The following is a 144,179-nucleotide window of genomic DNA, read 5'->3' as shown; positions in this document are numbered from 1 at the left end:
AGAACAGGGGGGATGGAACGAATGGGGAAAGTTTCGAGACTTTTCTAGAAGGGTCGAGAAAAGAGAGAGCGTGCGGAGGAGAGTGCGAGACGGGTGCGTTCGAGAGAGCGCTCCAGAGTGTCAGGAGGCGATATTTTTCTGGCTGCTGGATGAGTAACCAGAGAGAAAATATCGTTTCTCCGCAGTTGGATTGTGTTGGCGAGTTTAGTTTCTGTGGTGTCCTCATGGTCCGACGAGACAGTTAAGACGACAAGCTTTCAGGCTCAGCCCGTCTCGTCGAACTGCTACGCCGGTGTGACGGAGGAGGACTGAGGAGAACCCGATAGCGCTTCGTGCTACCGGTAACGCGCGAAGTTTCTCGGGCATCGCTGGAGTTTTCATCCGCCCCGAACGCGAGTGGACGGGGATAGGTAAACTGCGGGTTTTTTTCCTATTTTGCTCTCAAGAGTGAAGCGACCCATAATTCGGGTCTCAACGCACACGAGCTGCGTCCAGGCCTGCAACGAGGGGTTTTTACGTGTGTTAAATACTCCGGAGTATTTAAAAGTGTGTAGCACCAAGGTTATTCGTGCTTGTTGTAAGATATTGTGTACGTGTGTTTTCTGTTCGGTTGTTTTATGTTTGTATTTGTTTTGAGGGGATTTCTAATTTGGGGTTAATAACAGTTTGAATATTTCTATGGGGGTTTGGAGAATTTATTAAATTTGTTGTTGGAATACCTGAGTTTGGGTTTTTCTATTGGAATAGAACCCAGGGCACCACCCTCATAATTAGGCGAAATGGAGGGTGGCGCTACACTTGTACTTTCTAGTTCAAGTGACAATTCTCACAGCAGCATTTTGTACCAACTGTAGCCTGGATACAGTCTGGTATGGACAACTTGACCATAAAGCATTACAATAGTCCAGCCTGCTTGAGATAAAAGCATGAACCAGTTTTTCAACATCCCGTCTACATAGGAATTGCCGTAATTTAGCTATGTTTCTTAACTGAAGGAAGCACGACTTAGTCAAAGCATTTACATGAGATACAAATGACAGCTTTCAATCCAGCACGACACCCAAATCCTTGACACAATCCGGACACTTGAAGGTAATACCATTTGTTGTAAAGATTGGCATGATTATGTTTAGAGTTTTAGCATCACCACCACCACAAGTACCTCTGTTTTACTGGTATTTAGAGATAAAAAATTATTACTCATCCATAATTTTATACTGGTAAAACAATTAGTTAACGACACCACATGTGATGGATCATCAGGCTTGAACGATACATAAAGCTGTGTGTCATCAGCATTAACATTGTGCTTGTGAATAATATCACCCAGTGGTAACATGTAAGTGAGAAGAGGAATGGACCCAACACGGAGCCCTGCAGGACACCATACTGAACCGTAGTAGAGATGGTCGGGGTTCTGTCGTCGGATTTCAATACAAATTATTCACGGTTAGCTAAATACGATTCAAACCACTTCAGAGCAGTACTTCTTAGTCCAACCAGGTTTCCAAGTCTACTCAGTAGGATACTATGGTCTACAATATCGAATGCAGTACTCAAGTCCAGTAACATAAGAATAGAGATCTGACCAGCATCAGAAGAGGTGAGAATATCATTAACAACATGTGTGAGCATTGTTTCAGTGCTGTAACCAGTGTGGAAACCAGACTGAAATTTTTCAAGTATATTAAGATGATTAAGATATTTTACAATTTGGGAAGCAACAATCTTTTCTAGAATGTTGGATAAAAACGGTAGATTGGAGATGGGTCTATCATTACATGGGCTATTACAATCCGTATCCGATTTCTTTAGTAGGGGCCTAATAACGCATTTTAAAAGCTTTTGGAACACAGCCATTTAGTAATGACATATTAACAATAGGTTCTGCAAGCACGGAAACTGCAGTTTTCAGTAATTCAGTTGGGATTGGGTCTAAAGGACAGGTAGTATCCTTCTTGGGAATTCTGCAGAGAGAAGACCAGGAGCCTTGGAAGTATCTTCAGCAGGATTCTTTATTGCAGACGAGAACATCAGTCCAGAACATCAGAACGTGCGGTTTCATGCTGTAGTCATCAAGTCTAACTAAGGGAGACATATATTGTTGTTTATAGGCATTCAGTGGGCAGTCCTTAAAGGTATGACATTTCACAAAGTTTTAGGGGTGATGCCCTGAAACAAAGCATTAAAGGCAAGGAAGCCTTCACAGGAACCAAGCCTTGACTGCTAGCCACCCCAAACTTCCTCATCACCATCCAGTAGCAAGAACTGGGATATGTCACCATTCTCACACAGTTTCATTTAGATATAAACACACACACACTTTCAGAACCGCTTGTCCCAGACGGGGTCGCGGGGAACCGAAGCCTACCCGGCAACACAGGGCGTAAGGCCAGAAGGGGAGGGGACACACCCAGGACGGGACGCCAGTCCGCCGCAAGGCACCCCAAGCGGGACTCGAACCCCAGACCCACTGGAGAGCAGGACCCGGTCCAACCCACTGCACCACTGCGCCACCACGCCCCCCTAGCTATAAACAATCGCAAGCAATCACTGTGGTCACATCAACAGGCTTCAACTTTAAGTTTGATCTAATCATCCAACAGATGCTGTCTTGAATGCCCACAAGGAACGTGTATTACCCTGATGTTTTCACATGACAACATGGGACAGACAGATGATCAGCTGATCTCAGAATGATCCTGAATTGTGGATTCCTACACTTTCATAGAGCGAATTAGCACAGTAATTTCCTCTGCAGTTATTACATCGAAGCTACTGAGATGGTGCGGACAACTAATAATATCATCGTCAGAAGTGCTTATGCTAGCTAAAAGTGAACTAGAGGGCACTATGGATTTGTGGATATTCTCTAATTTATTATTGAAAAACTACATAAATTCATCATTAGTAATGGAAATATTTTTTAGACAATCAGACCAGGGTACACAATAAACGTTTAGTTTAGCTGAACGCAGTTTACGCTCTAATTTACGACATTCTAGCTTTATTGTACAAGTTGATTCATTGAACCATGGCGAGTTTCTTACAGTTTGAATAAGTTTAGTTTTTGGTAGAGCTACAGAGTCTAGGGCGAATTTTACCATTAAATCATAGTCAAAAGCCATTTTCTCAATATTTACGCTCGTTCCAAAATCGGAGCTTCAAATATAATCAATAATTTGAGCAATAGTATTTTCATCAATATGCTGCAGGATTTTGGTCTTACTGTGGTTGGACAGCACCTGCAGGTATAGATTAAACGTTGTTAAGTAATGATCAGAAATAGCCTCGTTTAAAGGAAATAATATTAACATTATGAACATCTATGCCGTAGGTTATGACTAGATTGAGCGTATGGGAATGAGTTGGACTGGTAACAATTTCAGTAAAACCGACGGAGTTTAAGAGAGAGGTAAAACCATTAGCGAGGGTATCCGACGACACATCTATATGGATATTGAAATCACCCATCAGGATTATTTTGTCATGAATAATGACTAAATCGGTTATAAAGTTATTAAATTCCTTGAGAAAAGAGTAATACCGTTCAGGTGGACGGTAGAGAAGAAATATAATTATACTGGGTTTTGACTTGAAATCTACCTGTAGAACTCCAAACAAGGTAAAATTATCACGATTTCTCGGTGTTATTTGTAATCTATTATTGAAAAGAACGCCAACTCCACCTCCACGATGTACAGAAGCAGATTTATTGAATTAATCATATCTGTCCGGAGCAGCTTCTATTAGTAGAAACGTATTGGACTCACCGAGCCAGGTTTTAGTAAGAAAGAATAGATTGGACTTCTGACTTAATACTGAGTCATTTACTAGAACAGCTTTACTCGTTAGTGAACGAATATTCAACAGATAGCATTTTTTATTATAGTTTCGCCTCACTGGAAAGTTGAGAACATTGGTTTTAATGTATTTTAGGTCTCTTGTGCAAACACTTCTATCACTAAGTCTAGTTAAACACTATGCTCTTATAATAGTTTGTATGTTTTGGTTGCACTTAACATTTTTCTTTTAAGTTTTGAGGCCCACACTGGACACACATTGTCTGAACCGCTTGTCCCATACAGGGCCACAGGGAGCCGGAGCCTGACCCAGCCACACAGGGCATAGGGCTGGAGGGGGAGGAGACACACCCAGGACGGGATGCCAGTCCGTCACAAGGCACTCCAACCGGGACTCGAAACCCAGACCCACCGAAGAGCAGGACGAGGCCAACCCACTGCACCACCACACCCCCATCCACACTAGACAAGGCACAAGAAATCCCATCACATGAGAAATGACCACTGGTATCAGAACGAGTAACAGACCCATCAATACACACAGAAGCTAAAGGAGATGACCCATGGCTGAGTCAGTCCTGTAGCTTGCAGGCCAAGTTCTGGGACAGAACAAACGAACCCCTCCAGTTGAGGTGTATACCATCACGTGTGAAAAACCTGGGCTTTTCCCAGAAATCATCCCAGTTATTAATAATAATTATTTGTGAGAGGGAGGGGGGTGTGGTGGCGCAGTGGCGCAGTGGGTTGGATTGGGTCCTGCTCTTTGGTGGGTCTGGGGTTCGAGTCCCACCTGGGGTGCCTTGTGACAGACTGGTGTCCTGCCCTGGGTGTGTCCCCTCCCCTTCCAGTCTTATGCCCTGTGTTGCCAGGTTAGGCTCTGGCTCCCCACGACCCCAAATGGGACAAGCAGTTCAGAAAATGTGTGTGTGTGTATCTGTGAGAGAGTAAAAAGCTGATCCGCTATTCCACAGCCAGGACGGAATCCGCATCTTTCCTCTTCAATCTGAGGTTCAATTGTCAGCCAGAGCCTCTTTTCCAGCACCCTGACATAGACTTTCCCAGGGAGGTTGGTAAGTGTGATACCCAATACTTGGCACACACTCTCTAGTCCCCTTTCTTAAAGATAGGAACCACCACCCCAGTTTGCCAATCCAAAGGCACTGTCCCCAAGGACCATGCAACATTGCAGAGGCATGTAAGTCATGAGAGCCCCAGAACATCTGGGACCTTAAGCAATTCCAGGCGAGTCTCATCCACCCATGGTGCTTTGCCACTGTGGCGCTTTACAACTACCTCAGCGACTTCCACCAGGGAAATGCACTCTGACACCCGGAAGCCTCTGGCCTTGACTCACGTAAGGGAGGCATATCACTCCGGTTTAGGAGTTCCTCAAAGTGCTCCTTCCAACTCCCGACAATGTCCTCATCAGAGGTCAGAGTTTCTCCACCTTTGCTGAGCACAGCTTGAGTAAAGCTCCTCCGACTCCTCTTGAGCCGCCGAATGGTTCTACAGAAACTCTTAGAGGCCGACCGAAAGTCATTTTCCACGGCCTCTCCAAACTCCTCCTATGCTCCGAATTTTGTTTCTACACCCACAGCTGCTTTTTTTGCCTACCAGTACCTATCTGCTGAGTCAGGAGTCCCCAGAGCTAACTAGGCCCTAAAGGCCTCCGTATTCAGTTTGATGGCTTCCCTCGCCACTGATATCCACCAGCAGCTTCTTAGGTTACCGCCTTGACTGGCATCAACAAGCTTTTGGCTTGGCTACATCCACAATGAAGGTTTTGAACAGGGTCCATTCAGACTCCATGTCACCTACCTTCTGCGGGACATGGGAGAAGTTCTCATGGAGGTAGAAGTTAAAATCATTCTGGACAAGGTCCTCCGACAGTCATTCCCAGCACATCCTCACTATGTGCTTGTGTCTACCAGTCACTTTTCCTCGCCATCTGATCCAGTTTACCCCTAGATGGTGATCGGTTAACAGCTCAGCACCTCTCTTCACCCGAGTGGCCAGAAAATGTGGCCACGTGTTAGATGAAATGAATCAGTCAATCATTGCTCTTTGCTCAAGAAGCTCTGGTACCAAATACACTTATGAGCATCCTTTGTAGTCTGACTTTGTAGTCGTTTCTTCTGATTTTCGGCCATATGTCTTGGACACTCGGGTGAAGAGAGGGGCTGAGCTGTCAACTGATCACCACCTGGTGGTGAGTTGGATTCAATGGCAGGGGAAATAGCCGGACAGACCTGGCAGGGCCAAACGCATAGTGAAGGTCTGTTGGGAACGTTTGGCGGAGGCCCCTTTCAGAGAGGTCTTCAACTCCCACCTCCAACAGAGCTTCAACCAGGTCCCGAGGGAGACTGGGGACATTGAGTCCGAATGGATTATGTTCCACACCTCCATTGTCGGGGCGGCGGTTTGGAGCTGCGGCCATAAAGTCTCCGGCGCCTGTCGCGGCGGCAATCCTCGAACACGGTGGTGGACACCGGAGGTAAGGGATGCCGTCAAGCTGAAGAAGGAGTTCTATCGGGCCTGGCTGGCTCATGGGACTCCTGAAGCAGCTGATGGGTACCCGCGGGCCAGACAGAACGCGGCTCTGGCAGTCGCCGCGACAAAAACTCGGGCCTGGAAGGAGTTCGGTGAGGCCATGGAAGAAGACTTTCGGTCGGCCTCAAAGAGATTCTGGCAAACCGTCCGGCAACTCGGAAGGGGGAAGCGATGTTCCACCAGCACTGTTTACAGTGGAAGTGGTGCGCTGCTGACCTCAACTGAGGATGTCCTCAGGCGGTGGAAGGAGTACTTTGAGGATTTCCTCAATCCCTCCGACACGCCTTCCGTAGAGGAAGCTGAGGCTGGGGACTTGGAGGGGGACTCGTTCATTACCCTGGCTGAAGTTTCTGAGGTAGTCAAAAAACTCCTTGGTGGCAAGGCTCCGGGGGTGGATGAGATCCGCCCCGAGTTTCTCAAGTCTCATAGTAAGTCAGACCTGTTCCCGGTGCATATTGGACTCCGCCAGAGCTGCCCTTTGTCACCGATTCTGTTCATTATCTTCATGGACAGAATTTCTAGGCGCAGCCAGGGAATGGAGAGTGTCTGTTTTGGTGGCCGCGAGATCTCGTCTCTGCTTTTTGCAGACGATGTGGTCCTGCTGGCTTCATCAAGTCAAGACTTACAACTTGCACTGGAGAGGTTTGCAGCCGCGTGCGAAGCGGCGGGGATGAGAATCAGCACCTCCAAATCCGAGGCCATGGTTCTCAGTCGGAAAAAGGTGGATTGCCCCCTCCGGGTTGGGGGGAGTTGCTCCCTCAAGTGGAGGAGTTTAAGTATCTCAGGTTCTTGTTCACGAGTGAGGGAAAAATGGAGCGGCAGGTTGAAAGATGGATCGGTGCGGCGTCCGCAGTAATGCGGTCATTGTACCGGTCTGTTGTGGTGAAGAGGGAGCTGAGTCGTAAGGCGAAGCTCTCAATTTACCGGTCGATCTACGTTCCTACCCTCACCTATGGTCATGAACTCTGGATCATGACCGAAAGAATGAGATCGCGGATACAAGCGGCAGAAATGAGTTTCCTCCGCAGAGTGGCTGGGCGCACCCTTAGGGATAGGGTGAGGAGCTCGGTCATCCGGGAGGAGCTCGGAGTAGAGCCGCTGCTCCTCCGCATCGAGAGGAGCCAATTGAGGTGGCTCGGGCATCTGTTCCGGATGCCTCCTGGACGCCTCCCTGGTGAAGTGTTCCGGGCTTGTCCCACTGGGAGGAGGCCTCGGGGCAGACCCAGGACACGTTGGAGAGACTATGTCTCCCGGCTGGCCTGGGAACGCCTTGGGGCTTCCCCAGAGGAACTGTAGGAGGTGTGCGGGGAGAGGGAAGTCTGGAGGACTCTGCTCGGACTGCTGCCCGCGCGACCCGGACCAGGATAGCGGAGGAAGATGATGATGATGATGACATGCAATGAACAAAAGAACTAAACCATGCTGAAACTTATGGACTAGAGATTTTGACAACATTTAATGAAATTTCTAGAAATATATATTGTGTATTATTTAACTAAATGATTGCATAAATGGCAGAGCAACAATCAACAGCAAGTGTAGCTGATGGTTTTCTGGGTACTTACGTGCATTTCTGCCAGACTTTGCAGTTTTAGAAACATGTTCACAATAAATGCAACTTGCTCAATGGTTTCTTGTTTGTTTTATTTTTCAACCCATTGAGAACTGATCAAATAAAACAAAAAGAGGGAATTACCCCGGCAAAATAAGTGGACCTTGTCAGTGGAGACAAAAAACGACAATGGGTTTTGTAAGCACAGTCTGGAAGCAGGAAAACAAAGGTAAAAGGTCTAATGAACTTTTGTATGGTTTTCTGAGATGTATGTCACTTTGGTGAAAACAAATGTAAATGCAAATCTAAGAGTTTTATATTGTGCTGAAATCATGAACTGAAAGTTATATAAGTGTTTTACGATGTCTGTGGCCCTAACCAGTGGTTAATGAAGATAGATGGATAACCGGATTTTAGATAAGTTACCAATAAAACTATTACCTATGAATCCTGTTCTTTTTACTGTGAAATTATTAATCTTTATTGGTATTTGTTTCAGTGACTGGAGGTGCAATTAGAAAGATAATACTTCTATACTTCTAACAATGGTTTTAATGAAGACTGTCTCATGATAACAGGGATTTGTCAAAATTTACTATTTAGTGCAAATGGCAAGATCCTTACGATCTAAATAATGTTCTCCTTACTTTCAGACTGGGATCTCAGTCCTGTCTCTGTCTGTTGCTCTAACATGTTATGGGGGTCTGTGAGAATCTAGCTAAACATTTTTGTGTTCCTCACCAACTGCAACTAGGAGCAAGATCTGCAGCATGGAGAGCTTTCAGGTGTCTAACTCTTACTTTTCGGGTTTCTCACTTTCAGGCGTGGTTGACTGAAAGGCACCAAATGGTTGCTCTGATATTCTTTCTTTCTTTGCCAAGATAACTTTTGCAGTGAAACCTTTTGTTTACTACACCTACTGACAGAAAAACTTGCCTACCACTGTTTTTGGATGGAGTAAAAGTATGAATAGCCACCATATAAATAAATATGGATTTAAAAAAAAGCATTCTGGAAATTCAGCTCTCAAACCTTCTCTTGTTCTGAAACAAAACAGAATTCTCTTGCACCCCATAGACCCTTTTAACAGTGAAAGGAGGAATGTGTCTTTCCACCCAAAAAGGTAACACATACAGTATCTATAGATTCTGCCTTTTCCAGGTTAATAACTTTCTATTTCTTGGTCCTTCACATCTGAAATGTAGCAGTCCCTGTAAGGTTCACATTGTCACACATGGGAGAATGACCATCACATTCTCACACACTGCCAAATACAGTTGGCACCTCATGTCTATTCAGGTCTAATTTGGTCATTCCCATAAGGCCCTTCATTTACCATGCACCAGTCTCTTTCTTGACTAGCAGACTTTTATTTAACTTTGTTTGTGTTTGATTTTTTAGACATGGATCTCTGAATAAAGAGCGGATGTTATTTGGACTTTTTTTTGCAATATGTCCAGTTATTTTGCTTCTACCCCACACCCACCATTAGTTTTTTCGCACTGGAGCATTAAGCCAGCATTGTGGGTGCCAGTTGTTCTCCACTGCTCTGCTCTTACCAGAGGCTGTTGTTCTGATATCAGCAGCAAAAACACAAGTAACAATGCAGGTTGACCACCCCCTCCATGGTACTGTATATGCTTATACACTCCCCTTGCAATGTTAGAAAACACCTGTCTTTTAAATCTGCTAGGATCCCTTTTTCGATTTTTAATCTTTTTACTTTATTTCTGTCATTGTCTGTAAATTAGTTTCAATTCCTAATTCATTACAAAGGCTAATCAGAAAATCAGTCAGACTTATTGTCCTTCCCTCAGATTATTTTTGTGCATGTAGTGAAACTATCACCACCCCCAGGGACAATACCCCTGCAGGCCAGAGGAGGCACCACTCAGTGCCACAAGCCCAATAATCTGTCATAAGCAACCATTTTCTTTAGCTGGATGTTATAGCAGAAGAATTCAGGTTAGATTCCTTGTTTAAAGGTACTACGAAGAGATCCTGCCTGGGCCTTAAACAGGGATTATTCTTATCACAAGTCCTTAGTCAGTAAACTAGTTGCTGCCTTTTTAACTTGAAGCGAACAATTAGAACATGCAAGGCCAACATATACTGGCAGTTTTCACTGTACACCATATAAAATTTCAAGAAGCCCAAAGTTCTGAAAAAGGGAAAGAACACAGGGTGTTTGTAAAATGTTTACATTTATTCATTTAGCTGATGCTTTTCTCCAAAGCAACTTATAATATGAACATTGTAACAACTATTTACTCATTTATAAAGCTGGGATGTTTTACCAGAGTAATTCAGGATAAGTACTTTGGTTGTAGTACCCTTGAGCAAAGGGGGAATCAAACCTGTAACCTTTGGAGCCAAAGACAGCAGCCCTCACCATTATGCTACCAGATCGTGGTATACAGTTCCCTGGTATTTCCTTTATAAGTTTTAAGTAGGGAGAGCTGGTAGCATAGCAGTTAGTGTTACTGCTTATAGATTCAAAGGTCACAGGTTTGATCCTCACTTCTGGCTGTAGTACCCTTCATCAAGGTACTTAGCCTAAATTGTGCCACTGAAAAACTACCCAGCTGTATAAATGGGTAAATGATTCTAGCTGTAACCTTAACATTGTAAGTTGCTTTGGAAGAAAGTGTCAGCTAAATTAATAAATTTAAGTTAGATTATTTCTGTCCTTTTTTTAAACTAATCATTAACAACTGGATTATGCAAATCACTTCATATCAAACTTAATATATTTTCTGTTTCATACTGATTTAGCACCTTATTTGTTTTATTAAGGCAATTGTGGTAACAGTAGGGGGGTGCAATAGCACAGTGGTGCAGCAGGCTTGATTGGGTCCTGCTCTCTGGCAGGTGTGGGGGTTCAAGCCCTGCCTTGGGTACCCTGTAACGGACTGGTGTCCCATCGTGGGTGTGTCCCCTCCCCCTCCAGCCCTGTGCCCTGTGTTGCCAGGGTAGGCTCTGGTTTGCTGTGACCCTGCTCAGGATGAGCAGCTTCAACCAGTGTGTGTGTGTGTGTGTGTGTGTGTGTGTGTGTGTGTGTGTGTGTGTGTGTGTGTGTGTGTGTGTAACAGTGTATAGGATGGCATGGTAGCACTGCCTCAGAGCACCTGGGCTGTTTGAGCATAGGTTAGCATCTAGAAGCACCAGAAAGCATCTGGCACACTCTGTGTGGAATTTGTATGGCCTCTCTGTGCTTGCTTAGGTTTCCCCAGGGTGTTGTGGTTTCCTCCCAGATTTCAAAGAGATCAAAACTCAGGTGAACTGGTAATGGCACACCGCCAGTAATGGGCAAATAAGACAGTGTGTGTGTTAATCCCCTGTAATAAAGTGCTGTCCTATCCCAAAACAGTACCTCAGGCCTTGCACCCATTGATTGCAGGATAGCTGCACTGACCAGAACTGGTAACTGAGAGTGAATATGTGATGAATGCAATGATGTTCAATACAAATTCATTCAGAATTCAAATTATCAAAAGAAATATCAGTTGTTTTCATTTCAGTTCTATCAATTTCCAAGTTATAAACATTGATTTTATTTATGTTGATAACCTTGACAATCAGCATGTAACTATAATAATAAAACTGAAAAATTACAATTAACATACAATAATACACAGGGAAAGATGTTCAACCCCTCGTGCCAAAATCAAGGGGGGCTAGACACAAACCAACCACGCCGCAATATTCCATCCCTCCCGAAACCCCACCAAACAATTCCCTTCAAAAAAAAAAAAAAAAAAATCAGCCCACATCATGGGCAAACACCATCCTCCTTGCCGGGAGCCACCGCGTGCACTTCGTTGGGGTTGTCAAGTGGGCACCTTCCTTCGTTGATGTTTCATTGAATTGAGCCCACGACACCTCCAGAAGGCTCAACGGCGAGATCTGGCGTCCCAGACCCACCCCCCTCCATGCCCACAGTGCCATCCCAGCGACTCCACCCACAAAAAACCACCCCAACCACCAACAACCAACCAATACACCACATCAGCATATGGAGGTGACAACAAAACTCAAACCATTGATGTTCACCTAGGCGAGTACTCCCCACTCAAGTGTGCTTCCCCCAAACACCCTGGTGCCTTCTCATCCACAACCACTGACTGGATCTTTCTGCTACCTCTGACAAGCCTTTAACGGCTGCTCTTAAAGACTGACCCCTAAAACCAAACTCCAACAGTAGCGACGTGGTTGATTTTGCAACAAACCCTCTAGTACCGATCTCCACTGGTCTAATAACGCACTGCCAGCCTCGCTCCCTCACCTCACCAGCCAACTCAGAGTACTTCAATTTCTTCCTCTCAAAGGCATCTTCCAATGAGTCTTCGAAGGGTATTGTTAATTCAATGAAGTACACTATCCGTGCGCCCTCGGAGTACAGCACAATATCGGGTCTCAACGCCGTGATCACAATGCACTGCGGCATCTGCAGTTGTTTTCCCACGTCCGCCACCAACTTCCAGTCACGCACTTCACCCCATTTAAAACTTGTATCACCACGACCACGCACGTGACTTATAGCACTCTCCCCCTCCCGCACAAAAGAAATAAGCTTATTTCTTCCATACTGCGGGAGTGAATTAACTTCAACCCGCTTGTTCTCCAACAAGCATGCCAAGGATCTTAACACTTCATTATGCCTCCAAGTATATCTTCCCTGAGATAAACTAACCTTACATGCAGATAGAATGTGCCTCAAAGAGGCTATACCGCCGCACAAGCTGCAAGTCGGCTCTGTACCTACCCAGCGATTAAGATTCTGCGGAGTAGGAAGAACATCGTAGGTGGCTCCGATGAGAAACTTAATACGACCGGCGTCCATCGCCCACAGATCACGCCAGCTGATCTTCCGCTTCTCCACATGCTCCCAAGCCAAACATTGCCCTTGCACACCATGTGACGTTGCAGTTACCCGCCTTGCCTCCTCTTCCTGTTCGCGAATAAAACCAGTCACCATCTTTCTCCTCTCCGGCAACTTAGCTTTACTCCACAACTTTATTCGATCACCGGCACCGAGCCCCGCCCTACCTACCTGCACCTGACCGACCACATCTCTGTGCTCAAGCGCTGTCTGTGCTTGCGCAACAGCTACCCGTGGATCCCACTTATGTCCATTTTTTAAACTTACAGGAACCGATCTCACCACTGGGTCTCTTGAGCTTGACAGTGTTAACTCCAAACCAACCTTGGCACACTTGAATTCTTCCACGAGGCTAGTCAGTGGTAATTCCAAGACCCCCTTTCCATACAAAGCCACACTGCTCAAACAATGAGGAACCCCCAACCATCTCCTAATAGCTTTGCTCATAACCCTTTCCAGTCTTTCAACCTCTGACATACAGATCTCGTATATAGTTAGCGGCCATCTAATACGAGGCAATAAACCAAACTGAAGGCACCAAACCTTCAGCTTCCCTGGCAAAAAAGATTTATCAATCCTTTTAATTGCCCGTATAACATCCTCCCTTAATCTTTTGACCTGCTCCTTGTCGCTAAATGAAGAATCATACCAGCGACCCAAGCTCTTAATTGGCCTTTCAGCCACTGACGGAATCTTTTCCCCATCAATCTGGAAATTCTCCCGTGATAACTTTCCTTTAACTATCAACAAACTCCTACACTTACTAGGTTTAATTTTCAATCCGGCCAGTTTTAGATTTCCATTCAACTTCGTTAATAAGCGACGAGTACATGGGACAGTAGTAGTAAGCAGAGTCATATCATCCATATATGCTCTGATTGGTGGAAGGTGAGAACCATCCTTCAGCCTCATACCCCCAACCACCCATCTCGACGCCCTTATTAACACCTCCATAGCCAAGGTAAAAGCCAGAGGCGAGATTGTGCATCCGGCCATTATACCAATCCCCAGCTGCTGCCAAGATGTGGTGTATTGCTTGGTACAAAAATAAAACTGAATGTCTTCAAAATACACCTTAACCAGTCTCGTAATACACTCTGGGACTTTAAAGAAATCAAATGCCCTCCACAACAAAACATGCGGCACTGAACCAAAGGCATTTGCCAAGTCCAAAAAAATCACATGGAGGTCTTTACCTTCCATCTTGGCCTCCTTCATCTGATGCCAAATCATACTACAATGTTCTAAACAGCCTGAAAAACCCGCAATTCCTGCCTTCTGCACAGAGGTGTCAATTAAATTGTTGACCAACAAATATGCAGACAACCTCTGCGCCACAACACTAAAAAATATTTTCCCTTCAACGTTAAGAAGGCATATTGGCCTGAATTGCCCTATATCTACCGCATCTTTCTCTTTGGGTATAAACACTCCTCCTGCTCGCCGCCATTCCTTTGGAATAATACCTTTTTTCCATACGACCATCATCTGCTTCCACAAAAACTTTAAGACGTCTGGGGCACCTTTGTACACCCGGTAAGGAACCCCATTGGGTCCTGGAGCAGATGCTGCCCTTGCACGCCGTACCACCTCTTGTACTTCTTTCAACCTTGGAGGACACACATCCATTTGTACCACAATCTCCCCTAATGGAGGAATATCTGCAGGTACTTCAAAAACCCTCTCACTTTCACCATCGGTGTGCATTTCCCGCAGATAGCTCTCCAACTCCCTCCTTGGAACATCTAAACACCCAGACTTCTCTTGCTCAAGCAAGGACTTCACAAATTTAAATGGGTCCTTAAAAAATGCCACCCTAGCCTGTTCCTTCTTCTTTCTCCTCAATCTAAGCTTTTCCGCTCTCCTCAACACTACCAATCTACGTTTCAATTCTTCCTGCAAGATATTAATACCACTCCTACCCTCCTCATCTGCTCGTTTCCAAAGCTTTTTTAGGTGTCTTCTTTCCTGAACCAACCTCTCAATTTCCATCTGCCTTCTTGACTTTAACCTACTCTGCTCACCTTTACGCTTCTTCTCATACACCCCAAATCTCTTCTCCCCATTTCTTCTTCTCTCTTCTCACCACTAAAACCAAACTCCAACAGTAGCGACGTGGTTGATTTTGCAACAAACCCTCTAGTACCGATCTCCACTAATAATAAATAATAAAAGATACAATTATTTGGACTTTTTATGAACCTAAAAAAAATGCACGATTTATAGAATGTAGTATCTGCAGTTTTATCTTCATGAACTGAAAGTCCATGGCTTCTCCTACTGTACATAATGTAAAAATAAAATATTGCTAGTTTCAGGATTTGTAAATAGTTATCGTGACAACAATACTTTAAATGTCCAATATAGTTTTTCCTTAGAAAATATAGGTATTTTCTAACTTGGAAAATAAAGAAGAAATGGGTTTCACACAGTTAGTAACATAATGGTTAAAGCTGCTGCCTTTGGACCCAAAGGTCGTAGATATGAATCCAGCCTCCTGCTGTACAGGCAGTCCCCAGGTTACTAATAAGTTCTACATCCTCGGTCTGTCTTTAAGTCGGATTTTGACATAAGTCGGAACAGTTAGGTATGGTATGGTGACAACTTCAATTTGTCAAATGTTTGTCATAATAAATAGTATATCATGTACCTTTCTGTGCATAAAAAACATTAAAGAAAAGCTTAAGATACACTAAAACATCTTTAATATAACAATACAGTAATAATAATACAATGTAATGGTAATAATAATTGTAACTAAGGTTTTTATAATAAAGAGAGACACAGAAAGAGATAATAATAAGAAATGTTACTACTGTCATGATGAACAGAGGACACAGAGAAGGCTGGACCCAAGTGCAGGATCGTTTATTCAGAATCATAGGACTAGACGTGTTCTTGTGGTCAGGATGGGCAAATGGTTGGTTGATTGGCAAACTAACAGAGGCGAGGATCCGAAATTGTGGTCAGGGGACAAGACGGGTAGTCGTTATCAAAGAGACGTGGAACAGGACTGGGGAACGATAAGGGACAGAACTTGGAAAAGCAAAGCGAGGTCGGTTTCAGAATGCAAAGGGGACAGTTGTTTGGGGTGACATTCCGCAACTGGGAAGAGAGAGGGAGAGATAGTGTGTGGGTGCATGCATGCAAAACATTAAAGAAACTTTAATGCTCACTTTTCCAAGGTTGGCTTTTCACCTTTCGCTTTATTATTTCCACTTTAGTTTCAATCATGATCGTTCTCCTTTTCTTGGATGCATCAGCATCACTTGCATCACATTTATGCTTTGGTGCCATGGTTAGGAGGATAAAAACAAAAGCATTAAAGCCAAATGCAGTAGCACACGAGACACTGTTAACAGCAACGTGGTCCGACTAAAAAGAACCAAGTCTTTGTCCTACCTCAGGCTCACGTGCACCGCTCACAAGCCGACAAATCACTGTAAACACCATGTTTTGATGTATGTTGCAAAGTCGTGCCCATTTGTTATTACAAACCATTGTATTGTAATGACCCACAATACTGTTTTGTGTGGGAAATGTGTTAATTGGTTAGTGTTCGATAACATATGGGGAATATAAGGTGGCAATTGCGCCTGCCAGAGGGAGAAAAAGGAGAGAGCCTTTGGGTGCTAAGCAGGCTGGGAAGGCTGGCTGGATGCGCGGGTCCTGGAGGAAATGGGGTCCGCAGACCAAGAGCGATATTTCCCTGTGCGTCGGTATTCTAATAAAACTTTCGAAATGAACGCTGCCTTTGTAACCTTCTTCAGCCTATCCAAACCCATGGCGCTGCATGCCACATTGGTGTGAGAGTGGGATGGGGCAGGACTATGAGAGGCTGGATCAGAGAGCAGCTGAACACCAAAGATGAAAAAGGGGAAACTGGCGCAACAAAAGCCAGCGGGACGACAGAACGGTGTCCGGAGGAAAAAGTTGCAGCGGAGAAGCGGGTGGAGGGCACGGGTGTCCAGGAGAACCCCGGGAAAGAGCACGTTGTGGTGAAGATGGCGGAAAAGAGCTGCAAGGTGCCGCTGGAGACGGGTGAGCAGGTCAAGTGGGGTCTCCCTGTGCCCAGGAAAACTGCGGCAGAAAGAGGCAGCGAACTGCTGGCAGGTGCGGAGGAAAGTGGCCCACGGAGAGCACGGTTTTCCCGATGAGGTGGGATGACGTGGAGCAGTGCGCCTCGTCTGTGGACAGGCAGGGCTCCGTGGCGGAACAGAGCAAACTCAGCAACGTGAATTTGCCCACAGATGAAGATTTCGCCGCTTTTGTGGAGGAAGCGCCTAACCTGCTTGGAGCCCCAGCGAGCTTTTAAGTAAGAGCGGCACGACGGAGCAAACGCCGCAAAAGCAGGAAGGCTGCGCAATGACAATCAGCCAGGTTTACAAGTGTCGTGGCGGGCTCGGCATGTGGCGAAGCGGCAGAGGCATTAGCGGCAAGTAGGGTGGCTTTGCCAGGTCCTCTGCCGGAAGGTGGCTGAGCAGCAAGGCGTGCGCCGAGATGACCAGGAGCGCAAGAGGGGTGCTCATCCCCGCAGACAAAGCTGGGACACCGCGGAGTGGCTGTGGAGAGCCGACGTGAAGGTCTCACGAAAGCCGGTCAGTTGCGGAGAGCGCAAGGCGGCTGGCAAAAGCCACGTGGACACCACCAAGCCTGGTACGGACCACATGCGAGTCTGGGCGTCATGCTGGGACCGAGGCCGGGCGGACAAGGGACGAGGATGGCCACCTCGACCCCAGAGCGCGCCGTCTTGGCGAACTATTGCAATTGTCCCCATCCCAACCACCAGCGCTGAGCATCCGGGACCTGTACTCCTGACTGGAGGCACATGAGGGACAGCGTTGAACATTGGGACATTTGTGGGGCAGGAAGCAGTGGAAACGCTGCTGTTCCTTTTGACGGGGGGCTATGTAACATCCCGCGTTACTGTTCTGAGTAGGCAATGTGTTAAATGGTAATTGGTTAACGTTCAGTAACATACAGGGAATATAAGGGGGCGATTGCGTCTGCTAGAGGGAAAAAGAGGAGAGAGCGTGGGGGCGCTATGCAGGCTGGAAAGGCTGGCTGGACGCATGGGTCCTGGAGAAAATGGGGTCCTTGGACCGAGAGCGATATTTCCCTATGCATCGGTATTCTAATGAAATGTCTGAAATGTACACTGCCTTTGTGTCTTCTTCTCCCCATCCAAACCTACGTTTATACAGTAACTCAGATTTTTTGTATAATAGGCCCAATTATGAAGTTTTCATTTGATTGTTACTTAAGGGTGACAAAAAAATGTACTTCCGGTCAGTAAGGGGATGGTTTATAACTATGGGTTGTATGTAAGTCCGATGTTTGTAACCTGGGGACTGCCTGTACTACCCTTGAGAAAGGTATTTACCTTAAAACCGATCCAGTAAATTTACCCATGTCACACCCTCCACCTCAGTGCAATGTGGCGCACCTGCAACACATCTGGGGACGAACACATAAAAGGAAAGCGCAGAACACGCACATTTGTTGAACCTTGTTCAGCCTTGCTACTCACTCGTGCTTCTTGTTATCGATCTCCTGACCTCCCTTAGTCCTAGTTCCTGCTCCTCGTCCTGCTTCTCTTCCTGCTCCTTGCCCTGCTCCCCGTCCATGACTTCCTGGTTTACCATGACTCCTCGCTTGTCTACTGGATTCCAACTCCTGGATTCTCTCGTCGGATTTCGCTCGCATATCGGTGACCTTTTTCCTGTTTCACGACTATGTCTTTTGGATTGCCCCATGAGAAAGCTTCCTGTGCTCCACGCTTGGGTCCGACGCATCCGCTTTTGAGGAACACCATTACAGAAGGTTCTGCCTACACCACAGGCTCAGCGGAGCTGAATCATCTACTGGCGGTGTTAGATGCCTGTGAGGCGCACCTAGGAGGGATGGAACAGATGCTCTCCAGCCTCATCTCCTCCTACAAGAAAGTGATAAGCACGCTAAACACATTGGGAGCTCTCATGCTGCCCACCGTGTCACGCGCAACTTTTCCTGCAACACCTGACCCACCGAACACAACGCCATCTCAACCGCACAATCTCCACTTGTCTCCACCAACCTGTTTTGATGATACCTCTACCCACTGTGCCGGCTTTATCTTACATTCTGAGCTCATCTTTTCTAGTCTGCCCAAAGTATAGCACTTTGATCTAAGCCGCATTACTTTCCCTCCTGACTGGCCGAGCGCTGGATTGGGCTACCGCCGCCTGGGGGGCTGCTTCCGGCTCACATATGAGGAATTCAAAGTCCACTTCCAGGTGATTTTTGGGCTTCCCTGCACAGACCTGATAGCCAGTGAACGCCTCATGGACCTGACCCAAGGTGATCGGCCAGCAGCTGACTATGCGGTGGAGTTCTGGACTCTTGCAGAGAGGAGGGGCTGGGATCAGACCGCTCTGCTTGCCTGTTTTCGGCGCGGGCTGACTCCCAGGCTGCACAAAGAACTGGTGTTCCGGGGTGAGACCTGGACCCTTGATCAGTTCATTGTGGCTGCCATCGCAATGGACAATCTTGCCTGGGATAGAGAGCTCCGCACTCAATACGCTCCAGACAAACAACTCCCTCCATGCAAGAGGACTGACTCCCTGCACCTCGACTATGGCTGTCTCACCGCCAGTGAACGACTGCACCGCATACAGCGTCGTCTATGTCTCTACTGTGGGGAACCAGGACACCGTCGGGTCCAGTGCCCTAGTCGCCCCGAGCCCCAGGGGAATGGAACCCTCCAGTGTAACCACCTTTCCGTGCCAGTGGTCATTTCCTAGGGACCACACTCGGTTGAGACCCAAGCTTTGGTGGATTCAGGGGCTGCTGGCTGCTTCATGGATGTAGGGTTTGCTAAAACTCACCACTTTCCCTATCTTCAGTGTTATGGTCGGATGAGAGTAATTGTACTGGATGGTCAGCCTTTGGGGTGGGGGTACGTTGACACCCAGGCCGGACCCCTCCACTTGAGAGTGGGGGTCACTCACAAAGAGCAGCTGCAGTTCAATCTGATTTCTGCCCCTGAGATCCCAGTGATCCTTGGTTTCTCCTGGCTTGCTCTACATGATCCTATTTTAAAGTGGAGCACAGGGGACTTGCTGTCTTGGGGACTGCAATGTGGGAAGACCTGTCTATGTGTCCCTTGCCAAGCCACATTGGTTGAATGTGCAGACTCTCCCTTAAAGGTGCACATACTCCCCGAGCATCAAGACCTGGCTGAATGTTCAGTAAAGAACAGGCTGCAGTGCTTCTTCCACAACGGCCTTGGGACTGTGTCATAGACCTCCTCCCGGGAGCAACACCTCTTCGAGGCCGATTCTACCCACTCTCCATCCCAGAGCAACAGGCCATGCAACAATACATCATGAGGCCCTTGCAACGGAGATCATTCGACCATCCACCTCCCCCTCTGAGGCTGGGTTCTTCTTCGTCGAGAAGAAGGACGGGGGCCTCCATCCTTGCATTGACTATCGAGGCCTAAACAACATCACGGTCAAGTATCCTGATCCCCTGCCACTAATTACAGCTGCCCTGGAGCAGGTCCACCGTGCCCAGTGGTTCACCAAGTTGGACCTGCGCAGTGCTATAACAGTGCTTACAACCTGGTAAGGATACGTGAGGGGGATGAATGGAAGACTGCATTCAGCTCCACCCTCGGAACTATGAATATTCGGTCATGCCCTTCGGTCTCGATAATGCTCCTAGTGTCTTCCAAGCTTTTGAGAACTACGTCCTCAGGGACCTTATCAACCAAAGGATTCTGGTGTACCTGGATGACATTTTGATCTGTTTCCCGTCCATGGAAGAACATGTGGCCCTGGTTCGGCAGGTTCTTCAGTGACTACTACAGAATTAGCTCTTTGTCAAAGGGGAGAAATGCCTTTTCCACCAGAAGCAGATTTTATTCTTGGGATTCATTCTGAGTAGAGAGGGAGTGGCCATGGATGCCGAAAAGGTAAAGGCGGTACTCCACTGGCCAAGACCAACCATGGTATAGGCCTTACAACAATTCCTGGGTTTTGCCAATTTCAACCACTGCTTCATTCAGGGTTTTAGTACTCTGGCGACCCCTTTGATGGCCCTAACCTCCTCTAAGAATGCCATACTCACCTGGACGGATGACGTGCAACGTGCTTTTGACACCTTTAAAGAAAGGTTTACATCAGCACCCATCCTCCGCCATTCAGATCCTGATGCTCCATTTGTGGTGGAGGCGGATGCTTCAGAAACAGGAGTGGGAGCCATACTATCCTAATGCCCAATGAAATTTCGAAAAAACTCATTCGCTAATACTACCGCATCTGGGGCAGCCGATTCGCCAGCACTGGGGACCCAGGGTGCTGGTGAAAAGTGGACTACTGGCCGAAGAATCAAATTCACGACACCGAAATTGGAAATTCACATCACCGCATGGAATGTGTGAACTGGACACCAAGTCAGACAAAAGGAAATCATCGCCATGGAATTGCTGAAATGCAAAATCTCAATTGCTGCAGTATCTGAATTACGCCTCACTGGATCTGGAACACTGACCATTCACCCACCAACGATCGATGAAACAATAACGCTATTCTACTCCGGTGGCGAAAAACGAGAAGCAAGCATCGGGTTTATGGTGGGCAGATGAGCTGCCAGAAGTGTAATTGCCTTTCAACCAATATCGGATCATCTGGCAGTTCTCACCATTGACGGCACAGTCAAGACTCATATCCTGTCCACCTACGCTCTAACTGTGACTAGCCCGGATACAGCCAAGGACGACTTCTACAACTAGCTCCAACACACACTGGATACGACCCCGCAAACTGAGTCGATCATTCTGGCGGGAGATTTTAATGCCCACGTTGGTTCAGACAGTACTGGATGGGAACAAACGCTGGGCAGATTTAGTCACGGTGAGATAAATGATAATGGACTGCGCCTGCTGTCCTTTGCTGCATCAAACAACTTGGTAGTCGGTAACAGCCAATTTCAGCACCCTCGCAAACACCAGCTTACGTGGCGCAACCCATCTGGCAAAGATTCAGCCATCTTGGACTATATCCTGATCAACTCCAGATTTTGATCATCGCTCAAAGATATACGTGCAATGAGGGGACCCGACTGTGGATCAGACCACTACCTCGTCCGTGCCAAGTTACAGCTGTGATTAAAACAGGCAAAGCACAAGGCACCCCCACCAGTCAAACTGAACTGGGCACGTCTGAGGGATCTGGTGCTCCGACAAGAATTTCAATCGCCCTATCCAACAAGTTCTCAACACTCGAACCATCGGATGTTGATGCAGAAGAAAAGCAGCTATCGGAGTCCATCCTAGAATGCGCCGCCCCTTTGTGTCCACCCATCCGCCATCGGGACACAGCCATGGATTTCGGACGAATGCCTAGATCCGGTGGAAAAACGAAAACGAGTCAAACATTTTGACTTCGAACAGTACCGGCAACTTAACACAGAGGTCAGACAGTGGATGAAAGCAGAACGAGAAGCCTATTGGAATAGAATCGCAACCGACCTGGAAGAAGCAGCATCGAGGCACGAATACCGGACTCTGTATCAGACTCTCAGGAGATTGAGTGGTAGATCCAAACCGACCAATGACAATATCAAGAAAGCGGATGGCAACTTTGTGAGATCCCCTGGTGAACACCTGCAGCAGTAGAAAGAGTTCTTCCAACAACTGTATAACCACGATCCGCCTCAGGGACCACTGCCAGAGCCATTGCCCATCGACCCTCCAGAAAATCCATTCCTTGACATTGAGCCATCAGTCAATGAAGTGAAGAGTGCAATAAAATCATTGAAGAATGGAAAAGCTCCTGGAATGGACTAAGTTACTGCCGAAATGATCAAAGCCGGAGGAGACGTCCTACTGCAATGGCTCCACGTTTTCCTGACACACATCTGGCACTCGGAACGCATCCCATCAGCGTGGAAGAAAGCCATCATCATGCTAATCCTGAAGAAAAGAGATAGCCTGGAATGCAAGAACTACCATGGCATCAGTCTCCTTTCAATTATCGGCAAGGTATTCATAAAGATCATACAATCAAGGCTGCAGAAACATCGTGAACAGACCAGTGGAGAAGAGCAAGCAGAATTCAGACCACAACGGGGCTGCACCGATCAAGTATTCGCTATTCGTCAAATGGTGGAGGAGAGGATCAGGTGCAGAAAGCGAACCGTCATTGTCTTCATCGACCTTAAATCCGCATTTGACTGTGTTCACTGGCCCGCTCTGTGGAGGGTGCTGGAAAACGAGCACGTACCACTGAAGATCGTCCAACTTCTCCAAGCACCATACAATGGCTCAACCAGCAGCGTGCGGGTCCGAAACGATCTATCCGAGGAATTTCCTATTCAGACTGGAGTCCGCCAGGGAGATGTCACTTCTCCCCTGCTTTTCAATATCATGATTGATGCCATTATGAGGAAGGCATTCGAGGACAGATGCGGAGTTCAATACAACGTAAACAACTTCCTGACCGACTTGATGTTCGCGGACGACAGTGCTATATTCACCGACACAGATGCAGAGACCACCGACATTCTGTGCCAAATCGCCCGTATCGCCAAATCCTACAGGTCTAAGAATCAATGCAGACAAGACCAAAGTTATGACCACCGATGGATCACAAGCCAACGTCCACCTTGATGGAATCCAAATCGAGCAGGTCCAAGAATTCAAATACCTGGGATCACTGGTGCAGGAGAAGAAAGTGACATCCACCACCGAAGTCCACAGCAGGATTGGCCAGGCAACAGCAGCGTTCGCCTCGCTCAAATGGTGCCTATGGAAGAAGTCTAACATCTCCACCAAGACCAGAATTGGCCTCTTCTGAACACTGATCCTGCCAATCCTCCTATACGGATCGGAAACATGGACTCTGCTCAAATCAGACATCAACAAGCTGAAAGTCTTCCAAATGCGATGCCTGAGACAGATCCTGGGTGTCTCTCTTTGTGATCGCCATTGTAACGAGATAATTCGGAAAAAGTGCAACAATCAACCCTCAATCTAAGAGCAAATCTAAACACGCAGACTGCGATGGTTTGGCCATATATGCAGAATGAACACCAATCGGCTGCCACACAAGCTCCTCTGGCGAGAGCGACCTGTCCACTGGAGGGTTCAACGAGCAGCGCCAAAGAAAACATGGCTTAAACATGTTGAAGAAGACCTAAAGAACCAGCGACTGACTATCAATGAGGCTAGAATTATCGCCACCGATCACCAGAAGTGGAAGCGTATTGTGAATGACATATGGAATCCAGCGGCACCTACAGCAGCGTATTTATTGAGAGGGGAACCTGCCCCCCAAATCGCCAGCTAAGGACCAAAGAAGAAGAAGATCCCAATGCCAGGGAGACCCTCCTAAACTTTACCCATGCGCCTTCGTCTCAAGGAAGATGTCCCTGGCCGAAAGGAACTATGACATCGGGAACCGAGAGCTCCTGGCAGTGAAGATGTCTCTTAAAGAATGGAGGCACTGGGTGGAGGGGCCTCATCATTCCTTTGTCGTACTCATGGACCATAAGAACTTGGAGTATATGTAGAAGGCAAAACACCTCAACCCCCAACAAGCCAGGTGAGCTCTCTTTTTATCCATTTTAACTTTACTGTTTCTTAGCGGCCCAGCAGTAACAACACCAAGGCAGACGCCCTCTCCCACATGCACAACCGGGAACCCCTAGAGAGAGATCCTGAGTACATCCTGCCTCAGTCATGTTTCTTGGCATCTGTACAATGGGATTTCAGCCAAGACCTAGCCAGAGCCCAGGCAGCAGAACCCGAACCTCCAGGTAAGCCCGCAGGCAAACAATACGTACCCCCCGGGATGAGAGCCACAATCTTACAATGGGAGCACAACCGTCCTGCCTCTGGCCACCGTGGGTACAGCAAGACCCAAGCTCTCCTCCAGAAACATTTCTGGTGGCCGTCATAGCCTGAAGACACCCAAGACTACATTTGGGCATGTCAGGTATGTGCTCAAGTCAAGCCTTCGAACCAGATACCTGCGGGACTCCTGGAGCCCCTGCCAGTACCAAACCGCCCCTGGTCCCACATAGCCTTGGATTTCCTCGTGGATCTGCCTGCCTCGGATGGTACCACCATTCTGATCGTTGTTGAGCTTGCCATCTGGTACCTCTCCCCAAGCTTCCGACATCCATGGAGACTGCAGAGCCTCTCTTCCTCCACGTATTTCGCCTCTTTGGTTTACTAGAAGACATTGTGTCAGATTGAGGTCCCCAGTTCACTTCTCGGTTATAGAAGGTCGTTCTGGCAGAAACTGGACGTGTCTGTCAGTCTAACGTTGGGGTACCACCCGCAGGCAAATAGGCAAGTGGAGAGACTCCAGCAGGATATAAGCCAGTTCCTGCACAGCTACTGCATGGAGCGCAGAAGTCTGGCGGGATGTTCGATGGCATCTCCTTCACAGCCAGAACCAGGTGAAATGTCAGACGGACCACCAGAGGTGTCCGCATACCTTCTTGCCCAGGCAGAGAGTCTGGCTGTCCACCAGGGGACTCCGGGGGGCTTACCTCTCCAAGAAGCTCAGCCCACAGTACATCGGACCATTCAAGGTCCTCCAACGCGTCACCCCGGACTCCTACCGTCTCCAGCTGCCTGCTCACCTAAGGGTCCACCCAACTTTCCATGCCTCGTTCTTCAAACCCTGTGCTGTGTGCGTACATCAGCCACAGCTGGATTCGCCTCCTCCAATTCCCCTACAGGACAGAAGCGCCCCCGCTTACACCGTGCGGGCCTTGTTGGACTCCCGTCGACACTGGGGGGTCCTGCAATACCTGGTTGACTGGAAGGGCTATGGGCCGGAGGAGCGCTGCTGGGTGGCTGCTAAGAACATCCTGGACCCGGACCTGCTTGCAGCTTTCCACAGAGGCCATCCTGACCATCCCACGCCCAGGCAGTAGCGAGAGCTGCTCATGGAGGGCGGGGTACCTTCACGCTCTCCACCTCAGCGCAATGAGGCACACCTGCAGCACATCTGGGGATGAACATATAAAAGGAAAGCGTGGAACATCACATTTGTGGAACATTTGTTCAGCCTTGTTACTCACTCGTGCTTCTTGTTATCAATCTCCTGACCTCCCTTATTCCTAGTTCCTGCTCCTCATCCTGCTCCTCATCCTGCTCCTCATCCTGCTTCTTGCCCTGCTCCGCATCCACGACTTCCTGGTTTACCACAACTCCTCGCCTGTCTGCTGGATTACGACTCTTGGATTCTCTCGTCGGATTTTGTTCGCACATCAGTGACCTTTTGTCTGTTTCACAACCATGTCGTTTGGATTGGCCCATAAGAAAGCTTCCTGTGCTCCGCACTTGGGTCTGACGCATCCGCTCCGGGGGAACACCATGACAACCCAACTGTTTAAATGGGTTAATCATTGTAGGCAGCTTAATACTGTAAGTTGCCTTGGAGAAAATAAACAGCTAAATGAATAAATGTACATATTTGCAATTTTTCTAAATTTTTAGAAGCCTATACTATCCCTTCGGGTTCTTAAGCATATACATTCATCCAGATCTAGTGCTGTTACAAAATTTATCAGAATGCTTCAACTTTAAAAGATATCCACAATTTTTGTACTTTAGTTATCTTGAACTTATTTTCATCTTAAATCATATCAGCAGTAACTCTAACAGTTCAGTTATATAGAAATTGTGACATTTATATCTTGTGTAAGACATTTTCTCAAAGAAAAATAAGCTCAACTTAATTTCAGATTTTCATTTTACAGATACTGATGCTGTCACTTGTGGCCAAACTGAACTTTATAGGGAAAAAAATATCCTGTGTTCATAGCTTTTAAAAGAAAATTATAAATGTATCATGTCATGCACGTCATTTCATGTGAGATCCGTGATAGCAAAATCAATAGCATCTCTGTTCTTCTTCCATACAGGAGTTGGAAAACAATATTCCACCATTTTGAAAAGGCAATGAAGGAAATCTAGAAGGAATTATTTAGCAAGACCAAGACAATGACTTTAAAAGCTTGATCCATCTGACTGGCTCAGTTTTTACTGATAAAGGCCACAAACACAAGCAAGTTGGGGACAAAAGTGCAAAGCCTAGAATGCAAGCCTTGGCCCAACAGCTTGAACCAGTTTGTTAGCATTTAAAAATCAGCATCCCTGTGAGTCAAAAGAAAGAGACACTAAAGCTAGACTTCTAGTTCTCTGATGTCGGGCCAGGTTTGACAAATCAGTGGGATATCACACACACACACACACATTTTCAGAACCGCTTGTCCCATACAGGGTCACGGGGAACCGGAGTCTACCCGGTAACACAGGGCGCAAGGCCGGAGGGGGAGGGGACACACCCAGGACGGGACGCCAGTCCGTCGCAAGGCACCCCAAGCGGGACTCGAACCGCAGACCCACTGAAGAGCAGGACCTGGTCCAACCCACTGCGCCACCGCACCCCCCCTTCAGTGGGATATCATCGTCAGAAAAATGGATTCACCAGTACAGAAGCAGGATAACTATTTGCTAAAGATAATAGACAATGTGCAAAGTCTTGGCACCACACATTTAACTCTAACATCCAAGGAGATGGTTCCATCTTGCTGACTTCATCTTTAATTTACACACATGCCTGCATTAGCGGACTTGTACTGTAATTTCACAGAAAGTATAAAACAATAATAGGGGGGTGTGGTGGCGCAGTGGGTTGAACCACAGTCCTGCTCTCCGGTGGGTCTGGGGTTCGAGTCCCGCTTGGGGTGCCTTGTGATGGACTGGCGTCCCGTCCTGGGTGTGTCCCCTCCCCCTCTGGCCTTACGCCCTGTGTTACCGGGTAGGCTCCGGTTCCCCGTGACCCCGTAAGGGACAAGCGGTTCTGAAAATGTGTGTGTGTGTGTGTGTGTGTGTGTGTGTATAAAACAATAATAAAAGCAATCCAAAGAGATAAGGATGTAAGCAAATTTGTTTATTTAATAAGAATTGAATTGTGTATCGGTCTAGTGCTGCTGCTGAAATATCACAGATTTGTAGTAAGAATGACGTGAAACAACTTTGAAGGTTTGTGATTATAATATTTTATGGGTTTCTATATGATGGTGTTTTTCATAAATTTGTTTAACCTTGTACAATAATTTGCACAATTAATCTTTATTTCTCTGGCCCCCTTAAGGAAGAAAAATGGATTACAACTTCAAAGGCACTTTATGACATTTTACAGAACAAATCATAAAGTTATTACACATGAATACTCTTTAGGTAAATTAGATTTGTTGAATGACATTGAATAATGTTCATTGGAGAATAAGCCTGTCCACATCCTGAGAGTCAATATCTATGCTTCCTCTCCATCCCAACCCAACAACAAAATACAATAATTTCATTATTACAGTTTTTCTCAATTGTTTTGACACATTTCTCCAAATGAATGTAATTGTGTAATTGCTCTCAAAACAATTAACACAGCCAACTAAACACACTCTTACCTTGACCAAACAGTTCAATTCCACTGCATAAAGAAGTACTGCCTTTTCTTCTACTAATGCATTTACAAAAATTAAATACTAACATCAAACATACAATTGTGTGGTCTATTGATTGTATAACGTAGTCTGATGTACGCACACAAATACATGAATGCAAATGCACATTTATCGCGATGTTCTCTACTGATGAGTTCTGTATAACAGAAGCTACTGCCTCAACATCTCCACAGGCCTCCTCCATTGCTTGAAGAAGACTTATTTAACTGTAAGGGTTGTGATCATACACTTTCCATCTCCAACAAGAGAAGAACTCCTCAACTGAAATCAGGAAAGGAGAATATGGTGGAAGGAACACCATCCTGAAATGTGAGTAATGCTCAAACCACTCCCGCACTAGCACCGAAAAAATGTGTATCCTTTCGGTGTTGTATGGCCCCAAGACAGCATTGTAGTCAGCTTCATCAATATACAGGTACTCAAAATGAGTAGCACTGCTATCCAACTCCAAACTCCTCTAGAGTAAGAACACAAGGTACAATAAGTTAGCGTTTTTTTAAAGTAATGCCATTGATTGCAAAGTTTATGCTGTAACTGTTGCAGAACAGTCTGGGTTCCCCTTTGACACAGCACTATGCCCAGAGACGTCAGGATTTTTCCACTTACAGTGGAATAGTATATAGATAATATCTTTGTATTTACGGTAAAATTGCAGTAATTGTGTGGCTTACACGTACTTGAACAAACTGCAATTGCAACTCCTCCACTCTGATAGAGTTCCTCTCAAAGGGCACTTTGTCTACCTGCTTCATGCGGATGGCATCTCTGCTTACAACACGATCAATTGTGGCAAGACTGCATTGCTGAATATTCTGGAATCCTTGGTTGTCCTGTATTATTCTTTGCTGAATTTCTTTGAGGCGGATGGTGCTGTTCTGGACCACCATGTCAACAATGGCATTGTAGCATCCGGACGGGAGTCCGACACGGACGCGCGTTGCTATTACGTGCGAACACGGACGAAGTACAAAATGACCTCACGTGCAGTGTGATGTTAGAAGTGCACTGTGCGTATTGTAAGACACTCGGTGAAAGTGAAACAGGAAACACGAGACCAGGAAACACACACGATGTTTGAACTACGGTGAACAGTGAAACGCTATTCAGTGAGTTTGACCACAACCCCGAGACGTGACGAAATACCGGACAGGAACGATGGACCAGGACTGGAGGACAAGAGGCAGGGACTGACAGGACGGGCACCCGGGACTGGAACATGAACACCTAGAAAACAGACTGAGGGAACAAGAGACTACTAATCGCCAAGGGAGCACAAGAGAACCACTGATTAAGAATCCGCGAGTAGTTCTGCTCCGCTGGCTCCTTTTATACCTCCGTGTCCTACGAGACTGTGAGGTGATACGTAAGCATTAACTAGCGGCACTGAGTGGCGCCGCCTCTGACCAGGAGGGGCAGTGACCCTGTGGGACGTGACAGGCATGCTCTTGTTCAATTGAAAAGAGTCTTGTTTGTCCACCTGAATGTTGTCAAACTTCCATTCTGACGAATGTTTGGACGAGTGTAAACATTTCTAGTAGAGAACTAGAGTGCTAGAGTCTAACCATAGCAGTACAATGGTATGGTTACTTACCAGTTTTCACTCTGAAATGTGCGGATAATTGAAGTCACTGTGGATCTGTTTATGTTGGGCTGAACTCTCTGCCAGAGTTACTGAGCCTTAAAATCTCTTGCTCTTTCCACTACACCATTGCCCTCCACTCTACCCATCTCTTCTCCCTCTACTCCTCTCCCTTCTCCTCTCCCTAAAACCTCACCTCCTCTCCCCTCATCTCCATCTTCCTCTACCCTCTCCACCACCTCTCACTCTCACACGTCTTCTTTTTCCCCTTCTCATTCTTATTCTTTATCTTCTTTCTTTTCCCCTTTTATAGTTGTAGGAATTATGATAACTGTGCAATCAATTAGGGAATTCACATTTCCTGTGCTGTGTGTATTACTAAATCAGCAGATATCAATATAACCGTGCGCTCTTGTCGGGTTCGCCTAGATACTTAGGGCTCCAGAAAATAAGAAACGGTACCCATCCAGGTTGGTTTCCAACACCTTCAAAGTCTTTATTGGATCTAACACATGTATAACTTACAAGAAGACTTGCTGATGCACTCCAGTGCACATGTACAAAGTCCTACCTATAGCAAACCCCGAGGGGAGAAAAGAGTCATCATACACACATATGCACCACGAGTGAACAGTCTCCTAGTGTCACCACATCCAAAATTAAATTTTTTACATATGTCCCCTCCATCCTCAGTTCTTACTGGGGAGAAATGCACTTTGTTCCCCCAGACATGGCTGACTCAAGAGATGGGGAACTTGGTAATGACTCAGGAATGCCACACAATGTATGGTTTTGCAACAGGGGAGAAACAGGCAGTGTATAAGGCCTCAATCTGTTATAATGAACTACCTGCCCTCTCTCATCAGAGTCAAATGGATTAGTTAAGTCAGTCCAGGTTCTCCACCTGAATCCATAACTTGCACAATTTCATAAGGTCCCTTTCAATGGGGTGCCAGCTTCATGCTGCTTTCCACTGGGTTGCTGAGCCACACCATGGCACCCACAGCATAGGGCTGGTGCCGCAGTCTTTCGTCATGGTACAGTTTCTGACGCTCACGAGTTTCCTCACTGTGCCTCCATAACCTACAGAAGGCAGAGTTCAATTTTGTCAACACTGAGGAAACAAACTCAGCCTGACATCTGAAAGTCCAGAGCATGAGTGGGAATCAATATCTCAGCAGGGATCAGTGCTTCTCGTCCATGGGTAAAAAAGTATGGTGTGAAATTAGTGCTGGAGTGGGGCGTGGTGTTGTAAGCGAAAGCCACATGCTTCACATAATCGTCCCATCACCATAAGTCAAGAGAGTCTTAGTCAGTTGATCCACTAGAGTCCTATTAAAGCATTCAACCATCCCATCCGATTTCGGATGGTAGGGAGTGGTACACGTCTTCTTAATGTCCAGCAGCCGGCAAAGGGTCTGAACCACCTCTGTTCAAACTGACGGCCCTGGTCAGAGTGCAAAGTCTCCGGAATGCCATGAACCAATATATAGTCCTCAAACAGGCAATGTGCAGCTGTCTGCGCAGATTGGTTAGGCAGAGCATACAAGTTGGCAAATTTGGTGAAGCAATCCTGTATTACCAGCACATAGTGACTCCCTTTGGTGGTCACCGGCAGCTCCAAGATGTCCATAGCCACCCTCTCAAATGGCCGTACAGTCTGGGACCCACCCATAGGTGCCTGGTGCTTCGGAACAGGACTACGGCAAGTCTGACATGCCCTACACTGCTCACACCACGTTTTTATGTCTCTGAACATGGAAGGCCAGTAGCATAATCATCTCGCCTGCTTCCACACATGCTCAGAGGAGGAATGGGCAGAGGCTGGAGCACCATGCAGCTGTGAAAGAATGTCCACTACTAGTGCCGAAGGAATGACCGTTTGGGTGATAGGATTACCCGTGAGCGAACAGACAACAGAGTGACACAACAGTCCATCACTGATTGTAAGATGGTTAAACTCAGTTCAAAACTTATGTAAGCACTGAGAGGCTCCCATTAACTGTCTCCTGGACGGCCTTGTGTGACTGCTCCACCCAGCTCAACACGGTGTTAATATCAGGGTCAGCCTCCTGCATAGCCCTAATGTCAGAGGCATTGGGTGATAAAGCATGTAGGGAAAACATGCCGTCTGAACTGTCCTGTGTCTTTGCAACAGTCACTTCCTCTGAAGGGTCTGCAACCTCAGAGACACTCGGAATGTCAGCGTTCGCCTGCTGAGAGCTCACCACGTTCACCTTCAACACCTTCTTGCCACTGGGCTCTATGTCATCCACACCAGGTGTCTCAGGGCGACGAGAAAGTGAGTTCGCGTTTTTGTGCTGATGGCCCTCCTTATGTACAATAGTCCAATTAAGAGGGTCCAGCTCCAGAATCCATCTGCCTCACTTGCCTGTAGGGTCGTCATCAATAGACATACGCCGAAGAGCCAAGAGTGGTCGATGGTCTGTGATGATGGTAAATGAAGCAAGTCCAAAGTAATGCTGGAATTCTATTACTGCACACACAACGGCCCACAGCTCACAATCAATGGTGGACCAATGCCTCTGCGTGGGGTTCAATGCCTGGCTGGCACATGCAACCACATGCTCAAGTTCATCTTTATCCTGGGCGAGCACCGCATAGACAGCCCATTTAGAGGCATCGGTGTAGATTTCAAAAGGCACACTGAAATCAGGCAATGCCACAATTGGGGCAGATGACAGCACCGTTTTCAAATAGTCAAATGCAATTCCACACTCAGTCATCCATACAAAAGGAATGTTCTTTCCAACAAACTGATTAAGTGGAGCAGCATGCTTTAGAAAGTCTTTCACGAACCGTCGATAATAAGAACAGAGTCCCACGAATGCCCTGACCTCAGAAGGAGACTGTGGAACTGGCCAGTCCCTCACTTTCTCAGTGTTCTTGGGGTCAGGTTGGAGACCCTGCTGAGAGACAAACATGTCCAAGAAAAACCACATGATCTCTCGCAATGTGGCACTTTTTTGGATTCAGTTTCAAACCTGCAGACTAAATTCTCGCAAACACCTCATTCAGACTAGACAGGTGTTCCTCAAACGTCTTGCTGTAAATCAAAATGTTGTCGAGATATACCATGCAGACATGCCAAGGGAGCCCTCTGAGCACTAGCTCCATTAAACACTGGAATGTGGCGGGAGCCTTTGAGAGGCCCATCGGCATGGAACACCACTGATAGAGCACCTGCCCATTTGTAAATGCTGTTTTTTCTCTGTCCTACTCCGCAACTTCCACCTGCCAATAGCTGTTAGAAAAGTACAATGTGCTGAACCACACAGAGCCTGCCAACACATCCAGTGTATCATCCACATGGGGCAGAGAATGAGAGTCCTTAACAGTCATGCTGTTCAAGCACCTGTAGTCCACACAGAATCGTCAAGTACCACATTTCTTTCTCACAAGCACAACAGGCAAGGCCCAGGGACTATAGCTCTCCTCAATGATACCGTCAGCTAACAGGTCAGCTACATATCTTTCTATTTCAGCACGTTTTTCAGGAGATGTACGATATGCACGCTGTCTGATAGGAGCCTGCTCCCCAGTTCTGATGTAATGCTTCACCAGGGTGCATTTACCAACATTCTGTTTAGAGGAGCTGAAGACGTCATTGTATTTAGACAGCAAGGCTGAGAGCGCAGCCCTTCTGGATACAGAACCAGGTGACTCCTCCAGCGATACAGAAGACCCTATTTCAGAGGAGGATGTGGCTGCCACACCAACTGGAGAATGCAGGAGAGGCTGGACGTAAGACTCACCGACTGAGTAAAACTCACCCAGGTGCAATCTTTGTCTCACTATGATGTCCTGTCCGGTAGGATTCAAAATCTGGGCCTTTGTCAGTCTGTTGCGCACTTCGGTGACAGTGTGAGCAACTACTAGACTGGCAGAATCAGGTACATTCAGCTCTAAATAACCAACAAAGTCACTCGACAACTGAGCCGTGCTGGGTACACATAGCTGAACTGGCACAACTGACTCGCTGAGGGGTGGTAAGTTCATAGTTGTGGCCAGAGACACATTACAACACACTGGAACAAAGTCTTTGCTAGTAAGAAGACGAACAGAAATGTCCCAGAGCTGCAGGTTTGCATGGCTGATGTCTAACAAAGCATGATTTTTCAACAGAAAGTCCCACCCCAACAACACAGTCTGTGTGGTCTCTCTTATGTGATGAAAGGCATGCTGCCATGAGCTTGTTCCCAGCTGTAGTGTAACTGTAATGGTGCCCAAAGTATCTAGCATCTGTCCATTCATGGCACAGGCTGCCATATAGTCCTTTCTTAAAGGGCGGTTACACAGTGCAGAAATTGACATGCGAAAATCTGTGCTCATGAGAGATACACTGGAACCAGAGTCCACCAATACTGGAACCTCCACACCTTCAATTACTCCTTTCACATACGACACCAGCAGTTCCTGGCTAGTGCTCACCTCATCCTTAATGTCCACTGATATTGAATTACTGTCATTAGTGGTGTCAGTTTGAGGGCCTTTGGGCAGCACAGCTGATGTTTGGGCCGCAACATCAGCTACAGTCTGTTGCCCGTGATGGCCCCGTCCACTAGGAGATATAAAACACACACCACGCTTCTTCAGATCCTCCTCATAGCTGTTCCGCCTGTGAGGGCTTGGGTTGGGGCTGCGTTTAGCAGGAGATCGAGCAGTATACGTGTCATTATGATCCCGAATTTCCACAAATGACTCACAATCATCTCTGTGCTGAAACATCCTCCTCTATGGTGAATAGCCTCTCTGCGCTCCATCAAAAGTAAGTGAATGGTATCTGCGGCCTCCACCCCAGCATTGGTGCAACCCATTCGATTGAGAGCAGCCTCCACCCCACTTGTCCATACCACTAGAACTCACTCGGGCCTTCAGTCTTGGGTTTTCATCACCCAAGCGTCTCAGCTCCATTTTCATGTCCCTCATTTCCTCTGTCAGTCTGTCTGTAGTGCTGTACAGGCCTCCATCATTAGCCACAGAGTGAACAGCAGCAACTGCCCCCCCAGCATTGTTATGGTGAGCAGCACTGAAAGACATGTAATTAGTGTTCATTGCATCTCTTGCATTCTCACATTGACCTGCAAATATTACAGCCTCCTCCAAATCCGTCACGCCTTGTTGATGACATTTCGCTCTAAGCACTGGATCCAGACCAGCCAGGAAACAACAAAATTTCTTTTCCCTTTGAGCATTATCTGCATAATCAGGAAAAACCTCGTCCACCAACCTGCAGATCTCGGCAGCATACACCACCAAACTCTCTCGTGGAGCACGAGGGCGGGCTTACAGACTGGCTCTGAAGCAATCCATAAACTGTTTCTGGCCAAAAGCCTCTTTGAGTCTTTCTTTCACAGCTTTCTAATCAGTCTGAACCATAGCAGGGAGGCTGTCTCACAGAAGAAACGCTGAGCTGTTCAAACACACACACACACACACACACACACACACACACACACACACACACACACACACACACACACACACACATTTTCAGAACCGCTTGGCCCCTACGGGGTCACGGGGAACCGGAGCCTACCCGGCAACACAGGGCGTAGGGCCAGAGGGGGGAGGGGACACACCCAGGACGGGACGCCAGTCCACCGCAAGGCACCCCAAGCGGGACTCGAACCCCAGACTCACTGAAAAGCAGGACCCGGTCCAACCCACTGCGCCACTGCGCCACCGCGCCCCCCCTGCTCAAACACATATCATCCAATTCGCTTGTCCTATACAGGGTCCCGGGGAGCTGGAGCCTAACCCAGCAACACAGGGCGTAAGGCTGGAGGGAGAGGGGACACACCCAGGACAGGACGCCAGTCTGTCAGAAGGCACCCCAAGCGGGATTCAAACCCCAGACCCACTGGAGAGCAGGACCCAGTCCAACCCACTGCGCCACTGCGCCCCCCATGATGCTCAAATGCGTTGGTAAAATCCTTGCCAATTCATAATTATACGAAGCAGCGCCATCTCCATCTGTGAGCGCCCTGACATCGACCTCAAACTGACGCGCCCAGCACAGAAAGCTCTGTGTCTCGTCACCGGAAAACAGCAGGGGCAGTTCAATTTGAACGTTTGTTGCCCTTGACCTGACCACATCCTGGACAGAAATTATCACCGCCCTTACACCACATGATGACCGCAAAGCGTGAACTTGAACTCACACATGACCGCAAAGCGTGAACTTGAACTCACACATGCCAACTAGCTAAACCAATTAGCCTTTACCACTAGGCTAACGAGCACTGTAGTGTTGAACATCAACCCAAACAAAACAAAACCGCTGCCACCAATGTATCCGAGCATTCTTGTCGGGTTCACCTAGACACTTAGGGCTCCAGAAAATAACAAACAATACCTGTCCGGGTTGATCTCCAACACCTTCAAAGTCTTTATTGGATGCAACACGTGTATAACTTACAAGAAGACTTGCAAATGCACTCCAGTGTGCATGTATAAAGTCCAGCCTATAGCAAACCCCGAGGGGAGAAAAGACACATCATACACACGTATGCACCACTAGTGAACAGTCTCCTAGTGTCACCACATCCAAAATTAAATCTTTTACATCAATGTGGGGCTCGTTGAGAACATACCATGTGTAACTGAGCATTGAACAAATGACAGAGTTTTGCTTGTTGTGTTGAGCAAAATAGAACATAAATGTTTGTAATTTGGGGGTGTGGTGGCGCAGTGGGTTGGACCACAGTCCTGCTGTCCGGTGGGTCTGGGGTTCAAGTCCCGCTTGGGGTGCCTTGCGGCGGACTGGCGTCCCGTCCTGGGTGTGTCCCCTTCCCCCTCCGGCCTTACGCCCTGTGTTGCCGGGTAGGCTCCGGTTCCCTGTGACCCCATATGGGACAAGCGGCTCTGAAAGTGTGTGTGTGTGTGTGTGTTTGTAATTTGTGTTAAACCAATGAAAGACATGCAATTGTTTTTTTCCTGATATATTATAGTTCTGGTTGGATGTATGAACTGTTGTGCAAACATTGCAGAATTTTGTGCACAGTGTTTTCGGAAAACTAGGCATGTCATTTTAAAGTAGCATGAGATAGACAAGAACTTACAATCTATTTAGGACAATGAATGAAGTATTCAGATGGCTGTGTTAAATGTTTTGAGAGCAGTGACCGGAGTTTGGAGTAATGTGTCAAATTGATCAAGAAGAACTGTAAAAAACATTAACTTATTGTACCTTGTGTTCTTACTCTAGAGGATTTTGGAGTTGGATAGTATGTGTATGATCGCAACCCTTACAGTCTTCTTCAAGCAATTTAAGAGGCCTGTGGAGATGTTGAGGCAGTAGCTTCTGTTATACAGAACTCATCAGTAGAGAACTTCATGATAAAGATGTATTAACATTCATGTATTTATGTGTGTACATCAGACTGCGTTATACAATCAATAGACCACACAATTGTACGTTTGATGTTAGTATTTAATTTTTGTAAATGCATTAGTAGAAGAAAAGGCAGTACTTCTTTATGCAGTGGAATTGAACTGTTTGGTCAAGGTAAGAGTGTGTTTAGTTGGCTGTGTTAATTGTTTTGAGAGCAATTACACAATTACATTCATTTGGAGAAATGTGTCAAAACGATTGAGAAAAACTGTAAATGAGAAATGTGTTTATTTATACCTAATAGCATACCACTATACTGAGGACCCAGAAATATTTTTTTTCCCTTTTACAAGGAACAGTTAACCTTTATGTAATCATTTATGAATTGTCTGAGCAGTCTTAATTTAAGACTGTACATCAAACTGCAGGATTTTTACCATATGGGTAACAACAGTTTTTTTTTCTGTTTTTGTGCCATATATAAAATATATTATATCATAAACTAGATCTAAGAAAAGATATTTTATTTATAATATATTTGTAGTTGTACACATTTAAAATAAAATGCATATCTATAATTTAATTGAAATTCCAGTGAACAAATAGACAGCGTTCTTTATGAAATGTTACCCGTACCCACAGTGTGACAAAGACATAACTCATACCAAAGGAGAATAAACATCTTCTTTACTTTGATAGTTACAACCATAAAAAACAACAGCCTGAAAAAATGCACACACACATTTTCAGAACCGCTTGTGTCCGCTGAAAAAATGCAGTGCTTAAAAAAATGAAAAGAAGAAAATAACATTAACCAAAACACAGATTGAAAAATGCCTCATCTTTGGGTTCTTCAGCCAAAAAATAAAAGAAACCCAATTATGCTTTTTTAAATGAGGGTGAGTGTTCCTGCGCTTCTGAATCTACCATTGGTCTAGAAAATCAATGTCTTTGCAGCACAAGCCTTGGACAGGGAAGATAAAACAATTCTCAGGCATCCACCTCAAACTACATTACGTAGAACAAATTAGTTTGGGCAGCAGTTCATGATTTACATTAGATCTGATGTATTATATACACACACACTTTCAGAACCGCTCGTCCCATATGGGGTCACGGAGCCTACCCGGCAACACAGGGCGTAAGGCCAGAGGGGGAGGGGACACACCCAGGACGGGACGCCAGTCCGCCGCAAGGCACCCCAAGCGGGACTCGAACCCCAGACCCACCGAAGAGCAGGACTGCGGTCCAACCCACTGCGCCACTGCGCCACCGCATGTATTATATAAAGGCATCCATTATAAATGTAGTTTTTGTCTTTAGTTTTCACTTTTTTCCTGCTCTTCTGTTTTCCTTCAACCACATGCCCCTTTCTCTGTAGAGGTTTCCAAGGATTCTATGACATTGTCATTAGCAATATGGTCAGAGAGGAGCTTTCTCTGATTAGCACATCACCAAGAACAACCAGAAGACTGGCAGGACAAGAAGACTGAGGGCTTGAGTTGAAGATCCTTTTCCTTTCAGACACTGAGGATCTGATTTTGGCTTTTTGGAACACCTTTTTTTCTTTCTCGGTGGAGCTGTTGAGGGTTCTAGGCTGTCTGTTAGGCCTGGTTTTAATTTACCCAAAGACTGGTCAAGATTGTTGGAGAAGGTCCCCACTGGACCATCATTCAAACTATATTTATTGTGGGTGCTGTTCTTGGTTGGGTCCACCTCTGGAAACTTAGTCTTCAAAATGTTCTCCTTCTCCTTCAGAGGGTTGTTGGTAATCTGCCGACTGTTGTAGGATGAGGGATCCAGGTGTCCCCTGTTGGAAATAATGGAGGACTTGTCACTGTCAAGAAGACAACACCTGGGAATGCCTTCCCTCAAAGGGGACTCGGTGGAGTAGAACTCTCCAGAACCTGTCTTTGTGCTGAAAATGCTGGTGTGGACCTGATAAGTGTCATCAACACACCCTTCCAGGTCACTGCTTTTTAATCTTTTTAGGTCCTTACCTGCTAGCCTTTCAGGAAGGTAACATTCAATCTCAGAGCTGGACCCTTTGAACCGTTTGAACCAATCCCACAGAGTCCGGGCCCTGCAGTCACACATCCACTGGTTCCCATTGAGACGCAGGTATTGCAGAGACACAAGCGGTTCCATGGTTTCCCCTGTGAGCACTGTTAAATTGTTGTAGAACAGGAACAAGGTGGTCAGCTTGCCCAAGTCGTTAAAAGCCCTCTGGTGAACAAACATCACGCGATTTTGATGCACCAGCAAGCGGTCGAGGTTGACCAGGCCACGTAACATACGGTCAGATATTGTCTTTATTTTGTTGTTATGTAGGAAAAGGTAGGTGAGGTTGGCTAGATCAAGAAAAGTGTCATCATGCATTGTAAGCAGGTTGTTGTCCTGGAGGTACAGATATTGCAGTGAGAAGAGTCCCCGAAAAGCTCCAACTGGGAGCTCAAACAGCCCACATCTGTGGAGGTGCAACGTGTGCAGTCTGGAGAGCCCTCGGAAAGCAGTAGGACTTATGAGCCGAAGGTTACCGTTGTCCCCAATGTCGAGCTCTTCCAGCCTCTCCAGGCCATAAAAAGCACCTGCCTCAATGTGGCTGATGTTGTTGGAGTAGAGCCAGAGCACTGTGAGGTTGCGACAAGAACTGAAGCTGGTAGATCGGACCACCGTCAAACGGTTGCGCTGCAGAAAGATGCGTTGGCTCCGTCCTGGGATCTCTGTGGGGATGGCGAGTAGACCCTGCTGCTGACAGGCCACAGTGGGCAGAGGTTCACTGTAGCAGATGCATGTTGCTGGGCAGCCCTGTGTTCCAGTTGCCGAGTTTAGCCAAATGACCAGAAAGAGGAGCCACATGCCTGTAACAGATGAAGAGAGAAACAAAGTTTATAGCCAAGCGATTGTGCTTTATTGTACCATCCTGATAAATCACACACTACTACTTCTAAAATCCACATCACTAATTTGTTTTTCATTGCTGGGAATTAAAAATATGAGGTGGTGGTTTTTCTTCATTACGATCAAATTATAAGTGTGAGATGTCAGGCCTCGCTGTAGCACTTCTGGGACGGTTCATTTTAGGAAGGGTGAATTTCCAGAGAGGAAGGTATTCAAGGTAACAAATATGAGGCACAACAGTATCCATCATGTAGAAGGTAGAGTGAGAGAGAAAAAGAAAACAAAGGCTTGTTTTGTGTGTCTCACCAGAAGCACAAGTCCATTGCAATATTGTGAAAATGTGACACGAATAACATTTTGAATCTGTAATTAAGCTTCAAAGTCAGGCTTTGGTTTCTGCTGAAAGGGAAGAAATTCTGTCATGGCAAACCGGTAGCAATATAGCTAGTTTTCTTCTTGGTAGAATTCAGCATACAGTGATGCTGTGAGGGAAGATTGTACAAACAAGGCTGAAAATTATTTCCTATTTTCTTGATGGTGAAAATGCCTATTTCCTGGAAATGTCATAAAAAAAGACATTGGACTAGGCCGTGTCAGTCTTCATTTTACCTCATGTCCTGTTTACACTGTGTAACGATCTGGCTAATGAGTTAGCCCAGATCCTCACGTGGATTCCAGAAAGGCGTATAATTATATAAAGCCAGACGGACACGGAAAAAAGGAAGCTCTTCTTTTTAATATCTTGTAGGCAACTATGGATGACATACTTCACACAGCTGTCTTTACGATAAAATAAACAACATTAAAGTAAACTCCAAAACGTGCGAGGCACAAAATGTGTACACTGCCAAGTATATCAGCCTGCGCGCGCGCGGGAGAGAGGACCGAGGGGAGGAGCAACCCCTTAGTCTCCACCATAATACGTCATCATTACAACTGCCTTTCCTGCTCACGCAGCTTGAAGTTGTTAGAGAAAACCTACACAATTATAAAAACCAGAGATTTCAATGTAAGCAGGAGACATTTTTGTGAATTGCAATCTTAAATTTGAAAATAAAGACTCAAACAAACCAAAATGTATTGTAGTGTCCACCTATGAAGTTACTGTAGACAGGTTCAGGAGAGAAGGTTCTAGAAAAGTGCTCTTCACTGAATGAGTAGATGTCTTTTTAATAGCTTGTCTAGTCTAGCGTAACAGACAGTACAAGACATTCTACTGAACACTTGAGAGTTTCCCCTGGTCACTCTGAGCCCCCTACAATGGTCTGGGGGTCAAACAGAATTCCCCAGTGGCAGAGTACGCATCAGTAACACCAACTATTTGGACATAACCCAAAGAGCTACACAGACTGGAGTAACATTCCTTTGGGTTCAACCTTGTCAGGAAGACCAATGGTTAGCAGTCAAAGAGCAGTGAACATCATACTGGGCAGCAGCAGTATGGGTCGGTGTTGACGGTGGAAGATCACATTTTAGTGACAACGACAACAACACAAATATTACAGTTTTTCTCAGTTGTTCTGAGACATTTCCCCAAATGAATGTAATTGCTCTCAAAACAATTAACACAGCCAACTAAACACACTCTTACCTTGACCGAACAGTTCAATTCCACTGCATAATGAAGAACTGCCTTCTATTCTACTAATGCATTTACTAAAAATAAAAACTAACATCAAAAGTATAAGTGTGTGCTCTGTTGATTGTATAACGTAGTCTGATATACACACAAATACAAATACATGTTTATCATGACGTTTTCTACTGAGGAGTTCTGTTGTATAACAATGAGTTGTCTGAAAGAAAAAAATACATTTGCACTGCAATCACTGAACTTTATTGATCACGCCTCTCATTCACATCTGGTCAGAGAATTTCATCTAAAGCATAGCACGTGTTCTCGCGAGTCATGCATCGTGGGGAAAAAATGTTGTGAACGTTGAATCCATGCCTGACAAGCTACTGCCTCAACATCTCCACAGGCCACTTTCATTGCTTATAGAAGACTTACATGGCTGTAAGGGTTGCAATCATACACTTTCCATCTCCAACAGGAGAATAACTCCTCAAATGGATTCAGGAAAGGATAAAATGGTGGAAAGAACACCATCCTGAAATGTGGGTGATGCTCAAACCACTCCCGCACCAGAGCTGAACAGTGGAATGGCACATTGTCCCAAACAATTACAAAATCTGACTCCATTTGCTTCTGGTCAACCTGCGGGAAGAGGATTTTATTGAGGGAGTTCAAAAAATTTGTATCCTTTCGGTGTTGTATGGCCCCAAGACAGCATCGTGTGCCACAACACCAGCAGTTGAAAATGCAGCAGACATGGTGATGTTGCCTCCCTGCTGTCCAGGGACACTGACTGTGGCACGATGGCCAATCACATTCCTCCCTCTTCTCCTTTTTTTGTTAAGATTGTAGCCAGCTTCATCAATACACAGGTACTCAAAATGAGTAGCACTGCTGTCCAACTCCAAACTCCTCTAGAGTAAGAACACAAGGTACAATAAGTTAGCGTTTTTTTAAAGTAATGCCATTGATTGCAAAGGTTATACTGTAACTGTTGCAGAACAGTCTGGGTTAACCCTTTCACACAGCACTGTGCCCAGTGACACCAGGATTTTTCCACTCAGAGTGGAATAGTATATAGACAATATCTTTGTATTTACGGTAAAAGTGCAGTAATTCTGTGGCTTACACGTATTAGAACAAACCAGAATTGCAACTCCTCCACTCTGATAGAGCTCCTCTCAAAGGGCACTTTGTATACCTGCTTCATCCAGATGACATTTCTCCTTACAACACGATCAATTGTGGCAACACTGCATTGCTGAATATTCTGGAATACTTGGTTGTCCTGTATTATTCTTTGCTTTGAGGTGGATGGTGTTGTTCTGGACCACCATGTCAACAATGGCATGCTCTTGTTCCATTGCAAAGAGTCTTGTTTGTCCACCTGAATGTTGTCAAACTTCCATTCTGACGAATGTTTGGACGAGTGTAAACATTTATAGTAGAGAACTAGAGTGCTAGAGTCTAACCATAGCAGTACAATGGTATGGTTACTTAGCAGTTTTCACTCTGAAATGTGCGGATAATTGAATTCACTGTGGATCTGTTTATGTTGGGCTGAACTCTCTGCCAGAGTTACTGAGCCTTAAAATCACAGTAAAACCAATACAGTAGCTATAGCAATTAGTTTGAATCTCCGAGGAACAATTCGTACAAAATCCTGCTGCTGTCGAACTTTTCCTGGTCAATTTCTTGGTCCTCCATCCATCTGGGAGTTCCATAGACTTAATTTTGTACACAAGTGGATGTTTTCTTGAAAGTATCCTTCCATCCGCCTGCTGTCAAAGTAGAAGGTCATTAAGTTTGTAAAAGCCTGCATTGCAATCCATTCATAAAATTAATGGCAAAAGAGGTCTTTAACGTCATGGATTTGGTAATTTATAAAGAATATGCACATCAAAAGGCGAGCTGATATAAATATTCTCTTCATATGAATTTTAAAATGTTCCACTGAGGAAACTGGTTGGTTATTTCCCATTGAACTGCAAACAGTGAGCTCCCAGCAACAAGTATGTGAAAACAAGGAGCCCTGGGAAAACACTGGTATTCCAGCCTTTGCATGGGCCACACAGGCAGCTTTAATTACGCAAAACGGGTGAATCTGGGGTGAACAATGTGCTGGAAAAATAGAAAAAACAGCTCTGTCTCTTTGGGAAGGTATCCATGCATGCCTAACCGAATACACCCACCACGTACCACCCAGGTTGCAAACCAAGGGCATGGTGTTTTTGCTTACTTGGACCCAGCCCACCCAAGCTGAAATGACCAGTAGGGACAAAGGTGAGGAGAGCAGTGGCAGCTACTCAGCAAGCTGACTTTACATGGCATTGAGATTCCTTGTGAATTGGGAGAAGCTTTGAAGGAACTCCTGTCTTTGAAGCCTGCATTTCTTGATATAGTCTGATCTGGAAAAAGAGGTCTTTTCCTCCTCTTCCTACAGTTTATGTTTAGGTCTTGCAGTGTGTAGCAGAAAACACACGTGGGCACATTCCTCCTCTGAATAATTTTTATCATCTGTTGCAGTAAAATTTGGTTTTTCAGACAATTTGGCAGAAAGAACACATATAATTATTTTTACTGACATTTTACAGACTATTCGTTCTTTCCAATGCCTTGTATATCCTGAGTTTTTGGACTATCTCTGAGGTCTATAAAAAAGGCATTGAGAGTAGAGAAAATGGGGTAAGAAAAACAAATTGAATAAATATTCATACATCCCTGTCTCTCAGTGACAGAACAGCAGGCTTAAAGTCCTAAACTTAGATTTAATCAGCCAGGTCTGAAATCCTTCCAGAAGGGGATGTGCACAGCGCAACCATCTGCCGCTATTTTTTGAAATTTGCTGCAGTCAACACTGTCAGCAAGCAATTACAAGGCAAAGCATCAAGTCTACCGGCAATCTGGGAGCAGGCCCCTTTACACTGCTGAGTGAGGGAATTTGAAAAAGAGATAACCTGCCAATTCATCAGAGGTATGTCATGCCAGACAACTTCTCAGCTCCTGGACAGGCACCCTGCCACTGGAGTTTTTTTGGGTTCCCAGTGCCAGGGTGATTACCTTGGATGCACGCGGCAAAATCAGGCAAGATGGAGGGGGGCGGGCTTTCAGAACAGCTGAAAATATTATGTGTAACTCTTTTAATAAGCTTTGTTCCGATAGGCTTACGTGCAGAGTGTGCCACATTGGCAGAGCCAGGAGAAGCACCTGCATTATTTACTGTCTCTTTCTGTGTAGCAATGTTCAGGCAGATGAGCTGTGGCTGCGGAAAAGAGAGCTGCAGAGAGGAGTAATGCAGATCCTCGGCCTTATCGCCCACGTGTTGCATGGCATGGCCTGTCTTCCGGTCTCCTCCTCGGCGTCCAGATAAAGGATGTCTTCATGTTGGCTGCTCACGGGTCTTTCGACTCATTGTTTACAGATCACATTCTGCCACATGCTGCTGCTGCTTCTCTATCTCACATGTGAGGAAAGGACAAGGTGTGGCTGTCATGACACTGGCTGCCATGTATTGTTTAGCAGGGCATACTATGTCAGGGTGACCACTCTGGTCAGAGTGCTGCACACACACAAGGTGTTTAACAAAACACCATCTGGGTATTGATCCAATCCATCAAGAGCACATATCCCAAAAGTGTGCATACAGAGAACCCTACTTTTGGTAACTGCTGTTTTGTGTATACCTAGGATGTACTAGCATCCCATTCAGGGTGCAGCCCCTTCACTTGCACCCAGGAATTTCTGGATAGGCTCTGGACCACTGCAACCCTGATCAGGTCAAGCAGTTAATGAAAATGGATGGATGGATGGATGGATGGATGTACGTACGTACGTACATACGGATATACCACATTTCTAAGCAGTTTTTTTGTTAATACTTACATTTATTAATTTAGCTGATGCTATGACACACACCTGTGTTGCAGTCTATAGTTTTCAGTTTTTTGCTATCAGTTTGTGCGTTCATGATGGGCATGTAAACTCTGCAAAATCTCTGGGCTGCTTTCCCAAATAAAGCCTAACAGCGGCTTGGACTATGACACAGGATTATAGCCATTCTGAGTCTTTCTGCTAGCAGGCATTACAGCCAAGAGCTAGAGTAGTTCTCACTGCCATATTTGCTAGATTAAACTAATCTCTGGCTTCATGGTTTCATGGAACCTCTGGAGTACAGCACATATATCAACTTGACAGATCTCTGTGGTGGTGATATTATGTGGTGACACTAAAATGCAAATGGGGCATCTCTAGTGTATTTTTCCATTCAGTGTGAACATTTTCACAGAATATATTATAATCTGCACTTATTTTTTTCCTGATGGCTTTTGCAATTTTTGAGCTGTAAATATTTTCTAATGTTTTTATTTAGATTGTGGTCTTACTGTTTCCATAGAGTAATTTAACTATCACAGTGAGAACAAAGAATGGTAGAGCTCACTACATAAACCAGTGGATAGGGTACAGATGCCAGAGAAGCAGGTGGCAGCTGGTCTGTCTGAGGAAGAAACATTTGAGAAACTGTTTCCATCAGCCTGCAACAGTAGTAGCACCAGCAGCAGCACTGGTCTTGCTTAAACAAGCTACTTTTCTCATTTAAATTTGCAATTAAAACATATTTTGTACCCTCTGAAAAGCTTCTCCCAATAATATTTTCTATAAAGTGGTACACAATTAATATTAACTAGTATTTGAGGTCCCGTCCTGGGTGTGTCCCCTTCCCCTCCGGCCTTACGCCCTGTGTTACCGGGTAGGCTCCGGTTCCCCGTGACCCCGTATGGGACAAGCGGTTAGGAATGGGGGTGCGGTGGCGCAGTGGGTTGGACCACAGTCCTGCTGTCTGGTGGGTCTGCGGTTCAAGTCCCGCTTGGGGTGCCTTGCGACGGACTGGCGTCCCGTCCTGGGTGTGTCCCCTCCCCCTCCGGCCTTACGCCCTGTGTTGCCGGGTAGGCTCCGGTTCCCCGTGACCCCGTATGGGACAAGCGGTTCTGAAAATGTGTGTGTGTGTGTGTAGTATTTGAGGTCACATTTATCCAAGAAGATATACAATGTTAAATGAACTATAGTAAACTCCCTATCCTAAGTCACACAGCAGGGAAATTGAACACAGAAACACTACAACCAATCTGAAGTCACCAGTTCACCTTAAACAGATGTCTTTGGACTGTAGGAGTAATCTGATACAACACATGGAGAACAGGCAAATTCCACGTAGACGTAGTTGGACTTAAACCTGCATCTGATCACATACCCCTGCAACTGTCAGACTTTAGCAGTACCCACTGTTCCACCATGCCTCACAGAGCAGTCACATAGATTTCTCCTAGTCTTAAAGTAAAGGTCATTTACTGAAACTAATACACAGTTTTTCTCGACCAATTTGACACATTACTCCAAACTCCGGTCACTGCTCTCAAAACATTTAACACAGCCATCTGAACACTTCATTCATTGTCCTAAATAGATAGTAAGTTCTTGTCTATCTCATACTACTTTCAAATGACATGCATACTTTTCCTAAAACACTGTGCAAAAAATTCTGCAATGTTTGCATAACAGTTCATACAGTCAACCAGAACTGTAATAGATCAGGAAAAAAAGTAATCACACATCTTTTATTGGTTTAACACAAATCACAAACACACTTTCTGAACCACTTGTCCCATACAGGGTCATGGGGAACCAGAGGCTACCCAGCAACACAGGGCATAAGGCCGGGGGCACACATCCAGAACGGGACGTCAGTCCGTCGCAAGGCACCCCAAGCAGGACTCGAACCCCAGACCCACTGGAGGGCAGGACCTGGTCCAACCCACTGCACCACTCCGCCCTCCCTAAATCACAAACCATCCATCCATCCATCTTCCTCCGCTTTTATCCGGGGCCGGGTCGCGGGGGCAGCAGTCCGAGCAGAGTCCTCCAGACTTCCCTCTCCCCGCACACCTCCTCCAGTTCCTCTGGGGGAACCCCAAGGCGTTCCCAGACCGGCCGGGAGACATAGTCTCTCCAACGTGTCCTGGGTCTGCCCCGAGGCCTCCTCCCAGTGGGACAAGCCCGGAACACCTCACCAGGGAGGCGTCCAGGAGGCATCCGGAACAGATGCCCGAGCCACCTCAACTGGCTCCTCTTGATGCGGAGGAGCAGCGGCTCTACTCTGAGCTCCTCCCGGGTGACTGAGCTCCTCACCCTATCCCTAAGAGTGCGCCCAGCCACTCTGCGGAGGAAACTCATTTCTGCCGCTTGTATCCGCGATCTCATTCTTTCGGTCATGATCCAGAGTTCATGACCATAGGTGAGGGTTGGAACGTAGATTGACCGGTAAATTGAGAGCTTCGCCTTACGACTCAGCTCCCTCTTCACCACAACAGACCGGTACAATGACCGCATTACTGCGAACGCCGCACCGATCCGTCTGTCAATCTGCCGCTCCATTTTTCCCTCACTCGTGAACAACACCCTGAGATACTTAAACTCCTCCACTTGAGGGAGCAACTCCCCCCTAACCCAGAGGGGGCAATCCACCTTCTTCCAACTGAGAACCATGGCCTCGGATTTGGAGGTGCTGATTCTCATCCCCGCCGCTTCGCACTCGGCTGCAAACCTCCCCAGTGCACGCTGCAAGTCTTGACTTGATGAAGCCAACAGGACCACATCGTCCACAAAAAGCAGAGACGAGATCTCGCGGCCACCAAAACAGACACACTCCGTTCCGTGGCTGCGCCTAGAAATTCTGTCCATGAAGATAATGAACAGAATCGGTGACAAAGGGCAGCCCTGGCGGAGTCCAACATGCACCAGGAACAGGTCTGACTTACTGCCGGCAATGCGAACCAAGCTCCTGCTCCGGTCATACAGGGAACGAACAGCCCGTAGCAACGAGCCCCGAACCCCATAATCCCGAAGTACCCCACATAGGATGCCACGAGGGACACGGTCGAATGCCTTCTCCAGGTCCACAAAACACATATGGACTGGTTGGGCAAACTCCCACGAACCCTCCAGCACCCTAGTGAGGGTATAGAGCTGGTCCAGTGTTCCACGGCCAGGGCGAAAACCGCATTGCTCCTCCTGAATCCGAGGTTCAACTATCGGTCGGATTCTCCTCTCTAGTACCCCGGCATAGACTTTCCCAGGGAGGCTAAGGAGTGTGATCCCCCTGTAGTTGGAACACAATCTCCGGTCCCCCTTCTTAAAAAGAGGGACCACCACCCCGGTCTGCCAGTCCAGAGGCACCGTTCCTGAACTCCATGCGATGCTGCAGAGGCGTGTCAGCCAGTACAGCCCCACAACATCCAGAGACTTGAGAAACTCGGGGCGGATCTCATCCACCCCCGGAGCCTTGCCACCAAGGAGTTTTTTGACTACCTCAGCAACTTGAGCCAGGGTAATGGACGAGTCCCCCTCCAAGTCCCCAGCCTCAGCTTCCTCTACGGAAGGCATGTCGGAGGGACTGAGGAGATCCTCAAAGTACTCCTTCTACTGCCCAAGGACATCCTCAGCTGAGGTCAGCAGCGCACCACTTCCACTGTAAACAGTGTTGGCAGAACACCGCTTCCCCCTTCTGAGTCGCCGGATGGTTTGCCAGAATCTCTTTGAGGCCGACCGAAAGTCTTCCTCCGTGGCCTCGCCGAACTCCTCCCAGGCCCGAGTTTTTGCCGCGGCAACTGCCAGAGCCGCGCTCCGTTTGGCCCATCGGTACCTGTCAGCTGCTTCAGGAGTCCCATGAGCCAGCCAGGCCCGATAGAACTCCTTCTTCAGCTTGACGGCATCCCTTACTTCCGGTGTCCACCACCATGTTCGGGGATTGCCGCCGCGACAGGCACCGGAGACCTTATGGCCGCAGCTCCAAACCGCCGCCCCGACAATGGAGCTGTCCATTCAGACTCGGTGTCCCCCACCTCCCTCGGGACCTGGTTGAAGCTCTGTCGGAGGTGGGAGTTGAAGACCTCTCTGACAGGGGCCTCCGCCAAACGTTCCCAACAGACCCTCACTATGCGTTTGGTCCTGCCAGGTCTGTCCAGCTTTTTCCCCCGCCATCGAATCCAACTCACCACCAGGTGGTGATCAGTTGACAGCTCAGCCCCTCTCTTCACCCGAGTGTCCAAGACATATGGCCGAAGGTCAGAAGAAACGACTACAAAGTCGATCATCGACCTCCGACCTAGGGTGTCCTGGTGCCAAGTGCACTGATGGACACCCTTATGCATGAACATGGTGTTCGTTATGGATAAACCGTGACTAGCACAGAAATCCAATAACAACTCACCGCTCGGGTTCAGATCAGGGAGGCCATTCCTCCCAATCACACCCCTCCAGGTATCACTGTCGCTGCCCACGTGGGCATTAAAGTCCCCCAGTAGAACGACAGAGTCCCCAGTGGGAGCGCTTTCCAGCACGCCCCTCAGGGACTCTAAAAAGGCCGGGTACTCTACACTGCCGCTAGGCGCATAAGCACAAACGACAGTGAGAGACCGTTCCCTGACCCGAAGGTGCAGGGAGATGACCCTCGCGTTCACCGGGGTAGACTCCAACACATGGCGGCTGAACTGGGGGGCTATTAATAAGCCCACACCCGCCCGCCGCCTCTCACCTTGGGCAACGCCAGAATAGTGGAGAGTCCACCCTTGATCAAGAAGAGTGGTTCCAGAACACAACCTGTGAGTGGAAGTGAGCCCAACTATATCTAGACGGTATCTCTCAACTTCCCGCACCAGCTCAGGCTCCTTCCCCGCCAGTGAGGTGACATTCCAAGTCCCAAAAACCAGAGTTGGCGCCCGAGGTTTGGGTCGGCCGGGCACTCGGCCCCGACCACCGCCCAAATCACAATGCACCGGCCCCTTACGGTTTCTCCGGCAGGTGGTAAGCCCACCGAAGAGCGGCTCCACGTCATGGCTTCGGGCTGAGCCTGGCCAGACCCCATGGGCATAGACCTGGCCACCAGGCGCTCGCATGCGAGCCCCCCCCCCCAGGCCTGGCTCCAGGGTGGGGCCCCGGTGACCCCATACCGGGCGGGGTAAACGAAAGTCTTGATTTTTTCTTCATAAGGGGTTTTTGAACCCCTTTTTGTACCATTTTGCTAAACACAAAAAGCAAAACTCTGTCATTTGTTCAATGCTCAGTTACACATAGTATGTTCTCAATGAGCCCCAAATTGATATCTGCTGATTTGGTAATACACACAGAACAGGAAATGTAAATTTCCTAATTGATTACACAGTTTTCACAATTCCTACAACTATAAAAGGGGCAAGAAAAAAAGACAAAGAATAAGAACAAGAACGAGAAAGAGAAAAGGAAGACGTGTAAGAGTGAGATGTAGTGGAGAGGGTAGAGGAAGATGAAGAGTGGAAGAGGTAGATGGAGATGAGGGGAGAAGAGGCAAGGATGTAGGAAGAGGAGAAGTAAGAGGAGTAGAGGGAGAAGAGATGGGTAGAGTGGAGGACAATGGTGTAGTGGAAAGAGCAAGAGAAGAAAATGTAACAAGACATGAGAAGAGAGGAAGGGGAAAGCTGGGGGGAAGAGGTGGGAGCACAGGCAGAGGGATAGGGTACAGATGGGTTTCAAATGAAATGAGGGCCACCCTAATTGACCATGTCATAAATCATGGTCTCTCCTTTAAAGAAGCTGGACAGAGAGTTCAGCCCAACATAAACAGATCCACAGTGAATTCAATTATCCGCACATTTCAAAGTGAAAACTGGTAAGTAACCATACCATTGTACTGCTATGGTTAGACTCTAGCACTCTAGTTCTCTACTATAAATGTTTACACTCGTCCAAACATTCGTCAGAATGGAAGTTTGACAACATTCAGGTGGACAAACAAGACTCTTTGCAATGGAACAAGAGCATGCCATTGTTGACATGGTGGTCCAGAACAACACCATCCACCTCAAAGCAAAGAATAATACAGGACAACCAAGTATTCCAGAATATTCAGCAATGCAGTGTTGCCACAGTTGATCGTGTTGTAAGGAGAAATGCCATCTGGATGAAGCAGGTATACAAAGTGCCCTTTGAGAGGAGCTCTATCAGAGTGGAGGAGTTGCAATTCCGGTTTGTTCTAATACGTGTAAGCCACAGAATTACTGCACTTTTACCGTAAATACAAAGATATTGTCTATATACTATTCCACTCTGAGTGGAAAAATCCTGGTGTCACTGGGCACAGTGCTGTGTGAAAGGGGGAACCCAGACTGTTCTGCAACAGTTACAGTATAAACTTTGCAATCAATGGCATTACTTTAAAAAAAACACTAACTTATTGTACCTTGTGTTCTTACTCTAGAGGAGTTTTGAGTTGGACAGCAGTGCTACTCATTTTGAGTACCTATATATTGATGAAGCTGGCTTCATACATACGTTCTCAGAACCGCTTATCCAATGCAGGGTCATGGGGAACCGGAGCCTAACCCGGCAACTCAGGGCGTAGGGCTGGGGGGGAGGGGACACACCCAGGACGGGACACCAGTCCATCACAAAGCACCCCAAGCGGGACTCGAACCCCAGACCCACCAGAAAGCAGGACCCGGTCCAACCCACTGTGCTACCGCACCTCCCCCGCTGGCTTCAAGCTTACAGTAACGAAAAAAGGAGAAGAGGGAGGAATGTGATTGGCCATTGTGCCACAGTCAATGTCACTGGACAACGGGTAGGCAACATCACCATGTCTGCCGCAATTTCAGCTATTGGTGTTCTGGCACACAATGCTGTCTTGGGGCTATACAACGCTGAAAGGATGCAAAATTTTTTAAACTCCCTCAATGAAATCCTCTTCCCACAGGTTGACGAGAAGCAAATTGAGCAAAATTTTGTAGTTGTTTGGGACAGTGTGCCATTCCACCGTTCGGCGTTGGTGCAGGAGTGGTTTGAGCATCACCCACATTTCAAGATGGTGTTCCTTCCAACATATTCTCCTTTCCTGAATCCAATTGAGGAGTTTTTTCTCCTGTTGGAGATGGAAAGTATATGATCGCAACCTTTACAGTCAAGAAAGTCTTCTTCAAGAGTCCTGTGGAGATGTTGAGGCAGCACCTTGTCAGGCATGGATTCAACATTCATGAAGTTTTTTCCCACGATGCATGGCTCGCTAGAATATATGCTGTGATGTAGATGAAATTCTCTGGCCAGATGTGAATGAGAGGCATGATCAATAAAGTTCAGTGATTGCAGAGCGGGGGTGCGGTGATGCAGTGGGTTGGATCGCAGTCCTGCTCTCCGGTGGGTCTGGGGTTCAAGTACCGCTTGGGGTGCCTTGCGACGGACTGGCGTCCCGTCCTGGGTGTGTCCCCTCCCCCTCCGGTCTTACGCCCTGTGTTACCAGGTAGGCTCCGGTTCCCTGTGACCCCGTATAGGACAAGCGGTTCTGAAAATGTGTGTGTGTGTGAGATTGCAGTGCATATTTTTTCTTTCAGATAACTCATTGCTATACAACAGAACTCCTTAGTAGAGAACATCGTGATAAATGTGCATTTGCATTCATGTATTTGTGTATGTACATCAGACTACATTATACAATCAACAGAGCACACACTTATACTTTTGATGTTAGTATTTAATTTTAGTAAATGCATTAGTAGAAGAAAAGGCAGTACTTCTTTATGCAGTGGAATTGAATTGTTTGGTCAAGGTAAGAGTGTGTTTAGTTGGCTGTGTTAATTGTTTTGAGAGCAATTACATTCCTTTGGAGAAATGTGTCAAAACGATTGAGAAAAACTGTAATACAACTAAATGACCAAGCATAGAAAAAAGTATGCGTTGACCTTTATCATAAAGTGACATTATATTGCAATGATTGCCAGTTATTTAGAGAACATATTGCACATGGGTTTGATATTGCACAAAAAGATATAAGGAAACATATTACACATGATGTTGCACAAAAGATGTTAAGAACATACTGCACATGGGTGTAATGTTGAACAAGTAGGGTACAGCAGTAGTAAAAAGTCCAGTGTAGATTGAAGTTATAGGAGGGTGTTTAGAATTTTTATGGCTGCCGGGAAAAAGCTGTTTTGGTGTCTGGTAGTTCTTGTTTCTACTAGTCTGTATCGCCTGCCCGAGGGAAGTAGGGTAAACAGACACTGAGCGGGGTGTGAGGGGTCCCCTACAATTTTCTCAGCCCGTTTCCTGATACGGGACATGTACAGGTCCTGGAGGGAAGGCAGGTTGGTCCCGGTGCAGCGGTGATGCTGACTTAACCAGTCTGTGAAGTCGGCGCTTGTCCGATTGGGTAGCGGAGCCGAACCAGACAGTGATTGATGAACATAATATGGATTCAATCGTGGCCCTTTAGAATTGGCACAGCAGTTCCTTCAGCAGGTTGTGCTTCCTTAGTTGGCGGAGAAAGTACATTCTCTGCTGGGCTTTCTTTGTTATGGTAGTGATGTTCTTCTCCCACTTCAAGTCTTTGCAGATGGTAGTACCAAGGAACTTGAAGGAATCAGTGCTGGACACAGTACAACCTTGGATAGTGAGTGGTGACAGGGGAGAAGATACTTTCTTGAAGTCAACTGTCATCTCCACTGTCTTACTGGTATTAAGTTCCAGGCTGTTGTGTCTGCACCACAAAGAAAGCCGGTCCACCTCCCGTCTGTATGCAGACTCATCGCAGTCTTTGATGAGTCCTATGACTGTAGTGTCATCAGCAAATTTCAGGATCTTAACTGATGAGTCTGCGGAGGTGCAGTCGTTTGTGTATACTGAAAAGAGCAGAGGGGAGAGCACACATCCCTGGGGGGCACCGGTGCTGAGTGTGCGAGTGCTAGATGTGAATATCTCCAGCTTCACCTGCTGCTCTCTGTTGGTGAGGAAGCTTGTGATCCAGCTGCAGATGGATGTTGGCACAGAGAGCTGACTGAGTTTGTAGTGAAGGATGTCTGGAATGATTGTATTAATGGCTGAACTGAAGTCCACAAAGAGGATTCGTGCGTATGTCTGTGTTGAGTCAAGGTGCTCCAGGAAGTAGTGCAGCCCCAAGTTCAGAGCATCCTTCACAGACCTATTTGATCTGTAGCAAACTGAAAAGGATCCAGCAGTGAGCCTGTGATGACCTTCAGGTATGCTAGCACCAGCCTCTTAAAGCACTTCATTGCTACAGAGGTAAGAGCCACTGGTCTGAAGTCATTCAGTCCCAAGATGCAGGTTTTTTTTGGGAACAGGTATTATGGTGGAGCGTTTGAGGCACGATGGGACCATGCTTAGTTCCAACGATCTATTGAAGAGCTGTGCAAAGATGAGGGCTAGTTGACATGGAATCACCCACAGAGACAGGGGCCGCAGAACCGTGAGGCAGTTTCCCACTCACCATCTCTCTTTCCCACTCTTCACTTGTCTGAATTCAGGTCCATCAGTGTGAATTCCTGACCTGGGGTATTTTGTCTCACACACACACACACACACACACACACACACACACACACACACACACACACACACACACACACACACTAAAGCACTGCTTCTTTCACAAAAACAAATCCCTGCTCCAAGGGGTACATAACAATCACCACATTTCTTTTTATTCTACCGGATAAGGTAGTAATAGGCAAAGTGTGGTTCCTTGTTTAATTTTAGCTTTTACTTGTTCAATCATTTCATGTGTAAAAATGTGTAATTAGACAAGAAGGTGCAATGCTGAAAACAGCAATATTTATTGAGCAAAATCTACAAGTGTACACTGAAGCTTTATGGTCTACCAAATTGGTCATTAAACTGAGCTTGTGAATATACTGAATCAGCACACAATAAAGCCATAAATATAGCAGCACTTTTAGGTAAATTTGTGTAAATGACCCCCTCCGCGAACCGCCACCTTAACGTGGTGGAGGGGTTTGAGTGCCTGAATGACCTCAAGAGCTATGTTGCCTGGGGCTATATGCCTCTGGTTGGGTCTCCCATGGCAAACAGGTCCTGGGTGACAGACGAGACAAAGCGCGGTTCAAAACCCCCTTATGACTATAAAATCAAGGCTCTCGTTCACCGTGCCCGGTATGGGGTCACCGGGGCCCCACCCTGGAGCCAGGCCTGGGGGAGGGGCTCGCAGGCGAGCGCCTGGTGGCCAGGTCTATGCCCATGGGGCCTGGCCGGGCTCAGCCCGAAGCCAAGACGTGGAGCCACTCTTCGGTGGGCTCACCAACTGCTGGAGAGGCCGAAAGGGGCCGGTGCGTTGTGATTTGGGCGGTGGTCGGGGCCGAGTGCTCGGGCGCCAACTCTGGCTTTTGGGACTTGGAATGTCACTTCACTGGCGGGGAAGGAGCCTGAGGTAGTGCAGGAGGTTGAGAGATACCGTCTAGATATAGTCGGGCTCACTTCCACTCACAGCTTGGGTTCTGGAACCACTCTTCTCGACCAAGGGTGGACTCTCCACTATTCTGGCGTTGCCCAGGGTAAGAGGCGGTGGGCAGGTGTGGGCTTATTAATAACCCCCCAGTTCAGACGCCATGTGTTGGAGTCTACCCCGGTGAACGCGAGGGTCATCTCCCTGCACCTTCGGGTCAGGGAACGGTCTCTCACTGTCGTTTGTGCTTATGCGCCTAGCGGCAGTGTAGAGTACCCGGCCTTTTTAGAGTCCCTGAGGGGCGTGCTGGAAAACGCTCCCACTGGGGACTCTGTTGTTCTACTGGGGGACTTAACGCCCACGTGGGCAGTGACAGTGACACCTGGAGGGGCGTGATTGGGAGTAACGGCCTCCCTGATCTGAACCCGAGCAGTGAGTTGTTATTGGATTTCTGTGCTAGTCACGGTTTATCCATAACGAACACCATGTTCATGCATAAGGGTGTCCACCAGTGCACTTGGCACCAGGACACCCTAGGTCGGAGGTCGATGATCGACTTTGTAGTCGTTTCTTCTGACCTTCGGCCATATGTCTTGGACACTCGGGTGAAGAGAGGGGCTGAGCTGTCAACTGATCATCACCTGGTGGTGAGTTGGATTCGATGGCGGGGGAAAAAGCTGGACAGACCTGGCAGGCCCAAACTCATAGTGAGGGTCTGTTGGGAACGTTTGGCGGAGGCCCCTGTCAGAGAGGTCTCCAACTCTCACCTTCGACAGAGCTTCAACCAGGTCCCGAGGGAGACTGGGGACATTGAGTCTGAATGGATTATGTTCCACACCTCCATTGTCGGGGCGGCGGTTTGGAGCTGCGGCCATAAAGTCTCCGACGCCTGTCGCGGCGGCAATCCCCGAACACGGTGGTGGACACTGGAGATAAGGGATGCCGTCAAGCTGAAGAAGAAGTTCTATCAGGCCTGGCTGGCTCGTGGGACTCCTGAAGCAGCTGACGGGTACCGGTGGGCCAGACAGAACGCGGCTCTGGCAGTCGCCGCGGCAAAAACTCGGGCCTAGGAGGAGTTCGGTGAGGCCATAGAGGAAGACTTTCGGTCGGCCTCAAAGAGATTCTGGCAAACCATCCGGCGACTCAGAAGGGGGAAGCGGTGTTCTGCCAACACTGTTTACAGTGGAAGTGGTACGTTGCTGACCTCAGCTGAGGATGTCCTCGGGCGGTGGAAAGAGTACTTTGAGGATCTCCTCAATCCCTCCGACACGCCTTCCGTAGAGGAAGCTGAGGCCGTGGACTTGGAGAGGGACTCGTCCATTACCCTGGCTCAAGTTGCTGAGGTAGTCAAAAAACTCCTCGGTGGCAAGGCTCCAGGGGTGGATGAGATCCGCCCCGAGTTTCTCAAGTCTCTGGATGTTGTGGGGCTGTCTTGGTTGACACGCCTCTGCAGCATCGCGTGGAGCTCGGGAACGGTGTCTCTGGACTGGCAGACCGGGGTGGTGGTCCCTCTTTTTAAGAAGGGGGACCGGAGATTGTGTTCCAACTATTGGGGGATCACACTCCTTAGCCTCCCTGGGAAAGTCTATGCCGGAGTACTGGAGAGGAGAATCCGACCGATAGTTGAACCTCGGATCCAGGAGGAGCAATGCGGTTTTTGCTCTGGCCGTGGAACACTGGACCAGCTCTATACCCTCACTAGGGTTCTGGAGGGTTCGTGGGAGTTTGCCCAACCAGTCCATATGTGTTTTGTGGACCTGGAGAAGGCATTCGACCGTGTCCCTCGTGGCATCCTGTGGGAGGTACTTCGGGATTATGGGGTTCAGGGCTCGCTGCTACGGGCTGTTCGTTCCCTGTATGACCGGAGCAGGAGCTTGGTTCGCATTGCCGGCAGTAAGTCAGACCTGTTCCTGGTGCATGTTGGACTCCGCCAGGGCTGCCCTTTGTCACCGATTCTGTTCATTATCTTCATGGACAGAATTTCTAGGCGCAGCCACGGAACAGAGTGTGTCTGTTTTGGTGACCGCGAGATCTCGTCTCTGCTTTTTGTGGACGATGTGGTCCTGTTGGCTTCATCGAATCAAGACTTACAGTGTGCACTGGGGAGGTTTGCAGCCGAGTGCAAAGCGGCAGGGATGAGAATCAGCACCCCCAAATCCGAGGCCATGGTTCTCAGTCGGAAAAAGGTGGATTGCCCCCTCTGGGTTAGGGGGGAGTTGCTCCCTCAAGTGGAGGAGTTTAAGTATCTCAGGGTGTTGTTCACGAGTGAGGGAAAAATGGAGCGGCAGGTTGACAGACGGATCGGTGCGGCGTCCGCAGTAATGCGGTCATTGTACCGGTCTGTTGTGGTGAAGAGGGAGCTGAGTCGTAAGGCGAAGCTCTCAATTTACCGGTCAATCTACGTTCCAACCCTCACCTATGGTCATGAACTCTGGATCATGACCGAAAGAATGAGATCGCGGATACAAGCGGCAGAAATGAGTTTCCTCCGCAGAGTGGCTGGGCACACCCTTAGGGATAGAGTGAGGAGCTCAGTCACCCGGGAGGAACTCGGAGTAGAGCCGCTGCTCCTCCGCATTGAGAGGAGCCAGTTGAGGTGGCTCGGGCATCTGTTCCGGATGCCTCCTGGACGCCTCCCTGGGGAGGTGTTCTGGGCATGTCCCCCTGGGAGGAGGCCTCAGGGCAGACCCAGGACACATTGGAGAGACTACGTCTCCCAGCTGGCCTGGGAACGCCTTGGGGTTCCCCCAGAGGAGCTGGAGGAGGTGTGCGGGGAGAGGGAAGTCTGGAGGACTCTGCTCAGACTACTGCCCCCACGACCCGGTCCCGAAAAAGCGGAGGAAGATGGATGGATGTGTAAATGACCTGAAACATTTCCACAGACAACCACTTCTGCGATCTGGGACATTTTCTGATCTGATTCTAATGCTGCAGTCCCTACGAGCTATCAGTAAGGTAAGGCAGTAGAAGACGGTGTATTGCACAGAGACATGGACTTATGAAGTTTGTGGCTTCAGTTCGAAAGAGGTACCTTTTGCATAGTAGTATTCTAGTATTCTTGTAAGCAAATTTTTCAGCCGTGTATAGGAGTGCATTTGTTAGCTGAATTCCGCTATTTTTATTTTAGTTTTTTGAACTGGAACAAAGTATAAATATCTCCCCCAGCTTGGCGACGACTTAACCTGCATTTGGTCATAATGCCATCAGGGCAATGAACATGGTACCAGTAGTTGAGGTGCCACAGAAGAGCATCAGAAATAAATGAAATGGGGAGTTGAGTAGCGTGAACAGTGTGTTTATAGTTTGCTTTTAGGTGACCCTTGGGAAGCAGCTGCAATTGATTGATCGGTTTGGCACTGACATTGACCTTTTGCCACTGACCTTTTCGGGTTATCGGATATTAATAATCAAAGTAACCCCTCTAAACTACTGTGACTGATGTTCTCTTTAAAAAAATAAACACACATACTTTTTTATACCTAAATAAAATGAAGACAAGATTTCTACTGATGTGTCACTGACATTCTGTGTGCCTGAACAAAGCCCAGTAATCCGGATTAGGTTACCATTAAGGACATAAACTTGAATACTTTGTGAAAAGGAGGTGAACATATATATATATATATTCAGTTTCGACCTTCAATGTGTTTGTTTTCAATTTCAGCTTCTGTGGCAAGAACGGAAAATGGCGTTTAATTTTCCTGTGACACATTACACAGACCTCTTATTACTGCTGTCACCAAGTGGTGATGAGACCAAGTCTGATCCTTGGTGGAAAGGATCAGCAATCTTGTCACACACTCATATTTGGCACCTCGAGGGCAATGATTGCAGGGAAGTGAGAGGGGCTGTTCACTTCACCCGACTTGCAGGCAAAAACTGGAAGCCTGTCTCAAAGTCTAATGAAGGAAGGCATGTGTGGACGAGCTTGCCCAGGCCAAGAGTGCTCCCAGCCACTGGCCTCCACTCAACAGCAGCTGTAATTACAAGAACAAGCCTTGGCAGAGCCAGAGAACACTAAAACTCAACAGGAGAATGTGTTCTGTCAAAGCGATTTCCTGGAATTACACCCGTGTGGGACCTACATCTACAATGAACTGCCTAGCACAATATCTACACTATTTTTCTCACATGAGATATTAACCATTAGGTGTCGAAAAGAAAACATATACACTTTAGAGAAAAAAAGGTGGTTTTTTTGGCCTGCTGACATCGAAGGTTAATGTAATACTGTTTCATATATTTGTCTGTATTTCCCTTTTCAAACTTAACAAAGTTAAGACCTAACAAGAGAAACAGTAACAATATAAAAGCTTTTCGGTTTACTTTGAAAGTGTTTATGAAAATGGAAATCTAGTTCATATATTTAAACTTGAACACAAAAAGTTTAAAAAAGGGGGTGTGGCGGTGCAGTGGGCTTGGCCGGGTTCTGCTCTCTGGCGGGTCTGGGGTTCAAGTCCCACTTGGGGTGCCTTGCGATGGACTGGCATCCCGTCCTGGGCATGTGCCCTCCCCCTCCAGCCTTGCACCCTGTGTTGCCGGGTTAGGCTCCGGCTCACCACGACCCTGCTCGGGACAAGCGGTTTCTGAGAATGTGTGTGTGACAAAAAGTTTATCATGGAAATAGGTAGAGATGGAAGGTTGTATAGATTGTTCATGCACACAAAAAAGAAATGAAATTTTAGGACACTAAACACACATCCCAGATAAAGGTTATATTACAGTTTAGTTACAGTCTGGAGAAATATGTCAAAAAGATCATTTTGACACATTTCTAAAAATGAATGTAACTGCTCTCAAAACAATTAACACAGACAACTAAACACACGCTTACCTTGAACAAACAGTTCAATTCCATTGCATAAAGAAGCACTACCTTCTAATTTACTAATGCATTTACTAAAATTAAATACTAAGATCAAAAGTGCAGTTGCGTGCTCTGTTGACTGTATAACGTAGTCTGATGTACACACCCAAATACGTGAATGCAAATACACGTTTATTGTGAAGTTCTCTACTGAGGAGTTATGTTGTATAACAACGAGTTGTCTGAAAGAAAATATATATTATATACACAGACATTTTCTGACCCGCTTGTCCCATACAGGGTCGCGGGGAACTAGAGCCTACCCGGCAACACACGGCGTAAGGCGGGAGGGGGAGGGGACGCACCCAGAACGGGACGCCAGTCCGTCGCAAGGCACCCCAAGTGGGACTTGAACCCCAGACCCACTGGAGAGCAGAACCCGGTCCAACCCACTGCGCCACCGCGCCCCCCATCTTATATTATATATATATATATATATATATATGCACTGCAATGGGGGTGCGGTGGTGCAGTGGGTTGGACCACAGTTCTGCTCTCCGGTGGGTCTGGGGTTCGAGTCCCACTTGGGGTGCCTTGTGACGGACTGGCATCCCGTCCTGGGTGTGTCCCTTCCCCCTCCGGCCTTACGCCCTGTGTTGCCGGGTTAGGCTCCGGTTCCCCGCGACCCCGTATGGGACAAGCGGTTCAGAAAATGTGTGTGTGTGTGTGTATATGCACTGCAATCTTTGCTGATCATGCCTCTCATTCACACCTGGTCAGAGAATTTCATCTACATATATTTTCGCGAGTCATGCATCGGGGGAAAGAAACGCCGTGAATGTTGAATCCATGCTTGACAAGCTACTGCCTCAACATCTCCACAGGCCTCTTTCATTGCTTGAAAATGACTTATTTGGCTGTAAGGGTTGTGATCATACATTTTCCATCTCCAACAGGAGAATAACTCCTCAAATGGATTCAGGAAAGGATAAAATGGTGGAAAGAACACCATCCTGAAATGTGGGTGATGCTCAAACCACTCCCGCACCAGAGCTGAACAGTGGAATGGCACATTGTCCCAAACAATTACAAAATCTGACTCCATTTGCTTCTGGTCAACCTGCGGGAAGAGGATTTTATTGAGGGAGTTCAAAAAATTTGTATCCTTTCGGTGTTGTATGGCCCCAAGACAGCATCGTGTGCCACAACACCAGCAGTTGAAAATGCAGCAGACATGGTGATGTTGCCTCCCTGCTGTCCAGGGACACTGACTGTGGCACGATGGCCAATCACATTCCTCCCTCTTCTCCTTTTTTTGTTAAGATTGTAGCCAGCTTCATCAATACACAGGTACTCAAAATGAGTAGCACTGCTGTCCAACTCCAAACTCCTCTAGAGTAAGAACACAAGGTACAATAAGTTAGCGTTTTTTTAAAGTAATGCCATTGATTGCAAAGGTTATACTGTAACTGTTGCAGAACAGTCTGGGTTAACCCTTTCACACAGCACTGTGCCCAGTGACACCAGGATTTTTCCACTCAGAGTGGAATAGTATATAGACAATATCTTTGTATTTACGGTAAAAGTGCAGTAATTCTGTGGCTTACACGTATTAGAACAAACCAGAATTGCAACTCCTCCACTCTGATAGAGCTCCTCTCAAAGGGCACTTTGTATACCTGCTTCATCCAGATGACATTTCTCCTTACAACACGATCAATTGTGGCAACACTGCATTGCTGAATATTCTGGAATACTTGGTTGTCCTGTATTATTCTTTGCTTTGAGGTGGATGGTGTTGTTCTGGACCACCATGTCAACAATGGCATGCTCTTGTTCCATTGCAAAGAGTCTTGTTTGTCCACCTGAATGTTGTCAAACTTCCATTCTGACGAATGTTTGGACGAGTGTAAACATTTATAGTAGAGAACTAGAGTGCTAGAGTCTAACCATAGCAGTACAATGGTATGGTTACTTAGCAGTTTTCACTCTGAAATGTGCGGATAATTGAATTCACTGTGGATCTGTTTATGTTGGGCTGAACTCTCTGCCAGAGTTACTGAGCCTTAAAATCACAGTAAAACCAATACAGTAGCTATAGCAATTAGTTTGAATCTCCGAGGAACAATTCGTACAAAATCCTGCTGCTGTCGAACTTTTCCTGGTCAATTTCTTGGTCTTCCATCCATCTGGGAGTTCCATAGACTTAATTTTGTACACAAGTGGATGTTTTCTTGAAAGTATCCTTCCATCCGCCTGCTGTCAAAGTAGAAGGTCATTAAGTTTGTAAAAGCCTGCATTGCAATCCATTCATAAAATTAATGGCAAAAGAGGTCTTTAACGTCATGGATTTGGTAATTTATAAAGAATATGCACATCAAAAGGCGAGCTGATATAAATATTCTCTTCATATGAATTTTAAAATGTTCCACTGAGGAAACTGGTTGGTTATTTCCCATTGAACTGCAAACAGTGAGCTCCCAGCAACAAGTATGTGAAAACAAGGAGCCCTGGGAAAACACTGGTATTCCAGCCTTTGCATGGGCCACACAGGCAGCTTTAATTACGCAAAACGGGTGAATCTGGGGTGAACAATGTGCTGGAAAAATAGAAAAAACAGCTCTGTCTCTTTGGGAAGGTATCCATGCATGCCTAACCGAATACACCCACCACGTACCACCCAGGTTGCAAACCAAGGGCATGGTGTTTTTGCTTACTTGGACCCAGCCCACCCAAGCTGAAATGACCAGTAGGGACAAAGGTGAGGAGAGCAGTGGCAGCTACTCAGCAAGCTGACTTTACATGGCATTGAGATTCCTTGTGAATTGGGAGAAGCTTTGAAGGAACTCCTGTCTTTGAAGCCTGCATTTCTTGATATAGTCTGATCTGGAAAAAGAGGTCTTTTCCTCCTCTTCCTACAGTTTATGTTTAGGTCTTGCAGTGTGTAGCAGAAAACACACGTGGGCACATTCCTCCTCTGAATAATTTTTATCATCTGTTGCAGTAAAATTTGGTTTTTCAGACAATTTGGCAGAAAGAACACATATAATTATTTTTACTGACATTTTACAGACTATTCGTTCTTTCCAATGCCTTGTATATCCTGAGTTTTTGGACTATCTCTGAGGTCTATAAAAAAGGCATTGAGAGTAGAGAAAATGGGGTAAGAAAAACAAATTGAATAAATATTCATACATCCCTGTCTCTCAGTGACAGAACAGCAGGCTTAAAGTCCTAAACTTAGATTTAATCAGCCAGGTCTGAAATCCTTCCAGAAGGATTGTTGCAAGACTGCATTGCTGAATATTCTGGAATACTTGGTTGTCCTGTATTATTATTTGCTGGATTTCTTTGAAGCGGATGGTGTTGTTCTGGGCCACCATGTCAACAATGGCATGCTCTTGTTCAATTGAAAAGAGTCTTGTTCATCCACCTGAATGTTGTCGAACTTCCATTCTGGCAAATGTTTCGATGAGTACGAACGTTAGTAGAGAAGTAGAGTACTAAAGTCTAACTATAGCAGTAGAATGGTATGATTACTTACCAGTTTTCACTCTGTGGATCTGTTTATGTTGGGCTGAACTCTCTGTCCAGCTTCTTTAAAGGAGAGACCATGATTTATGACATGGTCAATTAGGGTGGCCCTCATTTCATTTGAAACCCATCTGTACCCTATCCCTCTGCCTGTGCTCCCACCTCTTCCCCCCAGCTTTCCCCTTCCTCTCTTCTCATGTCATTACATTTTCTTCTCTTGCTCTTTCCACTACACCATTGCCCTCCACTCTACCCATCTCTTCTCCCTCTACTCCTCTTACTTCTCCTCTTCCTACATCCTTGCCTCTTCTCCCCTCATCTCCATCTACCTCTTCCACTCTTCATCTTCCTCTACCCTCTCCACCACCTCTCACTCTTACACGTTTTCCTTTTCCCCTTCTCATTCTTGTTCTTATTCTTTGTCTTTTTTCTTTTCCTTTTTTGTAGTTGTAGGAATTGTGATAACTGTGCAATCAATTAGGAAATTTACATTTCCTGTTCTGTGTGTATTACCGAATCAGTAGATATCAGTTTGCAGCTCATTGAGAACATACTATGTGTAACTGAGCATTGAACAAATGACAGAGTTTTGCTTGTGTTTAGCAAAATGGTACATAAATGTCTGTGATTTGTGTTAAATGAGTGAAAGACATGCAATTGCTTTTTTCCTCATATATTACAGTTCTGGTTGGCTCTATGAACTGTTATGCAAACATTGCACAATTTTGTGCACAGTGTTTTGGGAAAATTATGCTTGTCATTTTTAAGTAGTATGAGATAGACAAGAACTTACAATCTATTTAGGACAATTACAAAGTGTTCAGATGGCTGTGTTAATTGTTTTGAGAGCAGTGACCGGAGTTTGGAGTAATGTGTCAAATCGATCAAAAAAAACTGTAAACTGTATCTTAACAGATACAGATTGCAGTATTTATATAGATGGTTCATGCATCCATTGATTTACAAACTTGCTTTTGATACCAAATGTTTGTTTTCTGGAACAAAGCAGAAGTGCAGTAATGTAATATAGTTGGCGATAATTTATTACCAGCTGCTACCTGTTACTTTCCTGTCTCATGTTTGCTTGGTTTTGATGCATGTGTGCAGTGGCAGGGCAAGAATGACTGTCAAGCCTCCTTCCTTCTTCACACACAAAAGCTCACAGTCAGCTGTTCTTGTCTTCACTCAGTGAATACACACACACATTTTCAGAACCGCTTGTCCCATACGGGGTCACGGGGAACCGGAGCCTACCCGGGAACACAGGGGCGTAAGGCCAGAGGGGGAGGGAACACACCCAGGACGGGACGCCAGTCCGTCGCAAGGCACCCCAAGCGGGACTTGAACCCCAGACCCACCAGACAGCAGGACAGTGGTCCAACCCACTGCGCCACTGCACCCCCTTCAGTGAATACAGTAACAGTTAATTACTGTATACTGCCTTGTTCATTATTTTAAATTGTCTTTATTTTTTCACCATGAATTGAATTATTGAATGTTCATTGCAGGCTAATAAATACACACACACACACATTTTCAGAACCGCTTGTCCCATACAGGGTCGCGGGGAACCGGAGCCTACCCGGCAACACAGGGCGTAAGGCCGGAGGGGGAGGGGACATACACAGGACAGGACGCCAGACTGTCGCAAGGCACCCCAAGCGGGACTCAAACCCCAGACCCACCGGAGAACAGGACTGTGGTCCAACCCACTGCGTCACCGCACCCCGGCTAATAAATAAATATTACTTATCTTATTAAGTGCTTGCTAATTATGTAATTGTTTTTGAAGTCTTCTATGTCATGTCAAAATCATTGGTTGATAGTCATGTAAGTGTTTTATACTGTTTTAGTGATTTTTGGTAAAATTGAATTGGGGGTTTTTGAATGGGATAGGAATGCATTATTAGTTTTCCTTATTGAAATAATGGTAATAGGCTTTTGGTGTCAAAAATTTTAGTATTGGCACCATTTTCTGTAATGGAATAATTTTGTATATTGAGGGATTGCTGTACAGTTATTTTGAGAAAGGTAATCTTTTAGCCCACTAAAATACATCCCAGACAAAATAATACAACTCTGTATTTTGATTGGGGGGTGCGGTGGCGCAGTGGGTTGGACCACAGTCCTGCTCTCCGGTGGGTCTGGGGTTCGAGTCCCGCTTGGGGTGCCTTGCGACGGCCTGGCGTCCCGTCCTGGGTGTGTCCCCTCCCCCTCCGGCCTTACGCCCTGTGTTGCCGGATAGGCTCCGGTTCCCCGCGACCCTGTATGGGACAAGCGGTTCTGAAATGTGAGGGATTGCTGTACAGTAATTTTGAGAAAGGTAATCTTTTAGCCCACTAAAATACATCCCAGACAAAATAATACAACTCTGTATTTTGATTGGGGGGTGCGGTGGCGCAGTGGGTTGGACCGGGTCCTGCTCTCCGGTGGGTCTGGGGTTCGAGTCCCGCTTGGGGTGCCTTGTGATGGACTGGCATCCTGTCCTGGGTGTGTCCCCTCCCCCTCCGGCCTTACGCCCTGTGTTGCCGGGTTGGCTCCGGTTCCCCGTGACCCCGTACGGGACAAGCGGTTCAGAAAGTGTGTGTGTGTGTATTTTGATTGATCAATATTTTAACTGATATTAATCTATTTTTTTCTCTCTAAACTTCCACACAACCACGGCATTGACGTTCAGTTAATTATGAGCTAATAAGGGGCAGATAAACAATGGCAGCAAACTCCCTGAGACCTAAACCTATTACCTAAACAAATGAATGCTAGGGTGTGACAGGAAAGTTCGAGACACATTGACTGCAAAAAAAAAAAAAAAAAAATACATGCACACAAATGGCCGCCTTCCTATATTATGGATTGTTAAGGTTTTCAATGGTTCTCTCAGAGGCCACCTAAAAAGCTGAAATGTACTTGCTTGACAGCAGCCAAATCTAGACAGCACCGTGGAAGGCACGGCTTAACCAGTGTTTCACATCAAGGTCATCTACATCTGCTCTCTGGAGCAAACCGTGAGGGGAAGCACAAACACCAAGAATCTCACCATTACACAACGCTGCTACAAACCAGTTTACATTGTGTTGTCATATAAATCAGATAAACTCATGGTTGGCCCTTTCCCATGCTGGGAGTATCCAGAGTGAGACAGAACATGGAGTCAAACACCAGTAGCTGAGACGGCATCTTTGGAAAGAATGGAGTCCCTGTTTGACATAAGTTCCATCCTGAATGTATCATCTGATGGCACACCTGTGTGTTGTGTATCAAGTAACATGTTTTGTTTGGTTGCACCTGCTGACATTGTAGAACATTTTATTTTCTCGAAATGTGTAACAAATAATGACTTGGTGCGGAAGGTCCGCGATTTAGAAGAGCGCATTAAGAATTTGATTTCTATACGAGAAACGGAGAGCTGGTTGGACTCAGTGTGTCTTGATTCCTCCGTAGTGTCGAACTCGGCATCGACACTTACAGGCCCTAATACAGCTAATGAGCAGCCAGGTACCCCAGAGCGCTCTCACGGTGACTGCGTTACTGTTCGGAGCAAGAAGTCAAATAAAGCAAAGCCTAAGGCACAGGTTTCTGGTTCGGGTTCTCCCGTCCAAACCCAAAATAGATATTCGGCTCTAAGCAGTTCACCTAATAATAATAATAATAATAATAATAATAATAATAATGTGCTCATTTTGGGGGATTCGGCTATCCGAAATGTTAAGGTTCAGGGGCCTGGGAATTGAAGTATAAAGGTAAAGTGTTTCCCATGTGCACGTGTGTCCGACATGGAGGTTCGTGTCAGTTTTCTGGCCGATAATGCCGTGTCGACTATGATGGTGCAAGTTGGTGGTAATGATATTCGTTCTCAACAGTCTGAGGTATTAAAGAGCCGCTTTATTTCTATGTGTAATGAAGCAAGAAGGAAATGTTATAATCTAATAGTGCCTTGTCCTTTACCTAGACTCTTCATGGGGGACATAGTCTACAGTAGACTGGTGTCCTTTATTACATGGTGGGAGACGTGGTGCTGCTCTAATCGTATATCATTCTTTAATAACTGGGATGTTTTCTGGGAAAGGCCCAGGTTTTCACGCGTGATGGTGTACAACCTCAACTGGAGGGGTCGTTTGTTCTGTCCCAGAACTTGGCCTGCAAGATGCAGGACTGACTCAGCGATGGGTCATCTCCTTTAGTAGCTGTGTGTATTGATGGGTCTGTTACTCATTCTGATATCAGTGGTCATTCCTCATGTGATGGGGTTTCTTGTACGGTTAAATTAGAGCGTAAATGGTGTTCAACTAAACTAAACGTTTATTATGTAGCCTGGTCCGATTGTCTAAAAAAATACCAAAAAGCACTTTTTCATGCCAGATCAAAATACCGCGCAAAGTTAATTGATGAAAATCACAAGAACCCCCGCTTCCCGTGTAATACCATCGCTTACTTAACTGGCAAACACAAAGATAAACTATGTATTTCTGCTACCATTGCTAATGATGAATTTATGTCATTTTCCAATAATAAATTAGAGAATATCTGCGAATCCATAGTGAACAACTTGTAGTGAACCATGAACAACTTGTACTGAAATCTGATGACTGCACCCCCTCCGTTTCAATTACGGTTCAGTATGGTGTGCCACAGGGCTCTGTGTTGGGGCTATTACTGTTCTAACTCTATATGTTTCCATTGGATGGCATTATTCGCAAACACAATGTGAATTTCCATTTGTATGCTGATGACACACAGCTTTATGTATCGTTCAAGCCTGATGAGCCATCACATGTGCTTTCATTAGCAAATTGTTTTAACAGTATAAAATTATGGATGAGTAAAAATTTTTTATCTCTAAATGCCAATAAAACAGAGGTACTTGTGGTGGGTGGTGATGCCAAAACTCTCGACATAATCACGCCAGTGTTTACAACAAATGGTATTAGCTTCAACTGTACAGATTGTGTCAAGGATTTGGGTGTCCTGCTGGATGGAAAGCTGTCATTTGTATCGCATGGAAATGCTTTGACTAAGTCCTGCTTCTTTCAGTTAAGAAACATAGCTAAATTGCGGCGATTCCTCTGTAGAAAGGATTCTGAGAAACTGGTTCATGCTTTTGTCTCCAGCAGGCTGGATTAAAGTAATGCTTTATTGTCGGGTTGTCCATACAAGACTGTATCCAGGCTACAGTTGGTACAAAATGCTGCTGCAAGAATTGTCACTTGAACTAGCAAGTTTCACCACATAACACCAGTACTTAAATCGTTGCATTGGCTCCCGGTCGCTTTTAGAGTTGATTATAAAATCCTACTTTTGACCTATAAGGTAATACATGGCATTACTCCAGTTTACCTTTGTGATATCATTGATTCTTATATCCCAGGACAATACCTCCATTCAATAGATGCAGGTTACCTTAAAGTACCCGTGATCAATAAGACATCAGTAGGAAGTTGAGCCTTTAGTTACAGAGCCCCTAAAGTGTGGAATAGTCTATCAGTCACTGTTAGAAATGCCCTGTCTGTTTCTGATTCCAAATCCCGACTAAAGACTTACATGTTCACTCAGGCATTCCACCTCGAAATGTAATTCCACCTGCCTTTGTTGTTTTTTACCACCTTTATAAAAATGCATAATAATTAACTTAAGCAACAAATTACTAACTCTGTTCTTTCTTCTTGTTGAGGACTACCTCGCTACATAAGACCTGAGGAGACCAGCCAGCGGTGACAGACAAATCCCATGCTGACAGAGGATGATGTCCAACTGCCATGATGAACGAGACGTTCCATGCTGAGCTGGGGATCCAAGATGCCATTTAGCACCATCATTATTACTTGTTACACTGCCTTACAATTGTTACTTTCTAGAATGCCCAGGAGGGGTGGGCAACCACTGGCCCGTGGACCCCCAGAGGTTTTTTCTCCCTCAACCTTCAGTTGGGAGTTTTTGTTCCTTTCCCTGGTGGCCAGTAGGCATACTTATAGCTCTATAATAAGTTCTTTATTCTGGTAGCCATTAGTCGACTGTCTTCTTGTTTGTATCTGTTTTTCTTGCCTATGCCTTTGTTAAAGCGCTCTGTGTCACTGCGTGAGAAGAGCACTTTATAAAAATAAATTGAATTGAAAATGAAGGAAAGAAAGTGAAGGATATGCATACCAGTGCAAAGCTACTGAATGGTTCTTAAAAAAAAAAAAAAAACTTGATAGGAGAGAAAATGTCATATCTAAATTAACTTCATAGTGGAAAATCAGAAATGACCAGGGAAAATCACACAAACACACACACACACACACACACAATATCTACAACTGCTTGTCCCGGCAAGCTGGAGCCTAACCTGGTAGCACAGGGCACAAGGCTGGAGTGGGAAGGGCACACCCCAGATGGCATGCCAGTCCGCTGCAAGGCACCCCAAGCAGGACTCAAACCCCAGACCCACCACAAAGTAGGCCCTGGCCAAATCCACTATGCCACCGCACCCCCCCACACCAGGGAAAATAAATGAATTAATTCTTTATTGTTATTTTATTCTTGTAATGACCTGTGTTATAGAGGAGTGTCACGTTTAAGTGGGAACAGATGTTTACTGTAAATAGTTAGGAAATGTATAAAATATGTAAAATAGTTGCTCAACCACTGTGGGTTGCTGAACAGGATTACAAGGGAATCAGTACCTGTTGGGAAATATGAGAGGGTTAAGGAAACCCTGAGAAAGGTTAAGCAGAGTGGGAAGGTTGGGTTCATGTGCAGGTCCTTGAGGAAAAGGTGTCCTCAGACTGGGAACATTATTTTCTAGTGTACAAGCTGAAATCTTTCACCATGATCCAATAAATGTTCATAATGAACACTGTCCTTGTGTCCTTCTTTGCCCCATCAGAATCCAGAGCACAGCGCACTACATTATTATTAATTTGGCTGTTACAGTAATTTATTGTGTTCTTGAACAGATTTTGCTCTGTTTTGTTTGGTATATTTTGAAAGCTTCATTATTTAAAGGTGACGACTACTGATAGTACTGTGTTGATGTTGGAAACTGTATTTAGCATCATTATGCACTAAAGGTCTACAGCAAGATTAACACTGTTCTATATTGTAGGTCCTTGAGCAGTGTGTTGAGTCTTAAATGAAAGAAAGACATACAAGACCTAGCACTGGTCTAAAAAAATGTCTATTTTTGGAAACTCTGAAATGGAAAAATGACTGACAATCTCGTCGGTATGGGGTGTAGAAGTTCAGAGACTGGCAATGCCTTAGTGCATCTTTATCAGATTTGGAAAAAAAATAATACACACACACACACACACACACACACACACACACACACACACACACTTTCAGAACCGCTTGTCCCATACGGGGTCACGGGGAACCGGAGCCTACCCGGTAACACAGGGCGTAAGCCCAGAGGGGGAGGGGACACACCCAGGACGGGACGCCAGTCCGTCGCAAGGCACCCCAAGCGGGACTCGAACCCCAGACCCACCCGAGAGCAGGACTGTGGTTCAACCCACTGCGCCACCGCACCCCCAAAAAAAATAATAAAAAAAAAAAAAAAAAAAAAAAAAAACATGAAAGGTTTGTCAAACATCAAGAAGGTAATAGGTTCTGTTTCTCTTCCCTTTTCGGTTTTGTGCAATCTGTTCTTCATTCTCACTCACCTGAACCCTACACGAAGTGAATGTCAACATGATTAGGCCCTTGGCTGAGTTCACATTGTATGGAAATCCAAAACCATTAATTTTAGACTCATTTTACATATGTACAATTATTTGATAAACTGATATACAATTTAAATGCTTGGATTTTACATGTTATGGTGGTGGAAAAGTGATGTGGGGCTGTCTCTTTCAGATTGTGCCTTAGAGCTGCTTAATCCAATTTCAGCATTGATTCTTTCATCTATTTTTTTCTGAGCTTTATGCAACTACCTGTGCGATGAACACACACACACACACACTTTCAGAACTGCTTGTCCCATACGGGGGTCACGGGGAACCGGAGCCTACCCGGCAACACAGGGCGTAAGGCCAGAGGGGGAGGGGACATACCCAGGACAGGACGCCAGTCCGTCGCAAGGCACCCCAAGCGGGACTCGAACTCCAGACCTACTGGAGAGCAGGACTTGGTCCAACCCACTGCGCCACCGTGCCCCTGTTTGTGTGATGAACATCGGTGCATAAAGCGGAAAGAAACAAACTAAGTTTACTTACATTTACATTTATTCATTTAGCAAACGCTTTTGTCCAAAGTGACATACATTTCAGCAAAAGTACAGTTTTTGCATTACATTAAGAGAAAGAGACATGGCTGCAGACATGTGACTTTCAAGTAAAGAGACCTACTTAAGAATCACACATCTGCAACTATGTTCCTCTTTCTCTTAATGTAATTGAAGACCAGTGCAGGACGGGAGAGATGCCTCTGTATCCAGCAATGCGGCAAAGGCCTCTCTACAACCCCAACTATGGAGCCATGGGTGATGCAGAGAATGGAGACCTAGGCTTGGGAATGCTGTTCTCACCTACGACCACCAGAAGTGATCGTGAGTATTCCCAGTTTGATCTGCCAGGTCCTGTTCCCCAACCCTCTTCACAGCACCAGATGCTACTGTTTCAGATGCCTGAACCCCGCAAAGCCCTGACCAGGACATGAACTCTAAGGTGGTCTTAGTGCAAAAGAACAGGGACATCTGAGAACTGATCTATGTCTGTAATAGCATTCCTGATCCCAGAAAGGTGGGTGGACAACGTTTCTGGAGGCTATCCAAGACCTAGACGAAAGCATCTTCTTCCAAGGTTCATATTCAGCCTTCGCAAGATGTGGAAGTTCCCTGAAGATGCTTCCAACACGGGAAGCGAAATGCTGGAACCAGTTTCCTACACGACGCAGTCTCATCCAGAAGACTTAAAACCCTAGTCAGCTGACACCAGCCGCAGAAGCCTACGTGTTTTGATAAGAGCTTCTGTTGTTCCAAATCCTTCTACCATTTTGTTCTCCATTCTTTTCAATGCTAATTGGTTTTCTGTCACAGATCTAGCAAATACTTCTTTTCTCAATCCCTATTCACCCTAACTCACAATACTGGTTTGCTTTACTCTCAGTGCCGCAGGGGTACATCAAAGTGCCCAGTGTGCATGGTCAGGAGCTGTCAAAAAACCTGGAAGGGTTTGTTGCACCCCATGGAAGTGCACTGGTGCAGTATGTTGATGATCTGTCTTTTGTGTTCAGAAACTAAGCTAGCTTGGATAATCGAGTGCTCCAAGCCTATCTACCTGAAAATGGCCACAAAGTCTCCAAAAGGAAGTTGGAACTGATTAAACAACAGGTAGATTACTTAGGACACATCCTAACCCCATCAGGTCATTCTCTAGGGACTAAACAAATACAATCAATATTGGAAATGCCAAAACCTGCAACCAAATCAGAGATGCTGTCAGTCCTGGGCATGATTGGATATTGTTGCCCATGGATCTAGGACTATGCAGAAAGAGTTCGACCATTACTTGACATGACACATGATAATGGCCTTTGTCTGACAGATGGACTGATGTAGAGAGATGAAGGAGAAGTTGCTCTAGCTAAATTGAAGCAAGCCCTGATGGTTGCCCTGGTGTTGGGGATTCCTGACTACACCAAGCTGTATGTGCTGTATGTAGATGAGAAAAGAGGTTACAAGTCTACAGTGTTAACACAGGATCATGATGGAAGGCAGCATCCGGTTGCATATTACTCTAAGCGTTTGGATGAAGTTGCATCCACGTTCCCAGCATGCTTGAGAACTGTGGCGACCACAGTGGAAGCGGTATTGCCCTGTGTAGACTTAGTGCAAATGCATGAGCTGGTAGTCAAAGTGCCCTATGCAGTACACACAATCCTTACACAAGCACACACAACTCATTTAACCCCGGCACGGGTGACACACTACCAGAATGTGTTGTTGACTTTGGCACATGTTTCCTTAGAGAGGTGTTCCACTCTGAATCCCACCTCACTGCTGCCCACAGAGATGGACGGCGAAATTCACAGCCGTTTGAAGGTGTTGGAGGTGGAAACTAAGCCATGACCTGACCTGAGTGACATTCCACTTGAGGATGGATTAGAAGTGGTTGCAAATGGGTGTTCCCTGCAATTGCCAGATGGTAGCCCTTCTACCTCTTTCGCAATGGTCTCCACTCAGGGGAACCTGCTAGAGGGTGCTCGCTTACCCAGCATGTGGTCTGCACAAGCAGCTGAGTTATACACTTTAACAAGATCCTGTGTGTTGGTGGAAAATTCAGCAGCTACCATTTACACTGACTCCCGGTATGCTTTTGGGGTTTGTCATGACCATGAAGCGCTGTAGAGACAGCGTGGGTTTCTAACTAGTTCTGAGAAGAACATACAACATCATAAATTGGTCGAATATTTGTTTTCAGCCTTCATTCTGCCCCAGCAAGCAGCAGTAGTAGTAGTAGTAGTAGTGAAGTGCTAAGGAACACATAGGGCAAGAGGATCTACTGAGCAAGGTTAACGCAGACACAGACAAGTAGGCAAAAGAAGCTACATTATATCCTCAAGCCCCATTTATAAGACTGATGGTAGTTTGGAAGAACCAAAGTGCTCTGCCTAATGACATATTCTTAATTCAATTAGGTGCGTCTACGACAGAGAGATGACAGTGGATGCAGTGAGGAACTGTTGGAAAGGATGGAATCGTCCGACACACCACAGATAACAAACTTTTTCGTCCTCGCAGTGCTTATCCAGGAATGGCTGAGGCAGCCCATGGCCTGCACCATGTCTCGCGAGACGGCATGGTGACAACATTGTCCTGTCACTGGGAAGCCCCAAGATTACCTATGCACTGGTGTACTGTCAGAAATGTGTAGTGTGCATGAAATATAACGTTGGCAAGGCGAACGTGTTACCGACATCGACCAAACCTCTTCCTAATGGACCTTTCACACACATTCAGCTCAATTTCATGTAATTAACTCTAAGCAGAGGATACACGTATTGTAATAGTAGTTGTAGTTGTTTCCTTTCGGTGAGTTGAGGTGTTTCCTTGCAAACAGCAGAATGCATACACTGTGACCACACAGTTAATAAAAGACATCATTTGGAGGTGAGGTGTTTCTATGCCTTAGCAGTAACAACAAGATTCATTGGTATACTGTTTATTTGAGTAGCTAGAACAAGATCTGCACCACTATTGTTCCTATCACCCCAGTAATCAAATTGTCAAAATTTAGTTGACCAAAGTGCATAGACAATGGGCTGCCCTGGATCGATGCACTGCCTATAGTTTTAACAGTGCAACACAGGAGGACTCACAGACAACTAGAAATATTGCCTTTTGAGGTTCTGACAGGTTATCCAACACTGGCCCCCACTCCAGGTGGTCATGTAACATTAGAAACTGTGGATAGTGATTTATTGTCCTATCTTGCAGAGCTGAAGTGAAGTCCGAGTGCAGTCCACTGACAGGTTTAAGATTGCTGGAGGATGCCAGTGCTGACTCGTTGACTGTGTTGACACCCAGTGACTGGGTCATGATTCGGGACACGCGGACAATGCACTGGAACTAAACCTGGTGGAGAAGCCCCTACTAAGTGTTGCTGACTACCCCACACGCTGTTAAGGCATCGATTCTTGGACTCATCTGTCACATTGTAGGAAAAATGACCACCCCACTGCCATCATAACTCTGGTAGTCCTTGTTTGGGTCTGTCTGAGCCTGACCACAGTGGGAGTTGACGTTGACCACCATTTGTAGGAGAAAGGACTTCATGTCATTAACACTTTCCCCGCTCTGAGCAAGGGATATGCAGCAGTGGGTAACAATGCTAGCTGTCGGAGATGTGCCCACATTCCACACGCTGCAAGAACTGCTCTACCTTTGCTCCCCTTACCTTTGGGCGTTGACAACGAGGGGGACTATATGTAAGCATTTCATGCTCAAAGAGGGGAGTGGGGTGTGAAAAATTGTTTGTTCAAGTGTAGTGTGAAAATATGTTCAAAAAGTTAATATTTTCATGTTATTAATATGTTCTAACGCGACCCCATCTGGGACAAGCGGTTCTGAAAATGTGTGTGTGTGTGTGTGTGTGTGTGTGTGTGTGTGTGTGTGTGTGTGATGTAAAAGTTAAGGTGTTCAGAAAATGTATGCTGTCTGTTTAACGCAATAAAGAAATGTTGATAGGGAAAACGAAAAGAAAGTTTAACCTTTAGGATCCATCCTGACAAACTTCTTAAACGGGGACAAATTGTTTGGAATAAACATCACTTTTGCGTCGTATCCAAGGAAAGTTTTAAAAGTGTTGCCATGCCTTTTGATGATGTACGTATAATCTTGCAAATAAAAGGAGGCAACATAAACTGATCAGAGAGACACCCAGCTGTTTGGGGCCCTCCCATCGGCCGATGTTGTCATGAAAAGTCTCTTCGTGTCTGAGTGTTTTGTGCAGATCTCCTGCTCAGTTCCAGAAAAGGAAATATAACTTCTTTCACAAGGTCAGTTCAAGGTAAGTTGGATGATGGGGGTTGGATGGTTCAGCTTTAGGGTGAGGAGTTTCAAGAACAAAACAACAGAAAGGTACTGGGCAAAAAAGGCAGGAAAACATTGAACACACCTGTTGCAATGCCCTATAATGAATTATGTATGCTCTTAGCAAATAAAAGCAAGCAAGAAAAACTAACTGAGCCACCCAATTTCCGGGGCTCTCCCATCGGCTAATGTTGTTGAGAAAAGTCTTTGTCTGTCTGAGTGTATTTCTTTTAGGTTCTCCTATGCCTGAACAGGAAAAGGAATTTTCGTTCACACTGAGGTTCAGACATCCTGTGTGGAGATGTGAGAAACTTCCAGAATGGCAACCATTACTGCAACATTCCACTGATCTGGGCTTTACAGCAGAGTAGCCAGATGGAAGTCTCTCCTCAGTAAAGGCCACAGGAAAGTCCATCTGGAATTTGCAATAAGCACCTAGAGAACTCTTAGACTTTGAGAAAGAAGATTGAAGTGTTTGGCTACAATTCGAAGCATCGTCTTGAGAAAACCAAGTACCGCAAACAATCTGTGCAATACCACATCATGGTCATGACAGCATCGTGCTGTGGGGTTGGGTTTAATCAGCACGGACTGGGAGACTAGTCAGGGTTCAGCTGAATGGAGCAAAGAATGTCATGTCATACCCAGGAAAACACAAAACTGTAATCACTGCCAAAAGCGCTTCAAATATATGGTGTGAATACTTATGTCTGCCACACCCACGTCGCCGAGCCAACGCGGAACACCTGCAGCGTGGTGCAGACTTGATGCATAAAAGGCAGCGTCAGACAAGGAAATGATGTGGAACCTTGTTCAACCTTATAGCTTGTGACCGCCTTACCAATAGTCTACTTCTCCCTGATCCCTGAGTCCTTTCCCTGTCCCGTAACCCTTGTCCTTAGTCCTCGCACCTCCTTATGATCATTGAACCCTTGCCTGTGTACAAACCTTGCCTTTTGGATTGTCGCTGTAACGACATTCATGCCTCGAAGACCTCTTGCCTGTCCTGTGACAAAGCCTCTCAGATTTCCCTGAATAAAGAACGGATTCCACTCTGCACTTGGGTCCACCACTTCTTTCCGGAACCAACCATGACAGAAGGTTCCGCCTTCACTACGGACCCAGTAGAGCCGAACTGCCTGCAGGGGAAGCTCAATCCCCGGGAAATGTGCCTAGGAGCGCTGGAACAGACACTCAACCACCTTGCAGCCACTTACAGCAGCTTGGTAAGCAGCTGCTTACTCGGGGCATGCTCGCGCTACCTGAGCAGGCACGTGCAGCCACTCCTGTGGCTCTGGAGGAGCAGACACACGGTCCTCACGTGCCCCCCCCGACCCGTTTTGACGGGACCCCGGCTCGCTGTGTGGGTTTCCTATTACAATGTGAACTCGTTTTCACTAGTCTGCCCCATGTTTACAGCACAGATCGGAGCCGGATCACCAATATCCTGTCCCTGCTCACGGGCAGAGCGCTGGATTGGGCCACCATGGACTGGGAGAACAGCTCACCCTGCACCTACAACCAGTTCAAGAACCGCTTCTTTGCCGTGTTCGGGTTCCCTCACAAGGATGAACACGAGTGAGAAACTACTGGACCTCCAACAAGGTGACTGCACTGTAGCAGATTAATCCATTGAATTCCACACATTGGCTGAGCGCAGTGGTTGGGGCAATTCTGAATTGTTAGCTTGTTTTCGTCATGGTTTAAATCCTCGCATCTGCAAGGAAATGGCGTTCTGGGGAGAAAAATGGATCCTAGACCGATTCATAGAAACTGCAGTCACCTTGGATAACCTGTCCCGAATCTGGGAACCATGCCCTAAACCTACCCCGGAACGCTCCTGTCCCATCCAGGAGGAAACGGACCCAATGCAGCCAGGGCACGGACACCTGTCCGCCGCTGAATGCCAGCGACAGCTAAGACGGCAGTTGTGTCTCTACTGCGGTGACTCAGGTCACCTCCGTCTCCGGTGCCCTGTCCGCCCCAAAGCCAAAGTGAGTCGTACCCTTTGCTGTGACCGCCTAACTGTACCCATCATTTTGTCTTGCAGTCCAGGGAAGGTGGAGGTTCATGCCTTGGTCGACTCGGTGGTGGCGGGGTGCTTCATGGACTCCTGTTTTGCTCAGGTAGACAACATCCCCATTCGTCCGTGAAAGATGCATCTTAAAGTGACTGCACTGGATGGCCAGCCCCTAGGGAGCCCCTAGGGAGGGGATTTGTGACCGAACCAGTGTCTGTCAGTGTGGGGTCTGTCACCAAGAGACTTTGCAGTTTTACTTGATTATGTCACCGGAGGTCCCAATGATTCTAGGGTTCCCTTGGCTCTCCTGCCATGACCCAGTTTTACATTGGCGTACAGGAGAATTAGTGTCTTGGGGAACCCAGTGTAAGGGGTGTGTCCAGACCTGAACAACTAGCCCTTCAGAAATATATTTCCGAAGCTTTAGCCGCAGGAATAATACACCGGTCCACGTCTCCCGCATTTGCGGGGTTTTTCTTCATAGAAAAGAAAGATGGGGGACTCCGCCCGTCTATTGACCATCGACGTTTGAATAGCATAACAATAAAGTATCCACATCCCTTGCCCTTGATCACTGCGGCCCTGGAAAACATTCAACATGTGCAGTGGTTCACGAAACTTAATCTTAGGAGCGCATACAATCTGATCCATATCCGTAAGGGTGACGAGTGGAAGACAGCTGTCAGAACCACCCTAGGTCATTATGAAAATCGAGTCATGCCATTTGGTCTTGCTAACGCACCAAGTGTCTTTCAGGCCTTTGTCAATCATATCCTCGGGGACCTGGTCAACAACGGGGTTCGTGTGTACCTTGATAACATTATAAATTTACTCTAATACCTTGGACCAGCGTGTCCGGATGGTCAGGCAGGTGCTACAGCGGTTGCTACAGAACCGACTATATGTAAAACTGGAGAAATGTGAATTTCATAAGCAGCAAATATCCTCTTTAGGTTTTATACTCACTCGAGACGGCATTGCCATGGACCCAGGTAAAGTTCAAGCCATCCAGCAATGGCCTCGCCCTACCACAACCAAGGCTCTCCAGCGGTTCCCGGGGTCGCAAATTTCTATTGTCAGTTTATCAGAAACTTCAGTTCGATCGCTGCCCCACTGACAGCACTTACTACAAACAAGGCACCTTGTCTCCCGTGGACCCAAGATGCCCAAAAAGCCTTCAAGGCCCTTTAGGACAAATTCACTACAGCCCCCATTCTGCACCAACCGGACCCAGAGTTGCAATTTGTGGTGGAGGTGGATGCCTCAGAATCGGGGGTGGGTGCTGTTCTCTCCCAGAGGCAAGGTAAGCCTACTAAGATGTATCCTTGTGCCTTTTTTTCCAGAAAATTGTCGGTTGCCGAAAGGAACTATAATATCGGAACTCGAGAATTGGTGGCGTAAAACTAACCCTGGAAGAGTGGCGACACTGGTTAGAAGGTGCCAAGCACCCCTTCTTGGTACTTACCGACCACAAGAACTTGAAATACTTGCAGTCTGCACAGCGCCTCAATCCTTGGCAGGCCAGGTGGGTGCTATTTTTCTCTCGGTTTAATTTTACAGTTACTTACAGGCTGGGAGCAAAGAACACCAAAGTGGACGCCCTGTCTCAGCTTCATGAGGATAAGCAGAGTGATCCAGACCCAGACTACATCCTCCCCCGTACCTGCTTTGTGGCACCCATTCAATGGGACTTCTCCCATGACTTCACGCAGGCACAAACCTCAGACCTAGAACCACCAGGCAAGCCCTCCGGAAAACAGCACGTTCCTCCAGGTGCAAGCTACGCTCCTCCAATGGGTCCGTGACCATCCGGCTGCAGGTCACCCTGGGTTTGGGAAAACCCAGGCCAAAATACAGCAGCAGAACTGGTGGCTGTCACTAATTGAGGACATACAAGACTATGTCCTGGCATGTCCAATCTGCGCCCAGTCCAAAACCCCAACTCAGAAACCTGCAGGGCTCCTGGAGACCTTACCTGTGCCCAACCACCCGTGGACGCATATAGCATTGGACTTCTTGGTAAACTCGCTTCCTTCCGAAGGTAAGACCACCATATTGACAGTCGTAGACCAGTTCTCCAAGGGCTGTCGTTTGATTCCTCTGCCCAAGCTCCTTTCAGCCTTGGAAACCGCCAAGATGCTATTCCACCACGTCTTTTGTCTCTACGGGTTACCTGAAAACATAGTGTCCGACCATGGAACCCCAGTTCACCTCCCGCATCTGGAAGGCCCTCTGGGGAAAACTCAGGGTCTCGTTGAGTTTGACTTCTGGATATCACCCTCAAGCCAATGGTCAAGTAGAAAAGCTCAAACAAGACATTGGTCGGTTTTTAAGAAGTTACTGCCTTGAGCGGCCACATCAGTGGGTCCAATACCTTCCCTGGGCAGAATATGCCCACAACACATTAACCCATACCTCCACAGGTGTTTCCCCTTTCCAGTGCATCCTGGGGTACCAGCCACCTCTATTTTCCTGGCGTCCAAGCTCCAGTGATGTGCCAGCGGTGGACACCAGGTACCAGACCAGCAGAGAGGTATGAGAGGTGGTGCAGTGACATCTCCTCAAGATGCAGACCCAGATCAAGAATCACGCTGACCACTGTAGGCATCCACTCTCCTTTGCACTGGGACAAAGGGTGTGGTTGTCAACCCAGGGTCTCAAAGGACCATATATGGCCAAAAAGCTCAGCCTGAAGTACATCGGCCCATTCAAAGTCATCCGCCGGGTCACCCCAGTCTTGTACTGCCTGCAGCTGCCCCAGCATCTGTGAACACACCCGACGTTCCATGTATCCTTCGTAAAGCCCTTGGACCAACTCTCTGCACCAGCCCACACCAGCCAGCACCGGCTCTGCTACACTTGCCGGATGGGGGCGCTCTGGCTTATACTGTTAGGCGGAACACGTGTGTCGTGACTCAGACTGATGCATAAAAAGCAGCATCAGACCAGGAGTTGACGCGGAACCTTGTTCAGCCTTATAGCTTGTGACCTCCTTATCCATACTCTACTCCTCCCTGATCCCTGAGTCCTTTCCCTGTCCCGTAACCCTGGTCCTTAGTCCTCGCACCTCCTTATGATCATTGAACCCTTGCCTGTGTACCGACCTTGCCTTTTGGATTGTCCCTGTAACGACGTTCGTGCCTCGAAGACCTCTTGCCTGTCTTGTGACAAAGCCTCTCGGATTTCTCTGAATGAAGCACAGATTCCACTCCGCACATGGGTCCACCACTTCCTTCCAGAACCAACCATGACACACACACATACATATATACATATATATAGTTTTTAATACAACGTAATATCATATATCCTTATTACCTCATGTGCTGGACTCTTAAGTTCAGATCAAGTTGAGAGTTTCATTGTCAAGCATTTATTTTGACACTCCCATACTGTGGTGCGAGTTTCCTGTTCTAGGAGGAAGTTGTCTATGCCCGTTCTGTGTTCCAGTAGTGTGATGTGTTCCACGTGGTTATTGTCATCCATGTCCATCCTATCTTGAAAAGCACTTTGAAACACAATGTCTGTAAGTGAACTTGTTCAATGCTATTTTGTTATTATTATGTCTACTTTATTTGTGTCTTCAGCATTTTAAATGTGACAACTGTGCTAACGTGTTAGTTGATTAGTTCATGTTTCAGCGTATTTTAATATTTAATTAATAATCTATTTATTGTAATATTTGCTGTGTAGATTGAATAAGAATAAGAAGTTTATGTTTGTATATTTTTCCTTTCTTTGTAGTTTCACACTTTGCATGATAAACTTCATAACCTGCATCTCTGTCTCCATCAAGATTATTGTAGAAATGCTTAGCGGCCAGATAAACTGAATTAACGTTACCATTTGGTGATGCCAGTGACAGTGAAAAGACAGTACAGCAAAGTGGGAGAAGATAGAAACCCTTGACTAACAAGTGCATCTTACAAAGAGATAAGTGACTACCTCTTCGTCTAAGCCACTAGCTTCATATCACACTCTGCACAAACACTGTGTTATCGAAAGGCTCTAACGCAACAATCCAGCAACATCGTCATGAAGAAGAAGGTGAGGATGCTCGCTTAGTAATCGCTCAGTCATCCATAGTATCCAGAAGCTTCACAGCCAGCTTAGTTATCGCTAAGGCACGTGCAAGGGCGGAGGTTGCACAGGCAAGAGCTGGGTATGCTAAAAGAGCTATTGTGATTAAAGTTGAACAAACTCGACTCCAAGCAACACTGGAGGCGCAGCAGGAAGAGAAATCAAAGGATGCAACTATTGTGGAACCAGCAACTCTAGAAGCAGGCTTCATAGAGACAGATTGTGCATCAGTGTCAGAGTCTTCAAAAGGCTCTTCTAAAGAGTTCATCCTTCAATGCACTCTAGACTATGTAAGGAACCATGTTAAAGCTGCAGCTATGGCTCCTCTCTGCACAACAAAAAAAGTGTTCTCCTTTTCTCATTCCCCAAGCTGTTGAAGTGTCTAGCAGAAGCCCTCAAAGCAGTCCTGAGCATAAAATGAATACTTATGACCGTGCCAAATTCCTTACACGTAGTTAGATAGTGACTTCTGGGGTGAATTCCTTCAAAGACAAGCCTATGAATCATTAGGCACGAAAATCATCTTTCAAAAGTGCCACTGCAGACCTCGACCTCAAGCCAGAGGAACAAAGAAATTTGCTTATCACACACACATATTTTCAGAACCGCTTGTCCCATACGGGGTCACGGGGAACCGGAGCCTACCCGGCAACACAGGGCATAAGGCCGGAGGGGGAGGGGACACACCTAGGACGGGACGCCAGTCCGCCGCAAGGCACCCCAAGCAGGGCTCGAACCCCAGACCCACCGGACAGCAGGACCGTGGTCCAACCCACTGCGCCACCGCACCCCCCAATTTGCTTATCAAATATTTTGAAAGAGAATCCTCCAAACAGGCTCGAAGAATGAAAGCAGTAAACATTTGCACCCATCAGAGGGCTTACGAATGGCTTGGGAGAGACTAGAGGAAACATACAGCTAACCAGAGGCCACTAAATGAGCTTTGTTTGCCAAATTGGAGAGCTGGCTACATAACCTAGGAGACATACTTATAGAGATAGAGGCCGCCAAGATGGACAGCTATCTACCAGCGTTGTCCTATCTTGACACCACTCGTGGAGTAAGCCCCATTGTTGAAAAACTTCCTCAAAATATCCAGGAGAAATGGATATCTTACAGATCCAAGTACAAGCGTGAGTATTCTGTGGCCTTCCCACCATTCTCTGCATTTGCTGACTTCATTCATACAGAAGCTAAGGCAAGAACAGATCCCAGCTTTACTATCCTTTCTCCAGCATTACAGGACAAGAGAGGCAGACTGGACAGATAAAGCAAGCTTCTATAGCAGTTCACAAAGCCCAAGTGAGCATGCCTGAGGAAAAGGATGTGGTTGACAGGAAAAAAATCAGCAGATCCTAGTCGGTATTGCTCAATCTACGGCAAACCTCACCCTTTGAAAAGGTGTAGAGGCTTTAAAGAGAAGAGCCTTAAAGACTGTAAGCAGTTTCTCATGTAACATTTAGTATGCTTCAGGTGCTGCTCTTGCACAGATCATCATATAGCAAAACACCACAAAGCCGAAATATACTGCACTGAATGTAACAGCGACCGTCATGTGTCAGCCTTACATCCTGGTCTAGCACCCCTCCTGCCTCAGAGGATGGCAGAGAAGGCAGTGAATCCATCGATCAAGAAGTAACGTCAAAGTGCAACAAAGTGTGTGGCACTCTAATGAGCACGAGATCATGTTCCAGGATTTGTTTGGTTAATGTCTATCCTGAGGGCTGCAAAAAGAAATCAAAAAGAATATATGCCATTCTGGACCTAAGTGATGTGAAAGAGTTTGTTAATTGACTTATATGTCCACAATGCCCTGAAATCCTTTTCCACTGAGGCAACCGCAATCAGTGTCCTCAAGCAAATTCAGGACATGCTTGCAGTGGCAAACCTTAGGCTACATAAGATAACCTCCAATTGACCTGCAGTGATTAAGGCATTTCTTCCTGAAGATAGGGCTGAGGATTTCAAGAATGTTGACCTCTTCTTTGAAGATACTCCAATCCAACTTAGCTTAGAAGTGTCTCAGACTCCTTCACGTTTCAAGCCATTTATAAGGAGCCTTTCACTTGCAGAGGAGTGCTGTCTACAGTCAACAGTCTATATGATCCATTTGGTTTCATTGCTCCCGTCATCATTTAAGGCAGGCTGCTTCTTAGGAAACTTTCCATGCAGGCTAAAGACTGGGATTCCCCCTTGCCAGATGACGTGATACTACAATGGATGCAATGGAGGGACTTCTTACAGTACCTGAAAGAGCTAAAAGTACCACGTACTTACACATCTTTCTCTACATCAGAGGTTCAGACCAGAGAGCTGTGTATAATTGCAGATGGATCCATGAAAGCCATAGCAGCTGTGGTTTACTTGCGATCCACATCCTGCAATTGACAGACAGAAATTGGCTTTGTGTTTGAAAAGACCTAGCTAGCACCACAGCCAGATGTCACTGTTCCAAGGTTGGAACTATGCACAGCAGTCCTCGCAGGTGAGATTGCAGACATAGTTACAGAGGAAATGGACTTGCAGTTTGACAGGATCCAGTTCTTCACCAACAGTGAACTTGTTTTTGGATATATCCACAACCGAACAAGATGTTTTTATGTATATGTGAGCAATAGAATTCAATGCATTCTTCAGTCGTCTACTCCTTACCAGTGGAGGTATGTCCCTTCAGATGCCAACCCTGCAGACCATGGGTCCAGATCTGTAGCAGCCGACTGCCTCAGTAGCACAACTTAGCTTACAGGGCCAGACTTCCTTCTCAACCCTTGACCCCTCAACCTTTTGCTTTAAGAGAACTACGATCTTGTTGATCTGGCATCAGATCCAGGATTTCGACCACAGATAACTTCATGTCTGATTGTAGTATGGCATCAGTTCCTGACTCCCAAAAGATTTGATCACTTTCCCAACTTGAGCAAACTAATCAGAGTGATCGCTCATTTTAGCCACATCTCCCAGTCATTCTCTCATTCTACACAGGAGCCCAGATGTAGTGGATGGCATCTCTGCAGTAAGAGCCCTACTAAAGAGGAGTTGGATAAGGTCAGGACCATCATCTTAAAGAGTGTTTAAAATGCAGCTTATCTTCAGGAGCTGAGTAACATAAAAGCAGGATGCAACCTTCCACCTAAAAAGCAGTCTACGAAAGCTTCACCCAGTTCTCGATGATAAAGGTCTTTTGGGAATTGGAGGCCAGATTGCTCAGGCAGGTCTCCAGGAGGCAGAAAGAAATCCAGTGATCATTCCCGGAAGACATCATGTAGCAGCATTGCTTGTTTGACACTACCATGAAGCACCAACAGAGGCATTTTACTGAGGGTGCAATATGAGCAGCAAGGTACTGGCTAATGGGAGCTAAAAGATGCATTGGAAACCTACTTTACAAATGTGTGACCTGCAGAAAGCTCTGACATCCTACAGCAGACAATGGATGACAGACTTGCCCACAGAAAGGCTGCAAGTGGCTCCACTGTTCACATGTGTTGGAGTTGATGTTTTTGGACCATGGCAGGTCGTTTCCCACTGTACCAGAAGAGGTTGCTTCAACTCCAAAAGGTAGGCTGTCATCTTCTCATGTATGTGTACATGAGCAGTACATATTGAAGATGTCAAGACAATGAGTGCCAGCGGATTCATTAACGCTCTGCGGAGGTTTTTCGCTGTAAGGGGGCCTGCTAAGCACATAGGGCCTGATTGTGACACAAATTTCCATGGAGCAGTACAGGAAATTAAGATGAACAAAGAAACTTCAAGCTCAGAAAATGCAGAGAAGTACCTACAGCAACACGGCTGTACGTAGATATTCAATCCTCCTCACGCATCACATGAGGGAGGTGTGTGGGAGAGGATGGTTGGCATAGTTGAAGTTTCCACCATCGTGAATGAACATCCTCTTGTGCCAGTCTCTTCAGATCCTGAAGCTCTTTTAATACTTTCCCCTGTTGCCCTCTTCACCCAGAAAACTGATTCAGTTTCCCCTCCACCTGGTGAGTTCACAGATGGAGATCTTTTCAGGGCTGAGTGGAAAAGAGTTCAGAATCTCACAGAGACTTTTTGGACTAGATGGTGCCATGAATACCTTTCCATTCCCCAGAACAGGCAGAAGTTGCATGACAAGAAGCCTTGTCTTAAAGAAAGAGATACTGTATAGTTGAAGGACAGCCAAGTCAAGCGGAATCAATGGCTCATGGCCATCATTGCCAAAACTCTACCAAGCAAAGACAGCCTTGAAAGGAAAGTGGAGTTGACAGTTATTAAAGAGGGATGCAAAAAAACTTCCTTCATCCAATCTCAGAAGTAGTTCTACTGTACTCCCCCAAGGATGCTGAAGTAGTCTAAAATTATGTGGGATTTTTACAGACCCCAGGCATGGAGTGTGCTGGACTCCTAAGTTTAGTTTGTGTTGAGACTTTTATTGTAACATGTTTATTTTGGCACTCCCCTAATGTGGAGCAAGTTTCCTGTTCTTGGAAGTTGTCTATGCCTTTTCCATGTTCCAGTAGTGTGATGTGCTCCACGTGGTTATAGTCATCCATGTCCATCCTGTCTTCAAAAGTGCTTTGAAACACAATGTCTGTAAGTGAACTTGTTCAATACTGTTTTGCTATTATTATGAATACTTTATTTGTGTCTTCAGCATTTCAAATGTGACGATTGATTAAGAAATTCTGTGCTAATGGAGTAGTCCATTAGTTCATGTTTCAGCGTATTTTATCATTTCATTATCTATTTATTGTAATATTTGCTGTGTAAATTGAATAAGAAATTTATGTTTGTATATTTTCCCTTTCTTTGAAGTTTCACACTTTACGTGATAAACTTCATAAACTGCATCTCAGTCTCCGTGAAGTTTATTGTGTAAGTTTTGAGTGCCACGCCCACACCTCCGGGCCAACACGGAACACCTGCGACCCAACACAGACCGCAGCATAAAAGGCTGCGTTGGACAACCAGCTGATGCGGAACCTTGATCTGCCTCCTCGTTAGCGACCTTCTCCAGCCATTTCCTGTTCCCGAATGCCTTCCCCGAACCCATCCCTTGTTCCCCCGATCTACTGCCTCCTTCGGATCATCGACCTCTTGCCTGTACACTGACCTCGCCTTTTGGATCCTCCCTGTTAAGACGTTCGCACCTCGAAGACCCTTTGCCCGTCCTCTGACCTCCTCTCTTGGATTTCCCCGAAGACACCACGATTACCGCTCTGCACTTGGGTCCGCCGCTTCCCTCAGACGCGACCATGACAGAAGGTTCCGCCACGTATACGGATCCAGCGGAGCTGAACCATCTCCAGGCGGAGTTGGACTCGCGTGAAGCACGCTTGGCAGGTATGGAACAGACGCTCCACAACCTCATCGCCTCTTACAAGCAGGTGGTAAGCGTGCTGAATACGTCGCGTGCGCCCACACAGCCCATTGAGAAACGCGCAGTCGGTCCTGCAGCGCCTGACTCGTCGAACGCCACTCCTTTTCCTTCACGCGGTTTCCACTTGTCTCCCCCGACCCGCTTTGACGGGACCCCAGCGCAATGTGAAGGCTTCTTGTTTCAATGTGAGCTCATTTTTTCCAGTATGCCCCCAGTTTACAGCACAGCTCAGAGCCGGATCACCTACGTCCTCTCTCTGCTCACGGGCAAAGCACTTGAGTGGGCGACAGCAGTCTGGACAAATGGCTTCCCCAGCACTTATGCGCAGTTCAAGAGCCGGTTCCTCGCCGTTTTCGGACTGGTTCAACCGGAGGAACAGCTAAGTGAAAGACTCATGAGTCTACAGCAAGGTGACCGACCCGTGGCAGATTACGCCATAGAATTTCGTGTTCTCGCAGAACGCAGCGATTGGGGAGAGAGAGCCTTGCTGGCTAGTTTTCACCGTGGTCTAAACTCACGCATCCGCGGTGAAATGGTGTTCCGAGGAGAAAGATGGACCCTTGATCGGTTCATAGAAACCGCTGTAACCTTAGATCACCAGATCAGAACCCAGGGACCAGCCTCAGAACCGGCTCCAGAAAGATGCGGTCCCGAACACTCTGAAGCAAAGCCGATGCAGCTGGGGCTGGGGCGCCTGCCCCTCACCGAACGACAGCAAAGACTACAAAATCGCCTCTGTCTTTACTGTGGTGACCCTAGTCACTTCCGTCTCCAGTGCCCTGTCCGCCCTGAGACCAAGGTGAGTGGCACCCTCTGTTGTAACCGCCTCGCTGTACCCGTAATGTTATCCTGGGGAACAGCACAGGTACAGACGCAAGCACTGGTGGATTCGGGAGCAGCAGGGTGCTTCATGGACATTGGGTTTGCTCGGTCTCATAGCATTCCTTCCAAACCCATTGGGGGGCGTCTTAAAGTGACCGCCCTAGATGGCCAGCCCCTCGGGAAGGGTTTTGTGGACCACCAGACAGCCCCTGTAACTGTGAGAGTAGGTGTATGTCACCAGGAAATGTTGAGTTTTTATTTGATTTTGTCTCCGGAGTTGCCCCTGATTCTTGGGTTCCCTTGGCTCTCCAAGCATGACCTGGTTTTTCAGTGGAGTACTGGGGAGTTGGTGGCTTGGGGACCCCAATGTGAGAGAACCTGCTTACAGCTACCCTGTCGAGCTACGTCTATAGAAGGCTCAGAAGCGGCACTGCAGGTGCCAGTTCCTCCCGAGTATCAGGATCTTGCGGAGGTTTTTAGCAAGAGACACGCATCCGAGCTCCCACCGCATCGCCCGTGGGACTGTGCAATTGATCTCTTGCCGGGTACCACGCCTCCGCGAAGTCGCATTTACCCGTTGTCCAGACCCAAACAATCCGCCCTCCAGACTTATATCTCTGAAGCCTTAGAGACAGGAATTATTCGACCATCCACGTCCCCCGCGTCTGCCGGGTTTTTTTTCATCGAGAAAAAAGATGGGGGGTTACGCCCCTGTATTGACTATCGGGGTTGAATAATATTTGTGTGAAATATCCACATCCTCTGCCTTTGATCACAGCCGCCCTTGAGAACATTCAGCAGGCGCAATGGTTCACGAAGCTAGACCTGAGAAGTGCGTACAATCTAGTCCGTATCCGGCAGGGTGACGAATGGAAGACTGCTTTCAGTACCACCCTGGGTCATTACGAATACCTGGTTATGCCTTTTGGTCTTGCGAACGCACCCAGTGTATTCCAGGCGTTTGTGAATCATGTGCTCGGGGACATGATCCACAAAGGTGTCCTGGTATATCTTGACGACATCCTGATTTATTCTGATACGTTGTCCAGGCATGTATTGACTGTCCGACAGGTGCTCCAGAGACTGTTGCAGAACAGATTATATGTGAAGTTGGAGAAATGTGAATTCCACAAGCAGAAGGTCTCCTTCTTGGGGTTCATACTTACCCGAGACGGCATTGCTATGGATCCGGGTAAGGTCCAGACCATCCAGCAATGGCCTCGCCCAACCACCACTAAGGCTCTCCAGCAATTTTTGGGGTTCTCCAATTTTTACCGCCGGTTCATCAGGAACTTCAGCATGATCGTCGCACCATTGACAGCACTTACCGCGAGTAAGACCCCTCGTCTCCCGTGGAACCTAGAAGCCCAACGAGCCTTTGAGAACCTCAAACTCAAGTTCTCTACAGTCCCCATTCTGCATCAACCCGACCCTGAGTTGCCATTCGTGGTGGAGGTTGACGCCTCTGAGTCAGGGGTAGGCATTGTCCTTTCTCAGAGGCAAGGTAAGCCCGTGAAATTATACCCTTGCGCATTCTTTTCCAGGAAACTGTCTGAGGCCGAACGAAACTACGACATAGGAAATAGAGAGCTCCTAGCCATTAAGTTAGCCCTAGAAGAGTGGAGACATTGGCTAGAAGGGGCACAACACCCTTTTTTGGTATTCACGGATCATAAGAATTTACAATATCTGCAGACAGCCCGGCGCCTCAACGCGCGACAGGCCAGGTGGGCGCTGTTCTTTTCTCGGTTCAACTTTACTGTCACTTACAGACCAGGTCCAAAGAACATCAAAGCGGACGCCCTTTCCCGGCTGCATGACGAAACGCAGGAGGTAACGGAACCAGACTACATCCTGCCCAGGTCCTGCTTTGTGGCACCCGTTCAGTGGGACTTCACCTAGGACCTGGCCCAAGCCCAATAAGGGGACCCCGAACCACCAGGTAAACCTTCTGGAAAACAATATGTTCCACCAGGTCTGAGGACGACTCTCCTACAATGGGCCCATGACCATCCAGCGGCAGGGCACCCAGGGTTTGGGAAGACTCAGGCTAGGATCCAGCAGCTCTACTGGTGGCCGTCCCTCCGGGAGGATGTACAGGACTACATCCGGGCGTGTCCAGTCTGTGCTCAGTCCAAGGCTTCAAATCAGAGTCCAGCAGGGCTCCTGGAACCCCTGCCGGTACCCAACCGTCCCTGGACGCACCTAGCGTTAGATTTCTTAGTGGACCTCCCACTGTCAGATGGTAAGACCACCATCTTGACTGTGATCGATCGTTTTTCCAAGGGTTGTCGCTTGATTCCTTTGCCCAAGCTCCCCTCTGCCTTGGAGACAGCGGAGTTGCTGTTTCAGCATGTATTCTGGCTCTATGGTATACCCGAAGACATAATGTCCGACAGGGGTCCTCAGTTCACATCGTGTGTGTGGAGGGCCTTTTGGAAGAAACTCGGGGTCACAGTGAGTATGACATCGGGGTACCACCCTCAAGCCAATGGGCAGGTAGAACGGCTACAGCAAGACATCGGTCGGTACCTCAGAAGCTATTGTCTTGAACACCCAACTCACTGGGTTCGATACCTTCCGTGGGCAGAGTACGCCCACAATACGCTCACCCATACCTCTACAGGTGTCTCTCCTTTTCAGTGCATCTTGGGGTACCAGCCACCATTGTTCCCATGGCAACCGGGATCCAGCGATGTGCCGGCTGTGGACTCTTGGTACCGAACCAGCGGCGAGGTATGGGCAGCTGTCAGACGACATCTCCAAGAATCACAAACCCGTATCAAACATCAAGCCGATCGACATCGGCGGCACCTCTCCCTTACACCCGGACAGAGGGTGTGGCTGTCAACCCTGGGTCTCCAAGGACCGTATATGTCAAAGAAACTCAGCCCAAGGTACATAGGACCCTTTAAGATTATCCGCAGAGTTACCCTGGTCTCATATCGCCTGCACCTGCCCCAACACCTACGCACACACCCGACGTTCCACGTATCCTTCCTCAAACCCTTGGCCACCTCCCTACACCAGCCCGCAAGTACACCTCCAGACCCAATTCTCCTGCCTGACGGTGGTGCACCAGCGTATGCGGTACGGGCGCTCCTGGATTCCCGCCGTCGTGGAGGGGTACTCCAGTATCTGGTGGATTGGGAAGGATACGGACCTGAGGAATGGTGCTGGGTAGCGGCACGAGACATCCTTGATCCAAGCCTCATCGCCGACTTCCACAGCAGTCATCCGGATCAGCCCGCACCTCGGCCTCGAGGCCGTCCCCCTGGTCGCCCTCAAGTGTTCAGGACCGATCCTCGGGGGGGGGTACTGCCACGCCCACACCTCCGGGCCAACACGGAACACCTGTGACCCAACACAGACCGCAGCATAAAAGGCTGCGTCGGACAACCAGCTGATGCGGAACCTTGATCTGCCTCCTCGTTAGCGACCTTCTCCAGCCATTTCCTGTTCCCGAACGCCTTCCCCGAACCCGTCCCTTGTTTCCCCGATCTACTGCCTCCTTCGGATCATCGACCTCTTGCCTGTACACTGACCTCGCCTTTTGGATCCTCCCTGTTAAGACGTTCGCACCTCGAAGACCCTTTGCCCGTCCTCTGACCTCCTCTCTTGGATTTCCCCGAAGACACCACGATTATCGCTCTGCACTTGGGTCCGCCGCTTCCCTCAGACACGACCATGACATTGAGTGGTTGGAGAGCTGGATTAAAATTAGCATCCGGCAAGGACAGTGACACCTAATTTTAAATTATCTTAAATCCAGCCCTATGCTGTGAAGGAGGACGCCCCCGGGGGTGAAGGGCTGGCCGCTCCGGACAGTCCCTGTGGAAGGCCGTTATCAGATCGGGGTGCAGAATGTCCTGAGCACCCACCCAAGAGTGTTCCTCCGGTCTGTAGCCCTCCCAGTCCACACGGTACTCTAATCGTCCCTGTCACTGGCGCGAGTCCAACAAGGCCCGAATGGTGTAAGCCTGGTCACCGTCCATGTTTACTGGAGGGGGCTGTTGAGCACAGACGACTGGTTGATGGCGACAGCGCAAGGTTTCAGAATGGACACATGGAATCTGGGGTGCACACTTAGGTCAGGAGGCAATTGCAAGCAGTACGTTACTGGGGTGACCCGCCATAGGACCTTGAACGGGCCTATGTAGCAGAGGCTGAGCTTCTTTGAGGGCAGTTTCAGCTAGAGGTCCGGTGTCGACAGCCAAATCCATTATCCAGGCACAAACCAGAGGGTCCGTCGGTGACGATCTGCCTCTTTGTACCTCTCCGAGCTCCCTTGTAGGTGGGCCTGTACAGTGCGCCACACGTTGCTGCTGTCCCGATGCCAGTACTCCGCTGCCGGAACATGGCTGGATGCGGTCTGCCATGGGAATAGTGTCGGCTGGTGTCCTAGCACACACTGAAATGGATACAACCCAGTGGCAGTGCGGGGAGCAGCGTTGTAAGAGTACTCTGCCCAAGGTAGGTACCGGGCCCACTGGAGCTGCTTCAGGGAGCAATAGAAGCGGAGGTACCTGGCAATGTCCTGCTGCAGCCTCTCCACCTGTCTGTTGGCTTGTGGGTGATAGCCGGACGTAAGGTTTACTTGAACTTCCAAACACACCCAGAAAGCCCTCCACAGGCTTGAGGTGAACTGAGGTCCTCGATCAGAGATGATGTCCTCTGGTAACCTGAACAGCCGGAAGACGTGGTGGAATAGGACCTCAGTCGTCTCCAAGGTGGAGAGTAACTTGGGAAGGGGACTCAGACAGCAGGCCTTAGAGAACCGGTCCAGTACTGACAACACCACAGTCTTACCCTCGGAGGTGGGGAGGTCCACCAGGAAGTCGACTACCACGTGGGTCCAAGGACGGGTTGGTATCGACAACGGTTCCAGGAGGCCTGCGTGTTTAAGTGATGGGGTCTAGACTTCTGAGCAGGTACCACAATCCTCCACGTAGTCCCGGATGTCATCTGCCATAGATGGCCACCAAAACCGCCCCTGCAGCCAGGATAGGGTACGCCAGATGCCAGGGTGTCCGGCCTCGGGACAATCATGTGCCCACTGCATCAACGAGGACCGTAAGCAAGCGGGCACATACTCCTTGCTGGAGGATTTTCCCGGCGGGAACAGGCTCGGTGGCCTCGGCTTGCCGTAAGTCGTGAAAGAACTGCCACAGGACAGGGCCCACTATACACCCCTTAGGTAATATACTCTCGGGACGGTCCTGCGTGGGTTCAGGGTCGTGAATCCTGGACAAGGCATCGGCCTTGGTGTTCTTTGGCCCTGGATGGTTATGACACTGTGAAACGGAAACGGATGAAGAACAATGCCCAATGGGCCTGCCGGGTGTTCAGCCGACGGGCCTTCTGAAGATACTCCAGATTATGGTCGTCTGTGAGGACCAGAAATGGGTTCACCGCCCCCTTGAGCCAGTGTCGCCACTACTGGGGTGCTAACTTAATGGCGAGCAGTTCTCCGTTACCGATGGCATAATTGCGTTTGGCCGGTGACAACTTACAGGAACAGTACACACACAGAAAGAGTTTAGGTGGATTCCCTTATCGTTGCAACAGCACGGCCTCTACTCCCACTAGTGAGACGTCTACCTCGACCATAAACGGCAGGGAGGGGTCAGGATGCTTGAGCACCGGGGCTGAGGTGAAGTGAACCTTCAGGTCCCAGAAAGTGGTCTCAGCAGCTTCGTTCCAGGGCAGGCGGGATCCTTTCAAAGCAGTGAGAGCTGTGAGAGGGGCTGCCAGGGCACTGAAACCTCTGATAAACTGTCTATATAGAAGTTCAAAAAGCCCGAAAACCATTGTAGTGCCTTCACCGTGGTAGGCCTGGGTCAAGTTGTCACTGTACTCACCTTCTTGGAGTCCATAGCCACCCTGTCTCGGCTCAAGATATCGAAGTCCATATAGGAGCCTGCAGCTCCTGAGTCCAACAGCGCGTGGGCGTTTATTGGGCTTCCCTCCCAGGTTATGTGTATGGGCAGCATAAACTGGCCCTTAGAGCCCAGGAACTCACCTGCAATCCCCCATGCGTCCCTCGTGGAGTTCATACCAGGCATGCCGACAGGATGTGGCTCGGAGAATGGAAATTGAGACACCAGGGTCCCTGGATGCGACGCCTCCCCTCCTCGAGGTTCAAATTGCCCTGCCCAAACTGCATAGGCTCTGTTTCTCCGCCTTGTGGTGCCAAGGACGGGGCAGATTGTCCATGGCGATCACGGCCTCCACAAGGCGGTCGAAGGTCTACTGTTCCCCTTTATACGCGAGCTCAGCTTGGATTTGGGGTTGGAGCCCGTTTTGGAAGCATGCAAGTAGGGGGGCTGGGTTCCACCTGCTCTGCTCCACCAAGGTCCATAACTCCAGCGGGTACTCGGCCACGGTCTGGGTTCCCTGCCCCATGTGCAGGAGACTGTCACCGGTAGCACGGCCGGCATTAGGGTGGTTAAACACTACCTCAAACCTCCTCCGGAAGGGGGGGTAGGTGGTCTTTGGACGTATTTACCAGCCCGCCATTGCCCAAGAGTACCATTACGCATCTCTATGCAGTGTATTTCAGACAATATTCAGCCCCCTTCAATCTTTTTCCACATTTATGTTCCAGCCTTCCAGCTCCATGCAAAAATTATTTAAATTCATTTTTCCCCTCATCAATCTACATTCAGTATCCTATAATGACAAAGTGAAAACAGGATTTAGAACATTTTCCCTATTTTTCTTTACATTTATTCATTTAGCAGATGCTTTTCTCCAAAGCGACTTCCAGTGAACTCTATGTAGTTGCCACACCCATGCCTCCAGGAGCAACAAGGCACACCTGGGGCTCAACAGGGACAGAGGCATAAAAGGCCACGGCAGTGCTAAGGCAGACGTGGAACCTTGTTTGCCTCCTGCTCAGCTTGCTTAGTGATTGTCCTGCTTGATTTCCCTGACCTTGTCCCTGCTCCTCGTATCCACGCCTCCTCCTGACCCTATTCTGCCTTCCTGTGTTTTTGGATCATTCACCTGTTACCCAACGATGCCTTCTGGATTGACCTCAGAACAATGAACACACCTTGCAGACCCACGCCTGTTTCTGACCACATCTCTTGGATCTTCCATAATAAAAGTCTGTCCACCCTGCACTTGGGTCCATCTACATTTGTCCAGCACGGAATATGACAGTAGTGTTATCAGCCCACACACCTTATTCACCAAGGTGACTTACAATGCTAGATACACTACTTACAATGTGTCACTCATCCGTACATCAGTGAAATACACTCTCTATGACTCAGACATTATGGGTGAACCTGAAAAGCATGTCTTTGGACTGTGGGAGGAAACCCACGCAGACACAGGGAGAACATAGAAGAGCCACTGTTACTGGGGTGAAAGGTGGTGACAATTATAGGGGCCCCATTAAATGCAGTAGTTAGACCCTCTATGAATAATTATAGAATATATTACAGCTTCAGCTTGTATGCCTGAGAGTTTAATGAAAACCACAAAAACATGCAATTTTGTGAAGAAGTTTTCCACATATCTCCTCTTCCCTCCCTAAAAATAGCTTAGTCCGATGGTTATTAATTAATTCAGCTCAGTCAGTGACAAACAGTAGAGGAACCCAATAAAACAGTGAGTCCCACCCCAGCTAGTGAACATCACCAATCATAGTTGTGGTTAATCTGAGAACAGTTGAAGTTAGAAGTGAAGTTACAGTGGAAGAACAGGAGACTGAGTGATTGAAAATGTCAGGGAAAAAAGAAAAAAACATAAATGTGGGTACCAGAAACGTAATGAAAAGAAGGTGAAGGAGGCCAGAAGAACTGCTGGATCTAAGTCTATCAAGACCTTCTTTAACAAGACAGGTAGTGCACTGTAGGGATGTCAATGGGACAGGATGTCATGAACAGATCATTTTGCCACCTGATTTACTTTTGCGGGAACAGGACACCTAATATGACCTGCCGCCCACCCACCCATGCGCGTCCCCCTGCCAATACTGTCACATAATTTTTTTGTTACTGTACTGAAGCATGCACACCGAATGATACACAGCCAAAGTCCCCGTCTTTTTGCACTGTTATGTAAATAGAGTTGATTTGTATAGCGCGGAAAAAGTGGATATGAGCCATGTCACAAGAATTACAGACCTGCCGGCTGCTGATGTGATATGTTTTAAGATAACAATACTGTCAAGAAAACGGATGTATCTTGGATGGATACATTTATTAGCTTTATGTATAATATAATATAATATCATATAATATAATATAATGTTCATAGTATGTTCATTACTAATGAAAATTTGTTTTAGTTAAGATTTTTTGCTATTTATTTTTGTATTTAATTCATATATGTGTGTTTTGCTTTTGCTGATGTTCAGTAAAAACCTTTATTTGCATTTATTTATGTGGGCTGTTATTTTGTAAAAAATCCCTATGGCACCATAGATGTGGGCCTCCATGCCCCTTTCTTATACCGTATATGATACGGGTGGAGGACGGTGGGGGCCCACAACTCCCTAGTTTCGGCCCTGAAAACAGACAATCTTTGAGGAAGAAACCTCATCTGGCTAGGAAAAAGGGCAGACAGATCTACATAATATCTACATTAATGTCTTTTTTTAGTAATTTAGTAAATAAATTAAGTAAGTAAGTTAAAGTAATTAAGTAAGTTCAGTTAACCATAAGCAGCGGCATCTGATTTATTGCTATATATCTGCAAATGATGGCAGATATTTTATTGATCAACCTGACATTGATCAACTTTGGTTTTCAATTTAATTTTTTATTTCTCATGATGGAAGGGAGACTATTTACTTGTTGTAGCACAATGATATGTAGGCCATAACCTGAGCAATTTAAACAAAATTGGATTACAAGAGGCATGTTCTATTTTCTGGAAATACATTTCCTAGTACATGGCATGGTTTGTAAGCATTGCTATATATCAATACAGTACAGTTAATTAATTAAACAAGGGAATGACACATTTGGCTTACATTGTTTCTCTCACAACATGCACAATAATAAACTATGTTCAGAAAATATACAATGCAGACATGCTGGATTCATTTGGTCAAGAACATATAAGCATTTTTTTAGAACACCATTTTTGTGACATTTATTTAGATGGCATTTGTATATAAATATCTTGAATGCTTATTGTGTCAGCTTAACAGGTAGCTTTATCATGTCTTGTTTACCCCTCAAGTATTAAAAAAAAAAACATTGTGTATTCACATCACCAAGTTCACCGAAGGCACAATGATGTGAATACACAATTTCCTCCTGCCGTCTGACAATTTTCTCCTGCCATCTGGTAAAAGGTACCGAAACATTCGGGCTCTCACAGCCAGACTGTGTAACAGTTTCTTCCCCCAAGCCATTAGACTGGACTGACACCAACCGACACACACACACACACACACACACACACACACACCCGTACTGAACTAAACACCATTCCATGATACTGTACTGACCAACTGTATTTTTTGTTGCTAATTAGTATATTTATATCTATAATATTTATAAAATATTTAATTTAATCCTCCTAATTCTATCATTATTATATTGTAATATTTTCTGTTTTTTTACTGTTTTTATTGTTTTGTTAATTACTGTGCTGTTTGCACATGTTTTTTACACATGCACTTTATGTAGTCCTGTGTAGATAGCTTTGTGCTGTTTTATATAGCACCTCGGCCCTGTGGGAATGTTGTTTCATTTCACTGTATACTGTACCAGCTGTATATGGTTGAAATGACAAAAAAAGCCACTTGACTTGACTTGTTCCATAATAACAAAAGAATGCTAAATATTGTGGCACACAGTGCCATGGGTTTAGATGGGGCAAAAAGGGACACATACATAGGTAGCATTCATCTCAAATGTTTAACTGAACACCAGCACACAGGGAAATAATGTCCTTGGTCCAAGAACTCCAGTTCCTCCAGGACCTACACCTCAAGCCAGCCTTCCCACCCTGCTTAGAACCCCCAGACTTTCTCTCTTAACACACCGGCACGCACGGTCACTCCATCATTTTCCCCAGAAGTGCCCCCAGTGGCTGCACACTTACATTCCACATTTTTCCCATAATGCAACTATTTACACCAAACACATCTTCCTGCCTAAACACAGTAATGCAGGTTGTTACAATATGATTTTTACCACATTGCAAGACCAAGTCAATTAAGCTATTGGCTATTGCAGCATGCAGCATCATGGGTTTGGATGGGGCAGAGAGGGACACATACATAAGTAGCGTTCCTCTCAAATATTTAATTGAACACTGGCACACAGGAAAATAATGCTCTCGGTCCAAGAACCCCAGTTCCTCAAGGACCTGTGCTTTAAGCCAGCCTTCCCAGCCTGCTTAGTACCCCCTGGACTCTTTTTCCTTTCTTTGGCAAACACGGTCACCCCCTCATTTTGCCCGTAACTCCCCCCAGCAGCTGCACACCTACTTTACTCATTTTTCCCATAATGCAACAATTTACATTAAACACATTTCTCAGTAAAACACAGTAACATGGGCTCGTTACACTATTATATTTACATGTACATTAGGATAACTCATTTGAAATGTTAAGCCCATTTTCTGAAAGCAGAATTTATTTTTACAGGTCACTGCTCTGAGCTCCCAGAAGATCAGATAGAAATTCTTAAAACTCATACTTTTTGTAGGATTAAATTATATTAAATCCCCAACATTCACTGGCATAGCCTTTCCAAGAATGCAGTCTACCCATTGTAGCTGTGGCTTCTCCAAAATTCATGTTCATACACACCATAATAAAAGTCAACCTGAAACACTAAAACAGACAGAGAGACAGAAAATGGAATATAGACAGAGAACGGTGTCTCTATAGTGTCTCATAACAGTATAGTAATACAGCAACATAATAGCTCGATCATTTATCATTTATAGAAGTCATTCTGTCAGTTGTTAAATTTGCTAGCACTATTCTCCAAAACAACTTGCAATTGTTTGCCTATTTATATATCTTGGTAATTAAGAGACACACTTTCTGAACCGCTTGTCCCACACAAGGTCGCGGGGAGACGGAGACTACCCGGCAACACAGGGCGTAAGGCCGGAGGAGAAGGGGACACACCCAGGACAGGATACCAGTCCATCACAAGGCACCCCAAGTGGAACTCGAACCCCAGACCCACTGGAGAGCAGGAGCCGGTCCAACCCACCCGCGCCACCGTGCCTCGCCCCCTTTTTCAGTATATTTTCATTATTCATCTTAACGAAACACACATTTACTGACCTGTTTCAGAAGGAAGATAATAAATAAGGAGAAAAGCCTGGTGTCACCTGTGTAAAATACATCTGCGCGTCCATGACTATTCAGAGATTTTCTATCCAGAATGTTTATTCACCCCTCCGTGAACCGCCACCTTACCATGGTGGAGGGGTTTGAGTGCCTGAATGAGTCCAGGAGCTATGTTGCCTGGGGCTATATGCCCCTGGTAGGGTCTCCCATGGCAAACAGGTCCTGGATGACAGACGAGACAAAGTGCGGTTCAAAAACCCCTTATGAAGAAAATAAAATCAAGGCTCTCGTTTACCCCACCTGGTATGGGGTAACCGGGGCCCCACCCTGGAGCCAGGCCTGGGGGGGGGGCTCGCATGCGAGCGCCTGGTGGCCAGGTCTATGCCCACGGGGCCCGGCCGGGCTCAGCCCGAAGCCACGAGGTGGAGCCGCTCTTCGGTGGGCTCACCACCTACCGGAGAGACCATAAGGGGCCGGAGCATTGTGATTTGGGCGGTGGTCGGGGCCGAGTGCCCGGTCGACCCAAACCTCGGACGCCAACTCTGGCTTTTGGGACTTGGAATGTCACCTCACTAGCGGGGAAGGAGCCTGAGCTGGTGTGGGAAGTTGAGAGATACTGTCTAGATATAATCGGGCTCACTTCCACTCACAGCTTTGGTTCTGGAACCACTCTTCTCGACCAAGGGTGGACTCTCCACTATTCTGGCGTTGCCCAGGGTGAGAGGCGGCGGGCGGGTGTGGGCTTATTAATAGCCCCCCAGTTCAGACGCCATGTGTTGGAGTCTACCCCAGTGAATGAGAGGGTCATTTCCCTGCGCCTCCGGGTCAGGGAACAGTCTCTCACTGTCGTTTGTGCTTATGCGCCTAGTGGCAGTGTAGAGTACCCGGCCTTTTTGGAGTCCCTGGAGGGCGTGCTGGAAAGCGCTCCCACTGGGGACTCTGTCGTTCTACTGGGGGACTTGAACGCCCACGTGGGTTGCGACAGTGACACCTGGAGGGGCGTGACTGGGAGGAACGGCCTCCCTGATCTGAACCTGAGCGGTAAGTTGTTATTGGATTTCCGTGCTAGTCACGGTTTATCCATAACGAACACCATGTTCATGCATAAGGGTGTCCATCAGTGCACTTGGCACCAGGACACCCTAGGTCGGAGGTCGATGATCGACTTTGTAGTCGTTTCTTCTGATCTTCGACCATATGTCTTGGACACTCGGGTGAAGAGAGGGGCTGAGCTGTCAACTGATCACCACCTGGTGGTGAGTTGGATTCAATGGCAGTGAAAAAAGTTGGACAGACCTGGCAGGCCCAAACACATAGTGAGGGTCTGTTGGGAACATTTGGCGGAGGCCCCTGTCAGAGAGGTCTTCAACTCTCACCTCCTACAGAGCTTCAACCAGGTCCCGAGGGAGGTGGGGGACATTGAATCTGAATGGACTATGTTCCACGCCTCCATTGTTGGGGCGGCGGTTCGGAGCTGTGGCCATAAGGTCTCCGGCGCCTGTCGCGGTGGCAATCCCTGAACACGGTGGTGGACACCGGAGGTAAGGGATGCCGTCAAGCTGAAGAAGGAGCTCTATCGGGCCTGGCTGGCTCATTGGACTCCTGAAGCAGCTGATGGGTACCGACGGGCCAAACGGAGCGCGGCTCTGGCAGTCGCCGCGGCAAAAACTCGGGCCTAGGAGGAGTTCGGTGAGGCCATGGAGGAAGACTTTCGGTCGGCCTCAAAGAGATTTTGGCAAACCATCCGGCGACTCAGGGGGGGGAAGCGGTGTTCCACAAACACTGTTTACAGTGGAAGTGGTGCACTGCTGACCTCAGCTGAGGATGTCCTCGGGCGGTAGAAGGAGTACTTTGAAGATCTCCTCAATCCCTCCGACACGCCTTCCGTAGAGGAAGCTGAGGCTGGGGACTTGGAGGGGGATTCGTCCATTACCCTGGCTCAAGTTGCTGAGGTAGTCAAAAAACTCCTCGGTGGCAAGGCTCCGGGGGTGGATGAGATCCGCCCCGAGTTTCTCAAGTCTCTGGATGTTGTGGGGCTGTCTTGGCTGACACGCCTCTGCAGCATCGCGTGGAGTTCGGGAACGGTGCCTCTGGACTGGCAGACCGGGGTGGTGGTCCCTCTTTTTAAGAAGGGGGACCGGAGATTGTGTTCCAACTACAGGGGATCACACTCCTTAGCCTCCCTGGGTACTCCCAGGGTACTGGAAAGGAGAATCCGACCGATAGTCGAACCTCGGATTCAGGAGGAGCAATGCGGTTTTCGCCCTGGCCGTGGAACACTGGACCAGCTCTATACCCTCACTAGGGTGCTGGAGGGTTCGTGGGAGTTTGCCCAACCAGTCCATATGTGTTTTGTGGACCTGGAGAAGGCATTCCACCGTGTCCCTCATGGCATCCTGTGGGAGGTACTTCGGGATTATGGGGTTCGGGGCTCGCTGCTGCGGGCTGTTCGTTCCCTGTATGACCGGAGCAGGAGCTTGGTTCGCATTGCCGGCAGTAAGTCAGACCTGTTCCCGGTGCATGTTGGACTCCGCCAGGGCTGCCCTTTGTCACCGATTCTGTTCATTATCTTCATGGACAGAATTTCTAGGCGCAGCCAGGGAACGGAGGATGTCTGTTTTGGTGGCCACGAGATCTCGTCTCTGCTTTATGCGGACGATGTGGTCCTGTTGGCTTCATCAAGTCAAGACTTGCAGCGTGCACTGGGGAGGTTTGCAGCCGAGTGCGAAGCGGCGGGGATGAGAATCAGCACCTCCAAATCCGAGGCCATGGTTCTCAGTCGGAAAAAGATGGATTGCCCCCTCTGAGTTAGGGGGGAGTTGCTCCCTTAAGTGGAGGAGTTTAAGTATCTCGGGGTCTTGTTCACGAGTGAGGGAAAAATGGAGCGGCAGGTTGACAGACGGATCGGTGCAGCGTCCGCAGTAATGCAGTCATTGTACCAGTCTGTTGTGGTGAAGAGGGAGCTGAGTCATAAGGCGAAGCTCTCAATTTACCAGTCGATCTACGTTCCTAGCCTCACCTATGGTCATGAACTCTGGATCATGACCGAAAGAATGAGATCACGGATACAAGCGGCAGAAATGAGTTTCCTCCGCAGAGTGGCTGGGCGCACCCTTAGGGATAGGGTGAGGAGCTTGGTCATCCGGGAGGAGCTCGGAGTAGAGCCGCTGCTCCTCCGCATCGAGAGGAGCCAATTGAGGTGGCTCGGGCATCTGTTCCGGATGCCTCCTGGACGCCTCCCTGGGGAGGTGTTCCGGGCTTGTCCCACTGGAGGACGCCTCGGGGCAGACCCAGGACACATTGGAGAGACTATGTCTCCCGGCTGGCCTGGGAACGCCTTGGGGTTTCCCCAGAGGAACTGGAGGAGGTGTGCGGGGAAAGGGAAGTCTGGAGGACTCTGCTCGGACTGCTGCTCCCGCGACCCGGCCCCGGATAGCGGAGGAAGATGAGATGAGATGTTTATTCAATGTGATTTACAAATTCATATATGTTTATACAGTTAGGGATAGAGCTGAATGTGGAAGAAGAGATGTGTATAACTATAGAGGAGCACAGCAGATACTGCTGATGTCTCACCTCTCTCAGGCTGTGGGTTCAGATATGGGTTCGAACTCCGCTCAGTCTGTGTAGAGTTTGTATGTTCTTTCCATTTTCCATGGGTTTCCTTCCGAGGCTCTGCATTTTCCCACAGGCCGAAGACATGCGTTTCAGATTAGGTGGGAAGTCTAAATTAACTGAAGTGTTTATATATAAGTCAGTGTGTCACACTTCTGTGCTGCATAGATGGGTGAATAATTGTCGGGAGTTTAGTGCAGCGTATCTAACAAGGCAAGCTACCTTGAACAAAAGTGTCAGCTAAATAGTATGTAATCATGCTGCACTGATTTGGAGAATAGCATCTGCTGAAGAAATCAATGTAAAATGTAACTAATGGGCTAAAGTGATTGATAGTATGTGTTGTACAGTTCAGTTTGAGAAGAGTCGACGTGGGCGTAACATTTCTTTGATGAAGTTTTGTAATGTAACTGCTGGTGCATTCAAACTTTTTCTAGTAATGTGTAGGGTACATTAGGGACAGGGAAAGCATAGTGGACTGCCACTAAGAGTGATCAGTTGAGATCTGAACTCAGTACCTTTTGTTCAACCCAGTATGCATGCTTATATAAAGTCTCTGTCATCAGACTAGGAAAAAAAGAGATAATACAAATCTCTGTTCCAGAAACATTAACTCGCAACCAAAGTTTACTGGTCTGCATACTGACTCACTAACCATCCTGCTCATTCCTTAGTGGTGCATTTGTGCCATTCAAACTGTATGGACTGTGTCAAGGATTTGGGTGTCCTGCTGGATGGAAAGCTGTCATTTGTATCGCATGGAAATGCTTTGACTAAGTCATGCTTCCTTCCTATGTAGACAGGATTCTGAGAAACTGGTTCATGCTTTTGTTTCCAGCAGGCTGGATTACTGTAATGCTTTATTGTCAGGTTGTCCATACAAGACTGTATCCAGGCTACAGTTGGTGCAAAATGCTGCTGCAAGAATTGTCACTAGAACTAGCAAGTTTGACCATATAACCCCGGTACGTAAATCGTTGCATTGGCTCCCAGTCGCATTTAGAGTTGACTATAAAATCCTTCTTTTGACCTATAAGGCAGTACATGGCATTGCTCCAGTTTACCTTTGTGAGATCATTGATTCTTATATCCCAGGATGATCTCTCCGTTCATTAGATGCAGGTTACCTTAAAGTACCTGTGATCAATAAGACCTCAGTAAGACGTCGCGCCTTTAGTTTTAGAGTACCTAAACTGCGGAATAGTCTACCAGTTACTGTCATAAATTCCCTGTCTGTCTCTGTCTTCAAATCCAGACTAAAGATTTCAATGTTTACTCAGGCATTCCACCTTGAAATGTAATTCCACCTGCCTTGGTTGTTTTTAATCACCATTATAAAAATGCATATTAAATTTACTTAAGTAACAAATTGCTAACTCTCTTCTTTCTTCTTGTTGAGCACTACTTCGCTACATAAGACCTGAGAAGGCCAGTCAATGGTGACAGACGAGTCCCATGCTGACAGAGGATGATGTCCATCTGCCATGACGAACGAGACGTTTCATGCTGAGCTGGGGATCCAAGATGCCATTTAGCAGCATAATCATTATTACTTGTTACACTGGCTTACAACTGTTACTTTCTAGAATGCCGAGGAGGGGTGGGCAACCACTAGCCTGTGGACCCCAAGGTTTTTTTTCTCCCTCATCCTTCAGTTGGGAGTTTTTGTTCCTTTCCCCAGTGGCCAGTAGGCATACTTATAGCTCTCTAAAAGTACTTTACTATGGTAGCCATTAGTCGACTTTCTTCTTTGTTTGTATCTGTTTTTCTTGCCTTATGTCTGTGTTAAAGCGCTCTGTGTCACTGTATGGGATAAGCGCTCTGTAAAAATAAATTGAATTGAATTGAATTGAATTGGGGGGCGCGGTGGTGCAGTGGTGCAGTGGGTTGGACTGGGTCCTGCTCTCCAGTAGGTCTGGGGTTCGAGTCCTGCTTGGGGTGCCTTGCGATGGACTGGCGTCCCGTCCTGGGTGTGTCCCCTCCCCTTCCTGAGTTGCCGGGTAGGCTCCGGTTCCCCGCGACCCTGTATGGGACAAGCGGTTCAGAAAGTGTGTGTGTGAACTGAACTGAATTCAAACTGCAGTTCCATCTATTTTACTTCTTTAGACATAAATGATTAAATGACATGTAATATCTCCCTGCTCTGTGAAGCTGTACCCCCTGGCAGAGCAGGAGGTCTGGAATGGGCAGAGACAGTTCCAGGTATGCCTTCACAGTAACCCTACTGTTTTTCAACCCTCCTGCATATATTAACATTTGCGGCTGCACAGGCTACCTGTTTTTTCAAGGGCAGTCTCTCTCCTGTCATTTGCATTGGGGCCAGGAGCACACAGGGAAGAACTGTAAGGACATGATGTGCCAGTGATGTTTGGAGACCGACCACCTAACCAGCGACTGTGTAGGTCCTGGTTTCCTTTTTCAAGAGTGCGCAGGAGGAAGAAGAGACAAAGAAGGGAGGCTGAATCAGTCACCAGTATTACACTGTGGGTGCCTGTTTTGATGGGCAAACAGGCACAAGCAGATTACCTCCTCCCCACTTGGACTATTCAGGTGTGTTAGTCATTGATTTGTCCCAGGTGAGGTCCTGTCCTATGTTCAGTTTTTCAGGATCTAGTGAAGGATTCCACCTGGGAGCTGGGGGATTATTGCTTGGGTAGGTTATATAATGTTTGATTTTATTATAATTTAATATTTGTTGACTAATGATCTATCTCTCACAGATGTTTAACAGTTTTAGAGTTTTGTAGTTTATTGATAATTGTTTATTGTTCTGTTTAATTTACATTTTTTTATAGTGTTATTTTAATATGTGAAATTTGATTGCTGATAAGGGGGTGCGGTGGCGCAGTGGGTTGGACCGGGTCCTGCTCTCCGGCAGGTATGGGGTTCTAGTCCCGCTTGGGGTGCCTTGCGACGGACTGGCGCCCCGTCCTGGGTGTGTCCCCTCCCCCTCCGGCCTTACATCCTGTGTTGCCGGGTAGGCTCTGGTTCCCCACGACCCCGTATGGGACAAGCGGTTCAGAAAATGTGTGTGTGTGTGTGTGTGTGTGTGTGTGTGTGATTGCTGATACTGAAAGTCATGAGCACTTCTGTTTGGTATCTGATGGTTTTTTGGAGTAGTGACCCTGTGGTGGGGTCACTACAGGGATGATGATTGGTATCTGTTATTTTAACTGGTATATAATGTTTGATATAGATTTTTTATTAAATTTTACTGATATGGCTTTGTTACTTATTGAGTTATGTGTTGGTGTTGTGGTTGTTTTATTTGCAGATGTTGAGCTGTATATTTATAAAGTGTTTTTCTATTTAATTGTAGTTAATAATTGAAGAAAAAAAAAAGTGTTTCATAAATGATTCGTTTGTGCCTGTTTGTGTCATTCAAACCAGTCTCTTTTGGCATTGGCAAGAAGTTGTTTCTATGACACGTGATGTCACCCAGACCTGCCCCTAAAACACACGCAACACTGTAGATACTAGAAATCAGGTTCATTGTTTAGTGCTTTGATTGTGCTGGACTGTGCCATTTAAACCTCAATTCCTTCTCTCTTAATTTTTCAGATATTAATATTCATATGACACATTATTTCTGGGGATATTAATAATATCTATAGTATAACGTCCAGCCTGTATAACACTACTGTATTTTTCCTGTCCCACTTCACTCAACGGTCCGTGTTGTGGTTGAGTGTGACGGTAAAACTGGTGTAGTTAAAAAAATGGTATTGCTTCACCTAAGTCAATATGAGTAAAAAACAACACTGTACAATTTACATCACTATATTTTTTAGAAACAATTCAACTCAAAACATGTACGAATTCATTACAATGTTTCTAAGACTCCTGTGTACATCTGTAGTTTTTGGAAATCAATGCCAGCATGACATATATACGTATATACATACATACATAAATGTGCTCAGAAACTGCTTTCTCTATTGCTTCTGCTTTGAAGTTAGTATTCACGTGGGTGGTGACATTTCCCAGCCTCCACTAATGGAGCACTCGGACCCAGATCTGGGCTAATTCTGTGTTGTATGGCATTTGTATCTAGTTGTGCAGTCTGAAGTTCCTTTACAAATAATTTTTGTTTTTGAAAATTAATAATTTTAGTGATGAAATCAGATACTACAACAAATTACAATAGCATGATAATTCTTAGTGTGCAGTGTCACATTGACGTCATATACTCATTTATATCTGAAGAAGTAAGAGAGATGGAACTGTGGTTTGAATGGCACAAACGGGCCCAAACATAGCACTAAAGAACATTCCTAAGTTCAAGCCTCTGTGCTGCTGGAGGTTTTGGGCTTGGTGATGTTACATGCCATGTAAACAATCTTTACCAGCTCCAGAACCAAAGGACAAAGAACTGCAGTTTAAATGGCACAAACAAATGAGCCTGACTTCAGGTGTCTACGCCTCTGTAAGGGGGCTGAGTGATGCCACATCCTGGAAAAAATAAATGCTAATAGTTCAAAAACAACAATGGCACAACTCTAATTTTCACTGCACAAGACACCACAAGTAACACTAACGAATCAAGGCCTATTTTTAATTTGTGCTGTTTGCAGGCTGGCTTCATGGAGCTACCTGTTGTGGACACAAAACTACAGTATTACTAGGGAGAAAAATGTTATTGTACTCAATAATAACCCCATTGTGTGGAAAAAAATGTATATTTTCATAAGCCTTTCTAGCAGTTTTTCATTATACGGGACCCAGTTGTATAAGGGAACGGTGTATACTGTTCAAAAATCAAATGCACTGAATACTGACAAGCTTTGTGTAATTTCTTATAATTCAAATTGGTCCACATCTTTCTGTGTTTCTCTAGTCGGCCTTCCCAGAGTATGATGTTTTTAAAGTTCTACATGGCAACAAAATGTTCCTTTAATCTAATATCACAGCTGGCGGCAGTGAATCTGAAAGTACACATAATTAACAACTGACACATCAGGAATAAAATCCATATCTCATATGTGTCTCTCAGCATGCTCTACAAAGACAAGCCACCATTAGTTGCAAGAAGAAGAGCCTTGTATGAGATTAGTGGACGCTACACTGTGAACAAGGCATGTAACAAGCAGCCCAATGTAACTGGCAGTGAAGACATTTGGAGAGAATTGCAGCATCTTTTTAATAGTAAGATAAAAGTCATAGCAGAAAACAGAGCAGAGTATCAATATTCCATGGACTGTCTTCCATAGAATCTCCCCTTTCAAAGTGTTTTCGGGCATTTCCAATGTAACGTTGGCCATCTCATTATCATGTGTCTGTTGCTCAGAGGCTCATTCAAATGAGACCCTAAGCCACGGTGGTAGGTAGGTAGGTAATTAATTAATTAATTAATTAATTAATTAATTAATTAATTAATTAATCTCTCACACACACACACACACACACACACACACTGGCTGAAGCTGCTTGTCCCAAGTGGGGTTGCGGCGAGCCGGAGCCTAACCAGCAACGCAGGGCACGAAGCTGGAGGGGGGAGGGGAGACACCCAGGATGGTATACCAGTCCATCAAAGGGCAACCCAAGCGGGACTCAGATCCCAGACCCACCAGAGAGCAGGACCCAGCCAAACTCGTCACACCACTGCCCCCCCCCCCACCCCGCTGTACAAGTATTTATTTATTTATTGTAAATTCACCATGACTACTGAGTCCCCATGCTCTGGATTTCAACTGTTTACATTTTGGCCAAGCTGTCTGGCTTGTGTTTATTTCAGAAATGAGGCTGTCAGGCAATAAAAATAAATAAATAAATAAATAAATAATAAATAAATAAAAAAATAAATAAAACAAGGAAAAAATGGATATAGTTCTAAAGTGGCACACCATTAAAGTGTGTATTCTGGCATAAATGAAAAAGCTGACACCAAAACATGAAAGATGTGCATATGATGGACAGCTGTTGAGGGAGTGGTTACAACTGCCTCCTTGCATTCAAAGGATTCAGGATTCAATTCCACCTCTTGTATAGTACCCTTTACCTGAAAAATATTTATGCAGGCAATTTGTATGTAATTTAACACTACAAGATGCTTTGATGGAATAGATCACTAAATGAATAACTAAACAAATAACTAATCATGGACCACAGGTAACATAGTGGTTAGAGTTTCCCTATGGGATTTGAAGGACTTGGGTTTGACACCTTGTTCCTGCTGAAATATCCTTGATTGCAGTACTTACCCTGAAAGCTATCCAGCTGTCTAAAGAGTTAAATCACTCTAAATAACATTATAAATCACTTCGGGGAAAATTGTTAGCTGAATAAATAAATGCATATAGCAGCAGTCTCCACCTGAAAAGAATGAACTGGCAACTTGCGCAGAGAGTTTGCTTATGTTACATGCCTGAAGGGCAGAGCTCTGAAAACTTAAATTTATCAGTTATAAGCATTTCTCAAGTCTTTGCACTTTTGCAGAACACTTTGATGGGTCTCCTAGCTATAGCCAGTATTTCTGCATCTGGTTCTTAGCTGACGATCAACTACCTTTGCTTTGGTCATGCAGATTTTTTACCATATGCAGGTAACTTTGCCTATTCTTGCCCAACATACCATCCTCCCCACACACAGCCTCCCTATGCCTATCCTTGACCCATTTTTCTTTTGTAATTCTGATATTTTTAGACTGTTTTCACTGAATTTCAATAGGGGCCTGGCGTCCTTAATGTTAAAGAAAGATAAAATGAATCCCGATGCTATGTTAATATCTCTTTGAAGATGGAGTCAAATTAGCTTCAGAATCTCTGGCTCTTTGTGCCAAACACTGCATGGTGCGATGCAGATGACTTAGCTAGGCAGTTTTCGCCCTGATCTGTGTAAAAAGGGACATTCATCCATCTCCAAATTGACTTTTTTTAATTTGCTTGCGTTTCTGGTTATGCTTAATGCCACTACTTATACTTAATGGCTACAATGCAATTTGCATACTGTTAGCCACACACAGTCTAGTAAAGGACAATCTCAAGACCAGAGGTGTTTTCAATATGTAAATAATATCACCACATGAAGTGCACAGAAGTAATTCAGCAAAATCAGAATAGGCATCTGTTTGTGACATACGGCACAGCAGTTTCAATTTATAGCCTGTTTTAAGGCTAACAAAATGAAGAAGAAATGCACTGTGGCATGCAGTGATAAGCTGACAGTATTAGATGTTTTTGCACAAAGGATTGTGCCTCTCAAAATTTGTCCTTAGGTGCTCTAGTAACACTGCACTCTGTCTCTGGAGAAACTCAGGAAGATGATTCATGTACCCAGAGAGCCGGGACATCTATACAATCATTATTCAAATTGCTCCTATTTCTCAGTGCTCTTGACACCCATTTACCTCATAAGAAAGGTCTGCCTCATTCATTTTTCCTCTGTCCTTGTGCTGGTGGAAAGAATTAGAACCTTACCACATCCCCTAATGCTAACCTTTTACCAAAGCCATTGTTTCCTCTGTACCACACCTGTATGCAGCAGTATATGTTTATGGCTACATAAATAATGAGATTTTGTGGTTTTACAGTACACAGCTCACATATCCATCACATATTTACATGTGTTGGATATGTGAGCTTGGATGGGTGTATCCGTTGACAGGTATTTTACAAAATGAAAAAAAAGAAATAATACTGAAAGGAGTAGAGAAAATAGAGAAAAACTGGGGGACAAATTAGGCTTGCTTGTTACTACAGTGGTTTATCTCCCTGATGATCTACTCCTCTTCAGACAGATTGGGAACTTGTCTGAATGCAGTTACGAGTTATGGGATCACTACATTTTATGGTCTTAATGGACTTGTGTTGCAAATGTGCATCTTTCAAATCTGGCTAAACAAATTTGCCCCTGTAAAATGTAAATCATTTTGTGAACACCGTTCTTAGATGTCATGCTGATATTTTTATTGTTGTACCATCTCGCTGCCTATTATTGATGAGGTCCAAAACTATATAGCACTCCTTCAAAAATCTCTCAGAGTGGCAAAACCCAGTAAGTGCAGACATCAATTATGTATAACTATACTCCAATTACTAATTTCAAGCTCCCTTGCTGAAGTGCAATTTGTTGTGATGAGTTGAGCCTTCGATAGCAAACGGCCCTCATCTCAACCTGTAATCCAAACATTATTCCAGTACTAGAATAATCCAGGTTTTAGTGATTGCTTTAATTTGTGATAAATGGAAAAAATCCTCTGACCGCTGTTCATGTGAAGTGTGTCCCCTCTCTCTCCAGCCTTACGCCCTGTGTTGCCGGGTTAGGCTCTGGCTCCCCGCGACCCCGTATGGGACAAGCGGTTCAGAAAATGTGCAATGAAACTTGTGTATGGAGTATTACAGTTTTTCTCAATCGATTTGGCACATTACTCCAAATTCCTGTTCAATGCTCAGTTACACATGGTATGTTCTCAATGAGCCCCAAATTGATATCTGCTAATTTAGTAATACACACAAGAAATGCAAATTTCCTAATTGATTACACAATTATCACCATCCCTACAATTACAGATTTTCTCGATCGATTTGATACATTACTCCAAACTCCAGTCACTGCTCTCAAAGCAATTAACACAGCCATCTGAATACTTCATTCATTGTCCTAAATAGATTGTAAGTTCTTGTCTATCTGATACTACTTTCAAATGACATGCATACATCTCCCAAAACACTGTGCACAAAATTCTGCAACGTTAGCACAACAGTTCATACAGCCAACCAGAACAGTAATACATGAGGAAAAAAGCAATTACATGTCTTTCATTGGTTTAACACAAATCAAAAACATTTATGTACCATTTCGCTCAACACAACTAGCAAGACTTTTGTTCAATTTGTTCAATGCTCAGTTACACATGGTATGTTCTCAATGAGCCCCAAATTGATATCTGCTGATTGAGTAATACACACAGAACAGGAAATGCAAATTTCCAAATTGATTACACAGTTATCACAATTTCTACATCTATAAAAGGGGAAAAGAATAAGAACGAGAAGGGGAAAAGGAAGACATGTAAGAGTGAGAAGTGGTGGAGAGGGTAGAGGAAGATGAAGAGTGGAAGAAGTAGAGGGAAATGAGGGGAGAGGAGGTAAGGATGTAGGAAGAGGAGAAGGGAGAGGAGTAGAAGGAGAAGAGATGGGTAGTGTGGATGGCAATGGTGTAGTGGAAAGAGCAAGAGAAGAAGATGTAACAAGACATGGGCAAAGATGAAGGGGACAGCAGGGTGGAAGAGGAAGGAGGAAAGGCAGAAGGATTGGGTAAAGATGGGTTTTAAATGAAATGAGGGCCATCCTAATTGACTGTCATAAATCATGGTCTCTTCAGAGAAGCTGGGCAGAGTGTTCAGCCCAACATAAACAGATCCACAATGACTTCAATTATCCTCACATTCCAGAGTGAAAACTGGTAAGTAACCATACCATTGTACTGCTATGGTTAGACTCTAGTACTCTAGTTCTGTACTATAAATGTTTGAACTCATCCAGGCATTTGTCAGAATGGAAGTTTGACAACATTCAGGTGGACAAACAAGACTCTTTTCAATTGAACAAGAGCATGCCATTGTTGACATGGTGGTCCAGAACACCATCCACCTCAAAGCAAAGAAGAATCAGAATGAGCTTTATTGCCAAGCATGTTCACACATACAAGGAATTTGTCTTGGTGACAACTTCCACAGCACAGACAGAATGACAGTGACAAGACACAGATGAGAAGATAGAATATGTGAATAAAGGATAAAAAAATATAAAGTACACAATATACAAAAATAGTCACTAGACATTGTATGTATGTATGTACAGGTATGTTCTACACAAATGCAAGGGAATGTGAGTAAGAGATGTGATGTGATAAATATTTATAATTATAAATAGTGTTGTGTATTGCACTGGTTTACTCTCTGGGGGGGTTTAGCTGTTCATGAGGTAGATGGCCTGAGGAAAGAAACTTTTCTTGTGCCTGGCTGTCCTAGTGCTCAGTGCTCTGTAGCGCCGGCCAGATGGCAATGGTTTGAAGAGGAAGTGGCCTGGATGTGAGGGGTCTAGAATGATTTTGCTAGCCCTTTTACTGACTCTGGACGAGTGCAATTCTTGGAGAACTGAGGGGGATGTGCCGATGATTCTTCCAGCAGTCCAAATTATCTGCTGTAATCTTCTGATGTCTGATTTCATAGCTGAGCTGAACCAGACAGTTATAGAGGACAGACTGGATGACTGCGGAGTTGAATTGCATCAGTAGCTCCTGTGGCAGGTTGAACTTCCTCAGCTGGCAAAGGAAGTACAACCTCTGCTGGGCCTTCTTCACAATGGAGTCTATGTGAACTCCCACTTCAGGTCCTGTGAGATGGTGGTGCCCAGGAACCTGAATGACTTGAATAATACAGGATAACCAAGTATTCCAGAATATTCAATGCAGTCTTGCCACAACTGATCGTTTTGTAAGAAATGCCATCTGGATGAAGCAGATATACAAAGTGCCTTTTGAGAGGAACTCTATCAGGGTGAAGGACTTCCGATTGCAGTTTGTTCAAGTACATGTAAGCCACACAATTACTGCACTTTTACCATAAATACAAAGATATTGTCTATATACTATTCCACTGTAAGTGGAAAAATTCTAGTGTCGCTGGGCATAGTGCTGTGTCAAAGGGGGAACCCAGACTGTTCTGCAACAGTTGCAGTATAAACTTTGCAATCAATGGCATTACATTAAAAAACTAACTTATTGTACCTTGTGTTTTCACTCTAGAGGATTTTGGAGTTGGATATCAGTGCTACTCATTTTGAGTACCTGTATATTGATGAAGCTGGATTCAATCTTAACAAAAAAAGAAGAGGAAGGAATGTGATTGGCCATCGTGCTACAGTCAGTGTCCCTGGACAGCAGGGAGGCAACATCACCATGTCTGCCGCAATTTCAGCTACTGGTGTTCTGGCACACAATGCTGTCTTGGGGCCATACAACACCGAAAGGATACAAATTTTTTTTGAACTCCCTCATTGAAATCCTCTTCCTGCAGGTTGACCAGAAGCAAATGGATTGAGATTTTGTAGTTTGGGACAATGTGCCATTCCACCGTTCGGCGCTGGTGCGGGAGTGGTTTGAGCATCACCCACATTTCAGGATGGTGTTCCTTCCACCATATTCTCCTTTCCTGAATTCAGTTGAGGAGTTCTTCTCTTGTTGGAGATGGAAAGTGTATGATTGCAACCCTTACAGTCTCCTTCAAGCAATGGAAGAGGCCTGTGAAGATGTTGAGGCAGTAGCTTCTGTTATACAGAACTCCTCAGCAGAGAACTTCACAATAAATGTGTATTTGCATTCATGTATTTGTGTGTGTACATCAGACTGCATTATACAATCAATAGACCACACAACTGTACATTTGATGGTCTTTAATTTTAGTAAATGCATTAGTAGAAGAAAAGGCAGTACTTTATGCAGTGGAATTAAACTGCTTGATCAAGGTAAGAGTGTGTTTAGCTGGCTGTGGTAATTGTTTTGAGAGCAATTACATTCATTTGGAGAAATGTGTGAAAATGATTGAGGAAAAACTGTAATGCTTCTCACCCAGACAATAATATAGTTTTTATATGACCATTTTAAATATTTTTATGATTGTCCTGAGTCTTAGTGTCATGGTTGTGCTTAGCAAGGACGGACTCAAGCGCAGAGTTGTCATACACCGATGCTTAATAAAGCAAAGTCGAGGGACAGGCATGGGTCAGGCGATCAGTAAACCTAGTACAGAGGGCTAGGCAAAGAACGTGGTTGGGAATACACAGGCAAAGGTCGATGTCGGAATACGTTCAGTGGCACAGCTCAAGGGTAAACAAAGGAGGCAAAACAAGGTTCAGCATCTGGGCTTCTTCGGATTCCCTCTTTATTGCCGTTCCCATTAGGAAACGGCAGGTGTCACTGATGTGCCAGCTGCAGGGGACGTGACACTTAGTGATTTCCTCCCTTGGATCATGCTGTTAACAACTATTTTTGTCTTTAATATTCAATGATATTTCATTAGGGGGTGCGGTGGCGCAGTGGGTTGGACCACGGTCCTGCTGTCCGGTGGGTCTGGGGTTCGAGTCCTGCTTGGGGTGCCTTGTGACGGACTGGTGTCCCGTCCTGGGTGTGTCCCCTCCCCCTCCGGCCTTACGCCCTGTGTTGCCGGGTAGGCTCCGGTTCCCTGTGACCCCGTATGGGACAAGCGGTTCTGAAAGTGTGTGTGTGTGTGTGTGTGTGTGTGTGTGTGTTTCATTATCCAGCTGGTGGGCAATGCATTTCACCTTGAATGTAATCTGGAACTGTTTTGTAAGAAGGGTATATGGAGTCCCCTGTGATTAAAGCATGCATTTGTAAAGATGTGAAATTAGATAAATACTCCAGTAGCAGGTAAGAATGTAGCATTGCTGGACAACACTTTATCATAGTATTATGGCTGACTTTATAATTTCTTCAGAATGTGCTTGGATTGCCACTCAGAAAAAAAGCCCATCTGCCTTTGTGTTGTAAACACATTGTGAGAAAAATGTTAATCAATTAGCAAAGCAGCACTGTGCTAATTAAAGTTAAAAGTAATTACACAGCTCGGTTGCCTTTTGATGTTGAGTCAGGTACAACAGCAAGGAACACCACTGTTGTGACTTATGTAAATAGGGCGGCTAAGTAACAATGTCCTGCCAGCAAAAAAGCTAATTATAAATGGAGGCAGAATATTTCAACACCTGTTTAGTAAAGTCCTAGGAAATGTAATCTCATAAGAGTAATAACCAAGACTGGTTTATCTGTTGCAATGCTATAGGGATATGGCACAGAGAACCAAGATGCTGATGCTGAGTTATATTCAATTTAAATTTATTTTCCTACAGTGATACAGAGTGCTGAACAAAGGATCAGAGACATAATACAAATAAGTAAATAAACACACTTGTATCGGGACTGCTCTGTGTCATTGTTCAATATTTTGTAACAAAAAGCCTCCTTTGATTCCTTGAAAGTATCCTTGCAAATTGTATTGTAACAGGATCAAGCCCTGAGAAATTCTTAAGTCAATACAAATGGTGGAAATTAACTCAGCGAACAGATTCAATTATGTTAGACTGCAGCTGTCTGCATACAACTGAACAGACTGTAGAAATGTTTTCCGAAAGTAGACAAAATGTTGGCAGAACACTGGCATCTCAGCACAGCCCATGAAATACCTTGTCTTAATACTGCTCAAAACAAGTAAATTTACAAATGACTCCATTTTGTTTTTATTTTCCATACTGTCCCAACTTTTTTTGGAATTGGGGGTCATAAGTGGAGTGAGGTGCTATAGTTACTGTAAAAAATTATGGCAGCATCTAATTCTTTCTGTAATTGATAAATGGGTGGGTGACTGGGTGAAATATAGCACAAAAGTTTATTGCAACTAAACTTATTCTTAAGAATATTATACTTTTGAAGATGAGATAAATGCAGTGAACTATTCATGTACCTTTGGTTAATTTGGGCAGCCACTAGCTACATTGTTTTTGTTTATATTTATTTGAATTTGACAATATGACAAATGCTTTGTCCTTGGGGAACTCACCAAGAAAAAACAATCACACTGGTTTAAGTCTCAAACTGATGACAATGGTTTTGACATTACTGAATTGAGAAAATTACCTCTCTCCCAGCAACAAATTTGAACGAACATTTTCCTTGCTTTGAAAGTTCACATCATTCACCAGCTGAGGAGCAGCAGCAAGTGTATTAGTGACTATGACCCAGAAAAAACAGTTTTTGTACAAGCTGAATTAATTTGGAACCTTATTTCCACAGCACTGAAAGAGCATATAAGGAAGAAAAATTCATGAAGCCTCAAAGTTAGCAGTTAAAAAAAAAAAAAAAACAGCATTGAGTTAAGTTAAACTCCATCACACAAACTCCCACTTCTTGTCATGCCCTCGTCCAGCGGCTGATCGGTGACACCTGTGTCCAGTCCAGGACGCACAGTTTAAAAGGGCAACCCAGAAGCACCTCATCGTGGAACCTCTAATGAAAATCTGTAGTGCTCTTACCTTTGTTCCTTGTTTGTGTCTTGTTGGTTGCTTGCCTCAGATTGTTCCTGAACTACGAATATTGCCTCTTCCCCACACAGACTTTTGCAAATCGACCGACCTCTGAATGACCCTTGACCTTTCTTGTGCCCAGTCCTTCAAATAAATTCAAGCCCGCACTTGTGTCCATCACTCTTTCCGGAGGGCTGTCATGACACTTCTGCCGTTTTCTTAAATTCACCCTGAAAGGTGATTTCATTGAACACATTCAGGACAGTTTAGCAATGTTACTGCAGTTGGTAACTGTGCATCAGAGACTAGCGGAAATTGTATTGCAAAGATACTGTCATCCAAAGCCTTTATTCATGCCGGTGTACTTAGGACAGTTTTACTCTGGTAACACAGTTTTCCAGAAGCATTGGAGAGACAAGCTGAAATTTTTCTGCAAGGCCTGCCAATCCACTGGCCGCATTGGTGTACAATTTCACCATGCAATTAAAACAAGAATGGCCCAACAGAGAAAGCAGAGCTAACAAGCGTTCACTCATTCATTAATTACCTATAACCACTGTAGTTAATCCTCCTGTCACCTACTGGCTATCAATAATATCAGAGTAATGAAAAAATAATCAAAAGAGCAGTATCTGCTTCTTTCCTTTGAAAGCAATAAGTTAAAAGAAATAGGTTAACAATGATGCTAGTATCAAAGCTAATGGATAATGGAATCTGAGATTAATAACCTAGTGATGTGTTGCAGCAAACGATTGCAGAGTCAAAGAAAAAACTAATTAACCCATTGAAATGAGAAAAGTTATGGTCATTAATCTACAGGATGGCATGCATTTTTTTTAGCATTAATGACAGCTGTGCTAGCATCAAGCTGGGATTAATGAAAAATAAAATGTATGACTGTGAGACAGCTAGTAACAAATACAGTTCTACTCAGGCTCCTCTGCCTAATTCTAATTCATTACACACCTTTGCAACTATAAACCACCTTCAGCCAACTGCCACTGCCAAGGTGTGAGACAAATAACAAAAAAAGAAAAATAATCCTCATCATTTGGCCTAAACACACCAAACATTTTCTATTTGTGGGGCTTCTGGCTATGTGTACTATCATTACATTAAAGCCTGTATCTTTTCAAACTACTGAATTTAAAGAGGCATCAGTCAGATTTTCTACTGTTCTTTAATCAGTTCAAAGAATGCATCTATCCCAGGCCCATCCTTCATCGTCTCTGGAAGATTAGAGGATTAAAATATCAAGGGAAACATTCCCAGGTGGTAGAAGAGGAAGGGGCATACTGTACACATGCATGTGTGTGTGTGTACATGGACATGTGCGCACACGCACACACACATTTTCTGAACCGCTTGTCCCATACAGGGTCGCAGGGAACTGGAGCCTAACCCGGCAGCTCAGGGCATAGGGCTGGAGGGAGAGGGGACACACCCAGGACAGGACACCAGTCCATCGCAAGGCACCCCAAGCAGGACTCGAACCCCAGACCCAGTAGAGAGCAGGACCCGGTCAAACCTACTGCGCCACCGCACCCCCCGACATGTGTGCAAAAGAAAGCTAATGCACATAATCCCTGGATACATAGCCTTAGTCCTATTTGCCAAGGGGAAAAACTGAAAAAATCGAAGTGAAAAGAGAAACCAGCAAAGCCATTAGTTTATAGGGTCTCTGTTCAAAGCTCAAGCAGTGAAATCAAGTCAGTTCAAGTCTGATGTTGTCAGTTGTCCAGAAATCTAAATAGGTGATTTATCTGGTCAGCTGTAGCCTTTAAAAACACTTTTTAGCTACTGATGAGGATCCTGATACATCTAGCTTATGCCCAATTCCTGTGCCACAACAAGTTTGTGCAAACACCAGGATATTTTCTCTTCTTCCACTGGATGATACAAAGTCTAATAATCTGAGAGAATTTCAGACGTATACAATTCAGGATATAAACACACCTGCCTTAGATATCTAATAATTTCAGCCCGTGCTCCATGCAAATACTGGGTCGTAGACAACCAACCATAGATATCCTACAATTGCCGCATTGTAAGGGGACTTGATTAAACAAAACAAAATTTCCTCTGTGTGAGACAGCCCTACCTGCAGGGAGACATAGTCTGCTTCTTTGCTAACCCAGACTCAATGGGGCCTCCATCTATGGAGCTGATGTAGAGACTGCAGACGCTGAGTGCAAGGTGAACCCCAAGTCTGTGCGGTTGCTTTATCTCTGAAGTTCCCTGCTGCCCAACTGTCCACAAGGCAAGTTGGGTCTATGTATTCATGTTGTTGATGCCAGATTCTGACCCTACCATCTGTCTCAGCAGAAATCAAGATTCATTAGACCAGGCTCTGTTTCTCCAGTTTTCAACTGTCCATAAAAGGAGCATCAATGGAACTGCTCCCAGCTAACCCCCCCAGCCATTCTCCTCTGACCTTTTTCATCAACAAGGCATTTCCATTGACAGAACTGCAGCTCACTGGATGTTTTGTTTTTCACACCATTCTCAGTATACTCTAGAGAATTTTGTGAGTGAAAATCCCAAGAGATCAGCAGTTACAGAAATACTCAAAGCAGCCCATCTGGCACCAACAATCATGCCATGGGCAAAATCACTGAGATCATCTTTTTCCTCATTCTGGTGTTTCATGTGATGCTCCTGACCTTTATTTGCATGATTTTATGAATTTGCGCAGCTGTCACATGATTGGCTGGTGAGATATTTGCATGAATAAACAGGTGCACAGGTGTTCTTAATAAAGTGTTAAGTGAGTGTATGTATTCCCAGTTCATCAGCTTTATAACCGCAAGTTACTCTTTAGTATTATCGTAAGCTGAAGATAAGGCCTAAAACCCACAGATGACTTCTGGCAGATCATGTCTGCCACATATTTCTTATTCACTTCTAAAACGTAGTATGCACTGAAGTGGCTCAACCAGCTCGGGTCTTTGTTTCCTTAAACTTGACTTCTTATCTTAGCCCTGTCTATTAGGGCTCCTGTCCGAAGGGTACATTCAGCATGTCCCTCAGAGATGTATTGATCCTTGCGGCGTAACTGGGAAAACTCTGATCGCTTTATGTCTGTCTTTTTTGTTCCCACTCCCTTTTAGTGTCTGATACTGCCTTTTATTCCTGCTGTAGCATGTGACACACTTTGAGCCACCTGCGTGTGATCCCAAGGTGTGGTTCATTATTTAGGGCTGGTAGAACCTGCATAGCATGTGGAAGGATGAACACCTGGAGTTTGGCAGTGTGAGCTAGTTGTGCAGAAATGCAGGGCAAGCAGCAACCCGTGCCGCTTCCTTCGACGGCGCCCCCTGAGAATTTCCTAATGGAAGCGAATTAGTGGCAGCCTGCAATGAAAGATCCGGCAGACCTCTGGCATCCTGTGGACTACGGGATGATTGTTCGTCACAGCCACAAGCAAATATAAACAAGGAAATATTTTTGCATCTTCGCCAGTCCACACTGTGCCTGAGACACATGATTCATGTGTATCCCTGTGGGCCCACTGCAGTGAGCTCTGCACTCGCAGTGCCATGACTATGCTATCTTTTAAATATAATATTATCCTTAATAAATCCCTCCATCCCTTGCACTTCATGATATTTTGCATCATAATGCTTTTGGCAAGGAGATACATAGCAGGTTTTGAACACTTAAAAAAAAAAATTACCAACTGCATTGTATATACACATAAGCACCCTCTAGTGTGGTGATACAATTAGTGTAGTAATAATTTAGCTGCTTCATTCTAATTTCATCAACTCTCCTTCTTCCTGCTTTAGTGAAAATAATCACAGGCCCCCACCAACTGTAGAAGCTCTGGAAGCAAACTGTGAGCTATGCAGGTAAATACAGTACTGTGCAAAAGTCTTAGGCACTTAGATGTTTCACAAAAATATTTGTTTTAGACAGTTTTTAATGCCTTCTGGATTAGTTTCAATGGGAAAGAACATATTTTAGATTTCCAAGCATTCCTTTTGCAAAAAGTTACAGTATTACAGTAAGGGTTTTGTAGGTCGTTAAAGAAAGAAAGTACACACACACACACACACACACACACACACACACACACACACACACACACACACACACAGAGTCTGAAACCACTTATCCCAAGCAGGATCACAGCAAACCAGAGCCTTACCCAGCAACACAGGGCACAAGGCTGGAGGGGGAGGGGACACACCATTCCATTGCAATGCAGCCCAAACAGGACTTCAACCCCAGACCCCCCAGAAAGCAGAACGCGGCCATGCCTGCCACGCCAAGCTCTTGTTGATGATGGATGGTTTGTAGGAAGTTTATTAATTAAGAACATTATTTTTTGGAAGCATTCTCACTTTACAGCTTTTTTTCCCTAAGTACCTAAAACTTTTGCATAGTACTGTATATGTATATATCTGCCCAGTGACTAAAAAGGTTTACAGAAGAATTCAAATGCTAGATAAATAAATGCTGAAAACTACTCAAAATTAAAATTATGTATTTGCGGTTGAAGGGGGGCATGGTGCAGTGGGTTGGACCAGGTCCTGCTCTCTGGTGGGTCTCGAGTTCAAGTCCCACTTGGGGTGCCTTGCGACAGCCCGGTGTTCCGTCCTGGGTGTGCCCCTCCCTCTCCAGCCCTACGCCCTGTGATGCCGGGTTAGGCTCCGGCTCCCTGCAACCCCGAACGGGACAAGTGGTTCAGAAAATGTATCTTCAGCCGAAACATTCAACCCATGCACTGCTTCACTGACAACACAAAAGCTATAAAAATAAGATGCCAGACTGAAATCAAGAATGTTTAACATAAACAGTGTTTCATTTTTTTATTAGAAACAAAATAGCATTTATGCTGTACATATATCTGGATGGACACAGATACAGAGATAAAATATAGATATACATATCAGCACCTGAAGTACCATTGTATAAGGAAATTAAGCATAAAATAAATGCAAAGATATAAAGATTCAAAGTCCCCTGAAACCTAGAGTTTGAAACTGTGAATATATTTTACCTCAATACAAAACAAAACTGCCCAAACTAAGGGTGGGCAGTATAACAATATTATGGACGTAACTGCACTGGAATCAATTAGTCATAACAGAGACAATCACAAACTAAATTTTCAGAATTCAGACAAGTATCCTTATTGTGTTTGTTCTAGACGTTTTGAAATGTTTCTTGCGTCACTACAATATGAATATAAATATTCTATAACGATATTTTCTGCAATTTAACTGAATGAACAAGCAAGACACAGCAGAACAAAAAATTAATAATAAAAATAATGCATGTTAGATACAGAGACTAGAACAGCACATTTTTTTTTTTAAATGTGCCAACGGAGTTGTATCAATCAATGCTATTCACACGGATGCAGAGAGATCTGCACGCCGGACATCAGACACCGCGAATTCCTGTATATTTATTACGACATCGTCCTGAGGACTCGAGGCGTGCGCCAAGGCCCCGCCCAGCTCTTCAAAGCTCCGTTTGAACAGCAACAACTGTCAGCACCGCTCTGCCACACGGACACCAGTGTCCAAGTCACTTCTTATAAAACACTGTCCTGCAAGTCGTACTAGGATCGCCAACAGCGCCAAACAAGCGCTACAAGCAGAAGAGTAAAGTACAGTACAATATAAATGTAGCACGCAAGAGAATCAGAATGCTTCAAAACAACAAGGCGCGTATGATGCAGCGTCACTTGTTCTTGGTCCTCCGACAGGAGGGGTAAATACATCTCGCCTAACACACAGAAAATACAAAAATATTACCCCCACCAACCTTTATTCGAATTTCAGCAGCCATCTTCTGAAGTTGAAAGATCAGCAGGCAGAACTGTCATTCACTTGATGTACCACAGTAACACATACCAGTGAAGAGAATCTGAGAACAGCTCCTTAGGCTTCTCTCCCTCCAGACTGCATTTAGGAAAACTTGGGCGCTCCGAACATCAGACAGATACAGTCAAATATCTGATCATATGCAAACTTGATTTTTCAAAATTTTATCAGAGACTGCGTTGTCGTTCCATTGCATTGGTCGAGCACATTCAACTGGCCATCTCAACCACATGATTCGCCCAGTCGCGCATACAATTAAATATAAATAAGAATAAGCAAGCAAATAAATAAATAAATAAAGTTATTGCTTTTCAATGAAAAAGTTTCACGTACCTTCCACAACCTTGGTCTTCATTTTCATATTTTCTCAGATTTAATCCAGAAAGGCAGCTTTGTTTGTTTTGCTTTATTTCTTCTGCTGTTCCAAACGGATGTGGAGTAAAAATAAACATCCGAGGTAAGGTTCGATCACCGCTGAGCCGTTAGGGGCAAAGCAAATTAGCCAAATCAAATGAGGACCACTGGAGAACCACCAGGGCTCCGCGAGAGCTGCGCTCGGTCATTTGGGGATAAAATGGAAGAGGGCTTATGAACATCCAGACAGCGAAGCCTCTCTAGGCAGGGCATGCACTCAAAACAACACGCACACGCATACACAGGGTACACACGACTAGCGATCCCAGAGGAGTGCCACAGCCGCGATGGAGCACGAACCAATCCAGTGCTGAGGAGGATTAGGAGGTCCAGCAATCCCAGGACCGGGGTGTCCGGTGTGTGTCCAGATATCCCAAAGCGCGAGTTGTCTGTGAATGAGATGGAGACGCGCTGTACAGAAAGAGCGAGAGATGGGATGGAATAGCAAACAAGAGCGAGCGAGGGCGTGTGTGTACTGTGTGACAAAAAGAGAGAGACAGAGCAGAGGGAGGGAGAGAGATGGAGAAAAGGCAAAGATGAATGTTTTATGGGGCAGACGAGGGACTGAGCGCTGATGAATGTTTTATAGGATCATTTAGTTTGACATTAGGAAAATCCGCTTGGATTACACTTTTGTGTATAAAAAGCGAATGCTCTTTAAACACAGCTTGGAACAGCACACGCAGCGAATTCAGGCGTGGCAATACATGTGTGCATGTGGGCGGACAGGTGACGGGGCTGGGCTTAACTGTCGGAGAGGGCGGGGGCAGGAGCATTGCTCCTGCGCAATTTCGCAGAGTCGCGCAGTTGCTCTTAGTGTCATTTTGTTGAAATTACATTAGGCAATCCTAAAGCGTTATTATTGATCTCGCTGATGTACATTATTGAATATGAAGTGCTTCACCCCAACAGTTATTTTATTTTTCAAAGCCTCTTCGCGGCTTTAGTTGCTCAAGTAAAATAAACCACAGATCCGTTGAAAAGGTGAATGCTGAGTGCATGCATGATGCAGACATGAAAGTACTGTATGCGAAATGACTGTACACATTCTTCGGAAAGTCTGTTAGTAAGGAAGATACGCCATCAAGCGGCTATTGTCAAACAAACAATTTCTTGAGACTGCTTTTTTTAAAGGAAAGCACTCGTGCTTACTCTTATGATCTTCGTCGGGATAAGCCATGAACAGGTCCATGATTAATTAGCTATCAGTGAATTTCTCTGACATTTTATATATTAACACTTAAATAGTAAGTGCATTGATTTCTTAATTTATTTCACCAGTTTATATAGCTGTACACTATAGCACCCTTCATTACTTGATAGTGTGGTGCGCAGCGCCGTGGGTTTGGATGGGGCGAAGAAGGACGTGGAGACAGCGTTCATAACGAACGATTTATTCAAACACCAGCACAAAGAAAATAATGCTCTCGGTCCAAGAACCCCTTTTCCTCCAAGACCTGTGCTTACAACCAGCCTGCCTTAGCACCCTTAAGCTCCCCAACACACTGGGAGACACGGTCACCCTACCATTTTCCCCCTAAGTGCCCCCAGTGGTTACACACATTTAACATTATCTCCCATAATGCAACTACTTACATTTAAACACACACTCCCTCCTAAAACAGTAACACGGGGTCGTTACAATAGCTTTGACAATACAAACTAAGCAGCATGTATAGGAGGGTATTCTTAATACTGTATCACCTCAGGGTAAGTCCCTTGCATAATGGTGCTACAACAAAATGGCATTTGAACGTGCATCCCTGAGGTTTCAAGGCAACCATTCTAACTACATTTATTCATTTAGCTGATGCTTTTTTTTCAAAAGCAACTTAGAGGTGAATCAAACAGTATATAATAATTATTATATGATGTTTATAATATAGGGGGTGCGGTGGCGCCGTGGGTTGGACCTGGTCCTGCTCTCCGGTGGGTCTGGGGTTTGAGTCCCGTTTGGGGTGCCTTGCGGCGGACTGGCGTCCCGTCCTGGGTGTGTCCCCTCCCCCTCCGGCCTTACGCCCTGTGTTACCGGGTAGGCTCCGGTTCCCCGCAACTCCATATGGGACAAGCGGTTCAGAAAGTGTGTGTGTGTTTATAATATAATAACATTATTATTACATTTATTCATTTAGCAGATGCTTTTGTCCAAAGCGACGTACACCTCAGCAAAAGTACAATTTATGCATTACATTAAGAGAAGGAGACATAGCTGCAGACATGAAAGTCTCATACAAACCTCGTTTGTTCCCTACCACTTGCTGCACCGAGGTTCATCAATCAAGTAGGTGCATAAAACACAGGATAGACAAATCCAAGTGCCCTCCCACCAATTTATTATATACTGCTTGATTATTCTTTATTGAAGGAAACACTGATCTGAGCACTGACAAACTGGTACTTTTGTTCAAAGTGACTTACAGGTTTAGGTTTACATAATAAGGTACTTATGATGATTTATCCATTTATACACTGTGGTCCCTGCTGGCGAGCCTCGTGATACTTACACAATTACAAATAAGCAAGTACATTTACTCTTGAACAGATCAGTTTTACACTGTCATTTTCGCCAGGGTGATGCGGACCCAAGTGCTATTGCACTGTGTTCCATCTTGCTTTGCTTTCTCTATGGGACTCTGGAACTGACAGTCTGCTGTGTGAAAAGCTGACTTCATACCAGCCTATGCCTCCCATCTCTTACTGGACCTCCTGACCCTAACTGAAATCTGGATCACCCCAGACAACTCAGCCACACCTGCAGCACTCTCTACTAACTACTCCTTCTCTCACACCTCTCGTTCTGCTGGCAGAGGTGGAGGCACAGGCCTGCTCATCTCTCCCCAGTGGGAATATTCTGTTCTTTCTCTTCACCTGCATGATCTGTCTTCCATTGAATGGCATGCTGTCTCTATCAATGCCCCAATCACTCTTGTTGTAGTTGTCCCTTATCGCTCTCCTGGCCCTCTTGGCAGCTTCCTGGATGACCTTGACGTCTTGCTGAGCTCTCTGCCAGGGGACAACTCTCTGCTGATTCTCCTGGGTGACTTCAACCTGTATGTCGATGACACTCATGCAAGCAGCCTTCTGTTGCTCCTAACAGTCCTTTGATCTCTCCCTGTCCCAATCCCCTGCTACTCACAAAGCGGGCAACTGTCTTGACCTTGTATTTTTCTGCAACTGTGGCTGTCCCGTTCTCTCTGTCATGCCTCTGCATGTCTCTGACCACTTCTTCATTTCCTTTCAACCCTCCCTCACCACTAACTCTTGGTCTCTTCCTACACCCGTTGTCACCTTTCGCCACAACTTAAAATCTCTCTCACCTTCCTGCTTTGCCTCTGCTGCTCTGGCCGCTCTCCCTTCTGCTCCACAATTCTCAGATCTATCTACAGATGATGCCACTAACACTTTCCTCTCTGCCCTGTCTTCCACCCTTGACTCTCTCTGCCCTCTGTCTTCTAGACCAGCATGCCCCATTGCTACCCCGTGGCTGTCTGATACGTTATGTGCTAACAGGACCAAACTGCGGGCTGCAGAGCAAAGATCTACACCTCCTTTCTCAGTCCGGTCATAGCCTCCCATAGATTCAAATATCACTGCTTTGCTGATGATAACCAGCTCTTCCTCTCCTTTCCACCTGGTGCGTCAGACATCTCCGCATGCATTACTGCCTGCCTGTCAGAGATCTCTTCATGGATGTCTGATCACCACCTCCAACTCTTCAACTTCTCCAAAACAGAGATTTTTTATCTCCCAGCTGGCCTGTCCTCCTGTCACGACCTGTCGATCAAACTGGACAACTCACTCATTTCGCCTAGCTCCTTCGCTAAGAGTCTAGGAGTAATGATTGACGTGAGTCTGTCATTCTCTCAACATATCGAAGCCACAACCCGGTCCTGCAGATACATTCTGCATAATATTCGTAGGATCCGTCCCTACCTCACTACTGACTCCGCCCAACTACTTGTCCAGGCCATGGTGACTTCCCGTCTGGACTACTGCAACTCTCTCCTGTGTGGCCTTCCTGCTAATGCCATCAAACCTCTGCAGCTTCTACAGAATGCCGCTGCACTACTTGTGGTTGATTTGCCAAAGTGTTCCCACGTATCTCCTCTACTCATTTCTCTGCACTGGCTTCCTACAGCTGCCCGAATCAAATTCAAAACCCTGGGTACTGTGTACAGTTGCATCACTAGAACTGCTCTCAGCTATTTACAAGACTTAATCAGCCATTACACCCCAGCCAGGCCCCTTCGCTTGTCTACTTCTGCTCGCTTGGTGGTCCCATGCACGGAAGGTACAGCTTGGAGGTTCTCAGTTCTGGGTCTGTTGTGGTGGAATGACCTTCTCCCGTAACTCAGAAATGCAGAAACTCTAGATTCAAGAAGGGTTTGCAAACTCTTCTTTTCCAGATCCACTTCGCCCAAGATCTCTCCAGCTCATTTACGGTGTAACTGTTCACGCATCGTAACTCCAGAAGCATCCCCAGATACAACCTTTATTCAGCCACTACTCTGGTGTTGTACTTGCTTATTTGTATATCTTATAATATTTAAAAAAAAAAAAAAAAAAAAAAAAAAAAAAAAAATTAGCAGGAGGGTATACGGATTTCTCTATCCTGTGTCTTATGTAGGGGGTGCGGTGGCGCAGTGGCGCAGTGGCGCAGTGGGTTGAACCACAGTCCTGCTCTCCGGTGGGTCTGGGGTTCGAGTCCCGCTTGGGGTGCCTTGCGACGGACTGGCGTCCCGTTCTGGGTGTGTCCCCTCCCCCTCCGGCCTTATGCCCTGTGTTGCCGGGTTAGGCTCCGGTTACCTGTGACCCCGTATGGGACGAGCGGTTCAGAAAATGTGTGTGTGTGTGTGTGTGTCTTATGTACCTACTCGAACGGTGAATCTCGGTGTAGCAAGTGATAATAGGTTTGCTTGAGACGGTATTATCTGCAGTTATGTCTCCTTCTCTTAATAAAATGCATAAATTGTACTTTTCCTGAGATGTACATTGCTTTGGACAAAAGCATCTGCTAAATGAATAAATGTAAATGTAAATTAATTATCTCATTATCTGAAACAAATCCAATTATCTTTTTTTTTTTTTTTCTTTTTTTTTCAAAAACCTTCGTCAATCATTAGAGAAAATATTTTGTTTGGAATAGGTTATCAGCCTGCAGCTAATGCAGTGTCTGAACATCATAGTAATACAGGTCCGAGTCACACCCGGACATTCCAGATAAATTTTAAGATGAAGTTCATTAACATTTGTTAATTTAGATGAGGCTTTTCTGCAAAGCAACTTACAGTATTAAACTACTTTCAATTGTTTACCCATTTATACAGCTGGACCATTTTACTAGAGCAATTTAGGTCAAGTACTTTATGTAATAGTATTACAGCTGGAGATGAAATTTGAACCTGCAACCTTTGCATCCAAGAACAGTAGCATTATCCACACCACTAGCAGCTGTCCATAACTTTTTTAATGAACCAGCAACTTGATGTCAACAGCAAAGCCCTGTCTCACATTTGACCCCACCTACCCACAGTCTTTTTATCCCCCCGCTGTCCGGCAGAACATAGAATGCAATGTTTTTTCCATCAGGCTGTGAGAATCCTTAACAGTATGAACACCGAGACCATCTGCACACTGCATAAACAAAAGAAAAGACTGCATGAGTTACTTGAACATGACACATGTCACTTTGTACAAAAAGCACATCACACACACTTGTCCCTCAGAGGGTCATGGGAAACCGGAGCCTACCCGGCAACACAGGGCGTAAGGCCGGAGGGGGAGGGGACACACCCAGGACAGGACACCAGTCCATCACAAGGTACCCCAAGCAGGATTCGAACCCCAGACCCACTAGAGAGCAGGACTGCGGTCCAACCCACTGCGCCACCGACATCACACACAATCTCTCTGAATTGCTTGTCTCATACAGGGTTGTGGGGAACAAGAGCCTAACCCGGCAACACAGGGCGTAAGGCTGGATGGGGAGCGGACACACCCAGGACAGGATGCCAGTCCATCACAAGGTACCCCAAGCAGGATTCGAACCCCAGACCCACTGGAGAGCAGGACCCGGTCCAACCCACTGCGCCCCCTGCGCCCCCCCAAGCACATGTCAGTTTGAAGCAAAACAACATGAATCCCATGTGCCTCTGTGCCAAAGTTGGGCATTACCCCTCAGAAATCTACTTGAACTGCTAAATTCTTAGCGCACACACACACACACCCCCCCACACACTTTCGGAACTGCTTGTCCCATACGGGGTCGCAGGGAACCGGAGCCTACTCGGCAACACAGGGTGTAAAGCCAGAGGGGGAGGGGACACACCCAGGACGGGACGCCAGTCCGTCGCAAGGCACCTCAAGCAGGACTCGAACCCCAGACCCACCGGAGAGCAGGACTGTGGTCCAACCCACCGAGCCACCCCACCCCCTAAAATATAAGTAAATCTTCTAAATATTATTCACATTGTATACACACACACACATTTTCAGAACCACTTGTCCCTTACGGGGAACCAGAGCCTACCTGGCAACACAGGGCACAAGGCCAGAGGGGGAAGGGGACACACCCAGGACGGGACGCCAGTCCGCCGCAAGGCACCCCAAGCAGGACTCGAACCCCAGACCCACCGGAGAGCAGGACTGCAGTCCAACCCACTGCACCACCGCACCCCCTGTATATTGTATATTGCTACTAAATTCTGGCCTGTGTATTGCACTGTCCTGTATTTGCACTTTTTTTTTGCGCTATACTGTATGTCCTGTGTGGCACGGATGTCCAAAGATAAACAAAATTCTGTTCCCCTGTATGTGTTTGGTTTGGTTCATATGGTGGAAAGTAACAAGTTAACTGTGCTTTAGAATCATGCATCTGCATTTAAGTCTTAATTTCTGTTGATGTAATGGACACATTGTATTTTCTTTGAGATGTACGTCGCTTTGGAGAAAAGCATCTGCTAAATGAATAAATGTAAATGTAATGTCATGACCCAGGACAATATTCCTAGTGATCAGAGAAGGCGCCAATTGGTTCCATTATCCCAGACCCGAACACCTGCTCACTAGTTGTTAAGCAGTCACGTATAAAAGGAAAAAACCACTGAGGCATGAATGTGGATTCTTAATCAGCATTCTACTGTGATTTCCTTGTGAACCGTAATTCACCTGTTTCCAAAGTCTTGTTCCATAGGTTTTATGTTCCAGTCCCAAGTGCCTGTCTTTATCCACTTCTGCTTTTTGTGCTCCTGTCCAGGTCCAGCGTTCCAGTCCGGTATTTTGTCACATCTCTGTATTTTTGTCACACTCACATATGTGGTTCACTTCTCATCTTTGTGAGAATACACAGTATATACCTTTGTCTTTTGTTCATCACTTCACCTTTACTCTGTACTTTACAGTTTGCACCGTGTACTTATAAATACTCTTTGCACGTATAGTCACTATACTTTACGTTTGTGTTCACTTGTTACAGCAACATGCGTCTGTCAGATTCATTTTCTCGACATGTAAATGTAATGTGTAACTCACGTTTAGGTGGAACGACAATAAAGTAGACTTTGACTTGACACTGTCTTTGAAATAACCACAAGATTTTATAATAGGGGTTAATTGGACATTTAGTGAATTTATGTGAATTGCATCTTCTATAATGAGATATTTTCAAGAATTTTTGAGAGGTTAAGAATAACATAGTCTGTAGTGGTAAAGTGAAAGGCTCTAGTGTCCACCTACTGTCACATGTGCACCTGCACCTCAACCAGCAGCACCTGATGATAATCAGAGCATTTGGCTTTAAAAGACACTCCTCAACTCATTCTTACTTGTGGAATTTCATTGAGACAACTGTTCCCTCTGTGCCTATGGTGCTTACTGTATTCCATGTCCTGTCCCCCTTTGTCCTTGTTTCCTGTTCATTGTTCCATGGTTTCTGACCATTTGCCTTGCCTCCTAACTCAACTTCAGATCTTTGCTGTCATCCTGACTGCCGAACGACCGACTCTTTGCCCGTCCCTGTCAATGAGAACATGTCTGATCCCTTAGTTCTAAGTAAACGATCTTGCACTTGGGTCCAGTCTTCCCTGCATCCTCTGGTCACCATGACACCTACAAAGTGTGGGGAAGATAAAAATGAAGGTGGAGGAGAGAGACAGGTTCTTAGGATCATCAGAAGTGTATTGCTTCATTAATCCTGTTTTTGGATTATATAGTTTTTGATATTGCAGATTCTCTGAAAGTCAAAATAAATTAAATTAGAGCTCAAAGTTGTATTATTTCATTTTCCATTCCTTGCTCAGCTGGACCACACGGACAGGTCATCATAGCTAATTCCAAACACATGCCACACATCTGAATCTCATTAAAATATTCTTCAAAAGATGGAGACCTACCCACAATGATCATGGAATCTAATGAAGAAACCTTGCCTTTCCTTGAACTTTGCCTTGCTTCTTATTTGACCTTTGGCTCCCAGCCCTCGGGTTTTTGAACCATGACTCTTCTGACTGCAATCGTCACATTGAAACCACGACCCTTGGGATTTCGGCCCTTACATTCAAACCGTAACCACGCAATTTGGACTATGACCCTGGCTGGCAGACCATGACCTTTTTGATCATTCCCTGAACTCACCAAATCTCCTGCGTGCCCTGGTCAGAAGGAGTCCAGTAACATGATTGCATGCAAATTCTGCGGGAAAGTGCATGAAAGGAATAAAACTAAATGTCCAGCTTTTAGAAAGAAGTGTAAAAACTATGGAAAGAAAAACCACTTCTCAGCCAAATGTAAATTTCAGTTAGACCAGAGGAAAAAGAATGCTGTATGTAGTGTTTCAAAGGCTCACCTCAGTGATAGTTATGAGGACATCCTCGTTATCAGTGCAGTTGAGACACAGACTGTAAACAAACAAGAGAAAGACGTAAAAAGAAGACGTGGCTGTTTGCAGGCATGCTCGTAGGAAAAGAACTTATGAAATTTCAGATTGACTGTGGTGCCAGCTGTCCACTAGCGCAATTCCTCTCCTCTGAAGATCTTCCAATTCTTTCTTCAGAAGATCTTCAGAGGAGAGGAATTGCGCTAGTGGACAAGAATACAGAATAGATTAGTAGTATGGTAGTGGTACAGAAATCCAATTATAATTCCTATAAATCTGATGAGTCCAGACACAGAACTGGAAGATATAGAGACTGTGCTAGTAATGTACAACCAAAGCAAAGTGAGACCACTTGCAAAATGCAAACTGAAACTGAGAAATCCAAGAAACCAGAAATTGTACAGACTGGAATTCAAGGTGGTGGATAAGAACTGTGTCGTTCCACTGTTAGGAAAGAGGGCGAGTGAAGCCATGAAACTAATCCAAGTACATTATGAGAACATCTTGGCAATAGACAGCATAGTCTCCACTGAAGAACCCATTGGCAGCCAACTGTCAATGCAATAAATAAAGACAGAGTATGCTGATACATTCACAATTGATGGCTGCCTGGAAGGATAATACAAAATTGAGATTGACAGCACAATAAAACCTGTACGACTCCCTAAAAGAAAAGTACCAGTAGCCATGATGAAACCGCTGAAAAAAGAACTGGAAGATCTTCAGAGGAGAGGAATTGCGCTAGTGGACAAGAATACAGATTAGATTATTAGTATGGTAGTGGTACAGAAACCCAATGGTAAACTGAGAGTATGCATTGATCCAAGACCTTTGAACAAAGCTTTAAAACGCAGCCATTTTCCTCTATTAACCATTGAGGACATACTCCCTGACCTATCCAAAGCTAGAGTGTTCACTGTATATAATGTCAAAAGTGGGTTTTGGCATGTGAAGCTGGAGGAGGAGTCCAGCTATCTCACCACATTCACTACTCCTTTTGGAAGGTACAGGTGGCTCAGGATGCCGATGGGCATAAACCCAGCTCCAGAGATTTTTCAAGAAAGCTGACACTTGCATTAGAGGGCCTGCCGGGCATATACATTATAGCTGATGATGTGCTTATTACAGAACAAGGAGAGACCCTGGAAACAGCAGAGCGAGACCACAATGAAAAATTGAAAGCACATCTGACACAATGCGAAAAGAAAGGCATTGAACTGAACATTGATAAATTCAAACTGCAACAAAAGGAAGTCTCCTACATCGGACACCTCCTGACATTGGATGACCTAAGACAGACCCAGACAAGGTTCAAGCCATAACACACATTCCTAAACCAACAGATGTGAAAAGCATTCAGAGACTGTTGGAGATGGTGAATTTCCTTTCGAAGTTTTGTGCACACCCCTAAGACCATTGCGAGGTTCTGAGACAATTGACCCACAAAGACAGAGAGTGGAGTTGGACAGCATAGCACAAAGAGGCACTAAGAAAAATAAAAGAAATCATCGCAAATGCACCAGTGCTGAAATACTACAATCCAGATGAGGAACTTACAATCCAGTGTGATGCCTCTGATACAGGTTTTGGTGCAGCACTCATGCAGGGAGGTATGCCAGTAGCATTCGCAAGCAGAGCATTAACACAAACAGGGTTATGCACAAATAGAGAAAGAATTCTTGGCTCTAGTTTTCAGTATGGACAAGTTTCATCACTACACATATGCATGGAGAGTAACTGTACAAAGTGATCACAAAGCGTTAGAGACCATAATGCGAAAGCCAGTGTTCCAAAAAGACTTCAAAGAATGATGTTGAGAATGCAGAAGTATGATGTGGATGTTGTCTATGTTCCAGGCTGAGATATGCTGTTAACAGACACTCTGAGCAGAGCCTACTTGACTGAGCGTTCATCCACTGGTTCTGTGGAAACTGAGATAGAGACAGTTAACATGGCACAGCATCTACCAGTCTCAGAGGACAGACTTTGCAGGATCCGTTCCACAACAAATGAAGACAGAACATTACAGACACTGATCAAAACCATTCAACAGGGATGGCCAAAGGCAAAGGTGGACACACGAAATGAGATCAGACATTATTTCCTGTTTCAGGAGGAGCTGAGCTACCAGGATGGAATCGTCTTCAGGGGCAAAAGGATTGTTATCCCTGATGAGCTAAAGAAAGAGATAACACAGCGCATCCATTTGTCTCATTTAGGTGTGGAAGGATGCCTCAGGAGGGCCAGGGAGTGTGTCTACTGGCAGGGAATGAACAACCAAATCAAGTCATGATACAAAATATATGTACAAAAATGTGACACCTGCTGGTAGGTGGACTGTAACCAACAGAAGGAAACATTGAAGCACACGAAATGCTGAACAGGCCATGGGCTAAGGTAGGCACGGATTTGTTTACCTTTGATAATAAGGATTACCTTATTACCGTAGATTACTACTCTAATTTCTGGGAAATAGATTTCTTGCCTGTCACCAAATTGGCTACTGTGATCAGGAAGCTGAAGGCTCATTTTGTGCAACAGGGCATCCCAGACATTGTCATTTCAGATAACGGCCCACAGTTCATATCCCAGGAATTTGAGAGATGTGGTAATAGCTGGGAATTTCAACATAAGACTTCATCACCGGGCTATCCACAGAGCAACGGCAAGGCGGAATCAACCGTGAAAACTGCCAAGAGACTGATGTTTAAAGCACAGGCAGCAAAACAGGATCCTTATTTAGCCATTCTGGACTACAGAAACACGTCAACACAAGGACTATCAACTAGCCCAGCCCAAAGACTGCTCAGCCATTGGACTAGAACATTTTTACCTACAAAAAATAGTCTTCTACAACCAAATGTTCAATGTTCACTGGGAGAGCTGAAAGCCAACCAATGTTGACAACAGACCAACTTTAACAGATCAGCTAAGGACTTAGACATATTACAACAACGTGACTCAGTCAACCAAGGGTGTGGTGGCGCGGTGGTGCAGTGGGTTGGACCGCAGTCCTGCTTTCTGGTGGGTCTGGGGTTTGAGTCCCGCTTGGGGTGCCTTGCGGTGGACTGGTGTCCTGTCCTGGGTGTGTCCCCTTACGCCCTGTGTTGCCAGGTAGGCTCCGGTTCCCCGCAACCCTGTATGGGACAAGCGGTTCTGAAAATGTGTGTGTGTGTGTGTGTGTGTGTGAGTGACTCAGTCAGAAAACAACCATTTGTCCCTCATACGACCTGGAGGAAGGGCACTGTTGTGCAGCTGATCGACACACAATCATCTAGAGAAGAGTTAGAAACTGAGTCCAGGAGAAACCGTAAACACCTCAGAAAAGCAAATGATGCAACCCTTACAGTGACTATGAGCACAGAGGCCATCAGTTTGGATAGTACTAAACACACAGATGTTACAGTCATCAAACTAACAGTCACTACAACCATGGCCAAGCAGATGCAGAGAGCCAGACACATAGTCAATGGTTGTCACAAGAGCTGGTTGAATAGTAAAGACACCTCAGTACTTAAAAGATTATGAACAGTGATATTTTGGGTGATGTTAATGGACTTCAAAGGAAAGAAGAAAAAATGGAGTAGAAATGTTAATGTTTGCTGTGAAAAAAATTATGTTGTTTGTGATAATAGTTAAGTATACCTAGAAAAGTTTTTAGAAGGTTGTTACTTAGAAAAAAAAATAAATAAATAAAACGAGAAGGGATGTAACAATACGAACTATTGTTATATATGCTACAGGGGTGCGGGGGTGTGGTGGCACAGTGGGTTGGACCACAGTCCTGCTCTTCGGTGGGTCTGGGGTTCGAGTCCCGCTTGGGGTACCTTGCGATGGATTGGCGTCCTGTCCTGGGTGTGTCCCCTCCCTCTCCGGCCTTATGCCCTGTGTTGCCGGGTAGGCTCCGGTTCCCCCGCGACCCCGTATGGGACAAGCGGTTCTGAAAATGTGTGTGTGTGTTATATATGCTGTTTCAGTAGGTGCCAGTTTTAGAGTGTCCACCAGGAGAAAAGCCCACACACCGTGAGTGTGTAAGTGCAGTGTTCGAAGTTTATTAAAGTTACTTTAGAACTGGGATTGTCTGTCTTTATTAAGAAAAAGAGACAGAATAAAACAGTCACATCTGTGGCAAATCTTCAGCATAACCCTGTTAAGATCCTTAAGCATATCCTTGTTTTGAAGTTATAGCATCATGCTAAGATTGGCCACAACACTTCCCTTCCGGTTTTTCAGCTGTCTCATCCATTTCAGTGCCTTTATTTTAGGATGTGACTGTGCTACAACATAAATACGGTTGGCATGGTGGCACAATGAGTACTGCTGATGTGTCATAGCAGCTGGGTGGTGTGAGAGGGTGTAGGTTTGATTCCTGCTCACTCTGAGTGGAGTTTGTATGTTCTCCCTGTGTCTGTGTGGGTTTCTTCTCATTGTCTAAAGATATGCTGTTCAGGTTTGCCCGTAGTGTGTGAGTGATAGATGGTGTTCCCCTGATGTATGGATGAGTGACTCATTGTAAGTAATGTATCTAGCAGTGTAGGCTGATAACACTACATAAAGTTCATTGGAAGTTGCTTTGGAGAAAATTCTCTGTAAATATAGCATTATTAATACGGAGTTTATCTTATAGCTAAGGAGTTTAGGCATGCACATAATTGAAATCAAAGTTTTTTAGAAGGTACTAAATTGGCCTTACATTTAGCTGACATTGCTCTAGAGCAGCTTAGTTATTTACCCATTTATACAAATAGAAAATTTTACTGAAGCAATTCAGGGCAGGTGTACTGTTCTGTGAGATATTTTTAGATTTGTTTTGGGTTTCTGCCACTTAATGGTCATTTAGGAGAATAACGTTATTCTTCACGTTATTTCTTACTGTTACGTTATTGGATAGATGGGCCACGTGACACAAGCATAGATACAGTTTAAGAATCAGTTAGTGTCTTCAGTTGATGTGTGCCATGCGGTCAGCTTGCAGCACCAGTGCCTTCCCTCCTTGTTTGTGCCTTGGAAAGCATTGCTTGTAAGTTGCGCTTACGTTTTTAGTAAATTATAGTAGCGTGAATGTAATATTTACATTATGTTAATAGTGTAGACGTTATTTAGGTGTATTTATGGGTATTTGTATTTAAAGATATGTAACTAATGTTTAGTAATTAGTGTTGCTTTGTATCGTTTTAGTTTTACAAAAAAGACTGTACTTTCATGAGAAGGAAGACAACAGTAAAGGCATTCAACTTTACTCCAGCCTCTGACTTTCTCTGGAAGCTTGTTAGCTGTCTGTTGATTTGCATTTAGACGCGCACTGAGGACAGAATAGTAAAAAAGCGACTTCACGGCGGGCACTACAGTAACGGGAAAGCAAAGAAAACGCAGCTCATGATCATGTCGCACACCCCAGTAGCCGAACTGGAACGATTGTCCATTGCCGATGAGGGCGTTTTACGACAGGACAATGTGCATGAAACAAAATCACAACGTTCTACTTCATCTGCATCTTCCTCAGCCAGCTTAGCTGCAGTCAGAGCACGTGCCAAAGTTGAAGCTGCACGCGCTCGTGCAGCTTTCATTCAGCGAGAGGCCGAGTTGAAAGTCCAAGAAGCACGCATAGCCATCGAGCTGTCAGCACTGGCGCAGGAGAAAGAAGTTGCAGTAGCTGTAGCAGAAGCTGAAGTCTTTGAGGCAGCAGCAAAGATGGAGGGTCGAGAGGACGGTGGGAGTTACCATGCAACGGCTCGTGTTGCCATGCAGCGTACCCGCGACTATGTCAAACAACATTCCCAGCTATCTGTTAGTGATACAAAACCCCCAACGCTTCAGCCATTTTCACCATCTCTTTTGCCCAACACCAAACCTGAAGCTACATCAGGTGCACAGAAGCAGACTCCCGATCACAGCGGAGCTCCTCACACATTACCTAAACATGCAGCAAGGCAGCCTGAGAGGTCAACACCAATGGCTTGTCAACACATCACGAGGGACAACGACAACCACAGGGTACAGCTACTTGAAGGACCAACGCCTGCAGTTCATCACCATCCCAATCGTCAGTACCCCTCTGCTCATTTGCAGCCTCCCTCTTTCAACAGAACCTCATTCCAGCTGCAGGACTACAGGACTGGTATGAGTGACATCGCAACTTACCTGGTACGCCAAGAGCTTGTGAATTCTGGTCTCATCAAGTTCAACAATCGACCAGAAAATTATTGGGCATGGAGGTCTTCATTCTGCAACGCCATTGGAGGGCTAAACTTGACTGCTAGCGAGGAGCTCAACCTCTTAACAAAATGGTTAGGCAGTCTTCAGAGCAGTCTTCACAGTCTTCAGAGCATGTAATGCGAGTCCGTTCTGTGCATGTTGCCAGCCCTTCTACAGGATTGAAGATGGCCTGGGAACGCCTAGAGGAGTGCTATGGTTCCCCCGAAGTAATTGAAAGAGCTCTTTTTGACAGGATAGAGAGTTTTCCTAAAGTCAGTCACAAGGATCCCTTAAGCTCAGGGAATTAGGAGACCTGCTTAGGGAGCTAGAGTCTGCTAAGTCTGAAGGCTATTTGCCTGGGCTCTCTTACCTACACACCGCCAAGGGCGTCAACCCCATAGTGGAAAAGTTGCCACCTGGTCTTCGAGAGAGGTGGTTAGTTCAAGGCTCTTTATACAAAGAAGAGTACGGTGTTTCATTTCCTCCATTTTCATTCTTCACGAACTTTGTATGTAGTGAAGCACACAGAAGGAATGACCCTAGCTTTACTCTCTCAACAGTCTCTACCACTCCGCCAGATAGTTCCTACAGGTTTTCATCAGGATCACCAAAACACGAACGAGGAGAGAGGAGATCGGGATATTTCAAGACTCAGGTTTCCGCTCACAAGACTGAAGTCGCATCATGTCAACAGGCTTCTCAGCAAGATGGCTCAAGTGGGAAGCTGAGTGACGTCGACAGACAACGTCCTATTCACAAGAAACCTCATCCTCTAAAAAAGTGCAGAGGTTTTCGGAGCAAACCACTTGAAGAGCGCAAGACCTTTCTTAAGGAACACAATATCTGTTTCAGATGCTGTTCTTCTACTACTCACCTGGCTAAAAATTGTAAGGCAGCTTTAAAGTGTAAAGAATGTGACAGTGACGCTCACATTTCTGCGCTTCACCCTGGACCACCTCCGTGGAATGTAGCAGACCCCTCCTCAGAGCATGGCGGGGAGGGTGAACAAGAGTCTTCTCAGTCCATGGTCACCTCGACATGCACAGAGGTCTGTGATGAAGCTAAAGGGCCTAGATCTTGCTCTAAAATCTGTTTGGTGAAGATCTATGCCATTGGACACCAAGGAAAGGCCATTAAAGTCTATGTTATTCTGGATGACCAGAGTAATAGATCATTGGCAAAATCTGAATTCTTTAACCTCTTCCACATCAGTGGGTCACACTCGCCATATACTCTCCGCACATGCTCAGGAATCACCGATACATTTGGGAGGAGAGCCACAGGATTCATGGCGGAATCATTGGATGGAAAGACAGGTGTGGTGCTCCCCACACTCATTGAGTGCAATCACATGCCAGACGATCGGTCAGAGATTCCAACTCCAGAAGTCGCACAGCACCACAGTCATCTTAAGGCCATTGTTCACAGAATACCACAGCTAGATTCAGAAGCCCAGATACTGTTGCTTCTAGGGCGTGACATCCTGCAGGTTTACAAAGTCAGAGAGCAACGCAATGGTCCAAACAACGCACCCTATGCTCAGAGATTAGACTTTGGTTGAATAGTTATAGGCAATGTTTGCCTGGGCTCAGCACGCAAGCCAGGTCCTGTAACTTCTTTCCGGACCAAAATTCTGGAAAACGGACGCCCATCTTTTTTTACTCCATGTCCTAATCACCTCCAGGTCAAGGAGAGGTTTGATGTCGAGGCCCAGCACTGCAACCCTTTGCATGGACTTGCACACGACACTGCAATGCTTGAGGACTGCAACCTTGGCAGTATGATCTTTCGGAGAACCAAGGACGATAACAAAGTTGGTCTCTCCATTGAAGACAGACTCTTTCTACAGGTCATGGCTAATGAGATGTTTATAGACGATACCAATAGCTGGGTGGCACCACTTCCTTTTTGATCCTCTCAGCAGCGGCTCCCAAACAATCGGGACCAAGCACTGACTCGCCTCAGATCACTTTGTCGTATCTTAGAGAAAAAACCTAAGATGAAAGCTCACTTTGTGAACTTCATGCAAAAGATCTTGGATCACGATCAAGCCGAGCTAGCTCCACCACTGCTTGAGGGAGAGGAACGATGGTACTTACCCATCTTTGGCGTGTACCATCCTCGCAAGCCAAGTCAGATCAGAGTTGTCTTCGACTCCAGTGCACAGCATTGTGGTGTCTGTCTGAATGATGTGCTACTTACTGGGCCAGATCTCAACAACAGCCTACTGGGAGTCTTGCTGCGCTTCCGAAAAGAGGCAGTGGCTGTGATAGGGAACATTGAGCAGATGTTTCACAGTTTTATCGTCAGGGAAGATCACAGAGACTTTCTTCGGTTTTTGTGGTTCAAGGACAACGACCTCAACAAAGAGATTGTTGAGTACCGAATGAAAGTTCATGTATTCGGCAACAACCCATCTCCAGCTATAGCCATCTATGGTCTTCGTCGAGCAGCTCAGCATGAAGCAAATGAGTATGGTATGGATGTCAAAGATTTTGTGGAACGTAACTTCTATGTCAACGATGGTCTCAAGTCACTCCCAACAGCGGCTGAAGCTATTGACCTCCTGAAAAAGCACAGGACATGCTTGCTATCTCCAATTTGTAACTTCATAAGATAGCATCAAACCACCCTTATGTCCTGAAGGCCTTCCATCCAGAAGACCATGCAAAGGACCTGCAGAATGTAGACTTTGATGACAACACATCTCTCATCCAACGCAGTTTAGGGTTAAGTTGGGATCTCAAACAGGATGTTTTCACCTTCAGAGTGGTGCCGGCAGAGAAACCTTTCACCCGTAGGGGTGTCTTAGCCGCGGTTAATAGTCTGTTTGACCCTCTCGGATTTGTCGCACCAGTCGTCATCCGAGGGAAGTTCCTGCTGCGAGAGCTTACCAACAGCGAAGCTCTTGACTGGGATAGCCCTCTGCCAGAGGACAACGAAGCAGAATGGAGAATATGGACAGACTCCTTGCAAGATCTGAGTAAGTTCAAGATACAAGACGCTACACCAATGCAACGTTGGCCACCGCTCAAAGAAAAGAGCTGCATGTTTTTTCAGATGCCTCTGTGAAGGCCATTGCCGCTGTGGCTTACCTCAAGGTGATTGGCGGCGATGGAAAGTGTCACGTGGGATTCATTTTGGGAAAAACAAAACTTGCACCTCTGTCCATGTACACCATCCCACGACTGGAGCTTGGAGCTGCTGTGTTGGCAGTGGAAATGGCAGAGCTGGTTCAGCGTGAGTTAGACTCGATACCTTGCAGTTCTACACAGACAGCAAGGTTGTTTTGGGATACATATATAACAGGACCAGATGGTTCTATGTGTATGTTTGCAACAGAGTACAACGCATCCTGAGGTTCACCAAGCCCGATCAGTGGCGCCACGTCTGTAGTACTCAAAATCCAGCAGACCAGGCAACTCGATCTGTGTCCACAGCTGAGATAGCTACCTCAGCATGGCTCACAGGACCCCCATTCCTTTCTCTTCCTGCAGGAGTATCCACCTTAAAAGAGGAGTCGTATGAACTAGTTAACCCAGATTCTGACACTGAGGTTCGTTCTCATGTCACAACTGTTTCTCCACCTGATCTAGGATCCCATCGCTTTGAGCGGTTTTCTTCCTGGAGGTCTCTGGTGAGAGCTATAGCTTTCTTGTCACATATCATTCAGTCCAAAAGAAATGCAGGAGAAGCTGGGCATGAGGAGACATGCAACGGTTGGCATCAGTGTAAAAGACCTCCCACAACCGAAGAGCTGGCAAAGGCAGGAACTCTGATCATCAGGTGTGTGCAAAGAGAGACGTATAATAACGAGTTCACCTGCCTGATTGAGGGAAAGAACATCCCAAAAGACAGCCCACTGAGGAAGTTGAACCCTTGTGTGGATGAAGAAGGTCTTCTAAAACTTGGGGTTGGGCTCAGTCAATCAGCATTTGACAGAAGAGAGAAATTCCCTCTCATCATTCCTGGCCACAGTCACATTGCCAGACTGCTTGCGAGGCATTACCATGAGAAGGTTAAGCACCAAGGTCATGTCTTCACAGAAGGGTCTGTGCGCGCAAGTTTCATCAACGCCTTGCGACGATTCTTTGCCTTGTGGGGATCTGCTAAACAAATCCATTCTGACTGTGGAACTAACTTTACAGGTGCCTGCAAGGAGTTGCAAATACTTCTTACTGATCCTGATCAGCCCAACATCAGGAGGTACTTGGGAGAAGAAGGTTGTTCCTGGGTCTTTAACTCCTCTCATTCCTCCCACATGGGAGGAGTCTGGGAGCGAATGATCAGTATCACCAGACGCATACTTGACTCTATGCTCAAGCAGACAAGTCTTTCTCGCCTCACGCATGAGGCGTTGTCTACTTTGATGGCAGAGGTCACTGCAATCATTAATGCTAGGCCCCTCTCACCTATCTCTTCAGATCCAGAGTCGCCTTTTCTTTTGACTCCTGCTTCTCTCCTAACACAAAAGTTGTGTACGTACCCTCTACCTCCAGGGCACTTTGACGCCAAAGATCTCCACCATCAACAGTGGAGGCAGGTGCAACATTTAGCTAACGCCTTTTGGAGTAGATGGAGGCGTGAGTACCTTCCGACTCTGCAAAGCCGGGCCAAGTGGCAGGATGCACGGCCTAATCTTAAAGACGGTGACTTAGTCCATCCCAGCGAAGTGGAATGAGTGGTCTATGGCCTTGGTGACAAGAACCTTCCCTGACCAGGATGGGAAGGTCAGGAAGGTGGAACTCAAGGTCGCAAGATCTGGGTCAGATAAGACCTTTTTGAGGCCT

At 46.0% G+C, this 144,179-nt stretch overlaps 1 protein-coding gene across 4 annotated transcripts; it reads right to left on the bottom strand.

The window, feature by feature from the left end:
* Nucleotides 1–38,487: 38,487 nt before the first annotated feature.
* Nucleotides 38,488–125,004, bottom strand: rtn4r (reticulon 4 receptor). 4 transcript variants are annotated; one of them, XM_018740497.1, is made up of 3 exons: nt 124,242–125,004; nt 39,792–40,115; nt 38,488–39,419 (listed from the first exon to the last, which is right to left on the bottom strand). In XM_018740497.1, the coding sequence occupies exons 1-3, from the start codon at nt 124,267–124,269 to the stop codon at nt 38,698–38,700; spliced, it is 1,074 nt and encodes a 357-aa protein (XP_018596013.1). In that variant the 5' UTR covers nt 124,270–125,004; the 3' UTR covers nt 38,488–38,697. The 4 variants fall into 4 exon arrangements, with proteins under 4 accessions (XP_018596013.1, XP_018596012.1, XP_029112489.1 ...); XM_018740498.1 differs by having other exon boundaries at nt 38,943–39,064; nt 39,255–40,115; XM_018740496.1 differs by having other exon boundaries at nt 38,488–40,115.
* Nucleotides 125,005–144,179: the final 19,175 nt, after the last annotated feature.

Source organism: Scleropages formosus, chromosome 12 (genome assembly GCF_900964775.1).
Source record: "Scleropages formosus chromosome 12, fSclFor1.1, whole genome shotgun sequence".
NCBI lineage: Eukaryota > Metazoa > Chordata > Actinopteri > Osteoglossiformes > Osteoglossidae > Scleropages > Scleropages formosus.
Note: the sequence above shows the minus strand (reverse complement) of the source record. Positions and strands in the feature narration are given on the sequence as shown.

Excerpts from the sequence above, each read along its gene's own strand:
- rtn4r (XM_018740496.1), bottom strand. The coding sequence starts at position 124,269 with ATGAAAATGAAGACCAAGGTTGTGGAAG. Across the intron at positions 40,116-124,241 it reads GAAGACCAAGGTTGTGGAAG|GCATGTGGCTCCTCTTTCTG; the intron begins GTACGTGAAACT and ends CATCTGTTACAG.